At 46.2% G+C, this 121,896-nt stretch overlaps 3 protein-coding genes across 6 annotated transcripts; 2 read left to right on the forward strand and 1 right to left on the reverse strand.

Annotated features, from left to right (window-relative positions):
* Nucleotides 1-17,291: 17,291 nt before the first annotated feature.
* Nucleotides 17,292-18,592, forward strand: GPR45 (G protein-coupled receptor 45). The gene has a single exon (XM_075562577.1). It carries the CDS (start codon nt 17,471-17,473, stop codon nt 18,590-18,592), a length of 1,122 nt encoding a protein of 373 aa, XP_075418692.1. The 5' UTR covers nt 17,292-17,470.
* A 19,214-nt stretch (nt 18,593-37,806) lies between these two features.
* TGFBRAP1 (transforming growth factor beta receptor associated protein 1) lies at nt 37,807-102,940 on the reverse strand. Of its 4 annotated transcripts, XM_075563339.1 has the most exons (13): nt 102,721-102,940; nt 99,138-99,197; nt 78,058-78,759; nt 71,035-71,229; nt 66,574-66,728; nt 56,860-56,942; nt 53,752-54,093; nt 50,484-50,541; nt 49,218-49,361; nt 46,855-46,998; nt 46,123-46,282; nt 42,165-42,598; nt 37,807-39,627 (listed from the first exon to the last, which is right to left on the reverse strand). In XM_075563339.1, the coding sequence occupies exons 3-13, from the start codon at nt 78,740-78,742 to the stop codon at nt 39,451-39,453; spliced, it is 2,577 nt and encodes an 858-aa protein (XP_075419454.1). In that variant the 5' UTR covers nt 78,743-78,759; nt 99,138-99,197; nt 102,721-102,940; the 3' UTR covers nt 37,807-39,450. The 4 variants fall into 4 exon arrangements, with proteins under 4 accessions (XP_075419454.1, XP_075419453.1, XP_075419452.1 ...); XM_075563338.1 differs by lacking the exon at nt 99,138-99,197; XM_075563337.1 differs by lacking the exons at nt 99,138-99,197; nt 102,721-102,940 and adding an exon at nt 95,212-95,307.
* An 87-nt stretch (nt 102,941-103,027) lies between these two features.
* On the forward strand, nt 103,028-114,159 carry C11H2orf49 (chromosome 11 C2orf49 homolog). Its single transcript, XM_075563342.1, has 4 exons — nt 103,028-103,166; nt 105,165-105,331; nt 107,901-108,276; nt 110,966-114,159. Exons 1-4 carry the CDS (start codon nt 103,068-103,070, stop codon nt 111,020-111,022), a joined length of 699 nt encoding a protein of 232 aa, XP_075419457.1. The 5' UTR covers nt 103,028-103,067; the 3' UTR covers nt 111,023-114,159.
* The last annotated feature ends 7,737 nt before the right edge of the window (nt 114,160-121,896 follow it).

Consider the following 121,896-nt stretch of genomic DNA (forward strand, 5'->3'; position numbering starts at 1 on the left):
CATTTTGAACTGATTTGATATAACCTCACATCAATGTCTCTCTCATTAATCACAGCAGGCGCTATCAGCCACTCTTTAATTACATTATTTGTGGCGTATCTGGTCCTGTCCTGCACAGGGAGAAGTGCAACATGTCTCCAGATGTAGCACAGCCTTGTGTTTGTATCGTGCTTTGGGGGATTTGGGCGATGACTCATGCCCACGCACAGCGGGTATCAGCGACCGTCTGATGAACTGTGGCAACAGAGCATCAAAATACAAAAAGTGAGTGTACAAGCTTCTAAGCATTATTTCAAGATGAAAAACACCATGGAAAAATTTTGTGAAGGATCCACTAAGAAATATCATTTGAAATAACAATGAAATTAATTCCAATTGCCTTGTGAGTAAGGCTTCTCTTTACTATCTCAGACCTGAAGGAGAAAGTTATACACCAAATCCAATTGTTTACTTATTGTTTTTCCCCACACTTTCCTGTAAGTGAAGTTTGGGGTGCCTGCCTTCTGAGATTTCCTGGGATATTTCTTTTTTGGTGGGGGTGGAGGGGCGTAGTGACCTTACTCAGGTCACAGGTCTGTAACAGTGTTACCCCTAGAGTGTGGCCTGCATCACTTTTTACCTTTTATTTTAAAATAATTTTTAATTGTATTTTTATATTTTGTACAGCCCAACTCATCAGATGAGTGATGATAACAGTATGGTGATGGTGGAGGTGGTGGAGGTGTCACATAGTATTTGTCTTCATGAGGTGCACTGGCTTTGCTGAGCATAATGTCTTTCATGTCATGAGGTGCTTGACGGTTGTTTTATTGTTTTATAAAGATACATAGTATCCCATTGTGTAGATGTGCCAGAGTTTTTTTTACCCATTCCTTCATAGACAGGCTCTTTGGTTGTTTCCATCTTTTTGCTATTGCAGATAGCACTGAAATAAATATAGGTGTGCAGGTTGGTATTTCTTGGGGATATTGAATCGAGAGATTATGGGGCCATATGGTAAATCCCATCAGCATTTGTTTATGGGAGCATCAAACTGCCTTCCATAGTGACTGTAAAATTCTTCACCCACCAGCAATGTATGAATGTTCCAATCTCATCACATCCTCTCCAGCATTTGTTAATTTTTGTTTGTTTGTTTGTTTTTAATTTTGCTAATGAGTATTGGTGTGAGGTGGAATCTCAACATTGTTTTAATTTGTACTGTCTTTTTGCTAATGACCATGAACATTTCTTCATGTATTGTTGGCTGACTGCCTGGATGTCATCTTTAGTGAATTGTCTATCCATGTCTGCTGATCATTTTTAAAACGAATTATTTGTGTTTCCCTTATTGAGGTCACGCTGTTTGCGATAGAATTTTTTAGATACTCCTTTATCAATATGTCATTGCCAAAGATTTTTCCCCTAATGTGTTCTTTTTACTCTTTCGATGAGGTTTTTGATTTTCATAAATGTCATTATTTTCAGAAAGTCTCCGTCTTCTATTTTGTGTTTTACATGTTTGGTAGTGTGTTTATACCTTGTCCCCTTAAGTATGTTGCTGTTTCTTTCACTGACTAGCTTTATAGTTCCAGCCTTTAATCCATCTTGAGTTTGCTCTGTGTATGGTGTGAGGCACGGTTCCTGTTTCATTCCCTTGCAAGTGGAGAGCCAATGTTTCCAGCATCCATTATGGAGGAGACTCTCTTCCCTCACTTAATGTGTTTTAGTCCTTTATCAAATATCAGGTGTCTAAAGATGTTTGATTTTATTTTTGGTTCTCTGTTCTGATCCATTGGTCTAATATCTATCATGATACCAATACCAAACTGTTTTGATTACTGTGGTTTCTTTCCTGTGCATATGAAGTTAGCAATCAGTCTCTCTCTCTCTCTCTCTCTCTCTCTCTCTCTCTCTCTCTCTCTCTCTCTCTCTCTCTCTCTCTCTCTCTCTCTCTCTCTCTCTGTGCTGGCAGTTAGATCGGAATGCCATGGAAGTACAGAGTGCCTTTGACAGCATAGACATTTTCATTCTCTTTAGAAACATGGGCCATTCTTCCATTTATTGTGTAAGTCTCTTTAGGTGTCTTTTTTTTTAGATGAACTTTTTTTATCACTAAAGACTCCAACTTCATTTCAATTTTACTTTTCCTCCATTTTGTTACAAACCCACTCCAACCACTATTGGAGTTTGACGAATAAGGAATCTGGTGGGATTTGTTTTTAAATGGAAGCATTATATATTTATACAGTCCATCCCAAGAAGTGAAATCAATAGCAAGACCCTATTGAACACTCCATAGATATGTGTTCTTTTTCATCCCACCCCACTGTTTCCCCTGCCCCTGCCCCTGCCCCTGGCCCTGGCCCTGCCCCTGGCCCTGGCCCTGGCCCTGGCCCTGCCCCTGGCCCTGGCCCTGGCCCTGCCCCTGCCCCTGGCCCTGTCCCTGGCCTCCTTACTGCCATCAAAGTCCTGACTAGATTGGTGTATCAGCTGCATTTCTTCTCTGGTTTCCTATAGAAGTCTTTTATGGTTTTCGCTGTATAGATATTTTGTTTCTCTGATTAGATTTGTTCCTAAATATTTTATCTTTTGTGTAGCTATTGTAAATGTGTGTGTGTTTGAATTTCCTTTTCAGAGTCCTCTTCTTTAATATTTGTGAATGTTTGTATTTTTGATATTGATCTTACAGCTTTCCATGTTGCCAATTTCTTCCATGATTCCCAATAATTTGTGTACCAAATCTTGGGTTTTTCTATGCATGACTATATCACCTGCAAATAGACTTTTACTTCTTTGCCAACTTGGATGCCTTTGACTTATTGCTACGTGATAGCACTGGCTAAGACTTCCTGGATTACATCAAATAGAAGTGGTGCCAAGGAGAAGCCTGTCTGATTCCTGTTGGAAGGGGGAAGCTTTCCATTTCTTTCCATTGATGAAAATGCTGGCCAATTGGATTTGTGTATATGGTCTTTATTATGTTGATTAATTCCCTTCTATTTCTATTTTATTGGGTTTTTTATTAAAAATGGATGTTGGATTTTAGGAAATGCCTTGTCTGCTTCAAATGACATATTCATATGATTTATTTGGAGATTTTGCTTGTTTGCTCATTTTATTTATATAGTGGATTACACTAGTTGTTTTTCTACTATTGAACAACATTTGCATATCTGGTATAAATCCCACTTAATTATGATGTATTTTTATAATGTTTTGTTGAATTCTATTAGCTAGAACTTTTTTAGCTTCTATGTTTATAAAGGATTTTCATCTCTAGTTTTCTCCTCTGGTGATGTCTTTTCCTGGTTTGGGTTTTAGGGTTATACTTGTTCCAGTGAATGATTATAATGTGCTGTCCTTTTCTATATTTTGAACTAGTTTTTATGTAGAATTGGTGTTGGCTCGTCTCTCAATGTTTGGTAGAATTCTCTCATGCTCTCTTCAAGTCCTGGACATTTTGTTGTTGGGAGTTTTCAATGACCAAATTGATTTCCCCTTGGGTTACAGATTTGGTATGGTTTTCAATATCAATCTGTCGGTAAGTATGTCTAGAAATCTGCCCATTTTTTCTACGTTTTCGATCTGCTGGAGTACCGTCTTTCAAAATATCATGCAATTATCTTTTTTATTTTGGTTGGTTCTATTGAGATACCACCAGTATCATAGCTTATTCGTAATCTTCTGATTCTCTTTTGCTTTGTTACATCTGTCAGTGGTTTTCAAACAGCGTTACTCCAGTCGAAGAACCAACAGGCTCTGGTGGCACAGCAGGTCACACACTGAACTGCTGACCTCAAGGTCTGCACTTTGAACCCACCGGTTGCTCCATGGGAGAGAGAGAAGGCTGTCTAGGCCTGTGAAGATTTAACATCTCAATAACCCAAAGGGGCAGTTATATTTTGTCCTGTAGGGTCACTATGAGTTGGAATCAACTCAATGGTAGTGAATTTTGTTCTGGGTTCAAAGAACCGATTTCTTCTCTTTGTTTTTTTCTATTGTTTTGCTGATTATTTATTTATTTCTGCTCTAATATTTATTATTACTTTTTTAAGGGTTTGTGTGTTATTCCAGGTTGACTAGAGAAACAAATTTATAAGCATGCATATGTGTATAAGAGCTTTATACATAAGAGCAGCTGAATATTGAGAAAACATCCCAGACCAAGTCCATAAATCTCATATTAGCCCCTATGTCTGTTACCAGTCTATAGACTCTTCTGCAGACTCACGCAACATATGCAATGATACCAAATGCAGGAAGATCTCAGGCCAGTGGGTGGAAAGTCTTGTGGGTCCAGTGATGGTGGAAGCATCTGAGTGTTGGCATGTGTCTCCCAATGACTCCTCAGCTCCAGAACTCTAGCTCCATCAGTTTCTCTCCATGTAGCTTGTCAACAGCAAAGTCTCCCAGGGAGTAAGTGATTACCTTGCCTCCAGTGAGCTATTTATTTCCTTAGCGCCTCCAAATGAGGTCATCAAGCTGCAACCTGATTGACAGGCTAGACTCCACCCCTTCAGTCTTAAGTCTCAAATTGACAACAGATTATGTAACTACCACAGATTGTTTTGCTACTCTTGTTCTAATTGTTGTAGGTGTTGGATTGAGGCATCAATGTTGGTCCTTCTTTCTTGATGTGTTCACTTAATGCTACAATAACAGTAAAATACTTAAATACAACATCTTCAAAGAAAAAGAAGTATCTTTATTGATTTTTTCCAGTTGACTTCTCTTTCTTTGAAGATGTAGTGAAGTATTGATTAATCAGCGTGATCTCTTATATACTTCACCACGAAACAACACACTGTACATTCGTTTCCAGCACACAGGGAACATAATCCAGAATAGATCATACATTAGGCCACAAAGCAAGCATAAGCCTATTTGAAAGCATCATCATAATAAAAACCATCTTTTCATATTACAATGCAATAAAATTACAAATAAATAATGAGATAACATGTCCAAAAAATCAATGACATGGAAATTTAACAGCATTTTATTTGAAAAACACTAGATAACTGAAGAAATAAAGAATACAATTGAAAAATTCCTCAAAGTAAATGAGAATGAAAGTACAACATACCAAAACCTTTGGGACACAGCAAAAGTGGTCCTCAGAAGGAAATTTCTAGCCATAGATTTCAGTAGTCACAAATTTTTTGAAACACCTTGTGTATATATAGACAGTCCCTCCATTATGAAGGAAATCCATTCCTGTTTCTTTAAGAATTTCTAATCAGTCATAACAGGTACTCACAATTCTTGTTTAGCCTTATTTTATCACCGGGGGGGGGGGGGGGGCAGGGAGAAGGGGAGACGGGTGAGAGGAGGAAGACTCAAGCATTTTTTCTTAATGATTTAAAAGTTGCCTGTGCAGCGAGTGGTGATTGTGATGGAGGATTTGTTACACGTAAGGGTTGGTACAATTGTTTCCCAGTGAGTGCAAACTTACATAAACTAAGAATTTTGAGCCTCACCATGATCAAAGGCAACTGACCACACCTCCTAGGTCCAATTCCAGGGCTTCAACCTATTCATTTTTTCTGCTCCGGTTCTCGTGAAAAATCACCCAGTTGTAAAAATTCAAGTATATTCCTGTTTCATCTCATTGGCTATGCCAGCACTGGTTCTGATACATTCAAAGTCCATAATCTGGAGACTGACTGGATATGTCCAAACTGCATGAGACTAAGCCTTGCCGTCCTTGCATTGTAGGCGCATTCTTGCTGTACTTCCGCCCAGACAGATTCGTGTGTTCGGCCGGAGCCTGGTCCTTTCAATGTTCTTCGCCAGCACCACAATTCAAATGCATTGGTTCTTCTGTATATGCGACTCACATATGCCATTTGAATACATGAATATGCAGAAGAGGAGCACCACAGATTATCAGAGTTTAGGGCCCTCACCAGCCCTGTTTGCCTCCGCTACTCTTTTATTCTTGCTGAGAGCACTGCTGTGACTCCAACATGCTGATTTACTTCTGATTCAAAAGTCTAATGTAACTGCAACTTATTGGGATTCTATAGATGGCTTCATTTGCACAGCACAGGGGTCAAGGTCAAGGTCCTGGATTCTAAAGCAGGGTTCAGTCCTACTTACTATTCATCAGTTTCCTCGTCTGCAAAAATTGGATCGATATGACGGTTCAATTATGTCACTAATCCTGCTCATGCTTGAGAATGTTCCGTCACCTGAAAGACTTATCCTTACTGAGTATCGCCTCCCCCCACACCCCTGAGTTTCTGGTTTCAGTAGGCCTAGGGTGGGTCCAGAATTTGCATATTTTAAAAGTGCTCAAGTAAGACCTGCAAGTTCAGGTACCACATTTTCAGAACCACTAAGTTTTGGAGAAGGTTCAGCCTGGCCTATAATAATCACATGATATGCTTCAGACTTTCTAAGAATCGTCCAAAAGAGACTTGCTTCATTCAAAGGCTTCCTGCTCCTGTTTCTACTTGGAAACTTCCCCTGAGAGGCTTGCCTGAGTTGAGGAATAAAAAGCCAGCGCCCTTCTAGCTCTCTTTTCTTAAGAAGTTGAGACACATGGAATCACACCTGGTTCTAAACACAGCTCCTTGATGTATTACTTTTGGCAGCTCTTGCATATTTTTCATTGCCAATAAAGTTATTGGAATTGAAATATGCCATCTGTTGGAGACGTGGTATCAAAAAGACAGGTGCCGAGGTTGCAGGTAATGACAGAGTCAAGCTGTTTCTACAACAAAGGTCTGTTCCCGTCTTTCCCATCTGCTAAAACAGACCTCATTGATTAGCTTTGGTGTTTTTGAGCCACCCTGTGTTTCTGGAACAGAAATTAAAACTTGACTATCACAAATACCAATCGGCTATTTGATTCCATAATGAAGGCGCGGAGGAAAGAGTCTACCAAAGCTCCCACCATTTGACTGGAAGAGATCTGGCAGACAGAAAGCAAATTCTACTGGATATGACGTACGTGTACTTTAAATTCTCTAGACACATGTACATCTTAGATGGGTATGTGTGTCTACATATGCAGGTGTCTATTCATGACCAAATGGATTACCCCCCAGCTAGTGAGTTCATTCTGACTCACCACGATCCTGTTTAGGGTTTCCCAGGCTGTGAGTCTTTATGAGACCAGATAGCTTCAGCTTTGTCCCATGGAACAGCTGGTAGGTATGAACTGCCAACGTTGCACGTAGCAATCCAACACTTACTTGACACCACTGGTGTTGTCCCACTCCTAGCAACATAAGGTGGCCCCGTTACACGGTTCTTATCATCACTGGCAAGTTGAAGGCCACGATGTTGTGTCTACTGTGCCAGTTCATCTCACCAAGGGCCTCTCTTGCACTTGCTGGTCCTCTGCTTCACCAAACATGATGTTCGGCTAGGACTGATGCCTCCTGATGACTTGTCCAAAGCAAGCAATGTTCTTTCACGGCCAACAGATTGTCCTTGGCAAATTTTGGAAAACAGATCACCATGCTTTTCTTCTTAGTCTTCTCAGTCTAGAAAGGCTACTGAAACTTGACCACTACGGATGAGCCTGCTGGCATGTGAAATGCCAGTGCTGTAGCTTCCAGCTTCAGAGCAACCCAAAAGCCACCGCAGTTGACAAGCTGACAGGTGGTGGACTGTCTATGTGTGTATCTAGGTATATAAGTATATATACTTATGTATAGATAGATAAATATAGAACGTTAGTGGTACAGTGGTATTCACATTAGTCTGCTACCACAAGGTCAGCAGTTTGCAATCAGCAGCTTCTCAGGAGAATGCAAAGGTTGGCTGCTCCTGTAAGGGTCTGCAGGGTCAGAAACCCACAGCACAGTTCTACTCTGTCTGATACGGTGGCTAGGAGTCAGAATCGACTCAATGACAGCAAGTGAGAACTAAAGAGAGACATACACACTAGCAACTTGTGGGAAAAATGGATTGGAAAGAATGGAAAGATCATGTGATTTTTTGAAGCACGTGTGTGTGTGTGTGTAATTCAACATCTGTGAATTGAAACATAAACATCAGTATTTGATCTGTTTCTTTTATGTTTGTGAAAAATAATTCTAAAAGAAGTGCTTCTTCTATGGTGCAGAACCTGGAGCCAGCTTGGTCCTCCTGTCAGTAGGTGGGGTGAGGGTGGGAGCAGATGGATAGGGTTCCATGAGAAGAAACACCCATGGGTGCCTGGGTGCAGACACCTTCAAGGTGCGGGGGTAACAAGAGGAAGAAGACAGCTTGTGAAGGAGCCAGCCTGGGGTGGTGCTATCCTAGAAACAGGGACAGTGTAACCGCACCCAGAGCAAGTCAATCATCACCTTAGCGTGAAGAAGAAGGAAGGTGTCATAGCGGAGCTCCTGTGAGACTGGGGGAGTGAGGGGAAATTATCAGGGGAGCAGATTGTGTGGGATGTTGGATCTGCATCCTAGGGATGAAATTTAAAAGCACTTAAAACGAGAAGAGTAGAGATGTAGTTCAACCATCAAAATATATTAGCTCTATTCTCAGGGTGATCAGTTCAAAATTAACTGATAGTGGTTACACATTGGATGTCAAACCTCAACGTCAGAAGTCCAAAACCACCTTGGGAGAAGCCACTTGTTAGACAAACTCAGCTTTCTACGCCCATAGAGTTCCAGTCACAGAAACCCACAGAGGCAGCTCTACCCTGCCCTTTGAGCCAGAACCAACTCCATGGCAGGGAGGCTGGTTTGGTTATTTATTTATTTATTATTATATTTAATTTAAATCACTTTATTGGGGGCTTGTACAACTCTTATCACAATCCATACATATATCCATTGTGTCAAGCACATTTGTACATTCGTTGCCCTCATCATTCTCAAAACATCTGTTTCCACTTGAGCCCTTGGTATCAACTCCTCATCACCCCCCCTTTATGAACCCTTGATAATTTATAAATTATTATTATGTTATCATATCCTACACTGCCTGACATCTCCCTTCACTCACTTTTCTGTTGTCCGTCCCCCAGGGAGGGGCTATATGCAGATCCTTGTGATTGGTTCCCCCTTTCTACCCCACTTTCCCTCCAACTTCCCGGTATCGCCACTCTCACCACTGGTCTTGAAGGGATCATCTGTCCTGAATTCCCTGTGTTTCCAGTTCCTATCTGTACCAGTGTACATCCTCTAGTCTAGCTGGATTTATAAGGTAGAATTGGGATCACGATAGTGGGGGTGGGGGGGAGAAGCATTAAAGAACTAGAGGAAAATTGTATGTTTCATTGTTGCTACCCTGCATCCTAACTGACTTATCTCCTGCCTGTGACCCTTCTGTAAGGGGATGTCCAGTTGCCTACAGATGAGCCGTGGGTCCCCAATCTGTACTTCTCCTCAGTCAAAGGGATATGATATTTTGTTCTTTGATGCCTGATACCTCATCCTGACCCCTCATAATCACACAGGCTGGTGTGCTTCTTCCATGTGGACTTTGTTGCTTCTCAGCTAGATGGCCACTTGTTTATCTTCAAGTTTTTAAGACTGTAGACACTATATCTTTTGATAGCCAGGTACCATCATCTTTCTTCGCCACATTTGTTTATGCACCTGCTTTGTCTTCAGTGATCGTGTCAGGATGGCGAGCATCATGGAATGCCAGTTTAATAGAACAAAGTGACTTGCATTGAAGCAGTACTTGCGTAGAAGCCCAATGTCCGTCTTCTACCTTAATATTAAATGTATAAATATATGCACATAGATCTATTTCCCTATTATCATATATAAATACATTTACATATGTACATGCCTCTATTTGGACCTCTATAAATGTCCTTTGCCTCCTAGTTCTTTCCTCCATTTCCTTTTACTTTACTTCCCTCTTGTCCCACCATCATGCTCAGCCTTCATTTGGGTTTCTGTAATTCCTCTCAGTTACATTGCCCTTGATCAAGCCCTACCAGGCCTCTTACACCCTCCTCGCCACTGGTTTTGGATCACGTTTTGTTCCCTTGTCCCTGGGTTTGTTAACACCACTACCTTTTCCCCACCTCCCCCTCTCCCATGTCATCCCGGAACCATCAGTTTCGTTGTTTTCTCCTCCAGATTGTTTATCTAGCCTATCTTGTCTAGATAGACCTGCAGAGATAATAATATGCATAAAAGCAAGACAGAACAAAAGAAAACAAAACAACAACAATAAAACCAATGACAAAAAAGAAAAAAATCCTGTAAATAAGTTCAAGGTCTGTTTGTTGACCTTTAGGAGTGCTTTCTTGTTGAGTCTGATGGGGTGCCAAGCCCTGCCCCCAAAGTCTATTTTTGGTATTGCCTCAGGACTTCCTTGCTGTTCCCCTTGCTGTTCTGTTGCACACCTCAGTGTATTGCCTTGGTGTGATGGTGTCAGGTCAGGTGCAATTCCCACCCTGTGTCTCCAGTGTTGTCCCCTGTAGGGCTATGGGTCAGTGAGAGATGTGGTGTCTCAGAGTGGGGCCGGTCCTATGGTCCTCCCTGTGCATTGGCTGCTCTGAGCAGGGACATTGTCCTCGGGGCTTGGTTGGTTTGGTTTTTAACTTGAACATACCTGCAGAGATTCAGTCTCAGGAAGACAGGCTTCACTCGGTATGGGCTTCAGGATGGGTGAGGAGCTACTTTGCACCATTGTGTGAGAAATGCAACCATTCTCGTGCACCACCATAGAGGCAGCAGCTGTAGAATGTCCAGACCGGTTAGAACGTCGGACACTTCATAGTCCATCCTGTCCCCACACAGACCTGCCTTCCAACTATTGTGGTTCAGAGTCGTGCTGGATGTCGCCGTGACCATTCTGACTCCGAGCCACCCTGCGGACAGAGGAGAGCTGTCCTGTAGGGTGTCCTTGGCTGTCAACATCTTTGTGAAGGCAAGTTTCCGGGCTTTCCTCTCCAGAACTGCTGGGTGGGTTCAAACCTCTAACCTTCCCCTTGGCCGCCAGCACGTAACTGTGGAGTCATCAGGACTCCTTGTGGCGGCATGGAGGAACGCCGAGCACAGGGCTGGGCTCTCTGTGTTAGAGCCTCTGTGCAGAACTCGGTTGGTGCTTAACAACCCCAGTCGTCTGCCAGTCTTCCTCCAACACGTGGTAATGCCCTGCTCTCCCCGAATCTGCGCAACCCGCGCTGGTTGCCAGTCCAGGCAAATCTTCCTGGATTCTGCCCACACGCTGCTTCCCTCTTCCTTCCAGAGTCGAGCCCTCCACTCCCTGCACCCCCTGTTTAGGCAACAGATTCAGCATGACAGGTCTTCTGATGTTTGATTTGAAAGATGAAAAAAGATATTTAAAAAAAGAAGAAGAAGAAAGAGATTTCCTGCTTGTTTCTTCTCATCAGTTTAAAGCCATCGTATTCCGAGCTGGAGATGAGAATTGCTACCTGAACCCAGACGCTTGCTAGCTTGACAGTCACGCCCTGTCACAGACCATGCTCTGGCTCCAGGATCATTATTATTTTTAAAAAATCATTTTATTGGGGGCTCATACAACTCATCACAGTCCTACATCCATCCACAGTGTCGAGCACATTTGGACATTGGTTGCCATCATCATTCTCAAAACATTTGCTTTCTACTTGGGCCCTTGATATCAGCTCATTTTCCCCCTCCCTCCCCACCCCCTCCCTCATGAACCCTTGATAATTTGTAAATTATTATTATTTTGTCAAGTCTTGCACTGTCTGATGTCTCCCTTCACCCACTTTTCTGTTGTCCGTCCCCCAGGGAGGAGAGTAAATGTAGATCCTTGTGATCGGTTCCCCCTTCATACCCCTTCCCTACTGGTATCGCCACTCTCACCACTGGTCCTGAAGGGATCATCTGTCCTGGATTCCCTGTTTTTCAGTTCCTATCTGTATCAGTGTCCATCCTCTGGTCTAGCCGGATTTGTAAGGTAAAAGTGGGATCATGATAGTGGGGGGAGGGGGAGAGGAAGCATTTAAGAACCAGAGGAAAGTTGCATGTTTCATCGTTGCTACACTGCACCCTGACTGGCTTGTCTCCTCCCCGCAACCATTCTGTAAGGGGATGGGTAGTTGCCTACAGATGGGCTTTGGGTCCCCACTCCACACTCCCCCTCGTTCACACCTCACACCGATCTGATGTTTTGTTCTTAAATGACTGACACTTGATCATTATCATTATTAAAACAAAACACAAAGCTGTTTCCTTTCAGTCAGCTCCGACTCAGTCAGAGGAGATTGCGCACCTCAGGGTTTTCAATGACTGATTTTTCACCATCTCTTGCCAGGTGTGTCTCCTGTGATGCTTAAAGGGGACTTGAAGCTCCAGGTTTTATCTGTTAGCGGCTGAGCACATTTACAATTGACAGACCCAGGGATTGCTTCTTCTTGCGCATGGCCATCCAGTCTCTTCTGACTCCCGGCAATGCCAGTGGACAGGGAGGACTGCCCCATGGGATTTCCTGGGCTGCCATCTTTATGGAAACAGAAGGCCAAGCATTTCTCCGCCCCAGCAGGGTAGCTTTGAATAATCAACCATCTGGTCAGCAGCTGAGGCCCCAGTCTTCCAATATGGGCCATAGTGCCCACTGTTGGACACAGGAATGATGGTTGGAGGGGGGATGCTGCAAAAGCAGATACCCACACTTTATCCTGGATTGTGGGATATGGTACAACAGTTTTTAATTGCCAAGGGGGTGCTGAATAATGGTTTTTGTTTTGTTTTTGTTTTTTTCTGAAAATGGGAAAGTAGGCCAAGGAAGTTTGGAAACTTTAACTACTTACCCCTGTAACTCAACCCATTATTCATTATTAACAAAATTATTAAACAAAATAAAAATACCAAACCCACTGACATCCAGCCAATTCTGATTCATAGCAAAGACCGGATAGAGCAGAATGGCTTCCAAGGCTCTCAGAGGCTGTCGGCCTTTATGGGAGCAGACAGCCTGACAGACAGACTCGTCTTTCTGACAGCAGCTATTCGTAGTCCAGTGCCTAGCCCACAGTGCCACCCGGGATCATGTTGCTCATATTGTACCCACGGCCCTAGAGTCTATCCCAACGCAGAGTGGCCGTGGGAGGATAACACTGCTCCCTGGGGTCTCTGAGAATATAAACCTGGAGCTGACAAATTCATCTTTCTCCTGGGGAGGAGCTGGTAAGCTTGAACTACCCACTCTGGGTTAGTAGCTCGGGGTGTAACCCACTGCACTCCAGCAACTCAAATCTTTGGGGAGCTTTTCAAACAGGCGCACAGTTCCCACCCAGTCCTCCAGAACCCAGCCTACAGCTCTGCTGTCCTCTTCTCCTCTGGGCATTTCTGCTGGTTAGCGCCGCCGGTCTCCTCCTGGCGCAGGGCTCCCTCCCACTACTGCACAGCAGGGCTTCCTCTCCCTGCAAGGGACCCGGACAGACTCACTATGCTGAACACAAAAGCTTAGGGAAGAGGTGTTCGGGGACAAAGACGTACAGGGCTGCTGCCAGAATGTATAGAAGGAAATGAGGGGAGGGAGTGGGTGGACGGATGGACATACAAGTAGCACAAACATTTGGCAAAATGGGGATTTGTTATATATATGTGTGTGTGTGTATATATATACACACACATATATATAACATACACACACACACAAATGAACTCACTGCTATTGAGTCAGTTCTGACTCATAGTGACCTTGTAGGGTTGAACTGCCTCTGTGGCTTTCTGAGACTGTAACTCTTCACGGGAGTAGAAAGCCTCCTCTTACTTCAGACAGGTGCCTGGTGGTTTTGAGATACTGACCTTGTGATTAGCAGCCCAACCAGGTTTTTTCAATGTACACTATTAAAGAGGGTTTTTTTGGGGGGGGTGAATTAAATGAAAAGGGGACAGGAGGGGGGGCAACGGGAAAGAGGGAAAAAGGAAGGCAAGAAGGAGAAATGGCTTTAGCAAGGCAAGAAGAGTCCTGGGAGTTTCTTCTGATCCTCAGGCGGCAAGGAGGCTGGGATAATGCCTCAGAGCGCCACCTGGTGACCTCACATAGAATTGTCCTATTAAGAGAACTCAGCGCTCACCAACCGGAACAGAAAAGCCCGATGTAATCACATCTTCAGAGTGTATTTAAGTGAGCACGTGAGCGTGTGAGCGTGTGAGCATGTGTGCGTGCGTGCGTGTGTGTGTGTGTGTGTGTGTGTGTGTGTGTGTGTGCGTGCGTTGGGGTGGGAGGAGTAGAGGGTTGCTGGATTTTGTCATGGCTTTTCCCCCCATGCTTGTCCATGTCACCATCATGAATTCACCCTCCCTCCAGGAGCCATGATTCTAACCAAGGACTGGCTCGACATTTGGAGTTTCAGTACCAGTTAGATGAACTTGAGCTAGGCATGACTGGGAAAATCGCATATCCTCCTCCCACAGTTGTGAAAATGGGTATGTGACCCAGTGTCACTTATTAGCAGGGACTTTGACATATTAAAGATCAAAGTAGAGTGTAACAATTGATGGGTGTGGCCATGAGTGACCCTAGGTACACTTTGAAAAGAATTGTATAGATGCTTATTGTACAGATGTGCACTAGCCGAGGGGGTGGGGGCAGTCGTAGAAGCAACTTGAGAAAAAGTGGCGGTAGTTCAATGTATGGATGGCAGTGTCTCTCCTTTGTTCATAGCAGAAAGCATCTTCTGTGTAGATGCAACTCACGGAGGACCATCAATGCACAACTCCCAGAGGTGTGCACACAGCCAGCATGCGACCTGATAGTTCTAGGGCAGATCATTTGAATAGGAACTCTAGCAACCAGCCAAATCCAGTCAGACTACAGCTGTGCTCCAAAGGTTTGTCAGTGCGCCAATTTTGGAAGTAGATCTCTGCTATCTTCCAAACACATTGGGATGGAGTCGAACCACCAATCTTTCAGTTAACAGCTGCGTACCTAACTGTTGACCCATCAGGGACTTCAGAACCACAGTAAAGCCCAAACCAAACCTGTTGCTGTTGAGTTGGTTCTGACTCATCATGAGCTCATAGAACAGAGGAGAGCTGTCTCAGCGGTTGTCCAGAACTGTCTTTCTAGAATCCAAAGACCACAGTGAGGCCAACAGGCTCCTGGTAAACCTGTTGGTTTCAAACTGCTCACGCTTAACCACTGCACCACCTGGACTTCTGAGAAACTAGAAGACCAAAGCCCACTTCTGTCCAATAGATTCCAACTCATAGAGTATCTGTGGCTATAACTCTTTATAGGAGCAGATAGCCTCACCTATCTTCCCCAGAGCCAGTAGTGGGTTTGAATCATCGACTTTGCAGTTCATGGTCCAATGTTTACCCAATAGCGCCACCAGGGCTCCCAGAAACCAGAACAAGGACTTAGAAATGGTTTTGTTTCCAAACTTATCTTTTCCTTCCCCCCATATTTCACAGAGTGGATTCCATTTCTTAACGTGAAAGCACCAAGTTTTCGAACAAAACGAACAGCGACAGAACAGTGCTTTTTAAAATTCTTAATCATTTTATTCGTGGCTCATACAACTCTTGTCACAATCAATACATCCATTGTGTCAAGCCCATTTGTACATTTGTTGCCATCATCCTTCTCAAAACATTTGCTTTCTACTTGAGCCCTTGGAATCAGCTCCTCATTTCCCCACCTCTCTTCCCCCCCTACCTCCCTCACAAGCCCTTGATAATTTATAAATTATTATTTTGTTCATGTCTTACACTGACCAATGCGTCCCTTCACCCACTTTTCTGTTGTCCATCCCCCAGGGAGGGGGTTATAAGTAGATCATTATGATCTGTTTCCCCTTTCTCCCTCACTTTACCTTTACCCTCCTGGTATCGATACTCTCATTATTGGTCCTGAGGGGTTTATGTCCTGGATTCCCTGTGTTTCCAACTCTTAGCTGTACCAGTGTACATCCTCTGGTTTGCCATATTTGTAAGGTAGAATTGGGATCATGATAATGGTGGGTGGAGGGAGGGAATCATTAAAGAAGGAAAGTTGTATGTTTTATCAGTGCTACACTGCACCCTGACCGGCTGGGACAGAACAGTTCTTGTTTAATTGTTACATTTTACTTCGGTGTCAAAGACCCTGCTGATAAATCTCTGCTGATTTGGGTAGTAACAACTGCACTGTGACAAAAACACAAAATTAAAATATGCAAGACAAGTTGTTTCCCAGAAGCCAAGATGATTCTAATCAAATTCACCCTCAAGACACACATTTTAAAAAATACCTCACACTATTTGTTCCTTTGGTTAAGCATGAAATCAATCTCAGTCATTATCTTGTGAGAAAAATTCTGCAGTAAGGCACAGGAAAAGGGCAGATGAAGAATGTATGACTGGAAAGGAGGTCTGGTTTGTGGACAAGGAAATAAGCCCCAGCCCCATGGTGGCACATATAATTAGCACACTGCAGCTGTGAACAGAAAGGGTGGAGGCTCAAGTGTACACAGAAGTGCCTTGGGAGAAAGGCTTGGCAATCAATTTGGCAGAAATCAGTCATTGAAAACCTTATGGATCCCAGTGGTCTCTTGTACAACCAGTCACCATCCCCAGTGCAGGACCAGGCTCACTCAGGTTTGCATGGAATCACCTGGCGTCAAGGGTCACCTTGAGGATAGTAACATTATCCAGGATATTGAGGTGAGGACATAAGAAGGGTCTATCCTTATTCTGTCTTACCCTTGCATGTGGAAAAATATGTTAACAGCATTGCTAATTACCATCTATTTCTTTACTCCTCCTCTCTCGGGCACCTCCTACGCGCCCATTCTAGTTGATGGCGAGACATCAAACAATAATCCCTTGCCCTCATGGAGCTTACATTCCAAAGGGACTGTGGCTTCTTCACAGCTTCTTTTGGTCAGGTAATTACTATTGGAGCTATTAGATAAATGTGGATCACAACGTATCCACTTTCTCAGCCTTGCCATAGGATGATTAAAGAGGTTTTCCTTTCTTATTGGAAGCGGAGCCCTGGTGGCTTAGTGGTTATTTATTGGGCAGATAACTGCAAGGGCAGCAGTTTGAATCCACCAGCTGCTCTGGGGAGAAAAGGATTTCTTCTCCTCTTAAGTTACAGTCTCAGAATCACAAGGGGGCAGTTCTACCCTGGCCCACAAGTTGCCATCTACTCGATGGCAGGGGTACCACTGGACAAGGTTCAAACCCTATTCAGGAATACCATACTTGGTCATTCATTGTACATGAGTCGTTCCTTCTCTGTTCCCGGTGCTTGGAATATTTGCACAATTGGAAATTGTCTCTCTTCACTGCTTGCTTGGAAAGAGTAACTCATTTTTCTGTTGTATCCTTCTTCCCCCCAGGCTACACACGGGGTCTGCGGAGATGACACCATAAGCTGTCTCAGAGACGTTCAGGGTTTGATTGATGAATCGCCAACCCCAGCTAAGGCAGCCAGGGAAAGACGCTTCTCCTGACAGCTCCAGCGCCCCAAAAGTTCAAAGACATCGGGGAAGAAGATGCAGCCAATGGGTGGAAAATGGCAGTCCCCAGAGCGTTAAAGGACCCCTTTCCGGCTTTCCCATCCCTGGCCCACGTTTGTCTCCATGATGGCTGTTAACAGCACATCCACGGAGACTTACACGGACTTCCCGCTGAATGCGAGCAACCGATCGGACTCCCGGCCGGCCACGCTGTCGGCCCCGCTCAGGGTCTCCTTGGCAATCATGATGCTGCTGATGATTGTGGTGGGCTTCCTCGGCAACACGGTGGTCTGCATCATCGTGTACCAGAGGCCCGCCATGCGCTCGGCCATCAACCTGCTGCTGGCCACCCTGGCCTTCTCTGACATCATGCTGTCCTTATGCTGCATGCCCTTCGCGGCCATCACCCTGATCACCGTCAACTGGCACTTCGGGGACTACTTCTGCCGGCTGTCCGCCACGCTCTACTGGTTTTTTGTCCTGGAGGGCGTGTCCATCCTGCTCATCATCAGCGTGGACCGCTTTCTCATCATCGTCCAGCGCCAGGACAAGCTGAATCCGCGCAGGGCCAAGGCGATCATTGCCGTCTCGTGGGCACTGTCCTTCTGCATCGCCGCCCCGTCGCTCACGGGTTGGACGCTGGTGGAGGTGCCCACGCGGGCCCCGCAGTGCGTCCTGGGCTACACGGAGTTCCCGGCCGCCCGCGCCTACGTAGTGACACTGGTGGTGACCATGTTCTTCGTGCCCTTCGGCGTCATGCTCTGCTCCTACCTGTGCATCCTCAACACGGTCCGCAAGAACGCCGTCCGCGTGCACAACCAGTCCGACAGCCTGGACCTGCGCCGGCTGCCGCGCGCCAGCCGACTCCGGCTGCAGCGGCAGCACCAGGTCAGCGTGGACTTGAGCTTCAAGACCAAAGCCTTCACCACCATCCTCATCCTCTTCGTCGGCTTCTCGCTCTGCTGGCTGCCGCACTCGGTCTACAGCCTCCTGTCGGTGTTCAGCCGGCGCTTCTACTACGGCTCCTCCTTCTACGCCACCAGCACCTGCGTCCTGTGGCTCAGTTACCTCAAGTCCGTCTTCAACCCCATCGTCTACTGCTGGAGAATCAAAAAGTTCCGCGAGGCCTGCATAGAGCTGCTCCCACACACCTTCCAGATCCTCCCCAGAGTGCCGGAGCGCATCCGCCGGAGAATCCAGCCCAGCACCGTCTACGTGTGCAGCGAGAACCAGTCGGCCGTGTAAAGGGGAGGCCCGGGGCCCGGGGGAGGGGACCCGGGCCGGGGGCGGCACGTGGGCCATTTCAGGCCCCGGTTCGCCTTCGTGGTACTGGAACCAGAGGCAGCATGTTGTCGTGGCGATTGTAGTACAAAGATACTCCTGTGTGGCCAGCGGGGCTGTGGGCCGCAGGTGTTAGGGAAAGGATGCTTTCCATTTCTCCTAGCAGAAGAATAATGTGTGGGTCCGCTGGGAGCTGGGGGGACACTGAGAGTGGAGAAAGTTCAGGGAAAAGGGGGAGGGGTCAGGGATAACGTGGGTGAGTGCCCGGGGTGGAAGGGGGCTCCAGTTAAAACGGTTCTCAGCTCCGCCATCCTTGCTCCCTCTAGACTCTAAGTGGCGCAGATGCTCATCCTCTAGCGGGAAGGTTGGCGGTTCAAATCCCCTGTGCTGTGCCCCCGAACCAGACATGGCCACCTGCTCTGGAAGCCCCGTGGAGCAGTTCTCGTCTGCACGCGCGGGGGTCCCCGGGCCTGGACACTGGCTCAGCCTCGGCTGACTGTCCCCTTCCTGCCGTCGGAAGCCAAACCACACGGTGCCATATTCTGCTCTGAGAAACTCAAAACAGGTATCCCGTCCCCCTGCTCTTCAACGTTGTTTCCCTTGCGTGGCGGATGGAGAGGCATCCTGTTTGGATACCAAGTCCGCCAGGAGGAGGGACCAGAGCGCTGCCGTTTCTCTGAGGGTCTGTCCTCCCCTTGGGAGCCCCCAGAGGCCGGGGCCGAAAGGATCAGCTCGCAGCGCCTGTTTCTCGTTTGTGCTACTTACGTACTCCTGCATGTGCCCCCCGCTCGCTGCCTGGTCCAGGTCCCCCAGCTGTCCTGTCCCTCCCCGTGCTCTGAAGTCGCTCACCCTCCGGGTCTGCTGCGAACAAAGCCCCCGAGGGACGCCATCGGTTTGTGCTGGACTACCCGCCTCAAGGTTAGTGCTTCAAGCCCACGCAGCGACTCCACAGGGAATTTACCCGGTGACTCCACGGGGGATCGACCTAGTGGTCTGTGTCCGAAAAGATGACAGCCAACACAACCCCACGGAGTGGCCATGAGTTGGCGTGGAGTTGTGTGTGTGTGTGTGTGTGTGTGTGTGTGTGTGTGTATCCCGTCTCTCTTCACTGTTTATTTCATTTGATGAACTACAAACCCTCTCCCGTGGTTCATCTCCTCCAAAAGTGTATAGACTACAAACCCTCTCCCGTGGTTCATCTCCTCCACAAGTGTGTAGAGTGACTTGCTTGGCGTGTCAGAAATGGTCATCGATCACTATGCTTTGTTTACACGCTCAAAACCCTATCCCCCCAACCCCTCGCGGGGTGAACCCCCAAGCTGAAGTCAGCACCTGTCACAGGAACCCAAACCCGCCCACCAGGGCTCCGGAGCACTCTGCGCATCTCCTGCGCTCCTGGGACCGGGCGGAAGCTGCCTCGGGGGCAGCTGTTTCTGTTTACACCTTGATGGGCCCTGGCTACCTTTCACCTTGGGGAGCTTCTGACATCACCGGAGGAGGGCTTTCCTGAGCGCAAGACATAAGCTTATGCACCCGCGAAGCTCTTTAAAGGATCCCTGGTGGTTTCATGCACCAATGTTACTAACGTTGGTAGTAGTTACTAACCATACGATTAGCAGTTCAAACCCACCAGCCATTCTGTGGGAGAAAGAGGAGGCTGTCTGTTCCCATTAACGTTCCATTTTCAAACACCAAGGGATAGGCATTCTGCTCTGTCCTCTAGGTCACCGAGAGTTGAAATCGACTGCAGGGAGTGGGTAAGCTCTTTTGAAGGAACCCTGGTGGTGTGAAGGTCAAGCCCTGGGCTGCTAACTGCAAGGTTGGTGGTTCAACCCCTTCCCCTCAGAATCTCTGTGGAAGACAGATAGGCAATCTGCCCCCACAAAAATGACAGCCGGGGAGATCCTCCAAGGCACTTCTATGCTGTCCTGTACGGCCACCCCACTGCGCGGGAACTCCACGGACCCCAGCGATATCAAGCTCTGGTGACATTTGAAGACCCTTTGTAAAAATGACCTCTTAGGGAAGTATGACTCCAGGTCTCGCGCTGCCAGGAACAAGTTGCATGGCCTTGCGTGGTTTCCTCCTCTCCCCTGGGCTTCTCTGGGTGCCGTCCCCAGGGAGGCGCTGCTCGGGAAGTGACCGCTGCCCTTGCCAGATCTCAAGCACACTTCTTTGAATGTTCTCCACCGTTTGTCACCAGGCCCCTGTGTTCCTTATTTTCATTCACACATTTATTAAGTGCCTACTAGACGCAAGGCATTGTGGGGGGAAAGAGTGATGAATAAGCTAGGGCCCTGCCCCAAAGCAGCTTACTGTTTAACTCAGGATATTGGTCCCAGATATAGAGCCTCAAATCGCCGAGGCTGGGTGTTTATTCCACGTCTCACTCTATTTCTAAAGTCCTGTTAAGAGATTGCGGGTGGCCCACCTAGTGAGGTGCTCAGCTACTGACTCAAACGCGGGGGGCTCTGAGCCCACCTCCAGGTACCTCGGAAGAGAGGCAAGGGAGCTACTTCAGAGAAGCATTGTCGAAGACCCAGTCTCCTCTGCCACCCTGGACAACTGTTTGCATATTCCTGTTTGTTTGTTATTGCTCATGGCAGGAGCCCAGCTCCTCACTCTCGTGGGAGTCCTGACAGGAGCAGGGGCGGAAGGCAGGCCCAGAGAAGAACATGGTATACGTTAATCTAGTGCAGGAAATAAGGGATCCACCTTTCCTCACTTGTTCCCTGCTTCCTTTCTAGCGAAGTGGGGACAGAGGGACATGCGAAATGAATGTGTGATTCATTGATGTGGATTTAGTCCACTTGCGGTGCCCCGAGGGCTCACCAGGAATAGGCCAGCTTTTGTCTTCAGCTCCCCTGGGGCAGGATTGCAGGTGCCCCCAGGGTGCAGGGCAAGGGCCTCTTCGAGCCCCAGAAGTGCCCTAGTGGGTAGCCCATGATAACAAGCCAGGCGGAGCCTCCCTCCAGTGAGCATTTAAGAAAGTTCATAGGAGCCTCAAATAAAATAGAAATCACAATACCGAGTGAACATCGGCACCCACATTTACGTTAATCGGCGTTACATGCTGTATGTCTGACAGTACTATATATGTTTCAAAGTAATAATTTTGTATATATTTTAAATAAAGTATGATTGCTCTTTCTGTGTATAGGACTATAATTTTTTTTTGGTAAAAAAAAAAGCCACAATCCTGAAGAGCAAGCCAAGAATCCAGTGTGCATCCCCCATCCCCACCACCCTGCCCAAGAAAACCAACATCAAGAAGTCCTGAGCAGGAGAGTCGGCATGCCTAAGGCAGGCACCAATGACAGCCACCGAGCGGCTGGGTATGAACAAGGTGGATCAGCTTGGGAGGCACCTTTCATGATCTACTTGCCAAGCCTCTGGAAGGCCCCAGAGCCAGTTCATTTTCACCCCTGGCTTTCAGATGGCCCGTGTACCTTCATTATCTCTGCCCTCACTGAACCTTTCATGAACTGCACTTTCTTAAGATCGTACGGAAATATCCATTCTGGTTGCATTCCCCACAACTTAATAGACTCATCCTCCTCCTCCTCCATCTCCTCCTTTTCCTTCTCCTTCTTTCACCTTCTCTGCAGCCCTAGAATTTACCCAGACCCTGGGCTCTGTTGGAATCCCATGCCTGTTTCACATCACAATTGTTTCTGCAGGACCTTTGGTGGGAGACGAGAAACCAGCTGCCTGGGGTAATAACTGACACAGGAAGGCGAGACCCCTGGGTGAGCCTCGTCTTAGAAAATGGAGCACAAAGTCGATCTTAGAAATGCCTCTAATTCTGTCATCCGGAAAACCCGCCACCTTTAAGCCCTTCGTCTTGATCCTCATTGTTGAGGTCAAACACAGGTAAAGGGTCTCTGGATCCCTCTGACCATCAAGAGAAGGGGCAAAAACCTAGATCTGCTCTTCCTTTGTTAATTTGTGCCCAGTTACCTTCTCCTCCATCACAACTCACGTGGCTGCTTTTACAGAATAAACAGTCTCCCTGGGAAGCATTTCGGAGGTGGCGCTTCTCCTCTTTCTCATGACGGTGGCAGCCCCAGCCCCAAACCTCTCAAGAGGCTCTGATGGGCATGATGCGGGAACTGTAGGCTAGAATGAGCATGTGCTTCAGAACTGGACAGTCCGAGTCCAGTGCCACCTTGCTCTCTGTATGGCCCTGAACAAGTTGCAGAACATTGTGGTAACCCGTTTTCTCATTTCCAGAATGGGGAAAATGTTCCCAATGAAGAACATATGCAGCAGAGTGTAGAAGCATCCTAGTCTCATGCCCGGTCCTTGGTGGCTGCTGAGCCTGCAGGGGTGACCATGATTGCAGTTGTACCATCTACATGATTGATGGCCAAGGTTGTTCTCTCTCAGAGGCAATGTGTGTGTGTGTGGGGGGGGGCAGGGGGGCCTAGCTGTTCAATCCCTTACCTCATCCTCACGGGGCCTAAAATCTCAGGGTTGAGTTGGCATAAGCACAACATCCACTGGCGCCAAGAGCATGGAGTTGACATTGAGGAGCCAAATTCAGTTCTTTTACCTGAACTATGCCACCAAGCTCCCAGTAAAAATCTCACTGGGCTATAAAATGAATCCACCAGGTTGACTCGGAGCATGGAATGGATGGGTGACGTCTACCCACGCCCATGTCTAGGAAAACTCCCTGCACATCCTACAATTTTAGATCATGAGAGATGCAGCAGCCTGTGAGTCATATCTGGGAGTGCAGGGATTCAGGAGGGAGACAGAGGTGCATATCAGCATACAAGGCTATGCCGCTATAACAAAAGAGAGCTTACACTAAAGAGGGCTTTTTGGTTTGGTTTTGCTCTGAAAGTCCAGCTTTGCTTCCTCTCTCATTAAAAGTCTAGGCCAGCAGACAGGTTGTCTGCCCACATGGTTATTCAGGACTCCAGTTTCTTTCATCTAGTTTCCCATTATCCCCTGGGCAATGTCTTGATCTTGGTGATCAATCTGGGCTGCCGCCATTTCCGTGTTCCAGCTCCTGGAAAGGGGTAGGACTATAGAGGAATAACAAAGATGCCCAGTCTTCCACAGTCCAGAGCCCGGTCACATGGACACATCTATTTAGGATCAGGTGACCCAGTGAACAAGGTAAGCCCAGGTTTACTTGTGTTTCCTTACACTACTGAGTAGTAAGTCTGCACAATTAACCTCATGTTTTCCTTTGCTTTGTGGGTGATCTGACACTGCCTCTAACGACAAAGGAGGCTGGGAAGTTGAGTCCCTAGTGGACGGTCGCATGCTCTGCTTCACTTTGTTTTCTATGGAAGAAAGGGGAAGAGAAGGGCCCAGTGAGCTTCCGGGGATCTCCGCCAAAACATCATATGGTTTTGAAAGATAATAGATCCTAGCACACGTGCAAATACTAACATTTGAAAATCAAACTGCATAAATGAGAATGAGCCTTCATTCTACAATAAATCCATCTCGCTCAAAAAGGATTGCTTCCTCTTTGCCCCTTCCCTGAAACCTATAAGCACCTACATCCACATCCAGAAACCTCATGGATTCAAGTTTGTGATAAAGAGATGCTGTTGTCAAATTTACCGTTTTCCACATAAACCATGAGAAACGTAAAAGTTAAACTGTTGACAAAATAAATGGGGCCTCACAAGAATTTTAGACTTTTTGCTTATCAAAATATTTTACCACCACCACCCCCCAAAAAGTGAAAAGACCAGCTCTTAACCGGGAAAATATCTTCAGAAACAATAGGTGTATCTGATAAGGATCTAATAACCCAAAACCAAACCATAAAAATGAACTTGCTGCCATCAAGTCAATTCTGACTCATAGTGGCCCTAGACGACTGGGTAAAACTCCCCCTGCAGGGTTCTGAGACTGACTCATTTCAGGAGTAGAAAGCCTCATCTTTCTCCCAGGGAACTGTGTGTGGTTTCAAACTGCTAACCTTGCTTTTAGCAGCCCAATTTGTAAGCCACTATGTCACCAAGCCTCCTGACTACAGGGATCAAAAGTAAAGATCAGGGCAGTGGGGTGGGTGGGGTAAGGTGTTTCCAAGGAAATCCTTAGAGAATAGCCCTTCCTGTCCTCAAGGAATGAGCAGGTTCATTGCCAGGATGGCAAAACCCAAACACCCTCACGGCCAATCTCCCCGCCTTGTTCTCACCAGGGGAGTTTTCCAACTTCTTAAAACTGCTTCTGAGTAAGCCCTGGTGACCATCCTAGATCCTTAAAGAAAATCTATCCAGACTACTCTGTGTGGTGTCACCCCAGTCCATCTCCAGCCCCTTCAGAGCTGACCTCTCTGCCTTGAGTTCCACAGGGCCAGCAGATCTCTTCAAAGGCCCCCTTTGAACTGGACTTTTCCTTTGAAGGCACCCTAAGGAAACAAAACACGCATATGACTGAGACGACGTGTCTGCAGCCGCCCACAGACAGCACAGACACGTCTCACATGTTTTCTTTGGACTAGACCATGCATATGTAGGGACTGGAACCCCAGTTGCAGATTGGCGTATGTTTTGCTGTGCATATTCTAGACCACCACAAGAAATAAAATACAGAAGAGGGGAAAAAAAACTTTTGAAAACTCCGTAGCCACATACAGATCAATTTGAACAATTTGGGGACAAAAATTACTATTTAAAGGAACACACCATAAGCCCTGCCTGAGATTATGATTCTGTTCCAGGAAAGAGTATAACTTCAAAGCTTCACTACTGAAGAAGTAGAGGCCGGTTGTGGATCGTACAGGCGGACACCCGCAGAATGGGGGCTCAGTGATCAGGGCAGGCCGTAGTAATTTATCTGTGCAGTCGAAGGGAAGGGAGGACTCTGGGGGCCGAGGAGACTAACTTTTGGACTGTGTAGGAAATGCATTGTGTGTATGTGTGTGTGTGTGTGTGTGAGAGAGAGAAAGAGAGAGAGAGAGAGAGAGAGAGAGAGAGAGAGAGAGAGAGAGAGAGAGAGAGAGAGAACCGTCTTAGGGCAAGCACCCTTTGCCCTTTTTTGCCGAGTTCCAGCTTCTGCCCTGCACTCCCTCCCCTTGCCCCTCTCCTATGGTGTTCGGTGTTCGGGGACTAGGAGAGGGGCCAGAGACAGCCAGACCCAGTGAGGGAACCAGTGGGGCTGTGACACAGATCGAGCTTGCTTAATTAGTCTGTAAGGAACAGGAAGAACTTGCCTGTGGGAGAAACATTCAGCTGTCACCAGTTTTACTCTCTGCACGCAGGCATCTGATAGCACGGATCTGCAAGGGTAGCCTTCTGGGGTGTCCGAGGCAACGGATCCCGAGGATCATAGTTAATAGGAACAAAAGTCGGGCCCTGTATCCTTCTGTCCCGCCTCCTCTGCCATGGGCTGGCCCCTTGCCAACTAATCCAGGCGAAGAAAACCAAATAAGCAGAGTCCATTTGGGAAGTATTTTTAAAACTAAAGGTCCTACTGCTTCTTACAAAGTGTCCTTGCCCTGCCCTCGTTGAAAGGTTGCCGCCAGATGCCCTTATGGAAGGGAGGGCGGGCATGGCCGTGCGATCGTGAAGACTTTGAATGCTGCATTCAGTCATGCAGGGAGGGGCTCTGGTCCTGCGGTGGAAGGTCAACAAGTTTAAAAGTGCACAGGCAAACACAGAAAGCATCATTTTAATTTTCTTGAAATGAGTGCACAGAGGTAAGAGAAATATTATTAGAAAATAGTAGGCTTTTTCTCCCCAAGGCATTCAGATTCTCCCTAGCAACGGATGAGTCTCTGCTGGATTGCCTATAATAAATCTTTAAAAGTGAAATGGTGGCTTGTGAGGCTGTAATGAAATTGCTTTTCAGAAAGTTGATGCCAATGTCTGCTACCACCAATCAGGGGTGAGAACTGCCCAATGGTTGGCAAATTCTTCAGCAAAGCCACTGTGTTAGGTTGGGCTCTCTAGAGAAGCTCAGCCAGTGACCCTTTGAAGGCTGTGTGTCTGGGAAGAGATTAAGATCCAGAAACGGCTCACACAGTTGTAGAAATCGGTAAGTCCTGTCTGGTTCAAGCCCATAGGTCAGATGCAAGCTGGAGGCTTCTCCTGACTCGCGTAGCTATAGGTGCTGATGAGCAGGAAGCAGGGACAGGAAGCAGGAGGCCCAGAGGCTGGTGGATGCAGAGTTGAATGCATCCAAGGTGGGCAGTTGACTGACGGCTCCTGGGATTGGCAGGCCCTACAACAGATCAAGCAACCAGACACAGGATCCAGATATAAGATAGACACAGGATCCAGATATAAGATAGCAGCAATCAAGAAAGCAAGAGAGAGCTCAGATCTGCACAAGGTCTCTCTTATACAAAGGCAACACTGCAAGGAGGCGTCGTCAGGCTGTGACCTGATAGACTGAGTTCCACCCTTACCTTCACGCAGATATGTTCAGTTGACATCGAATCTGACCACCACAGTCATGAAGCATAAATGGGCCCTCGGCCAACAAACGATGTCTAGCTTCCTTTGGGTCCCAAACGGCATTGTGCACTGGATGGTGTGTGTCAAGAGCAGCGAGGACGGTAAACTCACAGCTAGCTTGGTTTAGCAGGCATTATTATTAGTCAATGGAGCCCTGGTGGTATAGTGGTTACGAGTTGGACTGCTTACCTCAAGGCCAGCAGTTCAAAACTACCAGCTGCTCTCTGGGAGAAAGAGGAGGCTTTCTACTTCCTCCAAGAGCTATTGTCTCAGAAACCCCCGAGGGCAGTTCTACCAGGGACTGTGGCGTTGCTGAGTCCCAATGGATTCAATGACAGTGAGCTTTGTGGTTGGTTTTTAAAATCATTATTCAAAAGATTTGCCGGTTTCATAAAGGTTACGGCCAGTTAACATATATCCATTCATTTTGTATACGTAGAGAAATGCGAGAGAAACAACTATTAAAAGTAGTTTGTGCCTCTCCAGAAACCAGGGCCATTCCTGGAAACAACAGGTCTAGTGGAGTCGCCAGGCTCAAACGATGCTGCAGAACTCAGCGGCAGCTGCCGCTCCTGGCTCTGAGGCAGCCTTCCTGGGCGGCTGTCAGGAATGTGTGACTGTTTTGAGGCTCTTCTTTCTGTCCTGGGAAGCAGATAGAGCACAATTTTGAATACCCTCGGGGCTCCTGGGAGCCCTGGTGGTGTGGTGCCTTATGCCTTGGGCTGCTAGCTACAAGGTCAGTAGTTCGAACCTTCCTGGCACTCCACGGGAAAGAAATGAAACTTACTGCTCCCATGAAGATTTTCAGATCCCCAATGCATCCGAATCCTGCTCACTTCCAGGCTTGTCCTGCTTTCTCGCTGCCTGGACCACTTTTCCAAGATCTTTGGTCTAACTCCTACCCACTCCCATCATAGCTTAGAAGTCGTTCCCCTGCTCCCCTGAAGGTCCCCACCCTCCTCGTGGGTGTCTCTGGTTTACCTACCCTACCCACCCCTCCCATGCATCTCGCGCACGTGTGTTGGCCTCCAGGGTGAGTTCCAGGAAAGCCAAGACCAGCTGTATGCCGCCTTTTCGTCTTCATATCTGCAGTAGTCAGCACAATGCCTGCTGCAGAGCCATCTCCCACTACCAGCTCCCGATTGATGAGTTCGTGGGAAAATAGAAAGAAAGGGAGCTGAATTTCTCCCGCCATCTTTATAAAGCCCCCTCAGACTTCCAGAGTCAATGACTGATTTGATTCATATCAATAAAGAGATGTCTAAATTGAAAGGAGGAAAACCACCCCTCGGGGGTTCAATATAGTCCTTGGTCACACGGACCTTTTCATCCCTCGGCTCCTTCCATCGGTGGCAAAGTCAGCCCCACGTGACAGTTGTTTGAAAGCAGTAGCACACTGGGGGCACATTCCTGCACCAGGAGGGAACACAGAATCCATCACTCTGGACACCCAGTGAGGACAGTGGTCTCTGTGCACACAGTGCGGGCTGAGGACAACGTACATCTTCCTGGGCCGGTGCGTGAGCATCCAGGCACGGCTCTGGCATGGCCAGCTGCTTGGGAAAAGGCTCGTTCCAGTGTTTATATAAATATATTTGATAATGACACCAGGAGTTGCCAACCAAGCATGATAATCAGCACTGCCCTCGTATGTTGTCAATGTTACGGTGCATGGAATTACTGTCATGGGAACCCAGATGATGGGTTTCCAAGATGCTCACCCGCTTGCTGTGTTGGTACAGTTCATCCTCCCTGTATAATTAGATCGCCTTTGCTGTGGTGTCGTCCACACTAGATTAGCGAAGACCCAGGTCTCCACTGCAGGGTGCAAGCACACAGGGGAATCTTGACAGCACCAAGACTCTTCACAGCAGCGAAAGAAGCCGTAGAATGGACATTGCAGGGTGTTCCATGAGTTACGGTGTTTAGTGGAGGTTGGGAATACCAACCAACCCTTACTATGCCACACTCAGATACGCACCACATTCTGTCTACACCGCCTGCAAAATCAAATCATTTTCTTGTTCTCCAAAGACAGGAAGGACTGCCCTCTCTCTGTTCTGGGCTCAGCTTCCTTGGATTGTTAGCACTTACTGGGTGTTAGTTAGTGGTGACCTGTCGGAAGGAGAACTATATTGGCTCTAGCAATTGTCCAAGAAGGATCCATCGTTTGGGGATTTGAGGAAAAAGCGTATCTCCTCACTGCTCTCATCAAAATATGGTACAGAGAACGTATAAAAAGGTGCTGGGAAGTATCCGCAAGGGTCAGCAGACAGGCCTGCCACTATTTACAGGCTATCGCTTTCCTTCTCCCAGTGTCTCTACACAAGACAGGCAGGAGGACAGTCCTGAGGAGAAAACAATGGGACCGACAATCCTGGGGGCGCAGGGGAGAGGAGGCGGGAGAAAAGGAAGGGGGAGCCAACAAACCCAGGGACAAGGGAACAACAAGAGATCTAAAATCAATGGCCAGGTGGGTATAGAATGCCTGGTGGGGTGTGATCAAGTGCAATCAATGTAGCCGAGAGGAATTAGGTGCAAAGTAGCTGAGAGCCAAATGAAGGGCGAACATGATAGTGGGACAGGAAGAAAGTAAAAGGAAATAGAACAAAGAACTAGGAGGCCAAAGACATTTATAGAGGCATAAATGTAGGCATGTACATATGTAAATATATTAATATATAATGATAAGCATATAGGTCTATGGACATATATTTATAAGTAATAAGGAAGCAGCTGGACATTTGGGCCTTTACTCAGGTCCTCCTCAATGCAAGAACACTGTTCTAATAACCTGGCATTCTGTGATGCTCATCTTTCCAACATGATTGCAGAAGATAAAATGGGTGCATAAGCTAATGTGGTGAAGAAAGCTGATAGTGCCTGGCTATTACACAATATAGCATTTGGGGTCTTAAAGACTTGAAGTTAAACAAGCAGCCATCTAACAGTGAAGCAACCAAGCTCACATGGAATAAGCACACCAACATGTGTGATAATGACATCTCAAAGGGATCAGGCATCAGAAGCCCCAAAACTGCCAGGGGAAGCCAGCCCCTAACACATCATTACGGGTCCGGTAGGCAAAATTGTACAGCGATAGTATGTAAAGATTATAGTAAAGTTATAGAGAGCATGAGAGATAGAAGAAAAATATTGAAATAAATGGAGTCAGACAATTCATGGTAGCATGCTCACCTCATCCCCGCTTGGTGGTCCACGTGGAAGGAGGGAGAGAGAATCTTTGATGCTCACCAAGGCTTTTATATTCGCTGGGAACATGCAAGCCCCCTAATTACAAATGAGTACATACATCACAGGAAGGGGTTGTGCTATAGGTAAACAGTAATGGGAGGGCGTGATCTAGGGGTATTCATGCAATAGGAAGAGGAGGGATTGGAGGTACACATGTGGCAAGATGGGCAGATCCTAGAGTCAGGATGGCAGCTGGATCTCCATAGGAACCATTATCAGTAGGGTGTAAACCCCACCTACAGGAACCAAGCTAATGGTTGCAAGCTTCAGGGAGAAGTAATCCATTGTCTCCAACAGCAGGAAGCAGGCCCACACCTGTGGTGTGGGGACAGCAGTCTGGCAGCGACTGCCTTCAGAGAAGATGTCTGTAAGCATCTACCCCCACACAAAACAACCATACTAATTTGAACCAGGGGGATTGGTGTGGCGATCCAAAGCCCATCTGTAGACAATTGGACATTCCCTCATGGAAGGGCCACAAGGAAGGGATGAGCCAGTCAGGGTGCAGTATAGCACCAATGAAACATATAACACTCCTCTAGTTCTTTTAGGCTTCCTCCCCCTCCCCCTACCTCCCACCACCATCATGACCCCAGTTCTATCTTACAAATCTGGCTAGAGAGCATGTATACTGGTACAGATAAGAGCTCTTGACCCACAGAGTGCAGGACAAAGATGCCCCCCAGGACCAAAAGCAAGAGTAGTGATACCAGGAGAGTAGGGGGAAGGTGAGGGGAGAAGGGAGAGAAAGGAGGAACCAATTGCAATGATCGACGTATAACACCCCCCCACAAGGGGGATGAACAACAGAAACATGGGTGAAGGGAGACAGCGGATGGTGTAAGATATGAAAATAAAAATAATTTACAAATTATCAAGGGTTCTCGAGGGTGGCAGGGGGAGGGAGTGGAAAAAAGAGGAGCTGATATCAAGGGCTCAAGTAGAAACAAGCAGTGTTTGGAAATGATGCTAACAACATATGTACAAATGTGCTTGATACAATTGATGTAGGGATTGCTATAAGAGATGTTAAAATGATTTATTAAAATAGATAAATGAATACATGAATGTATATGATTGACATTTAAGCACATCCAACTGGCTCTGCCACATGCCCTGGCCTGTAGCTGCTCTGGTCAGTTTTCATATGGTCTCATCCTTGTTTCTTAATGGGCTTTACCCGGACATTTGCAGAAGTGTCATATTGTGGATGGACAGTCTTTATGGCTTTTCTGGTTGACAAGGACTTCGTGCTGATTTTGAACCCAATATCAAGGGCCCACGTTAGACTATGAGTCAGAGTTTGTTGCTTGGTTTGTTTGAATCCAATTGCAGGGATTAGGACATTATATGGATGACTTTTAGATGGGCTGGAATGGGGCTGTATTTTACATGTTGGTATGACTATATATAATGTTATTGTTGTTAGATGCCATCAAGTCAGCTAGGATGCGACACTTGGCACAAGGAAGTTGAACACTGCCTGGTCCCGTGCTACCTTTACCTTGGTTCCTGTGCCTAAGCCCATTGTTGCAGCCAGGTGCTGATTCATCTTGTCGCGGTCCTTCCTCGTCTCCACTGACGAAGCAGGATGTCCTGCTCTAAGGACTGGGCTCTCCTGACAATATGTCCAATATGACAAAGTCTTGCCAACCCTTGCCTCTAAGGCAGTGGTTCTCAATCTTCCGACGGCCACAACCCTTTAATACAGTTCTTCATGTTGTGGTGAGCTCCCAACCATAAAATTATTTTCATTGCTACTTCATAGCTGTAATTATGCTACTGTTATGAATCAGGTGACCACTGTGAAAGGGGTCGTGACCCACAGGTTGAGAACCGCTGCTCTAAGGCGTACTCTGGCTTTCTTTTAAGACAGATTGGTTTGTCCTTTTAGCAGTCCCAGGTACTTTCAATAGTCTTTTCCAGCACAATTCAAATGCCTCCATTCTTATTTTTTTTAAATATATATATTGTTAATCGTTTTATTAGGGGCTCATACAACTCTTATCACAATCCACATATACATCAGTTGTGTAAAGCACATTGGTACATCCATTGCTCTCATCATTCTCAAAACATTTGCTCTCCACTTAAGCCCTTGGCATCAGGTCCTCATTTTCCCCCTCCTTCCCTGCTCTCCCTCCCTCATGAACCCTTGATAATTTATAAATTATTATTTTGTCATATCTTGCCCTGTCCGACATCTTCCTTCACCCACTTTTCTATTGTCCCTCCCTCAGGGAGGTCACATGCAGATCCTTGTAATCGGCTCCCCCATTCCAACAGACTCTCCCTCTACCCTCCCAGTATCGCCACTCACACCACTCTTCCTGAAGGGATCATCCTCCCTGGATTCCCTGTGTTTCCAGTTCCTATCTGTACCAGTGTACATCCTCTGGTCTGCCTCCATTCTTCTTTGGTCTTTCTTAGTCAATGTGAAATTTTCACATATGTATGAGGCAATGGAAAATATCAGGGGTTGGGTCAGGCCCACCTTAGTCCTCAAAGTAACATGCTTGTTTTTCGATACTCTGAAGAGGTCTTGTGCAGCAGATTTACCTAATGCAATATGTCTTTTGATCTCTTGACTGCTGCTTCCATGAGCATTGATTGTGGAGCAGAGCAAGATCAAATCCTTGACAACTTCAACCTTTTCTCCATTTCTCACGATGCTATCTGTTGGTCTAGTTGTGACGATTTTCATCTTCTCTACATTGAGTTGTCATCCACACTGAAGGCTGCAATCCTTGATCTTCATCAGCAAGTGCAACAAGTCCTCCACACATTCAGCAAGCAAGGCTGGGTCATCTGCATATCGCAGGTTGTAAATAAGCCTCCTCTAATCCTGATGCCACGTTCTTCTTCGTGTAAGCCAGCTTCTCTGATGACTTGCTCAGCATGCATGGTGAGAAGATACAGCCCTGACACACCTTTCATCACTGTAAACAAGGCAGTATTCCCTTATTCTGTTCATACAAGTCCCACATGTCCACAGTGAAGTGTCCTGGAACTCCCCTTCATCTCTTAAGTGACCCACAGTTTATTACGGTCCACAGTCGGATGCCTTTGCACAGCCAATGAAACACAAGTAAACATCTTTCTGGTCTTCTCTGCTTTGAGCCAAGATCCATCTGACATCAGCAATGATATGCCCTGTTTTAATGTTATAGATAAAATATGTAAAAGCATGTAGTTCATGCATGCTTTTGGTAGCTTACTTTATAAACATAAAAACAATGTGCCTCACATCCATAGAAAATGTATTTAATATACTCCTATTAATAAAATGACCATGTTAAGGCCTAAAATTGAGTTTCTACATTGAGTCATATAAAAAAAAGTAGATACATTGTAAATTACCTGAAACCAAAGAAATCAAATATCTTTTGAAAATTTCATGATTTGATCTTATAAAACAACCAGAGGGAAACATCCTCTGTATTCCGATTCTCAAGAAAGCAAACATCTAGCATTTTGGCTAACTAAATACATTTGTGAACAAATCAATGGTTGCTAAGTCATTAAGGTATTGTGAAACAATTTAGTAATAAATTTTGTTCCAGGAACATTTTCAGGCAACATGCTGTCTCAGACAGATAAGGGAGGGGCCAGGGCAGACTGACTCCCCTAACGCTGTTGGGCACATCAGCGGCTCTGGGTACATGATAAATGTGTGTGGGCGACCAGCGGTAGAGGCTGTGATGAATCACATGGGCAGCAATGATGAAAACACACTGCGTTGCCCGAGTTGACATTTCTGCTGAGACAGGTTGCGGATGTGTCTTGCAGCTGAGTCTGACACATGTGGGATCAGAGGAAGGAAAACTGGCATCTCAAGGGAGGCACCCAGAGAAAGAGGCCCTCACTGAGGAAGCAGGAGTGCAGAGGGTGGGAAAGGGCACCGCATTTCTCGCCAAGAGCTGAAGACCCTGGAGGGAACGGCCCACAAGCAGAGAGCACACACCAGCTACCCTGGAGGCGGGTGAGGCAGAGCCGGAAGCAGTGGGGTGCTTCCTCCCATCAGGCCTTTCCCTGTCACTGGGGCAATGCACACGTGGACAAGGTTGAGAGGCTGCAACTGCTGGAACACAGCCATGAAGATGCTGTGGTGTGCTTGCACTGTGTGGGCCCAGGCGCAGCCGTGAGAGCCCAGAACTTAGGCTGTCAAGGGCTAGGCCTGGTCCCTTAAGTGGGCTGCTTCCTGCTGGCCCCATCGTCGTGCTTGGAGGCGGGTGTGCGTGCAAAGAACCCCCCAGACACCACCCAGCTCCCCCACTCGATAATGGATGCGTCCACCAAGGCGGAAGAGGCTAGTATATTTTACACACGCGTGTTCTAGTTTTGTGTGCGATCCACACGCCCTGCAGGGCGCTGGCTGCCACGTGGGGAGGGGCAGGCGAGGGGATGCTGGGGCCCCAGGGGAGTCTGCCGGAACCCAGGGTCCCCCACATCCAGCGACATTCACTCAAGTCAGCCTGGGCCGCCGGCCTGTGTGCTTTCTAAGCCCTCTCTCTTGCCGCGCGGTCTGGTTTCACTAATTTCTGACGCTGTGGGCTGCCGACGGAATTAGAGCGATTTGCTTTCCTTCCCCGGTTGCCAGCTCAAGAAAACCCGCCTTCATTAATTCGAGTGCTTATATCTGAACAACGTGTTAACAAGCTCGTCGAAGGCGCTCCAGCCATCTCGCTCTTCGGAGAAGGTGAAAGGTCCTCCAGGCCATCTGGCGGGGATTTGTGTACAGTTCCATGTCAAACGCTGGGGCTGACAGGCCCGTGAAGAGCAAATGGGGTGTTAGTTAATCTCTAATTAACCCTCAACAAGTCACAGCCCATTTAACAGCGGCAGGCCAGTCGGTGCCGCCTTGGTCCCCACCGGCAGACGTTGAGGACATGAATTTACAGTCAATTGTCTCCCGGCGTGGCCTTGTCTTCTGCATTTCTGTCACATTCTCAAGTGAACGTTGTCCAAATCTCTCCCGTCCCGAGGTCTCAGGTGACACAGACGTGAGGGAAGACCATGGAAGGGGCTGTCCTTGTGATTCTTCTGACAGCACCCACTGCCGTTCGAGAACAGTCCCCCGGGGGTTGGAGGACACAGGAGAGCTTTGTCTCTTAGTTTGGGGTTGGTGACATGGCAGGCCAGGTAAGCTGCAGATTCGCTGAACACCCTGTGCCCTCATTTCTTCAGATTGCACTATGGGTAGGTAAGTGTTAACTCAGGGTTAGTGGTTCAAACCCACCAGCGGCTCTGCGGGAGAAAGAGGAGGTTGTCAGCTCCATCCAAGCTTCCAGCCTCGGAAGCCCACTGGATGACCGAGGAGGATTCTGTAGATTCATTGCTGGGTAAGGAGCCGTGGTGATACAGCAGTAAACTGCTCAGCTGTTGAATGAAAGTTGTACCGTTCAAAACCACCAGCCTCTTTACAGCAGCAAAGATGTGGGAGTCTGCTTCCGTAAAGCTTTGTAGCCACGGAAACCCTACCAGGTCACCGTGAGATGGAACTCCCTGGACGGCAGTGGGTTTGGTGTCATGGGCTATGAAATCCTACCTGTGGTATCCCACACAGACACTTGCATGCAGAAGATTCCCGGCTGGCATGTGAACCATTCCTCTGCAGAGGAATCTCCTTGAGGTTAGAGTACCTTTAGCTCAGGGCAAGGACGGTGCCAAGGGGCCCTAGTGACACACTGGTTAAGTGTTTGGCTATTAAAGGCTGGCAGTTAGAATCCATCCAACCGCTCCAAGAGAAAAGACCTGGTGATCTTCTCCCATAGATTACAACCTAGAACACTCTATGGCCCATATAAGAAAAGGCAGTTCTGTTCTGTCACAATGTTTCCCACGAATTGGAAATGAAGTCCACAGCAAGAGTGCCTAGAATCAAAGGCCATGTGGAAGAACTGTGAAATCCATCCCACAACAACCTGCGACGAACCAGGAGCTAATAAGGACTAGAGTGAAAATTCCAAGGTGAGATGAAAAAACTTTGTTTCGAGTTAGAAACTCAAGAACAAGTTTATTTTCAGAGTATCTGGCTAAAAAGTGACCAAAGCACCATGGTGCTCCTGAGGTAACAAGAATTTAAGAAGGAGCTTTGAGGAGGCAGAGTTGTTAGTAAGCAAATCAAATGTAGGACAGCCCTAACAACAGATGGGTGGGATGACAAGACAGCCCTCTCTCTGCAGGTGTTGGAAGTGCAGAACAGATCACTGAGCTCTACAGAGAGCTCTTGTGGCACGCTGGTTTAACTGATAGCCTGACAACCCAGAGGTCACCAGTTCAAGCCCATCAGCTGCTCTGCAGAAGAGGCTGGCTGCTCTGGTAATGACTCACAGCCTCGGACACTCATGGTAGTAGTAGTAGTTCTGTTTCCTCAAGGTCATGCTGAGTCAGAACTGACTCCATGGCTATGGATTAGTTATACAACTCCTTAGACTACCATGGAGGCCAGAAAACATTAGCAAGGTAATTTTTATTTTTAAAAAAATGATAGGGAGGGTACAGAAAGAACAAAGAATTAAAATGATTTCTCATAAAAGGAACAAGTTTACATTTGTACGTTTTGTGTCTTTGGGATCCAATGAGGGGCAAAGAGCAAGGTTGTGGGACAGAGGTTTCCACGAGCAGAGCAAGCACAAGCTAATCTGGAAGCCGCATCAGTGCAGCGCGAGAGCACCTGGGCTTCCCGCCAGCCCCGCCGCCCACCAGCCAGCACTTTAGGTAAAGTTATCAGTAGGAGCTTTTCAGAGGCGTTCAGACCCAATCTTCTCCGGCCTAGGCGACACTTTTACATGAATGCTTGATAGGCAACAGTAGCTAAACAGTTCCTAAAACTCCATACTATTGCCCACAGAAAGTTAATGTAAATGGAGTTTAGTTCATGCTGGTTTAACTAGAATGGTAACGTTGAGCCTAACGAGGGGAAAGGGGCTGAGTGATGGTTTAATTGCTTTATTCAACGGCACAGTCACAAAGCAGCAGGTCTGGTGGAAAGAACCATATACTTCTTTTAAAAAATATATATTTGTGAAAGGGCTTTGTGGAGGAAGTCAGAGAAAGGTTACATAGAAACAGCCTGGCTTCCACATAGGGGGCAATTCTGCACATTGCCCTAGAATTCAGCTTGTCTTATGTAATGGGGGGTTGGGGGGAGGGGGTAGAGCTCTTCAACTTTAGTTCTCAGAGGGTGGCGGACATTTCAAAACATTGACCCATGCTCATAGTAACATGAGCATCACACCCACAACTTAGGAAGGCGCCGCCCCAGGCCTCTTCAAGCCTTTCCCCACGGCGCGGCTGCAGAAACAGGGCTTTTCACGGTGAAGTGTCGCCTGGAAAAGGTCCCCTATTTTTTGAGGAACAGAAACCAAACTCACCAGTTGAATGATCACGTGTGTCGGACTGGTGGCCAGCCCGTAACAGAGGCATCCATGGTGCACAACCAGCTTCCACTTCATACCAAACAGACACGGTGAGCAGCGGAGCCACAGGGAGAATTGTGAAATCATTTATTCTTTAGGTCACGGGAGACAGAGGGTGCCAGGCCACCCAAACAAGGCAGGGACGTTTTGCTTCTCAGCCCACTGGGAGTCACAGAAGGACAAAAATAGAAGACTGACCATTATTGTTTCGAGAAGGACAATGAGCTCTTCATCCCGCCTAGGCCTTGGGCTGAACAACAAGGAGCTTTCCCCTGCTCCTCTCCTGTCACACAGACAAGCTTCTTCTCCGAGCGGTCCAGTGTGTGCACATATGTGGGTGTGTGGGGGCCAAGGGGGGGGATCTAGCTTCACGATTAAGAATCCAGTCAATAGTTGCAATGAGTAAATCCAAGAGAGAGGGCAGTGAAATAACAACAGCTTCAGTTTAAACACAGAACGGACTCCTAACCCGTTAGGTGGGAGCGCTGTGTGTCAGTGGGCAGTAAACCATCCGCAAGGTGAGGTAAGGTAGCCTAGGCGCACTGGGGCTAACACTGGCTGTGGGAATGGCAGCTCCTGGCCTCAGTCAGCTCGGCGAGTTGAAGCGCTGGCTGCGGGTGCAGGCTTACCACGGTCCCTCAGAGCTCCCTTTGTGCACATTAGTACTTCCCTTTGCGTTTCCTGGGTACTGAATCAGAGATACACTTTTAATAATAATAATAATAGCTAATGATGGCTAATAAATATGACAGAGGAGCTTCTTAGCAAAAAAAAAAAAAAACAACCCCGTACATATATGATGATTTTTTTTTTAAAGTCAGATGCGTTACTCAGGAAGGAGCCCTGGTGCGCCCTGGTGAAAGTGCTCTGCAGGACAATGAGGCAGCCTGGCTTCCACAAAGGTGCACCGCCTGGGGAGTCCCACGGGGCACTTTGCTCTGTCCTAGAGGGTCGCTGTGAGTCGGTGTCAACTGGCTGTCATTGGGTTGGGTTTGGGGTGTCCTTCATGGGGTTCCAAATCAGCAGAGGATCTGACATAAGGCCTGGCGCTGCAGCGGTGCTTCGGGAGGTCTCCGCTGGCTTTGCAGCTGGAAGCAGACAGATTTCCTCCAGCACGGGCTTGGTGAACGAGGCAGGATCTCGCCTGGCTGAGCAATGGAGGGTAGGAATGAGGAGAAACACTGCCTAGGGGCGGCCACCTCTGAGCGGATGGGCAGAGAATTCACTGCGGGCTCCCACACCCCATACAGCAGGGGCAGGAGGGTGAGAGTGGGGACGCAGGAGGCCAGGAAAGGAGACCCCATGGATGAACGCCCACCGCCGGGAGAGAGGCTGCATCTCCATGCCATGTGGGGGAAAAGTTTTCAGTGCAAATAAGTCTCTGGATACAGGGGTGCTGGGGGCACCCAAGGGTCTGGGTAGCACAGCAAAGGCTCATTTTTTTCAAAGGAGATTTTTTTTCCCTTTTTAATGACTATGCACCTGCACAAGTCGTCGGTTGAAACGGTTCTGTGGGTAGGCTTGGTATTTTAAGGTGTTTCCCATTTACATTCATCTAAAGTGGTCAGCAGTTAAGAGTCCCTGCTTCACATTGACTGCACACTGCCAGCTCCCGGGATGTGGCCCCTTCCCCGGCTTAACACACTGCGCTCTGCGTCCGCAGGCTGGGTGAGGGGCCAGGAGTTCACCCTCACATGCCCAGGCGGGCCTTTTTTCAAGTCCGGTTGCCAGAGCTGGGTGAGTTCGGGTGCGTGTGCCTGCTTGCAGCGCAGTGGGTGTGGACCAGACCACCATTTGGGTATCTAACAAACACAGGCTCACAAAAGGGATTTTGGCACATCTGGCAAAGCTTTTTGTCCGAGAGCCGAAAGGAGCTTCCTTTTACCTTCATCTGCAAGAGACCAAGAATTCTGTCACACAGAGGAACAACAAGGCGCTATTTTCCCAGAGCGGAGAGGCCTCCTCCACAGATTGTTACTGTCAAGGACCGTTGTAATGTCAACTTCTTGAAACAGACTATAAAAGGTATTAGGAGCTGAAAATTAAAACGCTCTTAGTAACCAATCCAAACCTGTGGCCTTTGAATGCATTCCGATCCACAGTGCCCTTACAGGAAGGAGTTGCACTGTCCCGTACGGTGTGCAAGGCTGTAACCATTAAAAGATGAGGACTGCCTCAATTTTCTCCCATAAAGCAGCTGGTGGATTCCAACCACCAACCTTCAGTCAGCAGCTGAGTGCTACTAGGGCTCTCCTTCTTAGAACTTCAACAAGAAACCAACTCCCTGCCTGGGACCAATCCTCACTCATAGCAACCCCACAGGACAGAGCAGAACTGTCCCTATGGGCTTCCAAGGCTCGTCCTGCAGAGTGGCTGAGGGGATCGATGGCTGAGCTTGTGGTTAGCAGGCCGTCCAACCTGTCATCCACTAGGTTAGCAGCTTCTGAGTAATCAGAGGTGAACGAGAGCTACAAAACGGCTTTCTTATTTTACAAAGTACTTGCTGCTTGCCTGACCGAGGCAGACAGTGTTTATGTTTCTATCCAAGAAACTCTTCTCGGTCCTCTGCGCTGTCAGTTTTAAGGACGGACTGTAGTAAATTCACATATGAGCGGTGAGTGGCCTCTTACTTGCAAATAAGGCGACTAGGGCACAGACACAGCTAGTTTGAGGCATGCTCCCGGGGCTCTTGGGGACATGACGTCCGTGCTGCAAAGGGGGTGAAGGTGGGATGTAAAGCCAACAGCTCCAGCTGAAAAATGGGACTTGAGTTTTAACAAGTTAAGAAGTCCCAGTGGACAAATGACTGGTATCAACCCACATAAGGCTGTCTATTCGTAGGAGTGAGTAGCAACTTTGTGAATTCATCATGCATTCAATAGTTCCAGCAGACATTCAACCCACAATGACTACATGCCCGTCAAATGCTGGACTCGGCCCTAAAAGTATACTGAGATGAAGAAATGAAGCTCCTTGTGCCAAAGAAATCAGAAGCCTCGTAGCAGAGGGAGACAATCTGAATGCAGGCAACATGACCGTGAAGTGGAGAGTACTATGTCCCCGCTCCAGCCTTGGCGTGGGCCACTCGCTAGTTGTTTTGGCGTCTGGGTCTCACAAGAAAGAAGTCTCCAGAGGCAAAGGAGCGCACAGAGACTGAGAACCGGCAGCTCTGAGTTGCTCAGGAATTCCTATCTGGCTGCCTCCATTTGCTAACACCTGTGCGACTTCTCTTGGAGCCCTGCGGGTGTGGTGGTTATGAATTGGGCTGCGATCCCGCTAGTCGGCAGTTCGAAACCACCATCAGCTCCAAGGGAGAAAGATGAGACTTTGTACTCCTGTAAACAGTTACTGTTTCAGAACCACGCAGGGGGTCACTATGAGTCAGCACTGACTTAATGGCAGTGAGTTTGGTTTTCGGTGAGATAGCTATGTGCCTCAGTTTCCTTTCCCGTGAAATGCAGACAGGAATAGTAGATACCACAGAAAGCCGTGATGATGAAATTATAGCAATCACGTCAAGCCCCTGTAATAGCGGCTGCATACCTACTATGTGTGCAGCATGTGTCAGCTGTGATGGTGTCTGTCCCTTGAAGGAGCCCTGGTGGTAGTATGATGGTTAAACACTCAACTACTGACCGAAAGGTTGGCAGTTCAAACCTAGCAGCTGCTTCTGTAAAGACTGCAGCCTAGGGGGTGCTGTGGAGCAGTTTCACCCTCTCCTACAAGGGTCATTATGAGGCAGCATCGACTTGAAAGAGCACAACATCCTCCCTCCCTTCGCCTTCCTCACACCTCTTTCTGGACTGTCAGGGTCTGAAAAGGGAGAGATGAATACCTACCAGCTCGCCTTGTGACCCTACCCATATATACCTCAGCTTCTCTAGGAGTAGAATCCTGTCTTTGAATGACTGGCGGTGTCATGGTTATGTGTTCGAAACCACCAGTCGCTCTGTGGGGTAAAAATGGGGGTTTCCACTCCTGTAGAAAGTTAAGTGTCCAAAACTCACAGGTGAAGTTCTACCATGACCTATAGCAGAGATCCTCAAACTTTTTAAACAGGGGGCCAGTTCACTGTCCCCCAGACCAATTAGAGGGCTGAACTATGGTTTTAAAAAAAACAAAACTATGAACAAATTGCTATGCACACTGCACATATCTTATTTTGAAGTAAAAAAACAAACGGGGCAAAAATATCCGGCAGGCCGGATAAATGTTCTCGGCGGGCAGCATGTGGCCCGCGGGCCGTAATTTGAGGACGCCTGATTGATAGGGTCGCGATGAGTCGGAATCAACTCGCTGGCAATGAGTGAGAAAGGCATAGAGCGGGGAAAAGAAATGACATATATTTTTCCATAAGTAAAGTCTACTCTTAAAAAAAAATGTCAACTGGTCAGGGATGCTAGGTTGCCCAAATGGCCACACACCCACCTTGTCACATTTGTAGATTAAGTTTTCAGATTTGGCCAAGCCCGCAGCCACTTGAGTCATCCTCTTGGTGTGGAAGCTCTGCCTCATGGCTCCCATCAGGAATGGGCAGAGGAGCTGCACGGACCAGGTGTCGGGCAGCAGCTGCAAAACCTGGGCCGCATCAAATTCTGTGGCATGGTGATTCAGGAGGTCCACGGCGGCCACGACCAGCCCACAGTCGGAGGGGTCGGCGCTGAGGTAAATGGAGAGCAGCGTGTGGAAGAGGCGCTGCCGGTAGGGGTGGTCCCTGCCCTCGGAGCTCCACAGGCAGTAGTCCTCAGCCGCAGAGCAGTCCTTCAGCTCGTGCACCAGGATGTGCAGGGCCTTCTGGTGCTCCCCCAGCTTCCCGTGCAGGATGGCGCTCTCCATGTGCAGGCCTGTGCCCTGGGTTTTCTCTGTCAAGCAGAAGCTGCAGGTTAGAGACCGACACGGGACACAGGGGAACCCAGGAGCAGGCCACTCGGGCGCAGCCTGCCTTTGGGCCGCCTTCTCGGGAGAAGGCGAAGCGCATTTGGTTCCCGAGATGTTGCTAAACACTGCCACCTAGATGACTAAGACCAGACTTTCCTCAGTGCTGTTCCAAGTCTGAATCCAGGGCTGGAGCCCGTGCTCAGAATGCACATTTGCTCTGGTGTCTAGATTTGTTAAACCAAGAATCCGCATCTCGGATGGCCCAGGGAACTGACAAACAAAGCAGCTCCAGGCTTCGATTCATCCATGGTTACTCGTCTTGCCCAAGAAAGGGTTCCTTTTTTGCCGAGAGGAGATGCTGCCAGCTCTACCTCCTGGGCAGCATCACTTCCTTCCAAAAAGCAGTCAGAACCCCGTCTAACCGCTTTCATTCCTATTTAAAATACATTTTATTGGGAGGAAGATGGGGATGGATGGATGGATGGATGGATGGATGGATGGATAGATAGATAGATAGATAGATAGATCATGTATACTAGCGGATAAGCCAAAATTTTCAGCACATTTTTAATGTAGTTTTTGTGGTAAAATTAGGTGCCTCGTCTGATATTTGGGTTGGCTTACACTTGAGTATATATATACTTTATACATATATATTAAATTCATACCATGTGACTTAAGGGTTTTATTTCTCCGGTCTTTTACGTTCCCAGGCGATTGGGAAAAGACCCCCTCCAAAGGCAGCTTCAGCTCTGCCACAGGTCCTGCCTGAGCGGCTGTGTCTGGTCGCCCAGCCTCTTTGCTTTGCATCACAAATGTAACCTATAGGAATGGCATGTAAGAGTTCTTCCTACGGCAAAGGGGTAGTCTACGGATGATGGCTACTTCAAGGGCCCAATTACAGGCACTTTGCACTTGAGCGCAGCCACAGCAAGGCCCTCCAGCTGCCCATCAATTCTGGTACATGAAGCAGACGCCACAGTCTTTAGCAAAGGGGTCTACAATGTACTAACTATAGCTCTGGGCAGGAGAGCGGCACGCCCCCCTGGCCATCTCTATGATGAAACGTCAACAGAGAATTACCCAGTGGCGACCGTGTTGAAGGCACAGGAAGAAGGGCAAAGGCAGCGAGGAAAAGCAAAGTAATTTACCCTTACGTGGTGACTCCCATCCATCCTCCTTATGCCTATGTGCTTCTCAGTGCAAGCAGACTAGACAGTCATCCCTACAACTTCCCCAGGCCGACACATTCCCAAGCCACCTCGCCGGCAAGCATGGGCCAGGGGTGTTCTTTAGTTTCTAGTGCTCTTTCCCGCGTGCCTCTGAGGGAATCCCTGTTCTCTACGTGCTCCCGGCTTTTATCTGCAAACCTAGGCGGACACTTGATGACTGTCACGTGTGACCTCCTCCAGGAGGCTGACCCTGCTCTCTCCACGCTCAGGCACGCTTCATTGCCCAGTCCGGAACATCTACCAGCCTTCATCGGCATGCCCATTCAATGGGACCCTTGAGGACCAGAACCAAGTCTTTTTCGTCTTCATATCCACGATGGGCAGTGCCTGATGCCCTAGTCATGCTCACAAAGGCTGGACGAATGAAAACACTGATCGGCAAACTCATTTCTAGCATGCTTTTTCAAAAGGGTAAACTACATAGCCACCCTGGTCCACTGCGAATAGTCAATTCTGACTTACAGTGGTCCTACCCAGGAGTTCGGAAGCTGTAAATCTTTAAGGGGACAGCTAGTCTCATCCTTCTCCCACAGAAGGGTCGGTGGCGTTGAACTGCCGATCTTGAGGTTAGCAGTCCAACACTGACCTGGCAGTGCCAGCAGGGCTCCTAAGTAGGCTATAAACGAGGGGTGCTCTTCAACAAGACTGAGCAGCCAGCGCAGCGTGGACAGTGGCCTGCCAGGACGAACACTGGCTAGGAGTAAGCACTGTGGCTGCACAGATGCAGGGCAGCTGGGGAGGAAGTGGTGTTCACGTGACATACTCAGACCTGTGTGCATGTCCTGGCTCTCCTATGAGCGACCTGGGGTGAATGGGCCCCTTGCTAAGCTCTGGTTTACTCTCTTGTAAAACTGGGGCAACCACAGGGCTTACCCTTCACGTGGTTTATATGAAAACTCAGCATCACAATACACACTGAGCAAGTGGAACTATGCGGCCCAGTAACCATAGTAACAGTGATAACCTGTGTTAAAGTAAAACGCGCTACTACTCATCCCAGAAAGTGCAAGTTTAGAAATCTGGGCTGTCAACTAGTGCAAGAGACCAGTTAGTGGACATCCCCTTATAGACAGGTTGCGGGGAGGACACAAGCCAGTCGGGGTGCAGTATAGCAATGATGAAACAAACATACAACTTTCCTCTAGTTTTCAATGCTTCCTTCCCCCCCACCCCCCACTATCATGACCCCAATTCTACCTTACAAATCCAGCTAGACTGGAGCAGGTACATGGTTACACAAAAAAGTTGGAAACAGAGGGAATCCAGGACAGAACCCCCGCCCCCCCCCGGACCAATAATGGGAGTGGCGATATCAGGAAGGTAAGGGGAAGGTGGGGGAACAAAGGGAGAACTGATCGCAATGATCTACATATAACTCCTTCCCGGGGGAGGGGAAACAGAAAAGTGGGTGAATGGAGACATCGGACAGTGTAAGACATGAAAACAAAATAATTCATAAACTATCAAGGGTTCAGGAAGGAGGGAGGGAGAGAGGGAAAAAATGAGGAGCTGATACCAAGGGCTCAAGTAGAAAGCAAATGTTTTGAGAATGATGATGGCAACAGATGTGCAAATTTGCTTGAGACAATGGAAGGATGTATGGACTGTGATGAGTTGCATGAGCCCCCAATAAAATGATTAATAAAAAGAGAGAGACCAGTCCATGGTGTCCACTGCACATAAATGCGACTGTGTGACACTACATCGTGTAGAAGCGTTGTCTCCGCTCCCTGGAGGAGATGCGAACCAGACCCCCTCCAAGATGTCTACGCTACCTTGCTTGGCGTATGGGACCACAGGTTCCCTAAGAGCAGGCAGCTGGGGGTGGGGGAGGGCAGGGCCAGCCGGAAAAGCCCCTGCGCCAACACGGCCTTGAGCAAAAGAAACTAGGATAATATCATTCCCCCAAAGCCAAATAAAGACGTTCCTGTCACAGGACTGGACACCGGAACACGGTTGAAATGCAGCACTGTGAGCCTCAATAGGGACCTCAAGATAACAAAAAAAAAATTACTTTCAAAAACAAAATAACTGAACGAAAAAGTTTAAATGAAAGAGTTACTGATAACTTCCCAACGTCTACCAAGACAGCTTTTAGGTCCTCAGTTTAGGTCAATCTGCTTCTGAAGGGCGGCAGCAGGAGCAGCTTCACCGACTCGGCCGGGAGGGCCACCGGTGGACTCCCACAGGTGCTGTCCTCAGCCCGAGCACTGAGCTCTGCCCCCACGCCTCGGACAGAGCCTTTTAAGTGGAGAGAATACGGAAACGATGCTCACCTATCAGAAGGTGGACTCTGTACAAGTCGGATTTCTGGAGCAGACTTTGGAGCTTGGCTTGCGTCCCAGCCACTTCTGCACCCTTGCCGCTGGTGCTGGGCGTCTTCTGCAGCACCTCCTCCAGGTACAGGAGAGCAAGCTGAGTGTGATACGCTTCCTTCTGCAGAGAACAGGGAGGGGCCCGAGCTGACAAAGAGCACTGGCAGTGTGTGGGACCGGGCATCTCTCGGGGCAGCTGGAGCGTAGACAGGCTGAGGCTGTGCAGGGGAACGACGGAGCCAGGACACGCGCCTCCGTGAGGGACCACCACGCACTAGCTGCCCCAGAACCCTCTCAGAGATCATGCCACCCAGAAGATGACCCTATCATCTTTGGGGAAGAGAGAAAGGTTTTCTTCAAAACAAGGATTCTCGTCGGAGGAGTGCAGTGCGCCAGAATTAAGTGGTCTGCAATAGGACACAGCTTCTCCCATTCCCTCTAGGAGGGACAGAGAAGGCGAGCAGGAAAGGGGAAGGAAAATAGAAGCTGGGTAGAGATGAGATGGAGGGTGGGAAGAAAGGCTACTTGCTTGTTCGCTCCCCCAGCCTCAAGGCCCTCCCTTTCAGACCATCAAAAAGTACAGGCTGAGCTTGAGAGCCATTTGCCCCAAAGGGTTATAGTCTCATTCCGTCTATTATATGACCATGGTGACCTGACAGCCTGCACGCAGGTCTACCTGTCTGATGTGCTCACCTGCAGCCTTCTGTCGATAACTAGGTGCTCCAGATATTTCGCATGGGCTTTTGGGTATTTTTTAAGGCAATTGATGACATCGTCTGGATTGAAACTGTTCTGCTCTTCATCCAAAGGTCTCTTGGTAAAAACTTGAACTCCAACCTGAAATAGGCGTAGTGCCATTGTTACGATGCTTCTCAAAGCTACTGTCGTCATCGGGGCTTTGATCACTGATCCTATGAGCCTTGGGCAAAAAAGCCATCCATCAAAAGACACTGGGATAGAGTGGGGCAGGAACAAGGGCCAGAGGGCAGAGGTAGGGAAGGCACCTAAATCCCGAAGCCCTCTTCCTAAATCCCACTGGGATTTGTTTTAACAGAAGGTCAGATCCTAAAGAATGAAGCACTATTAACATCCTGTTTTGCAAACTAGGAGTGACAAATTCTCAATATTAAAGGTTACCAGAGACCAAGGGTGGTCACTTGCTATCAAGTGCGATGAGAGGCTGTTTTAAAATCCTGGAGATTCAGGATAGTTAACCCTTTGTTCTCTCAACAGTGATGATCTATCATGTGCCTGCAGTGACAGATACATGACCGGTCTCAGAGTGGCCCTGCTGGTCACTGGACAAGATCACCTGGCTGCCTTCCTGCAGTGATCACCTGGGGCATCTGACTGAAGGTCAGTCTAAATAGGGAAGAAGAGAAACGAACCCGTGGCACCTCACTTGACCCCTTATACATGTGCACTCGTACTCCGTATATCACACACACACACACACACACACACACACACACACACACACAGAGAAATAACATAGCTGTTATGTGTATGAATTTGGGGTTGGGCTAGCCTGGATGTGACTCAACTTCAACAACTGTATGACCTTGGGAAAGTGTCTTGACCTCTCTGAGTCCCTGTTTTCCTACCTGTAAGTCATATCCATCCTATGGGGCAGTGCTCCTGCTGGTAGTGGCCCTCGAGTCAATCCAGACTCATGGTGAGCCGGGTGTGCAGAGGAGAGAGCTGCTTCATTGGGTGTTCAAGGCTGTGACCTCTGGGCAACAGAGCACTCTGCCTGGCTTCCAAGAAGCCTCTGGGTGGAGTCAAACCTCCAACCTTTCCACTCTCACTTAACTGGCTGCACCACCTAGGGGTACCCATGGAATCAAGATTGATGTTTCAAAGGGACAACACATGTGAAGTGCTAGGTACATGAACTGGTTTGCAGAAGACAGTCAATGCCAGCTGATACCCTATACCAGCACTGGGTCAAGTCTAAACTTATGATTCTCACAGATTCGTGATGCAGGAACATGTGGGCTGTGCCCTGCATGTGTGCACAGGGCAAAGCACAGGTGGAGTAAAAGATTCCCAAGGCACACGGTCACTGGCCTTCCACCTCCCAGTTAGGGCAGTGCCATGAGGAATGTGTTTCACTTCTAACTGTAGAAAGACAGTCACGGGAGCAATTCTTAGAAACTCCACATCAAGGTCCAGTGTCAGAAAGCGAGTTTGCCACTCAGGAGTCAGTCAGGGAAATGCACATAGACCTCTGTGACTGTGAAAACGGAAATGTCCTCTTGCCTCCAGTTGAGGGATTCTGTCACTCTGGCCGGCACATACTGCCTTCCCCGCAGCCCCTACCCACAGCCCATACTTTTCTAGGGCCATCACCTCCTGGTCCTCCAAGAGGAGCCCAGTCCTGGCCACAGTATCCTCCCTTCCTCCACAGCCTAAGGGGTGGAGGGAGCAGAAACAGGGGCAGCAGCTTGCCTGGTGTTAAAGCTTTCTCCTTCCTTCCAAGGATCAGACATTGTTAAGTCTCCGCCTCACCTGCTCCACCCCACAGAAGATAAAGGGCCCCACTTCGAGAGTTGGTTTCATGCCCATTTAACAAAGTTGTTAAGAACTTGCTAAGAAACTGCCCTGGCTTAACCTTGGCTATCAGGGGGGCCTGCCTAGAAAGAAGATTCTGAAGAGCATGGAAGACTGAAGGGTCTCAGAAGCACAGACACAGGACTTCTGGAGGAGCTGGCGTTCATATGGTTCAAGGGCAGGTGCTGAATGACACACTGTGCTGTGTGGGGTGATGGGAAAGGCTTGGAGGTAGCGGAGATGGCTGCACCACGCTGGATGTATCTAGTGTCAAAGTAGAAAGTGCTCATGTGGTAAATTTTGTCACCCTATTTCGCAACCATTTAAAAAACTGCTTGGATGACAAATTTTAACGTTCTCTATTCAACTGCAATGAAATGTTTCCCCTTGAGAAAGTGATAGGAAATGAAGCCTTTCCAAGAGAAAGAAAGTAGAGTGGGAATCGAGTTTCTGCTGGGTTGCTCTGCCCAGGCCAGCGAAGGGCGCGGGAACGAAGCACACACCTCCTCACTCTTCTGCAGCAGCCAGTCCGCGTGCCGCCACACCAGCTCCCGGTCTGAGCAGTAGGTCAGGAAGTCCACCACGTAGTCATACAGGTCGGCGCGCGTGGGGTCGTGGATCTCTCCGTTCACGATGCTCACCCACAACTAGGAGGGGAGGGGGAGAGGGCGACAGGACATAGGAAGTGCCGTGCCGTTTCTGTGGCTCTTGTCAAGCTACAGATCTCATAGAACTGGCTTAGAAAAGGGACGGAAGCTCACTCACTTGGCCTTTTAAAATACATTCCAAAGTAGGAGGGAACTTTGAAATGCTTAAAGCACTCTCACCACTACCACCATCACCACTTTTTCCTGGTGGTGCAGTGGTTTTATGAGTCGGCTGCCACCTCAAGGTCAGCACTTTGAACCCACCATCGTCTCTGAGAGAGAAAGATGAAGCTTTCAACTCTTGTAGCTCCAATTGCGCAAACCCACGGGTGCAGTGCGCTGGGGGCAGGGGGTGGCCCTGCCCTACACGGTCACTCTGAGTCGGAAGTGGCTCGATGGCAGCGAGCTTGTTCAGTTTGGCCCAGAGAAATCAGTAATGCTGAGGATATGGCTCAGGAAACTGAAAAGAAACTAAGCACCATGTGCTTTCTCTTTCTTTCTGTTTTCAGTGGCGTCACAGTCGTGCAAATAGAAAGTCAAATGTACGAGGAGAGGGGCGGGCACGAAAAATGCTTATTCTGAAAGAGACAAGCTACCGCTGGCGATGCCTAGCCCCAGAAAGAAGCCATCGGCCCACTGCTGCCAGCTGAGTGCCACTTCCCACTTCCTCACCATGGGACTTGGTGGCTGCAGTCCTTTGTAGACCGTGACGGTGAGATGTCGTGGTTTAGACAAAGCTCGGTGCTTTGGCCACCTAGTGCTCCTGCTGTCTCTATTTGCTAGTAGTTATTCTAACAGCGGAAAGTCTACCTGCCACACACAGCCGCCATCAGCTGACAAGCCAGCGATGGTTACGTGCCTTGCTGGCTGGTGAGAAATCGTGTTTTTACCTTCAGCATTCTCAGGAACTCTACCTTGGTGATGTGCTTCAGAGAGGTCTAAAGACAAAATAAAAGGTATGCTCCTGGCTACCACCTCACTAAGAAACCTTCCTCCTCACTATTTTGTAGGGTTCTGTAAAAGCACGTGCACTAGGTCAGGGAGTTCCCTAACAAACCTGTCATGCTTGTTTTCTTGACGTTAGAAGGCACCAGATTCTAAATCATGTTAAGACGGACTAACCTGAAGGGCAGCGGCGTCTTGGTTATTGTAATGGTAAAGCAGTCCAAGTGCAAAGTACCTGCAAGATACCAACACGGTCAGCACAGTCTCTGCCTGCCATCTACTGTGGGCAGCACCCACACTAACACACCCTGGTTCGGGGCACTTCCTATTTCTGCCCACCTGGGACTTGCATAGCCAACTTGGGATGTTCCATTTTGCTGATTTATGTTTAGTACAGGCCAGTCCCCGGATTATGAGAGAAGGTAGTCATGCTAAGTTGGAACGGTAATGTATGGCTAATATCTAGCTTTGGTTAAATGTCTGTTTTAATATATAGTGTACTTTTCAATACACAAAATAAGAAAGAACCCCTTCCAGATATAATGGAAAATCTTTAACAATAAGGTTGTCAAAGTAATGTTTTGATGTGCATTGCAAAGTAGTGCCCAACTGTTAATCCCTAGAACGTCAGTGCAATAGGTTCCACATAGGCTGCTGCATCACTTTGGGTTGTTGATTTGTACATGAGTTAGCGGTTTATAACCAAGGGACTGAGGGTGCCCATAAGTTATGGCTTATCAGCTTCCCAAAAGGTTCACACTCCAATCTAAGATATGCTGAAACAACAAAAACCCGACAATCATATGTGAGGAAATTACATATGGGAGTGCTTTCTAATTTGCTTCAAATATTAGTACAATTTCATAGCTCTTCAGTTAAAATGATTAGCCTGTCATGAGATAACAGAAAAATACTTGGAAGGGGTGAGGAATAAGAACAACGGCGGTAACTGCCAACATGGCCCAGGTACCCCAGAGGGAAGGCAGAGGAGGGCATCCAGGATTCGAGGACCTGAGCTTTAATCCAGGAGCCCTGGTGGTGTCCTGGCTACTCACTGGCCTGCTAACTACTAGGCTAGCAGTTCAGAACCACCAGCCACTCCTTGGGAGAAAGATGAGGCATCCTAGTCCCCTAGAGAGTCGCAGTCTGGAAAACTCACAGGGGTAGTTCTCCCCTGCCCTATAGAGTCAGTATGAGTCAGCATCGACGCAAAGGCAGAGAGTCTGTTTTTTCTGGGGTTTCAGTACTTACGAGACATGTGAGTAGCTTCCAAACCCTTGACTTCTGCAATGATAACAGGAAAGGCTCGCGGTAACACTGGCATCACCCAGGCAGTGCGCCTTTATCAGGCTTCCCAAGTTCTGCAGTGGCAAGCACCTGGCCTACCCCCTTCCCAGAGGGAACTGGAGTCAGCTCATCAATCCAGTGAGATGTCAGACCTGGCCCCCCTCAACAAGCAAACACTCCAGCTGTTGAAGTATTTGTGTGAACCGCTCTCTGTTGTTTACGTGTTAAGAAAGTCGCTACACTGGCTCTCCAGGTCCCACCTTCCCAAGTCACTAACACGAGGCAGCAGTGCATGCGCTGGCTCCTACACAAAATAATGATGTCCCGGTGTGCCAACCATTGAACCACGCTTGACCTCCCTCCTACCCTAGAAGATGGCACCTCAGAAAAAAGGCCTGGCGATCTGCTTCTTAAAGGACCCACGCTTGAAGCAGCTGTGGGGCACAATCCTCTGCACACGTGGACTCACCACAAGCCACAATAAGATCAGTCCATAGTGTATACCAGTAACTCCAAGAGCCAGCACGCACACAGAGTCCAATTACAGAGCTGACCCACCCCAGGGTAAATGAACAGGAGCTAACATAGAAGCCCTGGCTCTTTATGGGACTCCTGGGTGGTAGCCAGTTCCAATTCATACCAAGATAAACCTCACCAAAACTCTTATTGCTTAATGAAAACAGGAAATCACTCAAACCCTTCATTTCCCATTAACCTTTAAAAACAAAGGGCTTGGGTGATTCCTGAATTAGATGAAGAAACTGAGGGCTAGCCATGTGATGCTACTTATTTGCCCAAAGAAAGCTGACTAGTCCAATCAACTTAGCTAGTATGTATTTAAGTGCCTGGTGCACAGAAAATAATGGGTTTAAGAAAAAAATTAAAAACTACTGCCATCCAGTCAATTGGATGCGCTATGAGATTAGCACTGGGCTTGCTAACCATAAGGTCGGTGGTTCAAACACACCAGTCACTCTGCAGGAGAGAGATGAGGTTACCTACTACTCCTGTGACAGTTCATGGTCAGAATTGACTCAAGGCCAGTGGGTTTGGTTTAGGGTTTACAGGACACAGCACAAGTGCCCCATAGAACTTCCAAGGCTATAAATCTTACAGAAGCAGACTACTTCGTTTCTCTCCCATGGAGTGGCCTGCTGACCGACCAGTTAGCAGTTGAACACTTAAACACGGTGCCATCAGGACTCCTTAGCATTTGAGTTGGGCACCTAGTGAGTCACACAAAGGATGAAGAAATAGTTTTGAACCGTTAGCTTTTATTCAACACAATCCAGCTCCCAGCCACCCTACAGGACAAGGTAAAGCAGCCCCTGTGGGTGCCGAGACTATAATTCTCTAAGGGAGTAGAAAGACCTGTCTTTCTCTCAAGAAGCAGTTGGTGGTCTCAAACTGCTGACCTTGAGGTTACTGCCCAATGTGTAACCACCACATCGCCAGGGCTCCTAACAGAATCCGAACCCCCCCACCCCCAAACCTCCGGCTCCTTTTTTAAACCGACTTCTCTTCAGCGTGGCTACCTACCAATCACTAATGTTTACTATTAATTTTATTAACACGAGTGTGATTTATTTCACTCATGATTCCTAGACTGAGGAGGGGGGAAACCTAAGAATCAATCCATCCCCTAACAAAGGCTATTTCTAGTTCCAGACTGTTCAAAACAAAGCCAAATTCACTGCCATGGAGTCAAGACTGACTCATAGTGACCCTCTAGGGCAGGTTAGAGATGCCCTGTGAGTATGTGACACTGTAACTATTTCTGGGAGTAGAAAGCCCGTCTTTCTCCTGCGGAGCTGCTGGTGATTTTGAAACGTCCACCTTGCAGATGGCAGCCCAATGTACGGCCACTACACCCCCAGAGTTCCTCCAAACTGCCCGACGCTGAAAGCACTGGTCTCCGGGCTCAAGCCCTCCAAGACCTTTTCCATTAGTCTGCAGGCCACTCTGGGGCAGCACCCTGCTCCTGTCGTCGTGATGATTTCATGGCAGCCACTCGGTAAACCTCTTGGGAACGCAACACATCATAGGGGCTAAGTAAGCTTCGGGGACTTCACAAACGGCTGGCTTCCTAGCAAGGGGCAATGGATGGAGGAGGGCTGGGTGGCGGCAGTGGGGTGGTACGCCATAAGAAAATACTCACTTTTTGTGTTTCTCTAGCCAGGCGGCACTGTCGGTTAGCAGACAGAAGTTCTCGGTGACCAGGAGGTCCAGCAGGCTGTCGTGGTCCGTCTCCGCATAGAGCTTGAGCAAGGCCGTGTCGACGTCTTCCCTGTAGCCGTTTGCTACGTCGGTGCTGCGGACTTCATTCAAGTAGCTCATGAGGAACCGCTTGCACTGGGCCATCTTCTCCTGGTCCCCTCGCGTGAGCTGGTGCAGGTCTGCGTACTCGTGGAGAGGAGGGTGAGCCCGCGTGAAGGAGGAGGAGGTAGGCAACAGGAAGGGGTAGAGAGAGATCAGCTCCCGGGCATCAAGCTGGCCGCTTCTGCAATTACAGTGTCAAACTAAATGAAGCAAAAAGAGAGAGAGAGTACACGTAGGCACACAAAACAACACTGGAGGGTGTGCATGTGTGCACACAGTAGTGGGGAGCTGGGCATCCGGGCAAGCGCTATAAAGCGGCTGTCCTCGTTGGCCAGCCGCTCCAGCACCAGTTCAGAGCCACGTGCCCCCGACAAACGACATGCCAATAACAGAGCGCTGAGGTGCCCAAACATCTGACACACTTACACGTCAAACTTAGCACTCGCTCAAATTCATTTCCATCCAGCTGATGCGAACTCACAGTGACCCTACAGGGAGGAACTGCCCCTGCGAGTTTCCCAGTCTGCAACTCTTTACGGGAGTAGAAAGTCTCTCCCACGGAGAGGCTGGTGATTTGAACTCCTGACTTTGTGGATCACAGCGTAACTCGTAACCACTATGCCACGCGGGCTCCTGAACTTCTGGGTCGCCGCAGCAAAGACAGCAACACAATGGATGGTATACCAGATGGACAGCTGTGCTGCTATTCTGAAATGAATGCCTTTCCTGTCGCGAAATGATAAACAGCTTACGGGGTTGTCCATAAATAAATGCTTTGAAAGAAACTACTTGTGATTTTTCTCATCAATGATCTTATAATGTGATGCAGAAGCATTCGTGGGATTTTCCAGAGAGTTTCGAGCATACCATTAGAATCCAGGTCTCGTCCTTCTTGTTTACATTGGCAGCAGTTAACAGCGCCCTCAACCCTGGCAAGCTTCTTTGCTGCATAACTCTTGCACGCTTTCTCCAGACTAGTGACCTCCCGTCATAGAAGCAGGGACCCTACGGAGCCTTCGACCCCTGCACTGGTGCTTAGGCCATGTGCCAAATGAAGAAAGTGCTGGGCAGAGTTGGGGATAAGGGCAGGTAGTAAAATCTGGAGAGGCAGACACATGGCATATGTCCCTTGTAACCTAGGTGGCAAAGTTAAGTTATGCGCTGGAGTTCTATGTTGGGGAGGATTTTGAGAATGAGGCCCAGCTCGATGATTTATGAGCAGTTACCCCTGGTTTCCGATTCACTCATGAATCAGTCTTAGGGCACACACATTACCCATGTGAGGAGGTCTCCAGCACCACCGGGACACATCTCAGACTTACAGCCAAGAAATTGCGTCCACAGGGCAGAAAGGTATCTATAGTCTAAACCCAACATCGCTGATGTCCCGGGAACATCAAGTGCTAGCGCAGAGTTCTCACTCCACGGCAACAGCTTTACAAGTTAGGCAGGGCATTCCTACTGGGTGAATGAGTCCCGCTGGGCTCAGAATTCTGTGTGCTTTACAAATGACTGTGTGAAAGGGCCCTAAACCTTATCCCTGTGGGCCGGCCTAACTTAGCACATGCCTGGGGAGGGAGGCGAACATCCTACACAGTGGTGCAGGTAGCGTGCTGCCCGCCACTGGTCCATTCTGAGGCTATGTACACCCTCTGATTTAGGTGGTTCTACATGGGGCCGAATCTATTCTGGTGAGGCATTCGGGACACTCACTTTATAGGCTGGGCTTTGGGAGGATATTTAAAGACTGTCCCAGAAGGTTTAACTTGACCTTTTCCAAGGAGGGATGAGCAATCATGCGAGGGGCAGTGACCTCACTGGGCACACACATAAAATGCATGAGCCCCAGGGGAAGCAGGCTGAGAGCAAAGGAGTGTGGGAGAACAGGCATGGGCTTCACATGTCTCTAGTTCCCCTTCCCCTCCTGGGTGAGAGAGAATCGAAGAGCTGGTGGTGTAGTGGTGATGCATGGGTGCTGCCATCTGCAAGGTCCACAGTTCAAAACCACCAGTGCCTCTTTAGGAGAAAGAAGGGGCTTTCTACCCACAGGGGGAGGTCTACCCTGTCCTGAGTGGGCACTGACCTGATGGCAGTAAGTTCTGTTTGGGTTTCTGTTGGTTCTGGATGAGGAAGGGAGGGACCAGGGAAAGAACACCCATCGCAGAGCTGTCAACTGGTACAGGATTCATTCACACGTCAGCAGGGACCTCCTGAGGGAAAGAGAGCTAAAATTCTGAACGGATCATTTCAAGAGTATTCTGAGAGAGGAAAGTGTTCCGTCCGTGTCCCGGGAAGACTGGGTCTCTTTGTCTAAACTCAGATCATGTCAATGTACTGCCACTGAGTCAATACCAACTCAAAGCGATCCGTTAGGACAGGACTGAACTGCCCCTGTGAATTTCCGAGCCTGTAACTGTTTACAGGAGTAGAAAGCCCCATCCTTCTCCCGTGGAACACGCGGTGGTTTCAAACTGCTGACCATGTGGTGAGCAGCCCAACGGGTAACCAGTTCACCACCAGGGCTGCTCAGATCATGTTCCAGCTCTAGAGAAAAGGAGGAACAGACCCTATCTCCCCAAGACTCCTCCATGTGGTAGAAATTCACTCTAGAATTCTCCTTGCTAAACAACCTCGAAGCCCTTAACCATTATTCACACAACTCCAGTATGCGTCCCTCAGCAAACTCCCACCCGCTCCCTCTCAATGCAGAGGTTATATGAAGACTACCAGGGGGAAGGGCAGACAAGTGGGGTTGCTAGCATGAAGACCACTGTTACCGAGCAACGGCCACTGTTACATACAGGCACCACTATTCCGTGTGCAACACAGAAACATCATTCCACCACAACATCCCAGGTGAAATAGGTTTTGCCAGAGAACATCATCGAAGACACGTGCAAAGGAGGGAAAGTGCCGTGAACCTCTTGCTACCGACACCTTAAATTACCTGAAGAGCTCTTTAGCTTCCAGGAACTGAAGCTGTGCAAACTGGATAAATCCCGCCTGCTGCAGAATCCGCCTGTACATGACCTGCAGAGAGATGCGGGTTTAACTGCTTAGAGGCCTTAAAACCATCACAGGAGGGGAAAATGACATTTTAACTCCTATGCCAAGGTGAGGGTCAATTCTGATGCAGAAACAGGACGTTGCGAGTTCAGGTGAGGACAGTATCAGGCATTCTATAAAACACAAACACGTTCGGCCACCTAGAAGCTCCTCGTCCTCGGCCACTCTTCTGCAACTGGAATCTTCCAGGAGCACTTCCCAAAAGATAGTCCTCAGGCACCAGGCTCACGCCTTTGAATGAAGGAGCTAACCAACGTGTGGCTTTCCTGGTCAACGCTGGAGAAATGCTGCGTCTTGTGCCTCCTCCTTAGCCACTCACCACCACGCTAACACATGAAAGTCTGAGAGGCCTGCAAGAGAAGTACCACATGGAATCCAGTGTCTCTCAAACCTCCTGGATCACAGTAGCCCTCTGCTCCTTTGTGGCTGCTGTTAAAGCTTTAGAGACCTTTATAGTTGTTTTTATTTCAACTGTGGTGAAAATACGCACAGTAAAACCCTCACCAAGGCAAGACTCACAGTTACAACCCCGTGTGACCTAGATGACATTTTCCAAGTTGTGCCACATTTCTTTCTATTCTCGTCCAAAAGATTTCACTAGCTTTGACGTACACTTAGTGACCCCCCCCCCCCAAAAATTCTCCCTCTTCCTCCACCCCTCAAACCCAGAAAACCAAAACAAATTCTCTGGCATCAAGCCCATGCCAACTCACAGCGACCCTCTAGGATAGGGTTTCTGAGACGATACCTCTACGGGAGAAGAAAGCCTGTCTCTCTCCTGCGGAGGGTCTGGTGGTTTCGAGCTGCTGGCCTTGCAGTTTGCAGCCCAGTGCATACACATTGCGCCACCAGGGCTCTCATTCATTCACAATGTTTGGTTCCTACATATTTGCTTATTGCCTGTGCGTAGGATCATTGTGCGCAGAGCCGGGCCCGGGCACTGTTGCATTCCGTGGTGCGCAGGGTTGCCATGAGGCAGAACTGACCTGAAGGCACCTAACAATGTAACCACGACATCCTACAGTGTTTGTCCTTTTGCACTGACTTCTTGTGCTCAGCGTGTTTTCAGGTGGCACCGTGTTGCCTCCGGCGTGCCTCGGGACAGTCTCTCTCTCCTAATGGCTGAGCAGTAACTTACTGTACGTCTATATTAAGGCGCCCTGCTGGTGCAAGGATGGTTAAACACTCAGCTGCTAACCACAACGTCAGCTGTTCAAAACCCACCAGCTGCTCCACAGGAGAAGGACGAGCCAGGCAGTTCTACTCTGTCCTACAGGGTTGCTGGGAGTCCGAATGGCCGAGTGGGCAACTGCACTTCAAATGCGCGAAGGCCAGCGCCCGAGGAAGGCAGAGAACCCAAATAATTTCAACTAATGGAGAGTTGTGTGTTTTTTTTAAGCGGTAAAGCTGCACCCTGACAAAGTGGGAAAATGGCGAGGGCCAGGAAAGCCAGGCACTCCCCTCGGGGTCGGCTCTCACAGGTGTCCCTCTTGCACCTGCTGAGATATTGCAGGTATCTCCGCCTTTGGGCTACTGTGAAACGTGCCGGAGGGCACCTGGGCGTGGTCCTGCGTTCTCCAAAGACCTAGCCAGAGCCAAGCACCGGTCAGAGCTGTCCTGGGGCTCCTCTAGTCTCATGCCCTCCCTGCCATGGCCCAAGTGAGTCGGTGTTTCCGCTGTATCCGTCCTTCCGCTGAAACCCTCTGCTCCATCCTTACTACTTCCAGCGCCACGCTCAGGCTCCGCTCCCCTCCCCTCGCAACGAAAGCCTGTGTGTTTCAAGTATTCACTCTGACTTGAGTTTCTCCCCCTCCAATCGCGCCGTGCCATCTGTCATAAATGCCGTGCAGGGAAGGCGCGTGGCTTTCCCCACGGCTTCCTCACACTCCTCGGACTGAGTGCGCGCCAAAGCAACAGAAGAATGATCTGATCGACTTGCACGAAGCTCCACTCACGAGCGAGCCCCATTGGACAGGAAGGAAACTTCTGCTCAGAGATGGTAAGAATTTTGGCCAAAATGACCACGGTGATTAGGCTCAAGTTGGGCCAAGGTTTGAAACCACATCTGATTCAAGAGCCTAGTTCTTCCCACTCACTGACTCCTCAGGTACACAAACTGAAAAACCAGGCTGCCGTCTAATTGAGGCTGACTCACAGCGACGTTTTAGGGCCTGGTAGAATGGCTGCTGTGGGTTTCTGAAACTGGAACTGTTTACTGGAGGAGAGAGCCTCATCTTTCGCCCACAGAGCCATTGGGGGTTTCAAACAGCTGCCCATGTGGTTAGCAGGCCAATGTGTACGCACTGCACCACCAGAGTCCTTTACCCGGGGCCATAGCAGGCCATTAAGAATGTCACTACTGGAGCAACGCAAGAGGGGAAGACATGAGCACCTAAGGTCTATCGATCCTGCTCTCTCGGGGAGGGGAGGGAGAACCAAAATTATAGCACCTGTCTCCTCCCTTAGTTGTTGTTAGGTGCCATCAAGCCAGTTCTGACGGAAAGGAACCCTGTGCACAACAGAACGAAATACCGCGCTGTCCGGCGCCATCCTCGCAATGTTCCCATGCCCTCGCCCATTGCTGCGGCCACTGTGCCAAGCCATCTCCTCGAAGGCCTTCCTCTTTTTCGCTGTCCTTCCACCTTACCAAGCAGGATGCCTTCTTTATGAATCCAAAGTACATAGACAAAGTCTTGCCATTCTTGCTTCTAAGGACTACTCTGGCCTCCCTTCTTCCAAGACAGACTGGGGTGTCCTTTCAGCGGTCCATGGTGCTTTCGACAGTTTCCTCCAGCGCCACCATTCAAACACATCCATTCTTCTTCAGTCCTTCTTGTTCAGTGTCCCGATTTTCACCTGCTTAGGAGGCAACTGAAAATCCCATAGCTTGGGTCAGGGGCGCCTTAGTCCTCAAAGTAACCTCCTTGATTTTCAATACTTGGAAGAGGTCTGGTGCAGCAGACTTACCTAATGCAACGTGTCTTTGGCTCTCTTGCCCGCTGCTTCCATGAGCATTGGTTGTGAATCCATGCAAGATAAAATCCTTGACAACCTCAACCGTTTCTCCATTGATCACGGTTACCTACTGGCCAGTTGCGAGGACTTTGATCTTCTTGACATTGAGTCATAATCCACACTGAAAGCTGCAATCCAGTGGTTCTCAACCTTCCTAATGCCACGACCCTTTAATACAGTTCATATTGTGGTGACCCCCAACCATAAAATTATTTTCATTGCTACCTCCTAACTGTAATTTTGCTACTGTTAGGAATCGGGTGACCCCTGTGAAAGGGTCATTCAACCCCCCAGAGGGGTGAGACCCACAGGTCGAGAACCGCTGCTACAATCATTGATCTTCATTGGGAAGTGCTTCGAGCCACCCTTGCTTTCAGCAAGCAAGGTTGTGTCATCTGCATATGACAGGTTGTTAATAAGCCTTCCTCCCATCCTGCTGTCACATTCTTCTTCTTCTAAGTCAGCTTCTCCGATGATCTGCTCGGCATATAGATCGAGCACGTATGGTGAGGAGCCAAGCCTAATGCACACCTTTCCTGATTTTCAAACTCGCAGTATTCACAACGGCCTGTTGTTCTCCCTCAGCAATTCCTTTAACGATGTGGGGAAATAGTAGGCTTCTAAAACCTTTCATTTCTGTCTCACCACCTGCCCCTTCTTTTCTTCCCTGGAACCACCTATTTCAAACCTAAAGACCAGCCTAATTATAGCGAGAGGCCCAGGTGCTGCCAAGGCGACGCTGACTCCGGGTGCCCCGCCTGTGTCAGCACAGGCCTAATTATACTGCCTCACAGTAAGGGGAGGGCAGTGGGCCACAGTTCAAGAATGCCAGGTCCATTTCTGAAAGAAGAAAGAAGAAAGGCCACCCACGTAGGATAAAGGTTAAAAACAGCCCACCAGCTGCGGTGGTGGGAGAATTCTCAATCACACTCAGGGCCGTTGAAGAAAAAGCAACTGGGTGACAATTTACTTCTCGTGGTTGGCAAGACTCAAATGTCACTTGCCTTTCCCGGCCCTGGGAGGAAATAAACATGGCCCTTTTTCTAGGACTCTAAAGCTCCAACACTGTATTGCTCATTTCCCATGTTCAGACTTCGAATGCCACGGAGAGGTGGAAGGAGCATGAAGTAGATGCTCTCATCCTGGGCATGAGTACTGAAGATGCTGTAACCACAGCGAACTTTCCCCTAAAGAAGGCCATTAGTCACGCAACCAAGGACAGGCAAGCCTGGTTCTCTGAAGTTGGCTGTGTCCTTTCCAAACTGTCTACTGGAACCTGACAGCGTTCTGCTCAGCTCATCCTGAACAAGCCCTGCAACCAGGAAGGCTGAGAGGGAAGGACACAGAAGACTGAGCAGGGATCGAGAACAAGCAAACCTGCTTATCTCCCTAACATCAGAGCTAACTCTGTAACGAACCAGTCATGATTTCAACATCAGGCAGCTCCCAGGGCTGAGCCCCGGAGTGGTGGTCAGCAACTTGACGATCCTACGACAACGTAACCAGCGGTCACTGGTCCTGACTCATCCTCAGTCACTGGTATGCTGCCACCACTGTCATGCCTTCTGGCCTAGGGGCCCATCCTCCAGCATAATGGCCTGTAGGGGCTTCGGGGCTCAAAGCCATGGTTTTAGGTGAAACCAAGGTCAACTGGCATAACATAACCCACAAAGACGGTGCTCTACATCTTACTCTTGGTATGCAGAGACTGGGATCTTAAAAGCTCATGAGCGGTCATCTAAGGTAGAAATTTTTTTAAAGATCATTTTATTGGAGGCTCTTACAACTTTTAACAAGCCATACATAAATTGTATCAAGCATAGTTGTACATATGTTGCCATAATCTTTTTCTAAACATTCACTTTCTTGGTATCAGCTCCTTTTTTCCCTCCCCCAACACCCTCGTGACCCCTTGATAAATGATAAATTATTATAATTTTCATATCATACCAACTGCTGTCTCCCTTCACCCACATTTCTGTTGTTCATCACCCTGGGGGGTGAGCGGGATATGCGTTGATAATTGCAATCTGTTCCCCCTTCCTCCCCTCCTGCCACAACCTCCCTCAACCCTCCTGGTATTGCTACTCCCATTTCTGTTCCTGAGGGTTTACCTGACCTGGATTCCATGTGTCGGGAGCTCTTATCTGTACCAATGTACATGCTCTAGTCTAGCCAGAACTGAAAGGAAGGACTGGGATCATGATAGTAGGGGGTGAGGAAACCTCAAAGAACCAGAGGAATATTGTGTTTTTCACTGATGCTATACTGTGCCCTGGTTGACTCATCCCTTCCTTATGACCGTTCTGTGAGAGGTAGTCCTATTTTCTACAGATGTATTTTGGGTCTCTGCTCTGAGCCCCCTCGTTTTTAACAGTATGTTGTATTTTTTGTTTTGGGTCTCCTAATGCCTGTTACCTGAGTCTGCCATCATCTCATGATCGCATAGGCTGGTGTGCTTCTTCCATATGGGCTTGTTGCTTCTCTGCTAGATGGCTGTTTGTTTATCTTCAAGCCTTTAAGACCTTAGATGCTATATCTTTTGATAGCCAGGTACCATCAGCTTTCTTCACCAAATTTGCTTCTGCACTCAGTTTGTCTTTATCGTGTTGGGAGGGTGAGCAGCATAGAATGCCAGGTTGCTAGAACAAAGTGTTCTTGCATTGAGAGAGGGCTTGAGCAGAGCCCCAAAGTCTGTATACTTTCTCAATGTATTGCCATATAAATATATGTACCTAGGGCAATATTTACATGTGTATACACTTATGTTTATACCTCTATCCATAGCTTTGCTTTCTAGATCTTTCCTCTGTTTCCTAAGGTCCAAATATAGATCTCTACCCATCTCAAGGAAAGAAGAATAATGAAAATCAAGACTTTGGAAAAACCTAGTCCAGTAGACTAATGGACCGTGACCCTGAGACCAGAAGAACTAGATGGTGCCCAGCTATCACTGCTGACTGCTTTGTAAGGAATCACATTAAAGGGTCTTGAATAGAGGAAAATGTGAAATAAAATTCAAAATTATAACAAAAAATTGGCTTGATGGTCAGATAGACTAGTGGAACCTCTGAGATTGTGACCCTTAGTCACCCTTCAGAGTTGGAAGTAAACTTATCCAATAGGTCAATTTTCAAACATACTGAACAAACCAAACTCACTACCATCGAGTCAACTCTGACTCACAGCAACCCTATCTTGTTATTGTTAATGCCATCAAGTCAGTCCTGACCCATAGCGACCCTATGCATAAGAGGAACAAAAACAAAACACTGCGTGGTCCTGTGCAATCCTTTGCATTTGTTCCTGTGCCTGAGCCCACTGTTGCAGCCATGGTGTCAATCCAGCCCCTTGAGGGCCTTCTGCTTTTCCGCTGTCCCTCCACTTTAACAAGCATGATTTTTTTCTGTAGGGACTGGTCACTATTAGCAATACTTGCTTCTAAGAACCACTCTGGCCTCCCTTCTTCCAAGACAGACTGGGGTGTCCTTCCAGCGGTCCATGGTGCTTTCGACAGTTTCCTCCAGCGCCACCATTGAAACACATCCATTCTTCTTCAGTCCTCCTTGTTCGGTGTCCCGATTTTCACCTGCTTAGGAGGCAACTGAAAATCTCATAGCTTGGGTCAGGGGTGCCTTAGTCCTCAAAGTAACCTCCTTGCTTTTCAATACTCGGAAGAGGTCTGGTGCAGCAGACTTACCTAATGCAACATGTCTTTGGATCTCTTGCCCGCTGCTTCCATGAGCATGGTAAAATCCTTGACTCCTCAATCTTTTCTCCATTTATCATGATGTTACCTATTGGTCCAATTGTGAGGATTTATGTCTGCTTTACACTGCACCATAATACATATTGAAGGCCGACATTCTTGATCTTCATCAGCAAGGGCTTCAAGTCTTCCTTGCTTTCAGCAAGCAAGGTTGTATTATCTGCATATGGTAGGTTACTAATAAGCCTTCCTCCAACCTTGATGCCACATTCTTCTTTATGGAATCCAGTTTCTCTGATGATATGTTCAGCATACAGACTGAATAAGTATGGTGAGAGGCTACAACCATGACACACCTTTCCTGGTTTTTAAACCATGCAGTCCCTTGTTCTGTTTGCAATACTGCCTCTTGATCCGTGTACAAGTTCCTCATGAGCACCATGAAGTGTTCTGGAATTCCCAATTTTCTCAAAGTTAACCACAATTTATTATGGATTTATTACAGTTTAATGTCTTTGCATAGCCAATAAAACACAAGTAAACATCTTTCTGGTATTCTCTGCTTTCAGCCAAGATCCATCTGACTCAGCAATGATATCCCTGTTCCATGGCCTCTTCTAGATCCAGCTTGAGCCGCTAGCCTCTCCTGTCCATCTACTGCTGCAGCCATTGTTGCGTGATCTTCAGCAAAATTCTACTTGTGCATGATACGTAGATCTAAAAGGGCAACACCGCCACCACCAGGGAGCAGTGACACCACTCATTCCTTAGAGTAATTAATCATTTGAGATCAAAAGGGAAGCACTTACCCAAGGACAAATTTCAGAAGGGTTAAGATAGGAGGAGGAATGTAAATAGGGGTCAAAGTGGGATAAGTGATGTTATATTGCAGGGACTGCAATCAATGACGGGAAACAAATTGTGTACAAATGGCTGAATAGAAAACGGATTTATTCTGTAAGCCAGTACCCAATTCACAATTTTGTTTTTTGGGACCGCTCTAGTAGACATGTTATAGACATAGTTAAATGAAGTAGTTGAAATAACCAGGCTAAAACAGAAGGGTGTGGACACATAGTCACCATGGGACCTTGAGAAGCAAGGCATGTTTCTAGGGCTGGACACAGGCGTTTGGAGCAATAGGGAGATGGCAGCGAGCAGGTTAGAAGAAGCAAGATGGCTAATAATATGATCTAGTACTGACTACACATCTCTACTCCTATCAAAGAGAGAGTGGAGAAAACAGCAAAGGTCACACAAAGAAAACTGAAGCCTTAAGTGTTGGATTTGAAGCCCAGGGCCAGCCGTTCAAATCTACCAGTCACTTGGTAGGAGAAAAATGAGGCTGTCTGCTCCCATGAAGATGTACAGTCTCAGAAACAGGTCTACTTTGTCCTTCAGGGTCGCTATGAGTCAGAATTGACTCTTTCTTTCATTAGCAGTGAGTGTGGGCTCTTCATACTCAAAGGGTGCTAGGCGCTGGTGGTCTACTATGAAAGCATTAGGGTGGTCCTTTAGCACAACCAGCACCTTGGTCCTGAGGCCCCCTCAGTGAAGGCTACCTCCGTCTCCACTTCTTGGGGCAGAATGGGGGCCAAGGGCACGGCAGCGGCAAGATTCAGCCCCAAGTGTTCTGATTCCAACCTGCCTCCTTCTTGTCCCAGCCCAGCAATAAGTAAACAATGCACCGGAAGAGGCACTGCCCAGATAGTGCTGTCTTCTTTTTGCTTTTGCTGCCCCCGGCTGAACAGAGTCTATCAGCCATACTGAAAACAAAAACCAACCCACTGCCATTGAGTCAGTTCAAGTCCATGTAGCCCCATAGGATAGAGTAGAAGTGCGGATCCGGTAGGGCTTTCAGGGCTACACGTCTCTACAGAAGCGGACTGCCTCTTCTTTCTAATGTGGAGTGGCTGGTGGGTCCCAACCACTGACCTTTCAATGATCACCTGCGGGCCACCAAGGCTCCTTCAGGCATGAAGTTTATGAAGATTTATATGAAGAAAAGATGCCCTCTTTCACATACCATAATCATACATTGCACATCCTGTCTACCCTTTGCTACATAAAGCAACTGAAAGCAAAAAGCACCACTTCGTCCCACAGCCGTCGTATGTGTTAATCTCCCTAACTCATCATCAGTTAGCAAGTCATTATCCATTCATGAGAACTTCTCATTATAAGTTTAAATATTGATAAAGTACACACACATCAATATTATCCTTTATTACTCCCATATATAGGGAAACCTGAACTCACCTAACAACTGAGCAAGTAACTGTGTTCAGAGAGCAGATTTCATCAAAGACTAATTTGCGACTATTATCTCAGTTATATTCATCGTACCAATTATATTAAGTTAGTGTTCCTTCAGTGTATTAAGGGTTCTCTCCTAAGTAAATTACTTGGATGGGTTTGTTCCTGCAACATTAGATAGCATGTCTATACGGTTCACAAAGTTTTTCCTATAAATAATGTGAGTTTAAGCTTTTATTCAATCTCATCCCAAGACACAAAAATTCTAAATTAGGAAACAAGTTAACCTGCCCTCGCTTTTGGTGTTTAAAAACTAGGTCCTTGATTCTTCCCAGAAGATCTACTGAAGAAGGAACTTGATTAGAAATAAAACACAGTATATTAAGCCAGAGGTTGGAACCTGACTTTTCCCACACCTTCGAGTGGCCAAACCAACTGACTGCTCTGAGACCTGTTTCCTTTAACTGTAAATCGTGGACAATGCCACTCTGAGGTCGGAGGAAATGAAGCAGCAGGAACAAAAGCCGTCAGCACAGCCTGGCATATGCTAGCCAAACCCGAACTTTCCTAACTGATGGCTTGGAAGTATGCTCAGGTGATCAGCTCAACACAAACCTGAAATTTTTCTTTTGGAATGTTCCTCCGGGCTCCTTTTGCCAAGACCAGTGCTTCTTCTACTCTCTGACTTGCCAGGAGGTCCTGAATTTGTTTTTCCAGAGGTAATGGAACCAAGATATAAACTCCTTTGCTGGTAGCAACAATCACTCTTCCTGTTAAGAAATTCAATATGGTTGGAAAGGGAGGGACAAAAAAAGGAAGGAAAAAATCAACTACAAGAAAACACTGCAAATGATAGAATCCCATATATGGAAAACCCCGAAGATGCATTTGAAAAATTGTTGAAACTGAAATATTTGGCAATGGAGCAGGCTACAAAGATCGATATACAGAAATCAGTTGGATTTTTCTTTTGTCAACTCAAAGAACATTATTTATAATAAGAACTAAAAATATCCAAGAATAAAATTTGCCAGAGAAACCCAAGACTGATACAAACAAAACTATAAAACACTTCTACAGGAAACCAAGAGTCTTACACAAATGAAAGAATGTTCCGTGCTCCGGTACAGGAAGACTACATATAATGAAAATGTCAATATTACCAAAAACTTTAAAAATTCAATGCAATGCTGATCCAAACCCTACCATAATTCTTTAAGAAAAGGAAACACCAATAAACAATGTCATATGGAAAGAAAAGAAACACAGGATAAACAAAACACTATTAAAAAATAAAAACAATGTAGGAAGCCTTTTACTTTCAGACTTTATAATCAATTATATAGCCACAGTGATAAAATAACAGTGCAGTTTTGGCACAACGGACATGAAGAACAATGGATTAGAACTGAGAAATAAGAAACACAAACAAGTCCCTGCAGACACCAGATCTTTGAGAAAAGACCTAAACACATAAAGTGAGAAAGAAAGAGCCTTTTCAATAAATGGTGTTGGAAAAATTGGATCTTTCCCTTCAGAAGAATGAAACAGGACCCATAATTCACACCACACACAGAAACAAACCCAAGAGGGATTAACTACCTAAATATAAACCCTAGAACTATAAAGACCATCAATGAAAAAGCAGGGACAAACTTATGGATACTAATACACAGCACAAATACACTATCAAATATAATGAAAATTGCAGAAAAATATAGAAGACAAAATAGAGAACTGGAACCTTCTAAAAATAAAATATTTATGTATATCAAAAGAGCCAAAACAGAACTCACAAATTGGGGGAAAATATTTAGCTATGATATATCAGGTAAATTTATGTATTTCCTGTATAATTTCACAAATATATAGGAAACTATAGGATCTTATAAGAAAAATGCAAATAACCCAATAAAAAATGCGCAAAAATACGAATGGATGATTAACTAAAGATGGCATCCATAACACCAACAATTATATGAAGAAATGTTCACATTAATTAGCTATAAGTGAAATATAAATTTTAAAAATTATGATACCACCTCACACCAATACCTAAAGCAAAATTCAAAACCACAGAAGATAATAAATGCTGGAGAAGATGTGGAGAGATTAGAATGCTCGTACATTGATAGTGGGACTGCAGAGTTACACAACCACTGTAGAAATCAGTCTAGTGCTCACTGAAATAACTCCAAATACATATACTTTATAATCTTGCAATCTCTGATAAACACCTTAAAGAAATAACTAAAAACAACAGAGAGACATATGCGCACCTAAGTGTTTAGTGTAGCAATTTTCATAGTAGCAAAAAGATGGAAACAATCAAAAAGCCTGACTCAAGAGGAATGGATAAACAAACTCTGGTACATTCACACACTGGAATATTAAAATTTCATCCTTAAAAAATGATGAGTCTGTCAAACATCTCAAGATATGGAAAAACTTAGAGAACAGTATGCTCAGTAAAGGTAGTCAATCTCATAATGATAAGTATTTTATGATACATTATAAAGTAAAATGAAATACAAACATGTTTTTCTCACCAAAAGATAAGACTTTATAGAGTAAGATGAGGTCAAAGATGGGAGCAGAGAAGACAGAAGGGAGTAGAAACTATCGAGGGAGAGTGGGAGAAAAATGAGCCATGTATAGGGTGGGAAGAATTCATGGAATATTGTTATGGATTTTATTTTATGAGATGGACTGTGAAACTACGTAAAAGTTGTTTTTCTATGAAAGTATTATATTCTACAACAAAAAGGGAAAAAACTCATAATAAACAAACTTAAAATAAACATTTTTTAAGAGCGAGAGAGAAGGGTCACAGCCTTTAAAATCCTCCAGAAGCCTGCCCCATCAGACCTAACATCGGCCTGCATGGCTGTCCAAGGAGGGAAAGGAAAACTGAAACGGAGCTGAATTCTTTGGTGATGTATGACTTGGTTTCAAATTTTTTTAAAAAAGAAGAAACCATAGTGCTCCTCCAAAACAGATTTGTTGACCAATATTATTAGTTTTCCCAATATAGAGCTACAGTAATTATAACTCATACTGCTTCCTTTTTCTTCTCAACTGTCATAAAAAGGGCAGCTCTTAATATTACATTTCCAAAGTATACAATGTGTATTTCTGTCTCTTTTCCTGAAAATGATGGGGTCAACTAATATCAAGCACATATATGTCCAATTAGACTGCAGACAACAGTCATGGAAAAGTCTCGGTTGGTGATACCCTTCCGTGTCAGTTAGTTGAGATACTGCGAGGCTCGTGGTGGGAGCCTGGAAAGCAGTGGGCTGCACACTGAGCCCACCAGCCGCTCTGCAAGGGAAAGATGAGGCGGTGCACTCCTGACGGTCTACAATGCAGACTTGTAGTCTTGGTTTTGGATCTGAAGTTTTGGAAACGCAAACGGGTAGTAATACCCTATCCTATAAGCTCGGTATAAATCGAGAATTGATGTGATGGCAGTGAGTTTGACTTTGAGTTTTGGGAAACTTATGGGGCAATATTCTAAGCCATTCAATGACAATATTTCCACTCACTTGCCATCTACATATCTCCAGCTCAGAGTTAGGACTTTCTCTAAAACTCCAAACCAAACTCACTGCCATCGAGTCAATGCTGATGTGCAGTGCTCCCTGTGGGTTTCCCAGACTGTAACTGTTGATGGGGGCTGAAAGCCCAGTCTTTCTCCCACAGAGCTATTGGCAGTTTTGAACTGCTGACCATGAGGATCGCAGCCTAATGTGTAATCACGCTATCACCAGAGCTCCTCATTGCCTCACGATTCTTAGTGTTATCTGATCCATCAGCTTCATTTTGCTCATGAGAACTCACACAGATAGTTCACTGGCGAGTCATAAGTACAACCCAAGACTAGCTCTACTGCTAAGTTTTCTAATCAGAACCTGCAGCGTCCTAGGGAAATATTTTTGCCTAAGTATTAGTTTTTCACAGAAAGCAATTTTTCAACTAAAATTCTTAAGTAGCAAATAAAATGCATAAATCTGTATTATATCCTGATTTGAAGGGAAAAAACAAAAAAAAAAACAACAGCAATACAAGGCATTCTTTGGACAAGGGAGCATGGGCAGGATATTAATTTCAATATTCTTAGATGTGAAAATGGTATAGTGGTTAAACAAGAAACGCCCTTATTCTTGGGAATTAGAATTCTGTGATGGCATGTCATACCTTCAATTTTCAAAAGGTTCAACAAAATAATTGTTGACTGTAGGAAAAAGGTGTACGGTGACTCACTTGATTTCCCTTGTTCCCAACTTCTCTACATTTGAACGTTTGTGACAAAATGAAGAAAAGTAAAGCTCGTATTCAGCTTACCGATACGTGTAGAATAGCTGCCCTGGTCTGCTCCCCAGTCTCAACTAACCCACTCTTCCACCATCCACTTGCCTACTACACTACTACAGCCAATTTAAATGCTTGTAGAGTCTGGAGTGTTCGCTTTCCTCTCAAGCAGCTTTCTCCATATCTTTCATACCACATCTGCTTGGCTAACTCCTAAGTCATCCTTAAAGGTTTGACTCAAACCACCACCTCCTTCAGGAAGTCTCCCCTGCTATCTCTACGAAGTAGCCTCTCCTCTGCTTTCTCCCAATGGGACTTAGTCACATCTCTACCAAGCGCTTCACCCGCTGGAGTTATTTGTGTGAATGGCACTCTCCCTGTGAAACTTGGGTCACAGAAGCACAGGCCCTGTGTCACAGTCATCTGAGTATCTTCCATGCTTAGCGTAACACCCAGGGCTTTTTTTGGTGTTTGCCACTGGGTTGATTCCAACTCATCACAACTGTATCTCAGAGCAGAGCCGCCCCAGGTTTCCCTGGGCTGCAGTCTGCACCGGAGCAGCAGAAAGCCAGCTCTTTTCTCCTGTGGAGACACCGGTGGGCTCACCCCACCCATCTTTTGGTTAGTAGTGCAGTTTAACCATTGTGCCATGCAGACTTCTCCCCTAGTTCCTAAAAGGCCCTTAATAACATTTACCAAAGTCGTATTATCACAAAAGGTTTGATACCTCAATTTTCTTAGGGTGTCTTTATAAACCAGTACCTTCAAAGTCCTGCAGAATGTGGCCTTTCTTAAAAGGCAGGGTCTGCTTTTGCTGCTGATCCAACATGCTGTGAACCGTGATGAACTCATCATCCAGAGCTATGACGTATGGGAAGCAAATGGCTGCCCCGATCACGTTCTCTGACCAGTGCACAGGGGCGTGTTTGGAGATCCCGGCTACTGTTGCAAACATGCCTATGGAAATAAGAACAGAGTGTTAGTTGTCACTGTAAATAACTAAGTTTTGGGGTTTTGTTGCTTTTTCTGTAGATGTGCCTTGATGCAGAACTCACCCCCAGTTTCCTAAATAAGCTGATGTTTCAAAGGAGGAAAAATAATATCAATATGCTATAGATATTATAGTATTTTTGTGAAGACAATGATCTTACCAGAAGGTATGCCCAAGAGGGCTTCAAAAAGTTCAAGGGAAATAATGGAATAAAAAGATCAGGGAGCTTTTCCATGAACTTTGGAAGTTCCTTCAAATTAAAGGGGCCCTGGTACCACAGTGGGCTAAGCATTGGGCTGCTAACTACAAGGTTGGAAGTTCAAAACCCACTAGTTGCTCCCCAGAAGACGAAGTTATCCATGTCAAAAACCCTTATGGGGCAGTTCTACTCTGTCCTACAGAGTTCCTGTGAGTCATAATAAATTCAATAGCAATGGGGTTTGAGTTTATTTTCTTCCAATTAGAACTGAACTTTTTTTTTCAGTGTCTGTACTGGTTTATACGTCCACTTGAAGACAGGAATATGCACGTGCTCTTGCTTATGAGGAGAAAAGCTCATTCAAACAATTGAAGAAGCTTCGCCTGCTCTTTTTCTGGCCCTCTAATCCTTTTCTAAATTATGGCTCTTCCTCCTATGTTCATTCCCCTGACACTCTGGAGTCTTTACAGTGTGTCACGAACGCTACTGAGTGCTCAGTGTGCAAAATATGAGTCTAATTTTGGATATGCAGGCGCTGTGAAAGAAAGACAGAACTGTTTTGCAATTCATGACAGTTTATCTATCATGGACACAAAAAATTAAATGACTCACTTCCAAATGAGCTGCATACAATCCAGGGATATTATCAATGATGGTGTGTACAGGAGGTTAGCAAAATTAATATGTTCACCAAACGAGGTTCATACATTTTAACTTAACTTTCAAATTACTTGACACAGAACACCCTAAGAATAGCATACTGTTGCCTGCGATTGGTAAGGTGCTAGCTACTCCAGTAGACAAATGGTTTCTACTGTGCCGCAGTGACGGTTCTATGACTTGATCCGCTAATTACAAGGTCAGCAGTTAGTTAGAACGTCAGTCAATCCAAGAGGAGACTGTCTGTTCCCATAAAGACTAACAGCCTCAGGAACCCACATGGGGCAGTTCTACTTTGTCTTGTTGAATCATTATGAATCAGAATAGATTGAGTTTATATACAACCAAGAGCGGGAAGAAGACCGAGATATAAAAGATACTTTAAGACTAAAGTGATGGAAGCTATTTAAAATGTACCATATGATAAAATTCCTAACCATATAAAATCATTGGCCTTTTTAAATCTTCTGTGGCCACTGAGATTAAAATACTGAACTTAATCAAGTACAAGCATATCTTTTTCCTCTAAATTCGGCTGCTCTTAAAAATGGATATCCTGTGGTCTCGCACTAATGCACACAGGCGTGCCCCTGCCTCTTATTTAATGCCCTCTAGAGCCTGCGGTGTGAGAGCATTGTAATTTGAATACCTGTTTGGCCCCACTCGACATTTTAAATACTGACTCTCTGCATTTCAAGTAGCACCACAAAAAGCTCTATCAAGATGACAGAATCTGAAGCCTTAAGACTGAGTGTGTGAGTGAGTGAGTCTATGACACACACTCAGGAGTTATACCTGCTTAATGTCAGCTGTTCTTTCACACTACATATATCCCTTTGGTCCTTTATGACCCACCGAATGCAGTTAAAAAATAAAAACGCAATAGAAAAATTAGCAAATGATAGGAAGCAGCAACTCACAAAAGACAAGAGGCAAATGGCTAATAAATAGGAAGAGATTCCCATACTTATTAGTAAGCATGGAGCTACAATCTTTTTTTAGTTTAAAAACAATATTTACTCATCAGATTGATTATTCAAAGATTGACTGTAATACTAAGTACTGACATAGGCATGAGAAAATACTTTTATAGAACTGGGATTATCTATCAAAATAGAATATGCACTTATTCTGTTTTAAAATCCATCCCAGAGAGACACATTACACAAATTGTTAGGTATGAGGATGGTCATTGCATTATTTTGAATTATCGTGTGAAATGGAAGACAGTATTCCAGAGTACTATGAATCCGAACCGACTAGACGGCAGGGAGCTGCATTTATACACACGACAGAAGGCAGATATGGAGCACGCTCTCAGATTAGAACAATGCAAACTACTTAAAATACATCATATGACAAAACTCCAAGCCTCATGAAATCACTGACCCTTCTAAGTCTTCCAAGGTTACTGAGATTAAAATACTGAACTTAAACAATATCAAAGGTGTTTGCCAGTGTCCTTTCCAGAAGTTTGTACTGTCAGTAATCAACGCTTTAGTAAAACCACTAGTCAGCTTTTTTGAAATAACTTTTTTGAGTCCCTTAGAGTAGAAAAGAAAAGTGGTGCAAAAAAAAAGAAATAGAGGTGTGGTGCCAGTTATATGTTTATTAAATTTAACCTCAAGTAACGTAAAACAGTAATTGCATTACTGCATTTTATTATGTAATAAAGTATGTTAAATTATGAAAATAAAATACTGAACTTAATCAAATACAAGCATCTATGTTGCCCTCTAAATTTGGCTGCTCTTGAAAATGACTATCCTGTGGTCTTGCACATGTGACTGTGGAGTAACTCAGCAAGGACAGGGGAAAATAAACTAAAAAAATTTAAAACCTAGCTCAGTTATTAAATAAGCACATATCTGAAGAAAATCTGTAAATAGTATACTGAGCAGCAACTTACACTCACTCGTCAAGTGCTTGTCATATGGAGAGAACTCAGATAGTACAGAGAAGTAAATCAAAGAATTCACACAGGGCGAAGGGGTTCCGATAAATCCATAAATAATTATTGAGCAGGACAGGTAAACTAATGACATCAAAAATGAACAGAAACCTTTCTGCGTGCTCTGATTGGAGGCAAAACTGAGAAGATGACGAGGACAGAGAAATCACCAACAGAGGGAATCTGGCACGAGGCTGGGGAAGTGGGGGGGAGGTGCACATCAGGAAGAGGGAGATGTGTGTTGGTACACATCTGAGCAGGCTCCCCAGCGCAGGACAAGATGACTGGGGAGGAGAGAATCGGAAAGTTAAAGAAAGAGCTTACCATAAAAAACTCAGCTAAGTAGTTCGGCCTTAATTTCACAAGCAACAGGTTGATCATGAAGTAACATGATCGCCGACACTTGCCAGAGATCAATCTGCCAAGAGCGTGGAAGATGCATTCAAGGTGGGACAGACTGCAGGCACCTGGCTGGAGGCAGGCCAGGCAGGGGGGGAATAAACAGGAGAAGGGGGTGGGTGCAGTGACATTCCAGAGGTGAACCAAGAAACTGGGCAACTGACTGATTGGATGGCAAGAGAAAGGGGGAGTCGAAGCCACCATGAGGCTTTGGGCCTGGTGGTTTAAGGGAGGATTGCACTGGTTCCAAAAAAAATTTTTTTTAATCAAAGCAAAACCAAAAGGAATTAGGATGCAGAGGTGACGTTTTGCAGTTCCTGAAATGTAGGTCACACACTTGTAGATGGGGGAAGAGAATTCAAGGGCTTTCTCAACGAGTAAGAGCAATCTTCCTGAAAGGGAGGAGCCCTGGGTGGCTCAGTGATTACAGGGTGGGCTGCTAACTGCAAGGCCAGTGGTTCAAAACCACCACCTGCTCAGCTGGAGAAAGACAAGGCTTTCTAATCCTGTAAAGAGTTTCAGTCACAGAAACCCAGAGGGGCAGTTCTACCCTGTCCTACAGGGTCCCTATGAATCAGAAATTGACTTGATGGCAGTGAGTAAGTTTTTCCTGAAAGAGAATAAATGAACCCACGAAGGCCACAAAAAGGTGCCCTAGTGGCTAAGTGGTTAAGTGCTCAGCTGCAAACCAAAGGGTCAGCAGTTCAGGAGCACCCAAGAAGCTCCTTGGGAGAAATTGTAGACAGCCGACTTCCATAAAGATTACAGGCGATGGGGTTCCCCTATGGGAGAGTTCTTCTCAGTGCTCCAGAGTCACTCCGAGTTGGAATTCACTCAGCAGCACACAATAACAACACACCACAAAAAGGGATAGTCAGATGCAAGATGAATCAAGAGGACACATTTCGGCAGACCCAAGTGGAAGGACAAGTCCTGTCAAGGGCGGGGGCCTTTGGTTTTCATTCCTTTCTAGAACTAACAGATCAGAAAGCAGCTAAAGTTCTATGACCATATTGGGGGGGGGGGGCAGATGCCCAGGTGATTAAGATCTAAAAAGTAAGACAGAATCACAGGACAGTCTGACTTTGTTCCAGAAGCGGAATGATGTACAGGTCAGAAGGCCCGGGATCTGGCAGCTTTATGGCCCTGTGATTAAGTGCTCAGTTGCTAACTGAAAGGCTGGCTGTTCAAATCCACCCGGTGAGTCTGTGGGAGAAAGAGCTGGTCATCCACTCCTGGAAAAGATTGCACGTCTGGTCTCTATGAGTCAAAATCAACCCGAGGCACCTGCCAACATCACAGTCAGAGAGGGTGCACCGACCGTTTGAATTTACCTGACCATAGTACAGTGCGTGGGAAATGCTGGAGGAGAGAAACCCGAGGTGCAAGGCTGGGAACTGGGTTCAGAAGTGGAAATACAGACTGAGCTATAGAGCTGGGAATCAGGGTAGCATCATCTTACATTCTCAGCACACTTGAAAACAGCCAGCCTCGGTGAACCGAGAGGAGAAACGTGATTGTGGAGCAATGGAGCGGTGCCGGCCAGCTTTGCCTGAGCATTTGGCTCAGGGAAAATGGGCAAAGGGACCATGTTGCAGATCCTGCCACATGTCAGGCAAAAAGCCACAGGGGACTGTGACGCTCCCCCAGCCTCATATATTCAATGCTCACAGCCATCAAGTCCCTTCCAACTCACAGTGACCCTATAAGGCAGAGTCCAACAGTCCCTGTGAGTTTCCAAGTCCTTAACCCTTTCTAGAAACAGCCAGCCTTATCCTGTCTGGTGGCTTCAAACTGCTTACCTCACAAGTTAACCCCTCAGGGCACATGACACCACCAGGCTTGCTTTCACTGCGGTGAAGCCAGGATCCCTGGAGTTACCACGCAAAGCTGGGCAGCACATGGGCCTGTGGGGCTGAGCCCGGCAGAGGCCCTGACATAGGAGACGCTTCAGAGAAAAAGTGCAGAAATTAGAGTCAAGAACAAGGGCTGCCGTGCAAAATTCAAAGCTGCCGATTTTACCAGAATAAAAGAGCAGCGAGGCAACCAGCCAATTTGGAAGTTCAGACCAAATGATAAACAAACGCCGGAAGACCCACTTAAGAAGAACTGATTATATTTTTGCCAAGTACACGGTGGTAACTTCTACTGTTTCTATCTATCAGTTGCTGCCTGATGCTCTTTTGGACAATGTTCAACTGCACACGCATTAGTGTTCCCATAGGTTATAATGCAGTCCAGAAATCCCAACCGAGACGATCCGTGCCAGCACGCCAGCTCCCTGCAGGCAGCATGCTCTTCTCCTGCCTCCTGCATACAGTGATCGCACTAAGGTGTGTACTGGTGCGTGTACATCACCTACAACGTGTGTTCTTTTACTCGTGATAAACACCTCTGTTACGCACTCTCTCCCTACCACATTTACCACCGAGCAGTGTGCTTCAGATGTGCTGGCAGCAACACCTGATCTCACTGCCAAGACGCCTATGTGCAGCTAAGCATGACAAACATCCAGGGGACCTGGCGGCTCCGTGGTCAGTGCCTGGCTACGAGCTGAAAGAGCAGCAGCTCAAACCCACAGGCATCGGCTGGAGAGAAGACCGGGCGATCTGCTCCCATACAGACTACTTACCAAACCCAAACTCCCTGCCGGTGAGCCCACCCTGACTGATAGAGGCCCTGCGGGACAAGGAAGAACTGCCTTTGTGGCTTTCTGAGACGGTCACTCTTTTCAGCTGTAGAAAACCTTGTCTTTCTCTGTTGGCGAGGCTGGTGGTTTCAAACAGGTAACCTTGTGGTTAACAGCCCAACACATAACCCACTCTGCCACCAGGGCTAACCTCCCTAAAGAATAACAGGACACAATCTAGGAAACCCTATGGGGCAGTTCCACTCCGGCTGCCAGGTGGTTATGAGTCGGAATTGGTAGCTGGCATACAACCACCACCGTGGCAACATGCACAGCCTGAGACCTTTTCCAGGGACCCGCGAGCTTCCACCATCTTTTTAGTGAGATGAAGTTGTAGAAAATAAAGTAAGAAGTTGTGAAATAACAAGGAAGTCTCCCCACAGGAAAATACTTGTAAGGGAGAAACCTCAAGCCCCTTTTGGAAAAAAAGGAGTGAAAGCAACCGACTACTGAAAACCTGCCCACAGGAAAGGATCCCACAAAGAAAAACGTATACATTTTGATTTTTACAGTTTACTTAAGGGTGCATTCCCCTCAGATCCCCCTTCCAACCTCACTTGAGTATAAAATTCAACTGTTTTATGACTACTCTCTTTCTGTTCCTCAATCATAAATCCAGCAAACTGCCTTAAAATGTCAGCCCACAGTGCTGTCCTGTTTGACCTTTGCCACAGATCCTGGTTCTTGGCAAATCCTTCTCACAGGTACGGACTCTTCACAACTAAGGTATCGCTTTGGGAATGCAGCATTAATCAATGGAGAGAAGCCAGTGGGGACGGCTCGTAAAGGGGGGCTGTGAGTAAGATATCGCTTTGGGAATGCAGCATTAATCAATGGAGAGAAGCCAAGGGGGGCGGCTCGTAAAGGGGGGCTGTGAGGCTAAGTGCGCTGCTCACCCAGCCCTCCGGGGCCCGCCAGCAGGAACTCCTGTCGGCCTATGCGCTTCACCACGGGGCGCTTCTCCTCGCTGCAGTAGGGAAACAGGTCCTGCGAGGCCCCCGTGGTGTAGTTCAGGATGATGTACTGCGTGGTCAGCGCCAGGCACAAGAAGTGGCCGTCCACGGCCACGGCAAAGGGCTGCTCCGGAGTGGACACTTCCTTGACGATCTGGACCCGGTCCTCGTAGACCAGGAACATCTGGATGGTCCGGCGCTTGACCGAAATGATACAAACTTCCACACAAAACGGGTCCCCGCTCACAGGGTTCTCGTTCAAAGTGAACGTCACGGCCCCTTTGATTCGGGCCCCCGAGGGAACGGGCTCCAGGTTCATCATGTTGACCAGAGTTATGCAGTTGTCACAGAGCACCAGGAGCCTGTTGAGGGCCGACGCTGCTCTCAGCTCGTTCACGGGCTTCTTGAAGCCCAGGGATCTGTGTAACTGTTTGGTGGCAGTGAATGTGGCTGGCCCGGTGGGCCCCGTCTTCTCCTCCAACAGGAAGTGGTAAACGAAGCAGGTATTGGTGCCCACGTAGAGGTTCTTCCCACAACACTCAACGCACTCGATTTGGACGCGATCTCTGTCGTCCATCAGCAGCTCCCGCTCCACCGCCGAGACCAACGTAAAGGCCTGGATGCTCATCCTGTCTTCTGGGTGATCTGTGGGGAGAGAAATGGAACAACGGAAACTTCAGAATCACTAGGAAGAAGCGGGAACACGCTGGGTCGTGAGGAAGGCGAGGGTCGGTCAAAAACGACGGCGGCGACGAAAGCACAGGGAACTTTCTGAGAGAAAGCTATGCAAAGGTAAGCCTCCCGCTTCGGGATGCGGCCTCCGCCTTGGTCTATACCCTGCTGCAGGCTGGTTCCCACCGCTCGGGCCCTTCCCAAAGGAGTCCACACTTTTCCGTTTACAGTGCGGCAAAGCGGCTGTTTGGGCATCTGCGAGAGACCCGATCGTGTTTGCTGAGTGTGGGGAACAAAAGGAAGTACTGAAGTGCACGATCGGGGCGGTATGGTGGACAGGGCAAGGTTCCTCGTGGAAATGCTTGCAAGGCAGCATCTGCTGTGACCACACAGTGGGCAGGGCCACTATCGGCGGGAAGGAATGGTTCTCCTCGTCACAGACACCCGGAGCGGACACAGAGAGGCACTGGGACGCACAGAAGGATTCAGCAAAGTGCCAGGACACAAAATTGACCCAGATCTGCCGGGCTCCTCTACACTGACAGAGAGGACGCTAGAAAGGAAGTGGGGTGGCAATGCCATTTGCCATAACCCATCACGATGAAGTGCCTACAGACAAATCGAACTGGAGACGCGAAGAAAACTACGCAGCATCACCACAGGCAGCCGGCAGGCGTGCGGAGGACAAGAGCGTTACGATCAGAGACACGCCGGGACACATTCTGTTTAGAATAAATCCGTGCATGCACGGCTAGGACCCTCATCGCAATGCTTCCCTCACCTTGACTCCACTCACGTCTGACTTCAACTAAATTTTAAGAAATTATTCAGCACTGTGAAAACGTGTGGAAGTTACACAATCTCCTGTCAACCTGAGCTAAGGGGTGGAGTCTAGCCTGTCAATCAGGTCGCAGCATGACAACCTCATTTGGAGGCACGACGGAGGTAAATAGCTTACTGGAGGCCAGACCCTCTCTCTCTGCCTTCTCTTTCCTGCTGCTGAGACACCCAGAGAGCTGGAGGAGACACACGGAGACCCGCACCAGCGCTCAGATGCTTCCATTGCCACTGGATCTACAAGACCCTCTACCCGCTAGCCTGTGATCTTCCTGCATTCGGCATCGTTGCATGTGGAGTGTGTGTCTGAAGAGGAATTTATAGACTGGTATCGGGCATATGAGCTAATATCAGACTTATGGACTTGATCTGGACTGGGGTGGGATGTTTTCTCAATATACAATGCTCTTTTATGTAAAGTTCTTTCTTAGACACATATGAGTGTCTCCCTGGATTTGTTTCTCTAGTCTACCCGGACTAACACAAAACCTGTGAAGGGAAAACACCTATTTGTCCACTTTGCCTCCCCAGAGGAAGAACATATACTTGTCTCCTTCTAATGTAAGTGCCATCTGCTCATTCTCAATAAAGTGGAGATTTCCACATGAAACTTTCTTTTCTTTCCTTTTTTCCCCCCCTAGGAACCAGAGGACACACAGAGAGCTCACCAGCCAGGCACTTTCAGAGAGTTACACAGAAGCACGGCAACTCGCTGGGACAGGCAGTGGCTCCCAGAGACAACACTGCAGACCACCAACTCTGAGCTGGCACCCAAGGCTATTGACTCTTCAACTATTTGGTCTCAGCACCCCTTTACACACACACACACACACAAACACACACAAACTGTCCAAAGAACCATTGCTTTCGTGTGAAAACATTCTATATTAAATATTAAACCTGAGAAAAATACTGACCACTCCATTCAACAGTAATAGATCTATGATATGCTAATATGGCACATTTTTTATGGGGGAAAAGAGTGAAAACAGGATTGTTACATTTTTGCCTACCACATGAAATTTTCTTACATGCTCTTGGGAGACATATCTGTATACAGAAAATAAACACAATTGTTTCCTTTGGACAACAGAACCAAGAAACTTTTGATAATTAAAAATTTAAAATCATGCTCGTTGCTTTCCCTCTTGAGCTTCCCTGGCCATTGGATTCTGCCGACTGTGTGCGATGAAGCCGTAAGGTGTTTCAAGTCTTGTCCCTCCAATCCTGCCAGCACCATGGGGGGACTGGGACCACATGATAAATGATTACAATTCTTCCAAAGGAGGCATGATGTGGCCCACAGCTCTGCATTTGGCTCCCAGAGTAAAGGTGTTCCTGGGGAGTTCTAAAGGAGTGTCTTGCATCTCTAAAATCCTTCAGGTGGTAAATGATGATATTCAGTGCATTTTGAAGCTTAACTGACATGTCAGTCTGTGAATTTTCCTCCCGGAGGAGAGACTGCCTCTTCAACCCTTAGCTTCCCACTTCTTCCTCTAAAATGACTGGCTCCACACTTCACAAGGAGCTCTGGTGATGGACGGAGCCCTGGTGGCATACTGGTTATGCACTGGGCTGCTAACCTCCAGGCCTGCAGTTCGAAACTACCAGCTGCTCCTCAGGAGAGAGATAGGGCTTTCTACTCCTGCAAATAGTTCTCGCCTCAGAAACTCACGGGGGCAGTTGTATCTGTCTTATAAGGGTCCCTATGAGTTGCCATCAACTCCAGGGCAGGAACTCTCACAAAATCAGACACTCAAAAAACCAAACTCACTGCCATCGAATCCAGTCCAACTTTATCGCGACCCCATGGCCTTCCCCTGGTTCCTCGGCCAGCCAGCTGGCAGGCAAGTGCCAAGAGAGCGGTGCCTAATGTCTCCAGACTAGAGAGGGAGATGGCATAACTCCAAAGAGAAGTGCAAAGGACAGAGAGAGAGAGCAGAAGAGCGCTGAGTGAATTTGTAGTAGAGACTTGTCTATCACTATAAGAACAGGGCTGCCCAGCAGGAGATTAAGCTCTTTAATCCCTTGAGCCATGCTGGAAGCACTCCTGGAAGGAGTCCAGAAAGAATCATGCCTTGACAAAAGGGAGGAATTAACAACTTCTCCTGTGCCTTCCAACTCAATAGTTTCATAAGTCCACAATTTCTCGAATTCCTGTCCATTGGGGACAGCAGCTATAAATGAATAACAACCCAGCCTTCCTTTCCTTCGAACCTTCCTTTCTCGTCCCAATGTTTACTAGCCATGTGCCATTGGGCAAAATCACTTTGCTTTTCTAAGCCCCAATTTCCACATTTCCAAAATGGGCCTAATAATGGCATCTCTTCCGTAAATTGAGGATTAAGTGTGAGGTGAAACTGCTTATTGTGACTCTTGTATCCAAAATCTTTGTGGCCTCCCAGCCAGCAAATGAGTTGGAGTGTGTAAACGTGGTGCAGAGGACTCTAACATGGGGATTGCTCAGTCTTATCATTCTACCGGTATGTAAGAATAAACCACTTCAGGAGCAGGGGCAGAACTGGCATGGCCATGAAGAAAGAAGAGCCACCAGTGGAGCACAGCTGAGAAGTGACGGGGTACCCGAGGCACCAGAGGTCGTAGCAACAAGGCCATGACATAGATACAACTTAGCAGCCACAGAGAGACCATGAGACAGAGCAGTGGGGTCTCGATGAGCCAGTGAGGCTCATGGAGGCAGAGGCCAAGGGACCACTGGACTGAGAGGCTGAGCATGGCTGAGAAGAGGCACTATGACCAAAGAACTGTATCTTTAACATTTTGTAGCCTGTCAGCTTCCCGAATAATGCTCCCTAACCGTTAAGGACTGTTTGTGAATCTTGTGTGGTCACTGCAGCAAATTGTTGAAACTAGCACAAGAGTGGAATGCTGTGGAAGTTATTGTTTCTCAAGTTTAGGATTAAGAAGTAAAAGAATTCTATCGCCCGTCCTTCCAAAAAAAAATTCAACAAACCAACCAAATTCTCTTCCATTGAGTCAATTTCAACTCACAGTGACCCTACAGGGCAGAGTAGAACTGTCCGTGTGGGTTTCTTGGCCGGCAAATCTTCATGGGAGCAGAAAGTCTCACCTTTCTCCCTTGGAGAAGCTGGTGATTTCAAACTGCTGACCTTGTGGTTAGCAGTCCAACACATAATCACCTACACCACCAGGCTCCTTTCGTCCACCCTTAGATGTGGGTCATCTGTGTCCACCTCTCTACAAGGCAAACTGAAACACAAGCGTTCACAGAGACTGTAGAATAACGAGTGGAACAAGCAAGGAGTGAGGCCCGAAAGGCATCAAAGGAAAGGAACTGTGCTCATCTGCTTTGAGCTGCAGAGATGTCTTGGAGCCCCAAGGAAAGCCTGGGGTGGGGGTGAACCGGAGGAAGAACTCCTACAGGATATTAAACATAATTCCTGGCACAAAAGAAATGTTAAACACCATCATCTATTTGTCGCAATCAAATATAGTGACAACAACCTGGACCTATTTATCCCTGCTTATATGCTCCCTAAAAACACCTGAACATTGAAACGTAGGCTTTAAAACAAAAGGCAAACTAATGTAATACTTCTGCCTTCAGTGACTGACGAGGGCTGGTTTTGAAAGCAACAGGATAAAGGCACAAGTCAGAGTTGAGTCGGTTCAGCACTTTATCCTATGTTCACATCCTATGACACATCAGGGAACAGGGCGTCAGTCTCTGCTATCCAAATAATTGCTGGGGAAGATCCCATTTTAATAAATACTACTTCAGCACAGCACTATTTTAGCAGAATATATTTCTCTTCCAGGGCAGTCTTTTTTTTCTTCAAGCCTATAATGTGGTATCTATTCGTATAATAATTTTATCACTCTTTAAATAATTTTTGAGATAGGGCTTCAGTAGGGATTGATTCCTTCTGCTGTGACTTTGTTGATGAGGCCTGGTCTTGCTGAGCACAGAAAAACCAAAGGGGAAGCCATGCAATTGGTAAAAAGCAGCCTCGAACTGGTTAAAAAATAAGACTAAGAGTGGAGATGTGCTCATGGTCCTGAAAACGTACAGGAGGCAGGTGAAGGTGGCAGGAGGGTAAGGAAGGCCTCTTAGAAGCTATGACCCAGATGGCACAGATGCCCACTCCGTATGGGGCATCTGGCCTCCTGAGCACACAGCCACACTTCGGTCTGTTCCTTTATCACCTGATAGCATCGGAGTCCAAATATTGTTTCAACTGCATGCATACAGAGGAATCTCATGGTGGTTACAATTTGCAATTCCAGGTAAGCAACTATGCTTAGCATCTTCTTCGTGTGTTTCTTGGCCACCCATTTCCCCTCTTCTGTGAGAAAGCCCCCTTTCTACTGCAGTGTTTGCCACTTTGTTCTATCGGGCTCTTTACACGATCCTGACAAGCTTTTATCAAAGATGATAAGCCAATGTCTTCTCCCTCGACCCTCCTTTTTTCCCTTCCACCTTGTCTCATCTACCACTTTATTTATATCTTTCAAAGAACAGAAGCTTAAAATTTGAACACAGATAGATTTATCATTTTCTCCAGAGTCTGTGCTTTTTTAATATCCATTTTTAGAGAGGTCTCATATATGCTTCTTGCCTTGTAATAAATTGATTTGGTGCCTTATATTAATTGTATTTCAGATGTTAAACTAAACCTGAATTCGTGAGATAAGTCCTAGGTGATCATGGTGTATGATGGTCATTATTTTTTAAGTAGAAGAAGGAGCTTTCACCTTCCTGACACGATCACTGAAGACAAATGGGTGGATAAGCAGAAGTGGTGAAGAAAGCTGATGGTGCCCAGCTTTCAAAAGATATAGCGTCTGGGGTCTTAAAGGCTTAAAGGTAAACAAGTGGCCATCTAGCTGAGAAGCACAAAGTCCACATGGAAGAAGCACACCAGCCTGTGTGATCACAAGGTGTCGAAGGGATCAAGTATCAGGCATCAAAGAACAAAAAACCACGTCATTGAGAATGAGGGGCAGTGCAGAGTGGGGACCCAAGACACATCTGTAGACAACTGGACACCCTCATACAGAAGGGTCACAGGGAGGAGATGAACCAGTCAGGGTACAGTGTAGCAACCATGAAACATACAACTTTCCTCCAGATTTTAAATACTTCCCCCCTCCCCACTATCATAATCCCAATTCTACCTTACAAAGTGGGATAGGCCAGAGGATGTACACTGGTACAGACAGAAACTGGAAACACAGGGAATCCAGGGCGGATGATCCCTTCAGGACCAATGATGAGAGTGTCGATATCGGGAGGGTGAAGGGAAGGTGGGATGGAAATGGGGAACCGATTACAGGGATCTACATATAACCCTTTCCCTGGTGGATAGACAACAGAAAAGTGGGTGAAGGGAGATATCAGTCAGTGTAGGACATGATAAAATAATAATTTATAAATTATCAAGGGCTCATGAGGGATTGGGGAGCGGGGAGTTAGGGGGAAAATGAGGAGCTGATACCAAGGGCTCAAGTAGAAAGCAAATGCTTTAAGAATGATGATGGCAACAAATGTGCTTGACACAATGGATGGATGTACGGATTATGATGAGTTGTATGAGCCCCCAATGATTTTGTTCAAAAAGGAGCTTTATATCAAGAGGCAAATTATACATCAAGCAAACATCCCAGTCCAATTCAGATCAAGTCTGTATGCCCAATACTAGTCCATAAGTCTGATATTAGTCCACAAGTCCCTCTTCAGATTCACACAGCCACATGCAATGATGCAGAATGCAAGGAGATCAGAGGCTGGTGGGTCCAAAGGTGGCGAAAGCATCACAGGACTCTGCAGTTCTCAGCCTGGCTCACCAGCGGGAAGGTGAAGGCAGAGAGAAAGAGGGGAGGTTACCAGGACCCTCCTTCATGAGGAGGCCATGCCCACAAGGAGGCACCGTCAGGCTGGGACCTGATTGACAGCTCAACTTCACCCTTACACTTTTATGTCTTCAGGTTGACAAGAAACTATGTAAATGCTACCACACGTGGGTGGAGAGTTTGAGCCCAGACTGGCTGGTCACTACAGGGCAGCCGTGAGTGGAGGGGCCTGATGATCTCCGGCCCCTCCTTTTGCAGCTCTAGGCGGTGAGGAAGAATGACTATTTTTATGTGTTGCTTGATTAGGGTTGCTAGTCTTTGTTAAAGATTTCTTATATCACTATCCATAAATCATGTTGATAAGGAATTTCCTTAAGACTCAATAATAAAAAGACAACTAACCCAATTAAAAATGGTCAGAGACTCTGAAAAGCTCTTTCTCCAAATAAGAAACATGCATGGCACACTGCACAACTTCATTAGCCATCACAGACATTAAAATCTAAACCCACGGAGATACCAGTGCACTCCTACTCGGATGACTAGAACAAGAAGCCAGAGAATAAAAGGTGTGGGCAAGGAGGTGGAGAAACTGGGACCCTCATGCACTGCTGACAGGAATGTAAAATGATGCAGGCCCTTTGGAAAATGGATAGCTCCCCAAACAGTCGAACACAGAGTTATCATTTTTATGACCCAGCAATGCCACTCCTTTCTAAGTATACCGTCACTAGAAATTCAAATATCCGTCCATGTAATATCATGCACAAGAATGTTCATAATAGCTAAAAGGTAGATATAACCAAACACCCATCAGCTGATGAATGCATAAAGAAAAGGTAGCATATGGACACAATTGGCTTATTTGGCCACAAAAAGAATGAAGTACTTGTACATGAAATCATATGCCAAACCCAAACCAAACTTTCTGCCATCGAGTGGATGCCAACTCAGAGCGACCCTATGGGACAGAGTCAAACTGCCCCTGTGCGTTTCAGAGGCTCTAATTCTTTACAGCAGTAGAAAGCCTCATATCGCTCCTTCACAGCGGTTGCTGGTTTTGAACTGCTGACCTTGTGGTTAGCAGCCCAACTCGTAAGCACTATGCGACCAGGATGCCTAGAAATCATATACATGAGTCCTGGAATTATAATGCTAAATGAAAGAAGCCAGTCACAGAAGGCCACATACGATATGAGTCCATTTCCACAGTGTCCAGGACAGGCAATGAACAGAGACCAAAGGGAGATGAGCGGTCACTTAGGACTGGGGGATGGCTGGGGGGTGGGGGGTTAGCTAAAGGAAATGAAGTGTCTATGTGGAACAATGGTAATGTTCAAAACTGACTGAGGTGGTAACTGCGCATGCCTGTGACTATAAGGAAAACCACAGAACTGTACACTTTACATGGATTAGCTGCACGGTATATGAGTGATATCTTACTAAAACACATGCACAGATTCAGAACCCCTGCCAGACTCAGCGCAAGATGAAAAGCTATTCTAATTCCAATCCCAGACAAAACTTCCGCTTTCTTATAAAGAAAAATCACAGCTATTAATCTCCCGTTACCCCGCACTATCGGACTCGGTGTTCTATGTGCCTTCGTGGTGCACGCTCAGGTCTGGATTGCGTGTGGTATTTGCTTTCCATTTAAATTCGAAAAGGGCCAGCAGCCTAGGTCTGCAAGTATCCACACGTTTTGGAAGTCAACTGGCCTCCAAAGGGGAGCTTGAGCAGAAACTCCAGGCTGCATCTTTTCAAGAAGTGAAACCCATCAGTCAGAAAGGAGGTATCATTAGCTCCCAGAGCTAGATCAAATTTCACCACACAATAATGCTTAGAGCCAACTCATACTGCTTCCTGCTCCCTCGTCTAACTCCTGCACCACGTGTGACCATGGGGAGCAGAAATGTTTGGAAGATCAAAAATGGGCATTTAGGAGAGCTGTCCGGGTGCCCAAGACAGGCTGTCCACAGACTAATAACAGGAAGTCAGTCATCATTCACTTTATATGCGTTTTCTTTCTCTACATCTTGCTGGGATTGCAGTATTTCTAGGATGACATTTTAAAAGTGCCATTTTGTCATTTTAATAAAGGGTTTGGCTTTTTAAGGGGGGGAAATGTTTCTCAAGAAGAGGAAGTTTCTCAATCAACTTGGGTCAGCATATTCAGACCACAAAGCCATGGGCAGATACCAAAATCCACTATAAGGGAAAGGCGAAGAGGAAACTGCATAGAACTTTATCAATTTGTTTTAGAAATCAGTCCTGGAAGGGAATTACCAAATATTGTCATAGATCCTAATACCCCGAGGAAGGAGAGAGAACTTCACAGGCGTCTTCTGTCATTAGCTCAATGTCAACTGGTGGAATATCTCAAGGGGACTTCAAAAATTTCATGAGCAAATGCCATTACCTTTTAATTCCACTTTTCCATGAACTTTGTGAAGCCCCTTCTTATTAGGAGAAAAGGCTTAAACAGAGGAAACGGCAACAAAAAAAGGGGGTGTGTGTGTGAAGCACCATGACAAGAAAGCCAAAGGGGCGAAGTGCCGCCCCACAGAACAAGTCCTGCTCCTCCTGTGGTTTTAGGCAGCTCGAGAGAGATGTACAAATGGGCTTCAGAGAGTTTGTGGAAGAATCAAAAGATAACAGAATTTCCCCATGAACTTGAAGAAGTCTCCTTGTATAAGGGATGATAACATGCAGCTAAGTGCAGGGGCAAATTTACTCTTGACCCAGTCCACTTCGTGCGTGGATGAGGACAAGCCCTGAAGAGCCAGGTGAAGGATAGAAGGTGATGGACATTACGTTCTGAGGGGGCACCAGCCCGACAATGACAGGCTTGCTAAGGCAGAAAACCATGTAAGAGATGACTACAGGTCATGCTGCCCCACCACCCCGCTTCTGTGTCTGTAATCTCCAGGAGTGGAAACCAAATGGACTCTTCCATTCATTCCCCTTCACACAGAGGCACCACCCTCACATCCAGCTCTACTCCTCTAGCCTACTTGACAGTCGGACAGGTAGGTGTGTCTGGTCACCCACCACTGCCATCAGGTTCATCCAAGCTCAGAGTGACCCCTGTATAGGGTTTCTGAGGCTGCAAGTCAGGGGTGGGGAACCTTCCTTCTGCCTTGGCCCACTGGGTATGTAGAACAGCATTTGTGGGCCATACTGGTCAAACACGTCATTCACTCACGACTGCTGTGGTGAGTGGGGCTGCTTCTCTTTGGTGAGGTGCGTGATGTTGGCTGGGATTGAGGAGTTGGCCGGCCTGATACGGTCCCCAGAAGCCCCTGGTGGCATTGTGGTTCTGCACGGGGCTGAGAACTGGAAGGTTCTCAGTTCAAGGAGTTAGTCTTGGAAATGCATAGGGCAGTTCGACCTGGCCTCTCAAGTCGCAATGATTTGGAATTGACTCAACAAGAGTGGGTTTGGTTGGGGTTTTAGACAGCCAGTAAGCCGCCGGGTCCCAGCTCCTGCTGTCAATCTTTACAGGAGCAACTCTCGGTTTGAACTGCCAACCTGTGATTAGCATTGTGGAACAGTCCAACAGCATTACCAGGTTTTCGTTGGAAACCTCATTTCTGTGCAACATTTCTGATTGAAAAGCCAAATTCGAGTCTTGAAATTCTTTACTAGGGAGGAAGCGACCAGACCTTATAGCAAACGTTCCTCTCCTGCAAGCTTTCTAATACTTTCTTTGTGCCAAACTAGCAAAGAAAATCTCAACGTTATCTTTCTCTCCTCTGATATAAAGCAACCACTGAACACCTCAGTGCACCTTACCTGGTTTCTGGGACGTGACACCAGGAGTTGCCCTCGAGTTGGTTCCGACTCGTGAGAACCCCGTGTGTGGCAGAGTGGAATGGCATGCATTCCATAAGGAAGTTTTTCCTTCTTCAACCGTGGGAGAAATATACATCCCAAACCATTTGCCAACAGAACTTCCACATTTATGATTCAATGCCCCATCATTGCTCTTCTTCAGTGCACTGGACCAACTGAATGGTCCACCGTTTGAACCCAAAGTTTGAGTTTTGGAATTGCGTCAATGGCAGTAGGTCTGGTGCTTGGTTTCATGTGTCACTGAGGCAGGATGAGGTCACGTTAATGAGACAGCGCGAGGGTGGCCTACACCAAAACAAAACACTGCTGTCTAGTTGATTGGACGGGGTAACAGTGACCCTCTGCATTTCCAAGACGGTTTCAAACTGCTGACCTTGCTGTTGACAGTCCAATACGTAACCCCTATGCCACGCAACACTACCCTGGTCCTATGTTGTGGTAGTGACATGATTTCATATCAACTTGATAAAGAAAAGTACAGGGGTGGAGTCTAGTCTGTTAATCAAGTCACAGCTTGGTGGTACCTCCTTGTGGGTCTGGCCTTCTCTTCAGGGGGGCCCTAGGTACCTCCACCCTCTCTCTGCCTTCACCTTCTGATTGATGAGCCACACTGAGACCTGCGTGAGCCCTGGGCTGTGGCCACAACTGTGTACCCACTGGCCTGTGACCTTCCTGAGAGTCTGGAGAGGGACTTATGGGCTAGTATCAGACTTACGGATTTGAGTTGGACTGGGCTGGGATGCTTGCTTGATATATAATTACTTCTTGATAAAAAGCTCTCTCAAACCTGTATGAGCATCACTAGATTTGTTTCTCTAGTCAACCTGACCTAACACATATGTAAAGGAAATTTCCTTAGGTGCAGCCTGTATCACTTTTATCTTCCACATCAAAACCAAAGTCACTGCCATCAAGGCAATGACAACTCACAGCAACTGCCCCATGAGTTTCTGAGACAGTAACTGTCTGCGAGAGGAGAAAGCCCCGTCTTTCTCCCCCAGAGCTGCTGGTGGTTTTGAACTGCTAACCTTGTAGATCGCAGCCTAATATGTAACCACTACGTTACCAGGGAAGCAAGTAGAAGAGGACTACTACTACAAAAGAGAAGCTGGCTTTGGACCTGGGGGTCCCTGCGCTTAGGACTTCCTAGACTCAGGGGAAGATGGATGCCAAGAAAAACGGAGATCTTCATGGGAGGCCAGGCCCTGACGTGTTCAAGCTGGCATCGAGCTGGTCAGAGAACACATCTGTGATAGTTCTGGAACAGCTGCACTAAATACCTAAGATACCTCCCTAAATGAAACTGCCCCCCCCCAACCTGCCCTCCAGCCCACCTGTGGTGACCATAGCTAATCTTTAGTTTCTACATGTTCACGTACTGCACCTCAGTGAAATCATCAGTATGTGGCCTTTCGCCGCTGACTGACTTCACGCAGCATGTTCTCGGGGCCGTCACCAGGCCACGGCGTGGGGCTGCACCGCACTCCCCTCTCTTCAGGGCTGAGGTCTTGCAGTCGGTGTGCCACTCACCTGTCGACAGCCATTCGGCTGTCCCTCTCTTTCAGCTATTCTGAAAATGGCTGGGTGTAAATTTCCCTTTGCATTGCCGCCTTCAGTTTTTTTCTGAGATATAGGATTGGGATGACTGGGTCACATGGTAATTCTGTGTTCAAGTATTTTGGGGAAACTGCCAAACTAATTTCCACAGCAGCTGTACCAGTTTACGTTCCCACGAGCCAAGTCCAGTCTCTCCATAGCCTCATCGAGACTTGTTACGCTTTTTAATTTTTAATCACTAGCACTCTAATAGGGATAAGGTGATATCACATTGTGGTTTTGATTTGCATCTTACTAATGGAAGGAACCTTAGAACAGTACTTAATAAGCAGTTGGCTATTAACCAAGAGGTACGTGGTTCAAATCCACCAGCCTCTCAACGGGAAAAAGACAAGGCCATCTGCTTCCATGAAGATTCACAGCCTTGGAAACCTTACAGGGCAGTTCCACCCTGTCCTACCAGGTTGGTGAGACTTGGAATGGACCTGATGGCACCGAGTTTGGTTGTGTTGTCTTTTTGACTAGGCGCTAGACAGCGGTCTCCTTTAGGGAGCCTGGTGGTGCCGTGGGGAAACATTTCACTGCTTCATGGAAGGCACTGGGTGAAACCTCCCGTGGCTCCGCTGTAAGAAAATGCGGCCATCAGTTTCCAGGAAGGTTGCAGCCTGGGAAATAGTATTGGGAAAGTCCTATCTGTCCCATAAAGTCATCATGAATCAGGACCCACAGCAACGGACTTAGTCGGTATTAACTTCCCTTACACATCCTGGGCCTTTCATTTACGCAAGCGCTGTCTTGCTTGCTATCAAAAAAGATCTTGATTTCAAATTGCTCGCAAGGTTTTACCACACACTAAATGACTTCTCCTGTTCTTCACGAAACGCTCGATCATTTGGGGTAGCCCCTAATTAAGTTGCTCCTTCTCCAGCCACTGAGTAGTTAGGTGCTTTTTTAATAGAGAATAGCGGGGTAGATCTGCCCAGAGAAAATGAGTTGTAAAGTCTGGGCCAAATGATGTAACAGTATTCAAACACCTGGCTGCCACAGCGATTACTTTAATGCCTTCCTAATGAGGACTGGATGCAGACCAAGATAATGATGCCGAAGCCATCAAGGAAAATCTCCTGGAATTCTCTTACAGGTTCGCAAGTTTTAATAATAGCATAGAAATAAATCATAATCAGGTCGTTCTTTTCACCCCAAAAATGCTAGCTGAAAATCAGGCGAGAAAATATAGCATTAAAAAGAAATAAAAAGTAATCTTTCTGTTTTTAAAATGTTGTCGCTTTCTCTGCCTAACTGAAGAATGGGCTCCTTACAAATCCACCCCTGAAGAGCTTGAGCAGAAGAGAACTGCGTCTGTTAGGGGTGCGCGCGGTGGTGACCAAGCTCTCATGATCGGAGGCGTGCAGCTCCTGATCCGCAATGAGCACAAGAAAAAGGGCGGAACAAATGACAGCTAGGGGTGATCTCCACATCTCTCCTTTGACTTCTTTAGGTAGGAAGCGTAAGCATTGATGTGTACAGCAAATTGTAACTGAGCATCCATGATGCGTCTACTTTCTGGACAAAGCATTCATTGGGTTAACAATGACTAAGATCATCCCATCATGCGTTTTTACAACTGAGTGATATAGCCTGGTGCCCTGAGTTATATCGCTCTGTTGGTAATATATCACGCGGGCAGCTATCAGGCCCTGTGGCAAAGGCTTTATGTGCACATTTTCTAATATCTATTTAACTTTCCCATTGTCCTCGTTTTAATTGAGGAAACTGAGGTTGATAGTATTATCAAGTAAGATTTGGAGTGGCCTAAGTTTTCAGTAGCCAGGTCAGGGTTTGATGTCATAATCACGATAATAGATGATGGGGGGGCTAAGGGGGGAGGGCTCTGTGAAAGGTTAATGTTAAGCAGGTTCAAGGGAATTCCATGCTCTACGTGTTAGAGGTGCTTGTGTTGAACCTGCTTGGCTGGCAGATAGGGACGGAATGCTAAAAGGAAGCAAGTAGCCAAGTGGTTTTACCTATCTGACCACAAGGCTGAGACACCTTCCGTTGGCTGCATAATCAACAGAGAACAATGCCCCAAAAAGGACTGGCAGGCACCGCACCACCCTACTCCACAGCCTCTAATTCGGACTCGTCCGAAACCAGCTCACATGGCAGTGTGCTCTAGCTTACCACTGCTTGGACCTGGCTGGACCACGAGCCTTCCCACAAATAATGAGCTCCTGCTGGGACAGGTTTTGATCCCAGGACCCAGTGTACAACCCAGGCGCTTTAAGAAGCACTGGGTGATCCCGGTGTCCAATGAAGCCAACAGTGGCTCTAGAAGGACTTATGTTTGGGGTCCACGCAATAGACTTTGAAATAGAAGAAATGACTAAAGCAAAGCACACTCACTGCCATAGCGATAGTCCTGTGGGTTTCTGAGACTGTGACCGTGTCAGGGATAAGCAAGCCCAGTCTTTTCCCCTGCAGAGCTGCTGGTGGTTGAGAACTGCCCACCATGTGGATCACAGCCCAATACGGAAGCACACCACCACCACAGTGTAAACAAAGAGAGACTACTGCTTCTATTTTTACGGTCATGACACTAGAGGTATGAAAACACAGAAAGTCCAACTTCTATCTCAACCTCCAAAGGTAAAGAAAAATCCCATTGGGGGACTAGCTTCCAGCCCTTGACCTGGGGCTTAAAACAAGCCCTTCAAAGCCCTCATGTAAGCCTCTCCCTTCTCAACACACACCAGGCCAGTCTCCCACTACAGTTCTCCCAGCACAGAGAGCTCTCAAAACCAGAGTTCTAGGAAACATCCGCCACTGCACCCAAACTATTCACGAGGTGCAGGGAGCTCCCAAGGCCTGGACTGTCTTTGTACACCTGTCTACCCCCAGAGAACCAATCAAGCACGAGGTCTCTCTGACCCACTCCACATTCACTGTGCCGTTTGCTGACCCCTACACACATGCACGTCAGTCCCATCCCACACACGTGCACAACCACTCACACCAAGTAACTGTCCCCAATTGTACACCTGCTCCTAAGTCGCACATTTGCACACCTGCCCCCAATTTAATATACACGTGTTTCCCCAACAACCACTGTCCCCCATGCTCCTGCCTCAATCACACCTGTCAGCGAATGTGCATGTGAACACACACACACACTCGTGAAGTGCACTACTGCCCTTTCACACCCACCTCCCTCTCCACTGGTGCACACCTGCTACCCATACACCTGCCCTCCCCCCACTTGTGCACACCTGCCCTCACGCACATACACACACCCCTGCCTCCACACACAAACTGCTCGCCGCTCTTGCTTCCCCGACCCACACACGTACGTTCCCTTGCCACCGTCTCGGTCTCGCTGCCCACGGCGCGCCCCGCGCCCCAGCCAGGCCGCCGCCCTCCCGCTCCCGCCGCACTCACCAGCGCCCCGCCGCCAGCCAGGCCTCCGCCGTCCCGCGCCCGCGCTCGGCCCGCGCCGTCACCCCCGCGGCCCGGGGCTCCCGCGCCCCCAGCGCCCGCTGGCCCACTCCCCCGGCCCGGGGCTGCTCCTGCAGGTTCGGCCCCGCCGCCGCCGCCGCCGCTTCCCGTCACGTGGGGCCGCCGCCCGGCGCCGAGAGGGCGGGAGTGCGGCCGGGTGCCCGTGCCCGTGCCCGCCCGGCCTCGCTTCCGAGCGCCGTCCCCGGCGACCGAGCAGGCCGGCGTCAGCGCGTCACCCGCGGCCCGCGGCGCCCGAGCCTGCCGGGGCTGGGGGCCCCGGCTCTGCGCTCAGGCCCTTCGTGGCCCCAGGGTGCCCCGCTGCCCATAGGGGTCCTCCTTGGGGGACTGGGAGGGCGAAAGGCGTTAATTCGTGTAAAGCACTCCGAACGCGGTTTGGCGTCCACAGGGGAAGTGCTCAGGAGTGGCCGTCTCTCCTGCTTTCCGCCTTGGCGTGTGGAGCTCCGGGAGACCTCGCCAGAAATACTCTGATGGCTGCAACAATGAGGGAAGCCCGTGAAACAAACGTCTGACAGCGCTGCCTCCCGGACCGGGTGCTGGAAATGTATCGCTGGCCAGCGGCGACGACCTAGTGCCCATCCCACCAGCCACAGCGAGTTCCGGGCACGCACGGGAAGAAATGGGAGTCCCTGAAGGACGCGGACATTTGTACACATGCACGTATTTAAGAAGCAAAGCTATTCTTCCGAAAAGGGCAAACCTCAGGGGGAACCTCCTCGGTTACTCTCAATCTGTGAACCGGCCTATCGTCAAAATCTAACTTCGTGATGGAAGAATCGGAGAACTCCCTCCAGGGTGCTTAATTATTGCCATACAAAAAGAATCGCTTACTCTGGTTTTCCTTCATTTTAGTGACTGGGCTTCAGGAAATGGTAACGCAAAGATGTTATCCCAAGTCACTAGACAAATGCCAGATCCTACCAGAGGTGTCTGTTGAGACAAAATGGGGGAAGTAGCCATGGTTTGGATGACAAAAATAAAAGACCATCAGAAATCATCTTTCTGCGGCCTGTCCACTTTTTCTGTTGTAACTGCACAATCACATATGTGCTGCAGCTCCAGATATTACTTCACTTCTGACCCAGGGGAACCCATGCCCGCAGCTGGTTTCCCATAAGGGCAGCTTCTAAAACAAGGAGTAAAGGCACCCTGGCGTCAAAGGACACAGCCAGCCAGTGGAGCTAGAGCACCAGAGGGCACCAGGAGAATACAGCCAGTTTACAAAGGCCCACTGACAACATTCACTTGTCCCATCAAACACATCTGAAAATCACCGCCTACCTGGGCCCAGAATCTAGATTTTCACTTCTCCATGTGGTCTTCTACCACAGAATAGTACTGGGAGCTGCCAAAGACCAGTTTCAACGGTACGATTGCCGGACATTAGACTGTTTTACAGCAATTACCTCATTAAACTTTGCTTATACCCTTATGGAGTAGTTAGTATTATTTTCAATATTTTACAAAAGTTGACTAAGGCTAAGAGGCAAAGGACTTCTCCCAACATGATTGTAAGCAGTTACCAAGAACCTAGAATTCAAGTTTTTTTCCCAAATAAAGTTCTATTATTTCATTGAAACTTTGTGTCCACCTTTTTTAAATACAAGAGCAAAATTAAGTATTAACAAGAGAACTCTGCAGTATTTTCTTATGAAAGGATGTATTATCGTACTCTTAAAATAACTTCCATTTTACTCCATCTAGAAACTTACTTTTCCTGAAATTTTCAGAGAAATCTATTTCCCAACTGTCTGTGCAACTAGGTCCATCAGACTAATAATTCTAAATCCCTCATATTTTTCTGTTGGTTACATTTTAAGATGATCAAAGCCATATGTTCTTCAAATGATTAATCAATTTATCAATATTTATTAATTATTTTAATTGGGCTCATCCTAAAAATTTTCAGAGTAATTTATGCAATGTTTAAGATTCTTTTCACAATGAAGATTAACAGGTGCATAGCTACAACTGGATGCTTTAATAGTTGCGGTCTATTTCGCGCATTTAACATCATCAGAATTCATATCCTCTGTGTTACTTCCACACTGGATGTAAACTCTTGAGGGCTTTCTTGTTAGGTGCCACTGAATAGGCTTTGGCACGACTCTCTGTACAACAGACTGAACACTGCATACTCCGGCACCATCCTCCCAATTGTTATCTGTAAGCCCATGGTTACATCCATTCTTATCAAGCCATGTCCTTGAGGGTCTTTTTGTCTTTTTCCTGAAATGATAAGTAGAAGCTTTTTATTTTACCAGGCATGCTGCCCTTCTCCAGGGACTGCTGTCTCCTGATAACAGATCCAAGTACATGAGACACAGTCCTGCCATCCTCGCTTCTAAGGAGCACTCTGGTTGTACTTCCTCCAACACGAATGTGTTTGTTCTGGTGTCCACGGTACTTGCAGGACCCTCCCACAACACTGTAGTTCAAATGCATCGGCCTTCTCCAGTCTTACGTGTTGTCCACCTTTCATACCATATGAACCAACTGAAAATATCTTGACTTGGGTCCAGCACACCTAGTCCTCCAAATGACATCTTTGCTCTTTAAGAAAGCCTTGTGCAGATTTATTTGCGCAATGCAGTATGTCATTAGTTTTTCAAGGCTGCTTCCATGAATGTGGAATGTGGATCCACGTAAGATGAAACCCTTGACAACTGCAGTTTTTTTCTGTTTTCATGATGTTGTCTATTGGTCCAGCTGTGAGGATTCTGGCTTAACGCCGACTTGTAAGCCATACTGAAGGCTAGTCTATGATCTTTCATCAGTAAGTGCTCCAAGCCCTCATGGTTTGCAGCAATCGAGGCTGTCGGCTGATTGCAAATTGCTAATAACGCCTTCCAGGTCCCATCCTGCTGCGGTGTTCTCCTAGTTCCTATGGTCCAGTTCCTCAGATTATGTGTTCAGCATATAGCAAATATGTGTGGCCATACAACCCTGAAACACACCTTTCCTGATTTTACACCATTCTGTCTGAATGGGGGCATGGAGTCAGTCTATGTGCTCTTTGCTGTGTCTACTGCATGGAGAAGCAATACAGACATATATGAAACACTAACAAACATTTTTAAATTTTGACTTCAAATGTTCAATATTTATAAAATAGAATCTCTTTAAAAGAAGACCCTAATACTAAGCATCTGTCCTATTTATAAGCTCTCTTGTACAACTACCACTTTGGGTACCATCTTAGTGGAGGTTAAGCAAAGAAAGGGAGTAGTGGTGGTTCAAAAGATAGACGCCAGGCCTTCCGACTGGACACCCAGGTTCCGTTCCTGGCAAATGTGCGTCCAGTGTACTTCATCTGCCAGTGGAAGGGTTCACATTGCTATGCTAAACAGATTTCAGTGGAGCTACCCAATTAAGACAAACTAGGAGGGGCCCTGAGTACATTAGGCTGCTACCACAAAGTCAGCAGTTTGAAACCACCAGCCACTCTAAACGGGAAAGATGAGGCTTTCTAGTTCTGTAAAGATGTAGTCTCGGAAGCCCACAGGAGTAGTTCTACTCATAGTTGTGGGGTCACTCTGAGTGGAATCGACCTGATGGAAGTGAGTTTTGAGAGAGGAAGGAAGGCATGGCAATAGACTTCCTCAAACCCACTCAGTGAAAGCCTGTGGGTCACGACAAGGGGATCTCATTGCACTAGGAGCTGGAAGCGCCTCAACAGCAGACAACAGCACTGAAAAACAAAGTGTGCATTCAAAATCTTTGCTAGCAAACACAGCTTTCAACAAATAGTCATAGTAGACTAGCTTCAGTAAAATAAACGTTTGTACCATTATATCAGCTACTTTTTGAACAACTCCCATGGGTTCCACACCTTGCTAGAGGTTGAAAGAGGAAAGACACACTCCTTGGCCTCAAGGAGCCTTAATTTACAGTGGTTTGTCTAGTTCTTACTCAGCTGTGTCAGCATCGCCGGGAACTTGTTAGCAATGCAAATGACTATGCTGCCCACAAACCTCTGAAATGGAAGTCCAGGGAGGGGGCGACAATCTGTCTCAACAAGCCGTCCAGATGATTTTCACATCCAGTGATTTAGAAGGCTTGTGGAAGAAACCCCCACCCAGTCCATTTGTAAGGCTAAACGGAATGTGCTCTAAGGATTTTGTGGCGGTAGAACTCAGAAAGTGCCTAAAATCAAGAACAGGTTCAGTCGTTCATATCCACTCAGCATTCGCATAATGTCCCCACTCCATGTGCCAGGCACTGTTGCTGGAATACTGAGCGCCTCCAAATGAAAGAGATTTCCAGTGGCGCATCAAAGAGGTAGCAGATTGGTTTTACAAGAAAGTTAGTAGCTTACGTATACAATTTTGCCTTTATTATGATTTCATTGTAAAAGAAACAAGAAATTACAAAAATGAAATGACACAATAAAACAAAATATTATGATGCTACTGAAGACAATTATTTAAAACTCAAAAACAGACTGGCCTTGCATATGTAAAAGTGTAGGTCCGATAATGTGAAGTATTTGTGAAAGGCTACATTTATTCTAATGCTTGTTAAATTTTTTACCTAAAATGCTGGAACATCTGTAAGATAAATATGGTATCTTAAATATTACACTACCAACAATAGGAATGAGCGCAAAAAGTCCTCAATATGTATTTGGTTCATGATGTGTTTGTTTATCCACCACTTATTGAGTACCTGAGAAAAGTATGATGCGGGTTCAGATAAAAGAGTACTACAATATCCAATTAGAACTATTGAAGTCTTATTTTAAATATCAGGCTCACCTGGGCTGCAGTGGAAATATTCAAAGGGGAACCTCTCTCCAGGCTGCAGCCTCCTCTTCCCTGGCCAATTTTCGTTTATATTATTCAGAGAGGGTAGAATACAGAAAGTAGAAGAAAAAGCAAATTAAAATACATATATCACTAAGTGGCATTGATAGAAGTAAAACAAAAGTATATTTAGGTAAAGTTTCAGGCGCCTTGTTTTATGATCCCATTCCTGGATTTTGTGTCTAGCTTGTGCTCCTAGCAGGGGAGGGAAACAAACACTCCAGGCCCTGAGAGAAAGACTTATTACAGCTTCTCCTGATCAGGGGAGAAGGGTCCTCTCCACAAGAATTGCTCCCCGAGGGCACTTACACACCTGCATTCCACGGTGATGTTAAAACACATGACCTCAGGCCAGACTGAGGCGGGTGGGAAGGGGTGGGAAAAATGCACCCACGGAAAGGTGTTCTCAGTTCATGTGGTGATATGAGCTTGTCCATTTCAGTAGTCCAGTTCTTCCTTTTAATCCTGATGAGGTTAACTTGTTTTGCTTCAGGAAACATTCTCTCTATGCTGAGAGTTCTGCCTCAGAGACACCTAGAATCTACTTTTTTAAAAAAATCATTTTATTGGGGGCTCATACAACTCTTATCACACTCCATACATACATCAATTATATAAAGCACATTTGTACATTCGTTACTCTCAACATTCTCGAAACATTTGCTCTCCACATAAGCCCCTGGTATCAGCTCATTTTTTCCTCCTACTTCCCTGCTCCCCACTCCTGAACTGTACATTCTTTTTTTTTTAACATTTTATTAGGGGCTCATACAACTCTTATCACAATCCATACATAAACATACATCAATTGTATAAAGCACATCTGTACATTCTTTGCCCTAATCATTTTCAAAGCATTTGCTCTCCACTTAAGCCCTTTGCATTAGGTCCTTTTTTTTCCCCTCCCTTCCCGCTCCCCCCTCCCTCATGAGCCCTTGATAATTTATAGATCGTTATTTTGTCATATCTTGCCCTATCCGGAGTCTCCCTTCCCCCCCTTCTCTGCCGTCCGTCTCCCAGGGAGGAGGTCACATGTGGATCCCTGTAATCAGTTCCCCCTTTCCAACCCACTCTCCCTACCCCCTCCCAGCAGCGCCCCTCACACCCTTGGCACCTAGAATCTTCTTAATGGGCCTAGTTCTCGAAAGGAAATGTGGAAGGAAAGCAAAGCAGCACCGATTTGTCCTTCCATAAAGCACTTTTACAGGTGCTCGGCAGGTTTCGGGTTAGGTGCTTAGACCAGAAAAACTACAGGGGAAAGAGCACAGCAAGCACACTTTCAGATACAAACTCAATGCATGGATTCAATTGGGTGTGCCTTGTGGGGCTGTCAACAAGGTCAGCAGCTCAGATCAACCAGCCACTCCAAGAGAGAAACGAGGATTTCTGTGCCCAAACATGCAGCCTCGTTAATAAGGAAGCAGTCCTACTCTGCTGGAGCTGGTGTTAATCAAAGGTTGGGCCACACCAAAGCTTACCCTCTATATTGTCTCCTCGGACAGAAAACTTAAAACACACATACTACTCAGGGCCAAGTGTTATATAAGCGTTTCTCCTTCGATAATTCTTCAAGGAGTGTCAGCACTCTACTACAGTCCCGTTCCTTAACGAGGAATTCAGTGAAGCAAAACAGGGTGTGAACTCAAGTCTAACTCTTAGCTATCTTGAAAGGAGCCAAGGCAGTTGCTGTTACCGTGAAAGCGTTTTATTTTCCTTTACGGGGGGGAAATGAGGATAATAATAAATACCTGTGACACTAATTTCAGTATTGTTATGCGAAGTAAATCAGATTTTAAGATAGGCCATGTAGTGATGAGAGCACTTAACTCCCAAGGTGCTGTCTGCCCACTGGGACTCACAGCGATCAGAGCGCAGAGGCCAGAGTAGAACTGAGTCGCAGGCTGCCTCTGCTGTCTTTAATAGCAGAGATCACCAGTGGGTTCAAACGGCTGACTTTTCTGTTAGGAGACAGGATTGAAGCGATGTGCCTTCACGGCATCCTAACTCAAAGTTAGAGCATCTAAATCACCTGCCCTAGCTCAGTATAAGGCTCTGTAGAGTGTTAGGCAAATTATTTTACTCTTTCAGATTAGCTGCCTCAGAACTAAAATAAAATTTAAAAAAAAAAACTCTGTATCTAGTAACATTTGCGTTTCCTCCCAATTTTGAAATTCACTTTCTACAGGGCTTGGAGTATGTATTACCTCAGGATCTTGCTAAAATACATATTCCAATTCAGCACACTCGGGATGGAAATGCAGGGCTTCATCAGAGGGGTTGACTGGAAATGATCCTGCTGAAAGCTCTGTCTAGAAATAAACTATCATATACAGATTTTTTTTTAATTCCAAAATGCCTGTCAGTGTATCTTGCTTATTTGCTTGAGCATCTCACCTATGGGCCAAAACTCTTTCAAGGCTTTGTCTTTGGGCACAGAGTTTCCCATAGTTTGTACAGAAGTAGTGAGTCCCAATAAACAGATACTTTAAAGGGGATGCAAGCAATGAGTATTTAGCAGCAACTTAAGTTTCAAATGTCCAAAATATTACAGGATTTCTCCCATGAAAGATTTGCCAGATAATAGAAAAGATGTATTGGTGATAACCAGAATTAGGCAAGGAGCCCTGGTGGTATAGTGGTTAAGCATTGCGTTACTAACCCCAAGGTTAATAGTTCGAAACCACAAGTAGCTGTGGGAGAAATGAGACTTTCTACTCCAGTAAAAAACAATGTCTCCGAAACCAACAGGGACAGTTATATAGGGCTCCTGTGAGTTAGAACTGACTTAAGGGCAGCTGGTAGACAATGTACTTGAATTTGTTTTTGCTACTTCCTTATTCTATGATCTTGAACAATTTTTCTACTATGCCCGAGTTTCTAATTGTAAAAATTAGTTTTAAATTCTTTATGTAAGAGAGCATCCATCTAAAATACTTCTGAGTATTATTTCAGAGAACAAATACTTGAGTGCCAACCCTGTCCCAGGCACTGGGGATAGGGAACCGAGTTTAGTCCCTAGTGCTGGTGGGTTTACATTATATTGAAAAACGTTAAGGAGTCGATCCATATAAACAGGCAAAGGAGGAAAAACAAGGTTTCAAAGAGAGTAAGTACCGTACTTAAAGTAATGTATCCATAAAGTGTTACAATCGGGGAAATCTACAGGAACACCTCCACCCTATTCTATCCGGTCACCAAGAGTCAAAGGACTCCATGGGAGCGACTGTGGGTATCTTGTGGCTTGCGAGAAGTAATGCCAGAATGCTCCTGAGAACCAAGGGCAGAGAGACTTTCCTCATATGCTTTGGACATGTCATCAGGTGGGACCGTCCACTGGGAGGTATCTTGTGTGGTAAAAAAGAAAGTTAGCGAAAACCAGGAAAACCCTCAACAAGAGGGACTGACCCAGGGGAGAAAATACTGGGCCCCGACAACCGCAACGGCTGGGACGGGTACGTGCCAGGCGGTGTTTCGTGCGGTAGCTCACGCAGTCGCGACGAGGACAACCAACCGAGGGCACCGAACACCAACCAACCTGCCTCTAGCCTTCAGGCTTCCTCCACCCGGGCTGCTCGCTTCCATTGGACGTCCCGGGAGGCGCGACTAATCCGGCGGGCTCCGTGAACTTGACGCTGGCCTGGCCTTCCGTACGACTTTAAATCCCCCTCTTCAGCGGTGATTCCTTTTATCCCTTTCTTCCAGAGAAGCACTCGCCCCCCGGCGCTCGTCCCCGGCATCCACAAGCTTGCCGGAAGCGTAGCGGGACTAGAGTCGCGCTCGGCGTGACGTCGCCTCCGAGTCCCCGCCGGGGCGCGTCATTTCCGGTACGCCGCTCTCGCGGAGCCTGGTGGGTAACCGGCCGGGGCTGTCCGGGCGACGACGATGGCCGGGGATGTGGGCGGCCGCAGCTGCACGGAGTCGGAGCTGCTGTTGCACCCGGAGCTGCTGTCGCAGGAGTTCCTGCTTCTCACGCTGGAGCAGGTTGGCCGCTCCGGGGCGGAGGCCGAGAGGGTGGGCCCGCTGGGGTGGGGGCTCGCCTGAAGTCACCCGGAGGGGCCGCCAACCCTCCAGTAAATGCCGTCGCTCCTCCCGCCCGGGTTCTGCCACTTACCGTCCCACCTAGATCGCCCACTCTCCGGAAAACAGGCGTCCTTCGGGAATCAGGAATTGCCAGAAATGGGCTTGCTTCCGCCGAGCGCTGGAGGAGCCCCAAGGCGACCGACCCCTAGGGCCGGTTTGTTTGTAAGCAGGGGACCGGGGAAGGGAGGAATTGGGGAGGAAGAACGCGGGCAAGAACTGGAGAATAGAAATTCGGATCCTCAAGGTTGGAGAGCGTCTGAGAAAACGTCGTTTTCCACGCACTTGGACTTTGTTTAAAGATGAAGAAAACGGAGGTGAAATGTCTTAAGGTCAAACCATCTGCAAAGTGTGCATTCAGGAGAGAAGTCAGCTCCTCATTCTCAGTGTAGGACCGGCTGTGACTGTGGGAGAAAATGAAAAAAAAAAGTTTAAAGTAGTAAAGAGTTCCTGAAAGTTTCCTTGAGTGTTTTTATCGAGCAGGTGGTATAGCAGTTTACGGGTTGGGTTGCAAACTGCAGGGATCAGCAGTTGACACCACCAGCCGCCCCACGGGAAACACGGGAGACTTTCTCCTGCAGTAAAGATTTACAGTCTCGGAAATGCAGAGGGGCGGTTCTACTCCGAGCTGTAGGGGCAGGATGACTCGGAATTGAGTCCACTGTATTTCATGTTTTCCTCTCAGTACTCTGTCCAATTTCCTCCAGCCCCCCACCCGCTACTAAATAGATTTGTGTTCTTGAAGGTAGTCATCCTACACCAAAGGCCTAAATAAACTTCCTAAACAAACCTACCCTTTCGGAATCTTGTCCAATAGCATTGCCAGGACTTCTCCACACTTCTGAGTTACTACACAGTGCAAAATAGATGACGAACTATGGGCTGATAAATATGAGAAATAGAAGAAGTAAAATGTGCTTTTAAATGTAAAAAAAAAAAAAGAATTGTAATCAGGGGACATCGATTGGATTTCCTCACCACAATGGTAGGAAACAAATGTTTGGTGAAATGAAATTACAGAGCATGTGATCCTACTGCCTTTCTTACCCATTTTCATAACGATTCCAGAGTCTGGGGCTGTCTGTTTTGCTTGATGAGGAAAACATTGAGAAATGGAGAGAGAATGAGACGATTTAGGGAGTGATGCTTGAGCGGTCACTGAAAGGCCCTCGAGAGCATGCAGAGCATGTTAGTGCAACGATGTCCTGTATCTGTCATCAGTAAGGGGACCACCAGGTTTTCATCTCAAAGGCCATTTGAAATCTGGAGTTACCCTTCAATAGCACTGCATTAAGGGACCATGGGAAATAATGAGGGACGGCCACTCCATGAAGCTGGCGATGTTAGCACTCTAGGTCGCTCTGTGGTTGTTAGTGGTAGTTATCACTGTTGACTTTCTTGTGTGTTTCCCCAGCAAGACCCTTTATTCAGATCTCCTTAATAGATTCAGATAATACTACTGGAAACGTTCTGCATTCCTAGAGTATTGTCAAAGCAATCATGCAGCAGTCCTGGTCATGGGCCCATTGTCTTTAAGATAAAACCAGACAATGTTGATGGGTGTTACAGCACCTTATTTAGATCCCTGGGTGGTGCAGGCAGTAAAGTCTGACTACTAGCCAAAAAGCTGAATCCAGCCAGCAGCTTCTAGGAAGACAAACCTGGCAGCCTGCCACTGAAAGACCACCATCTTGGAGCAGATCTCCTCCGCCATTCGGGCCACCAGGAGTCAACTGACTTACCTCAATGGCAACAACTTAGGACTGTGAGGAGGTTGTTCAGTTGTGAGATTGGTTTTACAAGTTGCCCTTTTACACAGTAACACTTTACCATGTGAGTTCAATAGCTAGTTACTAAAATGAAGGATGCTGTTTGAAACTTCCTTTGTTTTCTTTTTCACAGAAGAACATAGCTGTTGAAAATGACAGGAGAGTGAATAAAGACGTTCTTACTGATCTCTATGTCCAGCATGCAATCCCATTGCCTCAGAGAGCTTTGCCAAAGAACCGATGGGGGAAAATGATGGAAATGAAACGGGAGCAGCCTGAGGTAAAGCACGGGATTAAAAGGTAATTTTTAATGGTTCTAGTTTTTATGCTATGTGACTAAATAATTGTTCTCCGCCCCCCAGATAAACTTAGGTTAAAAAAAAATCCATTCATTCCACAACTGTTTATTGAGTAAGTCGTTTTGATGGGTTAAAGTGCTCAGATTCTAACTAAAAGGTCAAGACTAACCCATCAATTGCTCTGTGGGAGAAAAATGTAGGAATCTGCTTCTGTGAAGATGGCCGTCTTTGAAATCCAATGGGGGCAGTTCTCCTCTGTTCTCCAGGGTCGCTATATGGTTAAATAGATTCCACCTTGGTTATTGCATATAATAAAACCATCAGAAAAGGACTGGCTATATATATGTGTATTATCTATGTATTCGTGCGGAGAAACATAATTAAAAAGTTAAAATGTCTCATAACTTATATAGTGATAAATGCCAAGGGAAAAGGCAAAACAAGAAGAATCCCAATTTTAGGGTGGAATAGTAGATTATGCTTTGGGCTGCTAACTGCAATGTCAGCAGTTCGAAACTACCAGCCACTCCAAGGGAGAACGAGGAAGCTTCCTACAGTCTAGAAACCCACAGGACATTTCTGCTCTGCCCTGGCGGGTTGCTATGAGTTGGAGTGAGCTCAGTGGCAGCGAGTTCAGTCAAGAACGGACATGTCATGGTACAGACCTGCAGAAAGTAAAGAGCAAGCTAGCGTTTCAGGCAGAATTAGCTGGACCTTCACTTGGGCATATGCCCATCATGTACCAGGCTTGGCAGAGACCCTTGGGACTGGAGTACACAAATCAAGGGGAAAGTAGTAGGGCAGAGGCTTTGGGGGATGAATGGACCAAAACTGGGACATGCAAAGTCTGTGTATGTAAGTCACTGAAAGCACTTTGGTTTCACTTTGAAAGATGAGAATCCTCCTTTCTAAATAATAACAAGCATGGTCAAGCTCAGGGGTGTCAAACTGGCAGCCCGCAGGCAGTGTGTGAGGTAACTTTTTGTGGCCTGCAATGCTCTGAAGTAAAATGAACATTTAAAAATAGGGTTTTTTTATCTAATTTAAAAAAATCATTTTATTGAGGGTTCATACAACTCTTTTAATGCATACATACATCAGTTGTATAAAGCACATTTGTACATTCATTACCCTCATCGTTCTCAAAACATTTGTTCTCCATGTATGCCCCTGGCATCAGCTCCTCATTTTCCCCCCTCCCTTCCCACTCCCTCATCCCTTATGGACCCTTGATAATTTATAAATTATTATTTTGTCATATGGTTCACTGTCCGACGTTGCCCTTCACCAACTTTTCTGTTGTCCGTCCCCCAGGGAGGAGATTATATGTAGATCCTTGTAATCGGTTCCCCCTTTCTAACCCACCCACCCTCCACCCTCCCAGTATCGCCACTCACACCACTAGTCCTGAAAGGATCATCCATCCCGGATTCTTTTTGTTTCCAGTTCCTATCTGTACCAGTGTGCAATCTCTGGTCTAAACAGATTTGTAAGGTAGAAATGGGATCCTGATAGTAGGGTGGAGAGGAAGCATTTAGGAACTGGAGGAAAGTTGTATGTTTCATCGTTGCTACACTACACCCTGACTGGCTCGTCTCATCCCCGCAACTCTTCCATAAGGGGATTTCCAGTTGCCTACAGATGGGCTTTGGGTCCCCATTCCGCACCCCCTTATTCACAATTATATGATTTTTTGGTTCTTTGATGCCTGATACCTGATCCCTTCGACACCTTGTGATCACACAGACTGGTGTGCTTCTTCCATGTGGGCTTTGTTGCTTCTCAGCTAGATGGTCGTTTGTTTACCTTCAAGTCTTTAAGACCCTAGACCTATATCTTTTGATGGCTAGGCTCCATCAGCTTTCTTCACCACATTTGCTTGTGTACCTGCTTTGTCTTCAGCGATGGTGTAGGGGGAATAATTGTTATGAAGAAAATAGCGGTTAGGGGAGATCAAGGCAATATTGCACACACAATTCCCTGGTTATGTTTTATTTCAGAGCATCTTGGGCCACAAAAAATAACCTCGGGGCTGCATGCAGTCTCCCGGCTGCCATTTGACACCCCTGGTCAAGCTAATGCTGTCAATAAGCTGGCTATTTTGTTGTTGTTTTAAGTTTGTAAGAAATGTTGTAAGTTACAGAGTTACCATGTTTCTCCCGCGGGGGGGCCCCCCCCATAGCATGTCCGTGTATATAGCATGCAGAGTATGCATAGGATACAAATGTGTAGAGGGTTGAACCATTTGGGGAAATACCCTACAATGCAGGCCACATTTGTATAAAATATGGTTGCTTCATGTTTTAAGAGTAATTGTATTTTGTGTATACATTACAATTTAAAGCTAACTTTCATTTTTTAAATAAGTAAATGCTTTAAACTTTAAAATAAATCACGAGAAAATTTCCATTTTATGTAGAAAAAACAAAGATTACTTTTCTCAATATCTCATTTGCAACAGATTAGCCTTATCGATAAATCGTTTTGGGTATCATTAATTTTAGCTTGAAATTCCATTGAGCGGGTTTCCTTGCTTTTCCTCAAGCGTGCATTTCCTTGGTTTCTTTCAGCAGTGCCACTGTGGACGGGTTTAGGAAAAGACCCCTCATTGTGTTTGATGGAAGTTCAACAAGTACGAGCATCAAAGTGAAAAAGACAGAGAGTGGCGATAACGACCGGCTAAAGCCTCCCCCTCAGGCAAGCGTCACCAACAATGTCTTTCCAAAGTTAGCCGATTCCTCTTCACTCGTTTCACCCCCAACTCTGTCTTCCAATTTGCCCGTGAACAATAAAATGGAACACAATATTAATGACACTAAACGGAACCATGACTTAGCACATAGGAAAAGTCCTCTGGACGCCGTGAAGATGCCACCATTACCCCCGGTTGGAACTGCGCCAGTGAAGTTAAAGCGAGCCGCTCCTAAGGAAGAAGCAGAGGCTGCAGTAAGTGGGGGGCGTGGGTAGCGGACAGGATGGATGACGTCCTAGTTAGGTGGGTGGAGCCTGAATCCTCTGCCCAGGAGCCTGAGATGAGCCAGGTGTGCCACCTAGTGTTCTTCCAATCCCCCCACCCCCACCGTCCCCCGAATGTTGTTTTTTGAACCCTTTAGTCGCTGGTTTTATTATTTATTTAACCTTTTTTTTTTTAAGATCTTTTTATTGGGGTCTCTTACAGCTCTATAACAACTCATACATCAATTTATCAAGCATATTTGTACATATGTTGCCATCTTTATTTACTTATTTAAATCATTTTATTGGAGACTCCTGCCACTCTTATCACAACCCATACACACATCCATTGTGTCAAGCACATTTGTACATTTGTTGCCGTCAACATTTTCTTTTGCCTTGAGCCCTTGGTATCAGCTCCTCATTTTTTCCCTCCCTCTCCTACCCTCCCTCATGAACCCTTGATAATTTATAAATTATTATTATTTTTTCACGTCTTACACTGATTGATGTCTCCGTTTGGTTTTATTTTTCACATCTCGTTACTTTTATGTGTTTTGAACCCTGAAATTATAAATCCTTGATGGTGAACTCATTTGAAAAACCGCATTCAATTAGTTTCTGCTTAAAATACAAAAGGTTTTCAGAAAGTTCATGGGGAAAAATCTATTATTTTTAGTTCTGTTTGCCCATGTGCCTTTTGCCTCGCCCTGTGTGTGAAGAGACTTTTGAGGCACTTCCCCAGTTGTTCTCGTGGACCTCCTTGAATCAGCTGTCATGGACCTAAAACACAGAAATGATTCTGTTTTCAGTGAGGCTCAGATGATAAGTAATTTGTCCCGGAGCATACATTCATTAAGTAGCATTTGTGAACCGTTGTTTACACGTAACCTTAAAAGGACACCAGAGTCTTGTAATATTTAGCTTCTGCGCTCTAACCCCCTTAAATGTACCTATCAAGGAAAGGCTGTAGGAAGTCTGGGAGGTCTATTACATTGTGCTATACAACATTTAAGCATCATTTTCGTAACATTTGGGTATTAGAAATTCGATATGCTGGCAAATTCGCTACAAACATTTCAGTTGTGAGTGATGTTTAGTTTTGTATTGTAAATACAGTCACTTTTTCCCAGGTTCCTGAGAAAAGTTCATTCTTTTTTTTTAAAAAAACAACACAGTAATTGTAGAGCCTTCTACACTTCAACGTTATCATCACCTTCTAAACATGCGTCAAAGGAATCAAGAGTAGCTCATGTGGAAACAGTCGTTCCTGTTGGAGGAAAGAGACGGCGTTTGTGTATTTGACAACCTGAGTCCTTCAGTGTGATAATATTTATAAACTCCTTTCATAAGAAGTGAGGAAGGTTTAAAAGTAGGCAGTAGGCACCACTGTTACTCCCATTTCAAACAGAACAAACTGTTCCTGAAGAAACAGAAGCAGAGGACATTTAAATAAATGTCCTGGTTTCCAGGATTAATAGTGGCCAGGCTTGAATGTGAACTCGGGTGTTTTTGTTCCCAAGACATGCTACCTCAGTACTTGTGGGAGAGAGGATGGGGGTTTTGAATGAGTTAGGGGCAAAAAATGCACATTTCAAAGATAACCCTGAGCATTACACACATACGCAAACACATATACGCCCCCAGGTCCTTCACCTGCTTCCTCTCCCCCTGGCCGTTTCTCTCTCTCTCAGTTGTGTGTATTTCCTTTGAAAACCTAATCTTACTACGGTTTTCCACTAATTTTGGATTATAAGGTAAAGGGAGGAGGTCCTGACAGCAACAGGTTTGGAGTAGTCCATGGTTCTTAAGGATCATCTGAGCAACAAAATCCCAAATAGGAGGTAGTCAGCACCCAGTCCCCTCTCCCCTCCCCTGCACCCCACGCCAGTGGATTCTGATTAAATGGTCTGCCCTGGGGCCTGCTTTGAGCCTGGCTTTAAGTGCCCGTGGTGGCTTCTGTTGTACAGACTTTTGAGAAGAGGTGGAAGTGGAAGTTGCAGGGGAGGAAATTGGGAACCAGGGAGGATGTATTTTTCTGAGTTTTCTTACATCACTCAGAATATTGTCAAGATTCATCCATGCTATCACACACACTAGAACTTCATTTCTCTTTATGGCCGCATACTATTCCATTGTATGTGAACTACATTTTGCTCCATCCATTCATTCATTAATGGATATGTGGGCATTGCACCTTTTCATTTTTGTGTTCCACCATTTCACAGTGCTCCAGTCAAAAACATTGTTATCTCCCCCTGCAAGTCACAAAATATATTCCCGCCAGATGGCACTAGTGAGCTACCAATAATGAACCTTGGTGTTTAAATCCCCTTTAAGACCAAATTACTTTCTGCTTTAAATTTTTTTTTTGCTGAAATGGTGTAGAGGGCATTTTGAATGAAATAGGAGTAATTTTTTTTTTTTTTTAGACAATAGGATTTAGTCAGTGGGGCACAGATGTCCCACGGGGTCTGTGGTGCTTGAAAGACCTTGATTGGATGAAGTCCATTCTATAGGATTCACCCACTTTTGCAGGCCCCCACCAGATGGCAGCATGCACTCAAGGTGGAACAGGAGCTTCCCACTAAACAGGGAATGCTGGTGGTTACAGGTTACAAAAGGGCTACAGTGTTTTCTTTCTGCATGTATGAAATGGTTTCTGTTCATCTCTTTTCAGAATAACCTGAAGCCCCCAGAAGCAAAGAGGAAAATACAACATGTTACATGGCCTTGAAGGAAAATTTCCAAAAATGTAAATACAGCTATAACTAGTTTTTCACACAAGGTCACAGTTACTGACAGTATTTACAAAGGCCCTGATTATTAAAGGATTTTCTAAGAGGTTTAAGATTAGGTAAGAAGGTAATGTTATTTCCCTTTTTTCCCCCAAATTTTCTTACTTCTTTTCCTTAAAATTCTTGCCTAAGATATCCTGAATCTGAGGAAAGTTGCTTTTGTTGTTGTTTTAAACTAATGACTTAGTCTAAGTCATTTATATTGGTTTTAGTCATGTCCTTAGCTACAAGTTTGGTATAAAGCGTTGTGTGAATTTTAGGAATTATTCTCATTTGTCTGAGAGTCGTTGGAAAGGGTGGGGGCACATTTTGTAACTCAAATATTTTACTAGGCCACAATTTTCCCCATGTTGCTTCTTTCCATCAGAATGCAAGGGGCAATCAGAGCTTACTACTGCTCTTCCCTTTGATATGCTACCAGGATTAATTTATTATGATCGCTTGGTCAGTTTCTATCCTTCATCTTTCTGAGCCCTGGTGGTACCATAGCTAAAGCATTTGTCTGAATCCAAAGGACAGTGGTAGGAACCCACCAGTCCTTCTGTGAGAGAAAAATCAGGTCATTTGCTTCCTAAAAGGTTGCGGCCTTGGGGTAGTTCTACTTTGTCCTGTAGGGTGGCTATGAGTCAGAATAAGCTTGCTGGAAGCGGGTTCTGTTTCGGTTGCCTTTCAGTTGTCCATCTCCGCTGTAGGGTGGCTATGAGTCAGAATAAGCTTGCTGGAAGCGGGTTCTGTTTCGATTGCCTTTCAGTTGTCCATCTCCGCTGTAGGGTGGCTATGAGTCAGAATAAGCTTGCTGGAAGCGGGTTCTGTTTCGGTTGCCTTTCAGTTGTCCATCTCCGCTGTAGGGTGGCTATGAGTCAGAATAAGCTTGCTGGAAGTGGGCTCTGTTTCGGCTGCCTTTTAGTTGTCCATCTCTGCTTTTCATGAGCAGCCTGTGATTGCACGTTTCCTGTTGCTTGTTGCTCCCTCATCGAAGTTTAATCATTTTAAAATTAAGTTTTCTTAAAACCTTCAGGTCAAGTGATCATGTTAGAGGTGGTACCTGGTAGCAAAAAATACAGAAAAAAAGATGAGAACAGAATTCTAGAACCTGTAAGAGTCTGGGAAGTATAGCAGGGAGGGCGTGGGGAAAGTAGAAGGGCACTGGGGTCCAGTCAGTGCTGCCGAGTGCAGCAGGAAAAATGCCTTCCTCCCTCCATTGGGCTAATCGGAACAGCTTGCTACCAACAGTCACACAGATGCACTAGTCAGGTTTGTTGATTTTTTTTTTTTAAATGATATTACTCCAGGTGTATAATGGAAGTCAGTAAGATAATAGGATTTACCTTATATTCCAGGGTTTTAATGTCAACTTTTCTGAAAGAATGAATACTTTGTTTTTTCTCTCCTTGTATGATTGAGCTTAAAATTGACACCTGCCCTTCCTCATTTAAAGTCTCATTCCTCTTAATGTTAAAACAGTCATTTGAGTTGAGGTATTGAATAACCTTAAAATTTATTTGGTCCTGTCAGTATTGTTACTAAAACTTGAAATTTTCTGTCCGACCCTTATTCCAAACAATAAATCTGCAAATGTAAGGCATAATTGATACATCCTAAGTGTTTCATAAATGACTAATGGTATTGAATATATCGGTATCTGCAGCGCTGCTATATGTTATATTGTTGATGTATATCTGTGATCACTATGATCCCATAAATAAACATATTAAGGGAGAGTTTAGAATAGAATGATAAGTTCTAGTTTCTATTCAACTCATTTGTTCCCCTCTGCTTCCATTTGCATTTTTCTCTTGGTTAAGAGAGAATTAGCCATTTGACGATTTTAAGTCAGTGGTAACTAATTTTCAGTTATGCAATTAGATTGATTTTTTATTTGTATATTTAACTTACAGAGTAGGTTGGTAATAACAGCTGAACTGTGTAATACTGTTGCTTCAAATTGAAGTTTATACTATGACCATTCAGAGTCCGTGCTGATAAGCAGCATACTGAGCTAGGTTGAGTTTGCAGTGTGGAGAAGAGCTAGACGTGACTTCACACACTACATAATACTTGCCACGTACAGTTCTGTGCCTTTGGGAGTCTGTAGACACAGTTTGTTTTGAAATGTCATTCTCCACTTAGTGAAGCCTGTGGCGTGAAGGGAAGCAAGCAGAAGTGTTGGAAATCGTATGTTTTGCAATGTTGTGTGGTGTGCTTTGAAGGTTAAAGGGACTTAATATTAGTGGGCTACCCCTTCAGAACACTAACCTGGGTTACTATTGTTCCTGTCTTATGGGGATGAGTGGCATCAGTCAGAGGGCCGCTGTACAGTTACAGGCACTTCACCACTTCTTGCCACTGGCAAGTTGTCTTTGCTCTTTGTTTTGTTTTGTTTCCGCTTTTCTGATCCTATTTTCCTATCCTTTTAATTGATGTACTTCCATTCTCCCTCTTTTCTCTAGATGCTAAGCCTGGGCTTAGGGTTATAAGTCAGACTGCTTGACCCTGCTCATTCACTGCATAGTGAAGATGGACTGAGTCCCCAGGCCTTTTAAAGGTGAGGGCTCATAGGCTGCTGTGGGAATTCCGGAAAGTCTCCGGGCCAAGCCACGTCAGGACTCTGGTCTGCTTCCCAGTGACTGTAAAGGCAGTGTAGTCTTCTAGAGCCAGCTGCTTAGTCTAGAGAGCTACCCGGGCACCGAGGAAAGTGGGTTCAGCTGATACTATGAAACCATAATATATTTGCTAATAGTTAAGATTCTTGAGAATTGTCATTGCTATTTGACACAGTATTTTGGTTGGCTTTGAGAAATTCTAAAGACGATCTAGAGAATCACTCAGTAGCAGTGATCTTTTTAAAACTTACATTAAGTAAAACTGCCAGTAGATTAAGTCATACACCTGTAGAACTTCCTGTTTACTACTGTGGAATTTCAGTAAAGTGTGCTCTTTTATTAAATGCTTGTGCAAGTTTTGTACTTCAGTACAGGAAAGTTTAACCTTGTAATGTACATTTTTGTATATAAAAAATATTTCAAGTAGCCTTATCCTTATTTAAATAAACTGAATAAAATCCACCTTTGGAATATGGCTGTTAGTCATTAAAAATTAAAATATAAAAAACTTTTTAAATTAACTATATTGAAAAGTGTTTTTCTTTACAATCCAGCCTTTTGTTTCTGGTTTAGTTGAGATCAGGCATAATCCAAATAGGTCACCGTAGCCCTCCTGGAAGAGCCCTGGTGGTACAGTGGTTATAAATTTAGCATTTCTAAGCCACCGGTTGCAGTATGGGAGAAAGACGAGTTTTTCTACTCCTGAGAAGAGTTCCCTAAAGAGGCCATCCTACCCTGTCCTATAGTATCTCTAGGAATTGGCATAAGCTTGGCAGGAGTAAGTGTGAGTGCAGCCACCTGTGGACAAGAGGGCACTACAATAATCTGGGATTTGAAGTATGATGCTACAGAGGTTGACAGAGTTCCCTGGCTATTAGCCAAAGGGTTCAAAATTCAAGTCTACTTATGGCAGCTTGGAAAGTCTTGGTAGTCTACTTCCCCCAAATTAGCCATTAGAAACTCTATGGAGCACAGTTCTTCTGATATGCACGATGTCACCATAAGTTGCAACTGGCTACTCGAGGGACGGTAAGAATTAAGGGGCATTCAAATTATGGTATTAGCTAAGAATATTGTGTCTACTATGAACTATCAGAAAACCTGTAACTGGAAGCTTGAGCATCCCCCACCCACATGGTGACCATGCTACCATACTACCAACCAACAGCTGGAGATGCATTTCTACCTCACCTACCACACCTACTATGCCACCTCTCCCTACAAGTGGGGGCAGGCTCTACTGTGCAACCCACTTAGAAACTGGTTGCACAGCCCCATCTTTCCCGTCCTGCACCAGTAATTGGTCATGTTAGCTCCAGTTCCACCTATCTGGAAACCAAAGGCCCTTACATCCTCACCCCAATCGCCTGACAAAAAGTGAATTGCACTGACTGGCTATTAACCCATTGACTAGTGAGTGACTTGAACCCATCTCTAGAAACCAGCCTGCCAGGCACATCACCTTTAAAAGCATTCCACTGTATTCTGATAGGTGCCACCTATATCCACCTGACAGGAGTTTTTAGGGCCTTCGTCCTAGTCCCTTTGTACTGCAGCATCACACATCCCACACAGTTCTAGCAGGTCAAATACACATCCACTAAAACTTAATCCCCACTATCTACTGAGCTACCCATTTCCCCACCACACAGGGTAAGTATTCCCTCAGAGCTACAGGCATCCTGCCTGACCTTTAGAGGACACAGCTGCTAGCACCAACCTGGAAGGACCACACAGTCCCACAGGACCCTGACCACCTACTGAGTCTCACCCAATATCAGGGAAGAATATATATTCTCCGCACCAATCTTAATGTCTAGGAAATGGCAGGCAATTGTATGAGGAAGGATGATAATGTGGCTCTAACGAGTATGCAAATTAGCAGAAAATGTTTCTGAAGATGAGATGGTAATAAAACTACTTGAGGAATTTAGAAGACATCTATGGGGTCCTCAAGGAGATCAAGGGAAACAGAAAAAAACCCAAGAATTCAAGAAAGCACCACAAGAACATGACAAAATTAACATGATTAGAAACCAAAAAAAAAAACACCCTAGAAATTCAGAAAGTTAACAATAGAACATCACAAATAGATAACTCAATGGAAGGACAAGAAGTAAAATGGAATCATTGGAAGAAATAATTAACAAAATGGAGGATAAATCTATTTTGATGCTCAGGTATTTGAAGAATAATAAAAATGAAAAGTTTTAAGAGTTATGGTGGACACCATCAACAAGAATTTACATGCAATTCAAATTACAAGAAAAAAAAGGATAGAGGGGGAAAGGACAATTTTCAGAGATTTGGTGACTGAAAACAATATGAAACAAGATTTCCATTCAAGAAGCCCAACAAACACTAAAAAGAAAATACACCAAATAAACTTTTCAATGACAAAGGATTCAGGAGTAGGTTATGAAAAATGAAGTACCAACAAAAGGTCATCAATAGGATTAATTGATTTCTCAGCAGAAACTAGGTAAGAAGGCATTGGAATGGCATATGTAAAACCCTAAAGGAAAATAATCTAACCATGCATATACAGCAAAACTGTCTTCTAAATATGACAGTAAAACTAGGACATTCCTAGATACACAGAAATTAAGGAAATTAATTTAAAAACCAGACCAACCTTATAAAATACATCAAAGGGAGTTCTTCAAGTAAAGAACCAAATGACATCAAGCACCTACCTGAGATCAAGCCTGACAACAGCATCATCTAGATACCAACCTAGATGAAGAACTCTCGAAAAATAAAGGTGCAAGACTGAAATACAAGTCTAATCAACAACACAAAAAGGAATAAATGGAACAGTTATAGAACTTCCACATGGAGAGAAAGTCAAGGTGACAGCAAGACACACTGCTTTAAACATAGGAACATACAGGTAAATTTCAGAGTAACTACAATGGCAACATGTACAAAGGTGCTTGATACAATTGATGTATGGATTGTTGTAAGTGCCCCCAATAACATGATTTATAATAAGTAAATCGCCAAGAAAAAGACAAAAAAGAGATCCAGTAAAACAAACTCAGCAACCGTGAAGGATACAAAAAGAAAACCCATAAACTAAAGGAACAGCACAAAAAATTATGCAGATAAAAGAAATGTAGCACCACACAAAAGGAGCTACAAAGATGATAGCAATAAATTCATACGTACTGATAATCACATTGAATGCAAATGGTTTAAGTGCACCAGTCAAGAGATGCACAGTGACTGCATGAGTCAAATAAGCATGACCCATCAATAATGTTGCCTACAAGAGACACACCTTTGACATAAAAATCATGAACAGGTTAAACATCAAAGGAAGTGGAAATTATAATATGCAAACAGCAATCAAAGGAGAGTAGGGTGGCAATAATAACCTCTAATAAAATGAACTTTTAAGTTAGAATCCAGTATTAGACACAAGGAAGCATTCCATATAATGACTAAAGGATCAATCCTCCAAGAGAACCTAACTTATTAGATATATGCACCCAGTGACAATTCTTCAGAACATAAAACACACTCGAATCGAAAAGAAATGAGAAGCAGACAACTCTAAGAAACTCTAGCAAGCCAGTTTCAATGATAAACCAAACAACCAGACCCTTGTTCTGGATATTCTTATCAGGTTTCACTCCAGCCACTGGGTTCTCTTCGCTTAAAATCTGATATATGAGTGTGAGTCTAATTTTGAAGAGATCCCCGTCATATAGCCTGTCTTCTGTTTGTGTTTCCATTCTGTTTGATGGTGCTTATTTATGCCATGCATTAGGGTCCCCTATATTTGTCCTTTCTGTTGTTGATGGTGGTGATTTTCATAACTTTAGAACTTATATTTAGGTCTTTGACACATCGTGAGTTTGGTCTTGTCTATGTCGTGTGAGATATGTGTTCTGTTTCATTTTTCTGCAAATAGATATCCAACTTTTTCAGCACCACATTTTAAAGAACCTCTTCTCTGTTTAATAAATTGTGGGCATTTTTCAAAGACCAGTGAACAAACAACTAGGAAAAAACTTTTTAAAAAACCGAACAAACATTTTACAGGTAAAAGGAGTTCTAAGTAGCACACTCAACAAAGTCAACATATACCGAACATAGTCCCACCAACAGCATAGTACACCTTTCTGACCCATAAAGCTGTAAAACTAGATAGCAACAGAAAGACTAAGAAAAAGGTGAATACGTAGAAAATGAATAGCACTTTACTTGAAAACTCAATTAAGAAATTAAAAATTACATGAAAAGTGCTTAAAAACAAATGCAACTGTAAACAATAGAAAAAGCAGTGCTTGGAGCAGACTCTAGCAATAAATGTATAAGTTACACAGAAGGAGCCAAAAAAGAGGGGCAGGGTCAAAATTACTAGCTTAGCCTTGTCACTTGAGCAGATAGAAAAGGAGCAGCGAAGAAAAACAGGAATGAGACCATGCAAAGAGCAGAATGGAAGTCAGTGAAACAGGAAGAAAGCAATAGCATCACCAAGGTAGCAGTAGCTTCTTTGAGATCGCCAATAAAACGACGATGGGTGTGTTAGTCTGGGTTAACTAGAAAAACAAATTCCGAGACACTCATATGTGTGTAAGAGAGAGTTTTATATCAAAGAGTAACTGTATATTACAAAAACATCCTGGCCCAGTCCAGATCGAGTTCATAGGTCCGATATTATCCCATATGTCTGAGACTAGTCCATAAATTCCTCTTTAAACTCACAAACCACATACAATGATGCCGAATGCAAGAAGATCGCAGGCCAGTGGCGGACCCAGTGGCGGCAGAAGCATCTCAGTCCTGGTATTGGTCTCTTTGTGGCTCCTCTAGTTCCAGGGTTCTGACTGCCATCAGCGTGGCGCCATGTGGTTAGTCAACAGGAATGTCCGGCAGAGAGCGAGTGTGTGCCCCACCCCCAGGGAGGAAGACAAGGAGTTCCCAGAATCCCAAGAGTCCACACAGAGACATCATTAGCTATGACTGGATTGACAGGCTAGACTCCATCCCTTTGCTCAAGTTGACAGGAGATGATGTAGCTGCCACAATGGGTGAAATTGACAAAGAAAAAAGAAACAAATCAATGAAATAACATGAGGTAGGAGACATTTCAACAGTACCAAGAAAGATGAAACAGATCATACCAGTATATTGTGAAAAATATTCCAACTAATTTGAAAACCTAGGAGAAATGGACAAGTTTTTAGGTACACATCGCCTACCTAAATTAACACAAATAGAGTTTTTCTTTTAATCTAAACAGAAATTGAAAAGGTCATAAAAAGCGCCCAACAACAATAGAAAAAGCCCTGGCACAGATGGAGAATATTACTAAACCCTTAGAGAATGTTGACACCAACTCTACTCAAAATATTCCAAAGGACAGAGAAGAAATACCTCCTAGCCATTCTAAGAAGCCAGTAAAACAGATGCCAAAGTCAGGCAGAGACACCACTAAAATATAAAATTAGAGACCAGCATCCCTCATGAATACAGGTACAATTATTTCCAACAAAATTCTGGCCAGCAGAATTCAACAACAAAACCATCATGATCAATTGAAATTCACACCAGATGTGAAAGGGTTCATTCAACATTAGCAAAATCAACATATTTCATCAAATAAAGCCAAAGGAGATAAAAAACCACATGGTCATCTCAATCAATACCGCAAAGACATTTGGTAAACTTCAATACCCTTTTCTGATAAGGAGCCCTGGTGGGGAGGAAGTGGGTTAAGTATTCGGCTGTTATCAAAAACCACTAGCGCCCCTCAAGAGAAAGATAAGGCTTTCTACTCCAGTAACGATTTATGATGTCAGAAACCCACAGGGGCAGTTCTATAGCCCATGTCCTATAGTGTCACTGTGAGCCGGCATCAACTCGCAAGCAGAGAGTTTGGTTTTAAGCTTGACAGCCATGTACGCCATTTTGCCCTAATATATACCCTTTGAAATCTCAAACCGAACCCCCACCCCCACCCCCCCGCCACCCAAAGTCACATTTCAGCCAAAGAATAGATTGGATGTTAAATCACCCGTGAGTAATGTGTCCCTTAAGAAATTAACTATATGAGACCATAATGGATTATTCCTCAGAGGATCCATTTTAAACTAGACAACCAGGGCGCTCAAACTTCGTCACCTGCTTACACTCCCAGCTGCGTAGCTCTCTCCTCTCAGCTGACTGCTGGGGTTGCCTTCTCACAGTGGCGTTCACCAATTGTAAGGGAGCAAAGAAGACCTTGCGCCTTGTTCAGTAATCCTGCCATTCAACTGATTGGAGAAAAGAAGTTCACTCACTTCTACCTGTTTTGTCTGTCTCTTCTTGGTAAGTTTAATTCATCTTAATGAATATCCCTTTTAGGAAATTTTAGATAAAAGCCCCCAAATGTGTAACATAAAACACATAAATATGCTCTATCAAACTTGCCATTTCATCACTTACAGCATCATCTGGGTTGGGTGTCTAATAAAAAGCTGAATGGTTATTGTGTTAGTCCAGGTACATTAGAAAAACAAGTCCATAGACACTCATGTGAAGAAGAAAGAGGTTTATATACAAGAGCAATTGAATATTGAGAAAAACATCCCAGCCCACTCCAGAACAAGTCCATAGACCCAATATTAGCCCATATGACTGATACCAATCTATAAGGTCCTCTACAGACTCACAAAATACATGCAATGACACCAAATGCAGGAAGATCACAGGGCGGTGGGTGGGAAGTCTTGTGGATCCAATGTCATTGTAAGCATCTCAGCACTGGTAGGGGTCTCCACGTGGCTTCTCCAGCTCCCAGGGTTGCATCAGGGAAGGTCCATGTGGCTTCTCTTCAGGATGGCTCCTAGCGAGTGAGCAGAGAGAGAGTGTCTCCCACCTCTAAGGAGGAAATACAGGAGTTCCCAGAATTCTCAAGAGAAGGCCATGCCCATACAGAGACCTCATTGGCTATACAATGCTAGGCTCCACCCCTTCATTCTTAATCCTCAAATTGACACCAGAATTATGGAACTACCACAGATGTTAAAAAAAAAACCAGCAAAAATAAAAAGGTTAGAGAAAAGAAAGCTAGATCAATGGAAACAACAAACCCAAAAGACGTTAGGGAAGGCACACCTGGTGAAAATTGTAACCCATGCCAGGGAATAATTGGCAGAGAAGTTGTTAAATGCCAACTCAATTCACCTCCTTGGCTTTCATATATAAACAGTCAAACATTGAAAAGACAAACACACACAAAGAAGTTGATTTCACATAGGCTCAACAGAGATAAGATGGTTGATTTCTGGTCTTATAGGTTGAGTCCTGTCGTACCATATCATGGTGGCGTAGTGGTTACGAGTTGGGCTGTCAACCTCAAAGTACGGTTGGAAACCACCAGCTGCTCTGAGGAGAAAGACGGACTGTCCATCCTCATAGACAGTTCCAGTCTGGACAACACACAGGACCAGTTCTACCCTGACTCATCTCTATCCCCAGACCCCTCTGAAAGGGCATCTCCAGTGACCGACAAATGGGCTTTGGGTCTCCACTCTGCACTTCCCCCTTCATTCACTCTGGTAAGATTATTTTTGTTCTGATGATGCCTTATCCCTGATCCCTTCGACACCTTGTGATCGCACAGGCTGGTGTGCTTCTTCCATGTGGGCTTTGTGGCTTCTGAGCTAGATGGCCGCTTGTTTGCCCTCAAGCCTTTAAGACCCCAGACGCTATCTCTTTTGATAGCTGGGCACCATCAGCTTTCTTCGCCACATTTGCTTATGCACCCGTTTGTCCTCAGCGTATCATGGGGGTGTGCACCCAATGATATGATTTTTTGCTCTTTGATGCCTGATAACTGATTCCTTCAGAATCACATGGTCACACAGGTTGGTGTGTTCTTCCATGTGGACTTTGTTGCTTCTGAGCTAAATGGCCGCTTGTTTACCTTCAAGCCTTTAAGACCCCAGATGCTATATCTTTTGATAGCCGGGCACCATCAGCTTTCTTCACCACATTTGCTTGTTCACCTGCTTTGTCTTCAGCGGTTGTGTCGGGACGGTGAGCATCATAGAAGGCCAATTTAATAGAAGAAAGTATTTTTGCATTGAAGGAGTGCTTGAGTGGAGACCCAAGGTCCTTCCGCCACCTTAATATTAAACCTATAAATATAGGCACATAGATCTATTTCCCCAACCTCATATATATATTTGCATATATACATGTCTTTGGCTAGA

Source organism: Tenrec ecaudatus, chromosome 11 (genome assembly GCF_050624435.1).
Source record: "Tenrec ecaudatus isolate mTenEca1 chromosome 11, mTenEca1.hap1, whole genome shotgun sequence".
NCBI lineage: Eukaryota > Metazoa > Chordata > Mammalia > Afrosoricida > Tenrecidae > Tenrec > Tenrec ecaudatus.

What these genes read in the sequence shown, in the direction of transcription:
- GPR45 (XM_075562577.1), top strand. Translation starts at nt 17,471, where the DNA reads ATGATGGCTGTTAACAGCACATCCACGGAGACTTACACGGACTTCCCG.
- TGFBRAP1 (XM_075563337.1), bottom strand. An exon ending in TGCTGCAGAAGAGTGAGGAG is followed by an intron (nt 46,999 to 49,217) that starts GTGTGTGCTTCG and finishes CGCCTATTTCAG; the next exon opens with GTTGGAGTTCAAGTTTTTAC. An exon ending in TAATCTACAAATGTGACAAG is followed by an intron (nt 39,628 to 42,164) that starts GTGGGTGTGTGG and finishes GGTCTCTTGCAG; the next exon opens with ATGAAGGTAAAAGGAAGCTC.
- C11H2orf49 (XM_075563342.1), top strand. Translation starts at nt 103,068, where the DNA reads ATGGCCGGGGATGTGGGCGGCCGCAGCTGCACGGAGTCGGAGCTGCTG. An exon ending in TGCTTCTCACGCTGGAGCAG is followed by an intron (nt 103,167 to 105,164) that starts GTTGGCCGCTCC and finishes TCTTTTTCACAG; the next exon opens with AAGAACATAGCTGTTGAAAA. An exon ending in AGGAAGAAGCAGAGGCTGCA is followed by an intron (nt 108,277 to 110,965) that starts GTAAGTGGGGGG and finishes ATCTCTTTTCAG; the next exon opens with AATAACCTGAAGCCCCCAGA.